Source organism: Malaclemys terrapin, chromosome 1 (assembly GCF_027887155.1).
Source record: "Malaclemys terrapin pileata isolate rMalTer1 chromosome 1, rMalTer1.hap1, whole genome shotgun sequence".
Classification (NCBI taxonomy): domain Eukaryota; kingdom Metazoa; phylum Chordata; order Testudines; family Emydidae; genus Malaclemys; species Malaclemys terrapin.
The window spans coordinates 65,105,766-65,249,405 of record NC_071505.1 but is presented as its reverse complement, the minus strand read 5'-3'; the positions used below and the strand labels follow the sequence as shown (position 1 = coordinate 65,249,405).

The window sequence follows — 143,640 nt, the reverse complement described above, 5'->3', positions numbered from 1 at the left end:
CACCCTACTCCACCAGGTCCCAGCCCAGGTCCTAGCCCAAGGCCCTAACAGTGGCAGAGGGTGCCACCACGTGGTCAGTGGGGTCCCACCGCAACACTCTGACCAGAATTCTGGCAACACAGTGGAGAGCTAACTGCCAGCTGGTAACAGTCTCCAAGGGAGCATCTGCTAGCTGGGGTTTGCAGGAATGCTGGGAGTCCCTCTCCTCTTCCCCGACTTCCATGGATGACTCATGTGTTTCAATACCTTTTTAAACTGGGACCAGCGTGTGTGTTTGTCATGCGACCAGTGTAAGAGATCCAGTGTCGCTAACTATTCATTTCTTTGCTTTTAAGTGCTTGGGTTGTTGTAAATGATGTGATGAGTGACATCGGTGTATTTGAGTAAGAACCTAAACAGATTTTTTAAACCCAAATTTGTGGTTTTGGAATGTAATTATATATAACAGATGACAATTCCGCACCATGTGTTTACAAACTATGATAGTTAAGATAAAATATTTAGGACTCCCTAATGATGCACTTCTCTCATACTCTTTATTTCATAGTGCTAGGCCCAGCTCTTCAAAGGTATTTAGGCTCCTACTTTCCACTGATTTCAGTGGGCCCAAGTTCATAATCTCATGTTCAGTTTCTCTTCTACATTAACCAATAATCACAAAAACGATGTGCAAAGTAAGTAATTTTATTGATTGTAATGAATGTAAGCTCGCAAGCAAGATGACATATTACTATAATTAGCAGAACAAATTAGCAGGATCTCACAGGAAAAGCAGATTTGACTTATCTTGATGTGTATATATAATAGAGCTGATAAAAGATCTTTTACACTGTGCAGAACACAAAATAAGTTACTGCAGCTGGTCACGTGGAAAGATCCACAGTCTTACCAGCAAGGAGTAAAATATTTGCATTTCACCAGTCAGTTGCACTAAACCTTTCTCTTGAGTTTGTTTTATTTTGAACATGATTAATTGTAAAAGGGAAACAAGTGGGGGGAACATTTTGCTCTATGCGAATCCCTGCTAATTTGCAAGGGAACCAAGCTGGGATAAATAAACCCCAACACTTTACAGCTTGCAATCTCTGATCCACTTGGAGACATCTTTTCCTTTGCAGTACTTTTTCCATGCCACCCTGTGTGAGTTAAAAATCATGTTAATTGATTATGGCAAACTCATAAATTAGCAAAAAGGCTCCCAAGAAAAATACCAACCACTTTAAATGCATGTAAGTGGATAATAGTTGTGCAGAGAGCAAAAATAATATCACAAGTAATTTGCCAGTGGCCCAATTCTGGCACAGCGCCTGCCTACTCTGCATGGGCCGGCTGGATCCTGCATCCTGGATCCTGCCTAATAAATCTCAAGTCTACCAACACTTCCTAAAATATTGCCAGAATGATTTTCAAAAGGCCCACTTACTAGCTGCTATTCCTGCCACAGAAGATTTGGTATATTTGCACCAATAAGGAGAACTACTGCTAATTGCCTTTTAGCTACAGCTTCTGGAGAAAGTTAATATATGGAGATATACACCTAGCTCATATTGCTGGAAGGGATCCTGAAAGGTCATTGAGTCCAGCCCTCTGCCTTCACTAGCAGGGCCAAGTACTGATTTTGCCCCAAATGGCTCCCTCAAGGATTGAATTTATAATACTGGGTTTAGTAGGCCAATGCTCAAACCACTGAGCTATCCCTCCACTGTCGGATGAAGGATCAAGTGGTCCTGGTGTGTAGCATAGCCATAATCTTGAAGTCCTTGATGGTTCTGGATTTGTCACATTGGTGTTTGAATTCCTGGGAACCTCAGATGCTGGTCAAATACATTTCTCTAAGTAGAAGAGTGTGTGTGCTTGTAATACCTTAGAGCAGGGGTTGGCAACCTACGGTACGTGTGCCAAACACGGCACGCAAGCCGATTTTGAGTGGTACGCAGCTCCCTGCCGCGGTCCCGGCCCCCAGCCCCAATCAGCCCCACCGCTCTCCCCTGCGGTGGCAGAAGGCAGAAGCTTGGTTCTGTGGCAGCCAAGCTTCCCCCCTCCCCCACTTCTTCCCCCAGCGTGGTGCTTTCCTGCCTCTCCTCCTCTCCATCCCTGCGCCAATCAGCTGATGGCCCTAGCGAGGGGGAGGGGGAAGAGCGGCAGCATGCACACAGCTCCGTAGAGGACACAGAGAGAGGTAGGGATGGAGCCTGGGGGAAGGGGGTGGAACAGGGCATATCCCTTCTAGCCCCCTGCCCTGAGCCGCTCAGGGCAGGGGGCTGGGAGCACTCCCATGAGCCGAGCACCCCAGCCCTCTGCCCTGACCCCCACACACACACTCAGCCTTCTGCCCTGCACCCCCCACACCCCCCACCCCTCTGCCCTGAACCCCCCCACCCCAACACACACCCAGCCTTCTGGCCTGCACCCCCACAGCCCCATCCCTCTGCCCTGAACCCCCCCACACACTCAGCCTTCTGCCCTACACCCCCCACACACCCCAGCCCTCTGCCCTGATCCATGAATCCCCCCACACATACCCCAGCCTTCTGCCCTGAACCCCCTCCCCCAGCCCTTTGCCCTGACCCCTGAAACAACCCCCCGCCAGGTCTGGGGTCCCGGCCGCAGGCCCTGCTCAGCCCACTGCCGGCCTAGGTGACCAGAACCCCAGGCTGGCAGCGAGCTGAGCAGGCTGGTGGCATAAGATCAGCATTTTAATTTAATTTTAAATGACGCTTCTTAAACATTTTGAAAACCTTGTTTACTTCACATACAATAGTTTAGTTATATAATATAGACTTATAGAAAGAGACCTTCTAAAAACATTAAAATGTATTACTGGCACGCAAAACCTTAAATTAGAGTGAATGAATGAAGACTCGGCACACCACTTCTGAAAGGTTGCCGACCCCTGCCTTAGAGATTAACAAATTTATTTGGGCCTAAGCGTGTGTGGGCTAAAGCTTATGGCCAAATAAATTTGTTAATCTCTAAGGTGCCATAAGGACTCCTTGTTGTTTTTGTTGATACAGACTAACACGGCAACCACTCTGAAACCTGTGCTTGTAATGTTGTGGACAAGTGCCCCGCTGAACCTGGGCAGGAAAGGGCTAATTGTCCTGTGGACAGCAGCTGAAGCCGGTCCCATTTCACCTGGACTGTTGTATAGAGCAGATGGGAAAGTATCCCATTCACAGTGATACTGCCCTATACTGAATGGAATAAAAACCAGTAAACTATGTCATAAGCCCTATACCTTTATCATCTAATAGAGTTTTTTTCAGTCCAAGTGGTAGGAGTTTTTGGAGGAGGAAGATCTGAGTGTTATCTCCACTGCTGCTCTAAAGGTCCAGATGACCTTGATCAGAGCTACAACTGAGAATCCTGAATGTCCATAAATTTATTGTCCCTGAACTCTTAGTTTACAAGTTCTGAGTTCAAATATGTTAATAAATAAGCACAAATATATTATCAACCTTCTTATTGCTTCTATACAAGCTTGTTTATCCAAAAGAAGATTGTAGTCTCTCTCATTTAACTAGCCTCCCCTAAGTATACACGCAAGTATGTGACTAGTTGTTAGTTGTTGTAAGAGTTTTAAACTTACCATGCACCCATGCCATTAGGATCGCGAACAACTCTCTTTGCACAATTTACACTCGCTGTAATGTCTGATGTCAGTAACCCTAAAAAAGAAATATAGTGGTAACAGGAGGGAGAAGAAAAATCAACATTTTCCCCTTCGTTTTTTTTAATCAGTCATCCTAAATTGATACTGAAATTAGATTTTATTGATTATTATTATTATTTACTAATCAAGTTGATTATGGTAGCATCTAAAGTCCAACCGAGAATGGGGCCAGTGGTGTTAGGCACTGTACAAGCATAGAATACCAAATGTCCTTGCTCTGAAGAGTTTACAATCTGAATGGAAAGACAGACCCAGGATGGGGGAAAGGGATATAACACACAAGCAGAGTGAACAATGTGATGATGTCAAGCATCATGTTATTTCACAACTTGGTCCTAGCTTTAGAATGCTGTCAGTCTGTGGGCTAGTTATACCATAGCCAGCTACTGCAAGGTGTCTTGTACCTTCCTCTGAAGCATGTGGTACTGGCCAGTGCAATTGGAGACATAGTATTGGACTACAGGACCACTGGTCTGATCCATATGGCAATTGCTATGTTCCTCTCTTTGTAGTTTCTATCTAGTTCTATTTCATTTGGCTTTCTTTGCTGTGTTTTATATATACAGTAACTCCACGCTTAATGTTGTAGTTATGGTCCTGAAAAATGTGACTTTAAGTGAAATGATGTTAAGCGAATCCAATTTCCCCATAAGAATAAATGTAAATGGGGGGGGATTAGGTTACAGGGAAATTTTTTTTTGCCATACAGTACAGTGCAGTACAGTACTGTAGTTGGGAGGTGCCCCCGCCTTACCCCACACAGGCACAGCCCACTGGCACTGGAGACAATGAGGCAGGCAAGGAGGCTGAAGGTGCTGTAGGCTAGGAGAAGCACGCTGCGCAGCAGCAGCGGCAGCTTCCCCTACTCTGCAAGCGCCAGGGTGGGGGGCTCAACCTTTCTCCCAAGTCCCCACCCTTAACCCACCTCTTCTCCCCCCCCCCCTTTACTCTGTATGCTACATCCTCACTCCTCCTCCCTCCCTCCCCTGCCTCCTGCCCGCGGCAATCAGCTGGCTTGCAGTGTTCAGGAGGCAGGAGGGAGGGGGGAAGAGCAAGGACTGGGCACGCAAGCTCCCCCATCCCTCCCCTGCCTCCTGCCTGCAGCAATCAGGTGGTTTGCTGCATTCGGGAGGCAGGGGAGGGAGGAGGAGCCTGCGCGCCGAGTCCTCACTCCTTCCCCTCCAAATGCTGCAAGCCAGATGATTGCCGCAGGAAGGAAGCAGGGGCTGGAGGGGGAAGGCGCTGATCTGCAGGGTCTGCCGGCAGGCGGGAGGCGCTGTGGGGGGGCGTAGGGGAGCTGATAGGGGGGCTGCCAGCTGTGGACAAAGCAGGCAGCCAAACGACGTTATAGCGAAGCATTGCACATTTAAATGGAGCATGTTCTGTAATTGAGCAGGGACGGAAGATCGAAACAACGTTAAGTGAGAGGATGTTAAGTGGGGAGTTACTGTAATGATCTTATTTCAAAGCAAATTTTGTTCTAGTACTATAAAGGGATATGAAACCATCTGCTTCAATATCACACCCTTGTCTGAACATTTTAAACCAAATATTATTACAAGTAGCACCGAAGAGCCACTAGAAATTCAAAGAAATGAAGAAAAATATTGTTTGGTATTTTTTCCATCTTCTTTACTGGATGCCCTTGGCAGCTCTTTGGGTGAAATATGTCTTAGGTGAGACCATATGTCCTGTGCTAACTCTCTCCAAAAGGGTTGGTTTTACCCTTTGTGAATAGCTATTTTGCTGGTTTTCTGTATAGTCAGACAGACAGTTCCCTATGTTGATTGTGTGGGTGTCTCAACAGAGGAGACAAGTCCAAAAAAATACAATAAAATAAAAAGTAGTGATTGTAAAAGTTCAAAAAATGGCAGGGTGTGGGTGAAGGGAAATTGCAGTACTTGAAATTACTTTTAATTCTTTCTTAAAATGGACTAGATTTCAAGTTGATTGTGTCTCTTTAAATTACAAACATTAGAATGTGTATTTTTAAAACCAAGCAAGGTCAGGAACCAGCATTTGTGCTGGCATTCCACATAGCAGTGAATTTCATCCTCTAAGAACAAAGTTAAGTGTCCTGAAATCAACATAACTAGTAGTACAGTAAATCCTCACTTACCGTTGTAGTTATGGTCCTGAAAAATGGAACTTTATGACCTGGTCTACACTGGGACGGGGGGAGAGGGGGAATCGACCTAAGATACGCAACTTCAGCTACGAGAATAGCGTAGCTGAAATCGACGTATCTTAGTTCGACTTACCCCGCGTCCTCATGGCATGGGATCGACTGCCGCCGCTCCCCCGTCGACTCCGCTTCTGCCTCTCACCACAGTGGAGTTCCAGAGTCAATGGCAGAGCGATCGGGGGATCGATTTATCGCGTCTACACTAGACGCGATAAATCGATCCCCAATAGATTGATCACTACCCACCGATCCGGCAGGTAGTGAAGACATACCCTAAGTGAAACAATGTTTAACGAATCCAATTGTCCCATAAGATTTAATGTAAATGCGGGGGGTTAGGTTCTAAGGAAATTTTTTTGGGGCAGACAAAAGGCATTATACTGTATACTGCACAGTATTGTACTGTACTGTGGTTGGGAAGTGCCCCTGGCTTACCCCACACAGGCACAGCCCGCTGCAGGCAAGGACACTAGGAAGCACCTTTGCAGCAGCAGTGGCAGCTTCCCAGGAGAACAGGCTCGGATTTTGCCGGGAATGCTCCAGGCCCGCCTCTTCTTGTCCCTGCTCCACTCCAGGCCCACCTCTTCCCACCCCCACTCCACTTCCTCTCCAGAGCATACCACATCCCTCCCTCCCAGAAAATCCTAAGCCCATTTAGGACTTTCTGGGAGGGAGGGGAAGGAGTGGAGACGCAGGGCTTCCCCACTCCTGCCCCTCCCTCCCAGAAAGTCCTAAGCCAAAGTGCTGGGAGGAAGGGGGAGGAGCAGGGAAGCCCTGCGTCTCCATTCCTCCCCGTCCCTCCCAGCACTTCACGCTTAGGACTTTTTGGAAGGGAGGGGCAGAAGCAGGGAAGCCCCAAACAGCTGTTTAGTGGTGCTTAGGATTTTCTGGGAGGGAGGGGGAGGAGGCGGAGAAGCAGAACTTGTGCAATGCTCCCTTGTAAAGTCACTGCTCTTCCACAGAATCTTACAAGCAGGCAGCCAAAGGATGTTATAAGGGAGCATTGCACAACTTTAAAGGAGCATGTTCCCGAATTGAGCAGGGAGGCAACATTGAAACAAGGTTAAGTGGGATATGTTAAATGAGGAGTTACTGTACTAAATGCATCTCCAAAGGGGAATTGTTTTTATTAAAGAAACCTAAAAAAGAAAGTCTGAAAAAAGGAACACTATTCCTTTTGGAAAAATCCTTGGAGAACCCCGTTTTGTACTACACATACATCCCCACACATTGAAACCTCGCCCTTCTGTCTGTAGAATAAGGGGTTGTTTTTTTAATATAGGGCTACTAGGAACAAAACCTGCCTTCGCTTATAATTTTGCAATGCCATAGGCTCACACTGGTGTAAAAGGGCAGAATTGCCCGCTCATAGTGTTACCTGTGGGAACATTATATTGCACCTACCACTACACCGGATTCCACATGCGTTCTTCGCTTTTGGAGTCTTGCCATCATTGCACCACCAGCGGCTGTTGATTTGAAAAATCCCATAATCAGTGCTTTTGTCACCTCGGTTGTAGTTCGTGGCACCTGTGTTAAAGTTGCTCTCGTATTTTGCTGTGCACACCCCTGTGAAGGTTCCATTTAAAAAAAATAACCACACACAGATTAATGAATTTTCTCTGGTGATAAAAACTCCTCATAGGTTGATATTTTACAGAAATATGGATCTAAATGCCCCTATATCACCTGTTTGCAGATGATGCAAATGATTATTTAATACAAAGTATACACAGGCAGTTTTGCTTCCTATTAATAAGAACATAAGAACAGCCATACTGGGTCAGACCAAAGGTCCATCTAGCCCAGTATCCTGTCTTCCGACAGTGGCCAATGCCAGGTGCCCCAGAGAGACTGAACAGAACAGGTAATCATCAAGTGATCCATCCCCTGTCGCCCATTCCCAACTGTTTACCCCCTTTTTCAGATCATTTATGAATATGTTGAATAGGACTGGTCTCAGTACAGATCCCTGGGGGACAACACTATTTACCTCTCTCCATTCTCAAAACTAACCATTTTTTCCTACCCTTTGTTTCCTATCTTTTAACCAGTTACCAGTCCATGAGAGGACCTTCCCTCTTATCCCATGACTGCTTACTTTACTTAAGAGGCTTCGGTGAGGGACCTTGTCAAAGACTTTCTGAAAATCTAAGTACACTATATCTAGTGGATCCCCCTTGTCCTCATGCTTGTTGACCCCCTCAAAGAATTCTAGTAAATTTAGATTTACAAATTTAGATTGGTGAGGCATGATTTCTCTTTACAAAAAACACGTTGACTCTTCCCCAACAAATTATGTTCATCTATGTGTCTGACAATTTTGTTCTGTACTATAGTTTCAACCAGTTTGCCCGGTACTGAAGTCAGGCTTACTGGCTTGTAATTTCTGGGATCACCTCTGTAGCCCTTTTTAAAAATTGGCCTCACATTAGCTATCCTCTAGTCATTTGGTACAGAAGCTGATTTAAATGATAGGTTACAGACTACAGTTAGCAATTCTGCAATTTCACATTCCTTCAGAACTCTTGGATGAATACCATCTGTTCCTGATGACTTATTACCGTTTAGTTTATCAATTTGTTCCTCCTCTAATGACACCTCAATCTGGGACAGTTCCTCAGATTTGTCACCAATGCAAAGAATTTATTTAATTTCTCGGCAATGGCCTTATCGTTCTTGAGTGCTCCTTTAGCATCTCAATCGTCCACTGGCCCCACTGGTTGTTTAGCAGATTTCCTGCTTCTGATGTACTTAAAAATGTTTTGCTATTACTTTTTGAGTCTTTGGCTAGCTGTTCATCAAATTCTTCTTTGGCCTTCTTAATTATATTTTTACACTTCATTTGCTAGAGTTTATGCTCCTTTCTATTTTCCTCACTAGAATTTAATTTCCACTTTTTAAAGGATGCCTTTTGGCCTCTCACTGCTTCTTTTGCTTTGTTGTTTAGCCACGGTGGCACTTCTTTGGTTCTCTTACTATGTTTTTTAATTTGGGGTATACATTAAAACGAGCCTCTATGATGCTATCTTTAAAAAGTTTCCATGCAGCTTGCAGGAATTTCACTTTTGGATTTCACCTTTTAATTTCTGTTTAACTAACCTCCTCATTTTTGTGTAGTTCCCCTTTGTGAAATTCAATGCTACAGTGTTGGGCTGCTGTGGTGTTTTCCCCACCCCAAGGATGGTAAATTTAATTATATTATGGTCATTATTACCAAGCGGTCCAGCTATATTCACCTCTTGGACCAGATCCTCTGCTCCACTTAGGACTAAATCAAGAATTGCCTCTCCTTTTCTGGGCTACAGGACTAGCTGCTCCAAGAAGCAGTCATTTAAGTCATTTAAAGTCAAGAAACTTTATCTCTGCATCCCGTCCTGAACAGACATGTACTCAGTCAATATGGGAATAATTGAAATCCCACATTATTATTCAGTTTTTTATTTTAATAGCCTCTCTAATCTCCCTGAGCATTTCACAGTCACTATCACCATCCTGGTCAGGTGGTTGGTAATATATCCCTACTGCTATTCTTATTATTAGAGCCTGGAATTACTATCCATAGAGATTCTATGGTACAGTTTGGTTCATTTAAGATTTTTGTTTCATTTGATTCTATGCTTTCTTTCACATATAGTGTCACTCCCCCACCAGCCCGACCAGTTCTATCCTTCTGATATATTTTGTACCCTGGTATTACTGTGTCCCATTGATTATCCTCATTCCACTCCATTCTGATCAGAGTCACAAGCCTTATTAAATATGAATAGTAAGAAAAAACATTCTACATGTAAAATTTTGCTTGTCATATGAACACCACATGGGGCTTATATCTCTGAAGGAAATACCAGCGTTTTGGGATAAGGATGCCAACTTTCTAATTTCTGAAAACCAGAGTCCTAAGACCCCACCCCTGCCCTGCTCTACCTCTTCCCCCAAAAGCCCTGACCCCTACTCATTCCTCTCTCCCCCTCCCCCTATTGCTCACTGCTCTCCCTGTTCCCTGTCTCTGGATTGTCTCATCCTCCCTCCCTCACCAGCTGGGCTACCTCTGCTCTAGGTCTGGGACAGGAGCTGCCATCAGTCTCAGAGCCTGCCGCCTGCCTATCTGCAGATAGGAGGCGACCCTGGTTGAGCAGGGGCTGGCATGGAATGATCACCCTGCACCTCCTCTCCACCTGTCACGGTAACCAGAGTTTAGTCTCCAGTCAGTACATCTGAATGGACACTGCCGGACTTTCCAGTTGAAAACTGGAACCTGTCAACTTATCCCCTTTCCCTCTCCACCCCTTGAACCTCCAAGGCAGCAGACTTACAGTGTCCCAAGCTGTAGCCCCGGTATCCATCCAGCCCAAGCCTTTTCATTGCTCTTGCCAGCTCACACCTTCCGTAGACCTTCCCATGAGCAACCATGGGCAGGAGGAAAAGCCCCAGGATTAGCAAAGCCTTCATGCTGGCAGTGTAGCAAACCTACCACTGAGACTAGAGATGATGTGTGCCTGCTGATAATGGGAAGGAACAACTGGGAAAAGCTCAAGTCACACCCTTCCCAGAAGGCAGCAGCCCTTCCCTGTAGCTCCCAGCTGTTCCTCCTGCCACTCCCGGCAGTTAAAGCAACAGCCCCTCCCTGCGGCTCCCAGCTTTGAAGGATAAATTACAAATACTTTGATAGGTGGGTTAAAAAGTTGTCCAGTTCACTGTGGCATTTGTAAGTTCTGCTATGTCTTTGGAGATGCAGTGTGCCCTAAGGGACAGAGCACTGGACTGGGATGCAGCAGACCTACATTCCAGTCCAAGTTTTGCCATTGGGCTGCAGGGTGACCTTGGACAAATTACTTCACCCCTGCTTCAGTTTCCTCATATGCAGAAAGGGAATAGTGATACCTCTCTTGTGACCTATATGCATTCTATGACTGGTAGCAGGGCCGGCTCCAGGCACCAGCTGAGCAAGCAGGTGCTTGGGGCGGCCAAGGGGAAGGGGCAGCACGTCCGGCTCTTCGGCGGCAATTCGGCAGAGGGTCCCTGTCCCTCTTGGAGGGAAGGACCTGCTGCTGAATTGCCGCCGAAGAAGAAAGCGGCGCGGTGGAGCTGCCGCCGATCGCAATCGTGGCGCTTTTTTTTTTTTTTCTGCCGCTTGGGATGGCAAAAACCCTGGAGCCGGCCCTGACTGGTAGATATTATTATTCTGATCAAGTGCTATTTTGTAACTTACAGTAAGAATTCTCAATAATGACTGGCTTTCTACAACCTAGGGGAACAGTTTATATTTTTCTCCAGTGGTGGAAGAACATCTTTATTACAGGGATGTGTGCTAAATTAGGGCCTTGACACTTGCTACACTGATACCAACAGGGCCTGCTCATCAGACCTAAAATCGCGATAGCACTTTGCAGACCTTAACATGTTACTTCCCCTTTGATCTGTAAATTAAAAAAAATATATATTGTGAATGTGAGTGTTGTCGGTGTAAACACCACAGGCTCAGACTCTAAGATTTCTGTTTCTGTAACATTGTAGAATGACAATACCCACTCTGTAGTTAATGTTGTGACTAGGTTTCCATTACAAGCCTGATTTGGGCCACTCCATCTAAAATGCCCAACCACAGGAATGTCAGCTTCAAAACTGGTAGGAGAGGCCTGAGGGAGAGGGAAATCTATACTAAAAAACCTGAAATGAATTGGACACCCTAAGCACAGAAGTTCAGAAACAAACATTCTTCCTGTGGTATATATGTATATTTGCCAGTCTGTAGTAAAATAACATGAAGAGAGATCACATTTAGGTTACTAAGTACATCTGTGTGCTAGCCTGTAGGCCCAGAGTTGAATCTAGTTTCCACACCTTAACATTGACTTTCCACACTTCCCAGTGTATGAGTTTCCCTGAATTTCCCGAGTTTATCTAATTCTTTTGGCTAGTGACAAGGTGCTTGTAGGGATTTGTTGCACTTGAGTTGCTGATATGTACAGTCAGCATTAACTTCACCTCAACAACTTTTTTCCCCCCAGGATAAACCTTTCAAATTAGGGGATTATGGACTCCGAAAAGATGTTGTAACGTCCCAACACCTCAGGCTAAAACTAAATTCAAATGGACTAGAGACTCCTTCACTTAGGGTTTGTTCTTCATTATTCTAAAAGCGAGGCTGGCCCAGTGGTTAGGGCATTGGCTTTGGGAGACCGGTTTCAATTCCCCATTCTACCACAGATTTCCTGTGTCATTTGGTGTCTGTGTGCTTTCGTTCCCTACCTCGTGGAGGTGGTATGCAGTGTTCATACACTTTGATGATGACGGGAGCCTTTTAAATATCATAGATGGATTGTTATGTGGTATGGGATTCAGTTTCTCCATAACAAACACAGCTAAAATGCTCCATTCTTAGCCTCCAGGGCTAGATTTGTACTTTACTACACATGCAATTGATAGATGTAAAAACAAAACCCACCCCAGAACACTACTGTATTGATTTTCATCTTAATCAGGAGAATTGTGCAAATACAGGAACGGAAGAGAACAGCATTATAAAGAAAGCCCTGTTGGGAAATCCTGAATTAGTATTTCTAACTCTCTGTAAAGAAAGAAAGAAAAACATACATTGTTTCATTTCCTCATCTGTCAACAGTTCGATTTTAAAACAGAGCACTGCAGAAGTTTGCCAAGCTTGTGTGTATTAATGTATGTGACTAGTGCCATTTGGGCCAGTGTAATACCAGGTCCAGCATTGTCTCCATTATAAATCACAGATTTTTGCTTGATGGGGAGGGAAGGGGATCCTTCAAGCCATTTTGGAGCCACAGGATCTTTCCTACTTTCCCATTTTCTTCTCTACCTACTATTCTAAATACTTGGGAGTCCTAGGCCCAGATGCTGTGAGGAATTTAGTCGCCTAACTCCCATTGAAATCTATTGGGCTGGAGATGGCTCTCACCAGAGGTGCAGGAGTTTGTGACCATCTCCCGTCAGGCTCGGAGGGAGGGCAGGCCCCCTCGCTCTGTGTTTCTGGAAAGACTGGCTCAAAGGGGGATTAGCAGTCTCCATGGTCCTGGTCGCCGAGGCAGGGGCCAGGCAGCAAGAAGTCCAGGGCTCAGGCCCTGAGGCAGGGAACAGCAGCAAGCAGGCTAACGCCTGACATCCTGTATCTGGGAGATGGCAGACAAACACAGGCCTCTTGGCCTAAGGTGGGAAGGTTGCCCCCCAGAGATGGGGTTGGCAACAGAGGATAGGGGGACCTTGGCTCACCCTATTTCACCCAGTCCCAGCCCAGGGCCTTAACACTGGCAGAGGGTTCCACCACGTCATCAGTGGGGATCCCAACACAACACACTGACCAGAATTCTGGCAACACAATTGGACAATCGTCTGGTATCCTTGGGCTCCTTCCTATGATCACCTTGCTGTGAACCTGCACCTCTGTCTCCCTGGGGCACATCACTAGCTGCAGTCCCAACAGTTCCTCGGTGTCTTTGTTGGCTCCCTGATTTCTCTTGCCTGCTATGCTCCAGTGGAGAGCTAACTCTGCCAGCTGGTAACAGTCTCCAAAGGAGCATCTACTAGCTGGGGTGTGCAGGAGTGCTGGGAGTCCCTCTCCTCTCCCAATGACCTCGTGGATGACTCATGTACTTCAATACCTGGTTAAACTGGGACCAGCGTGTGTGTTCGTCAAGTGGCCAGTGTAAGAGGTCCAGTGTTTTTAACTATTCATTTCTTTGCTTTTAAGTGCTTGGGTTGTGTAAATGATGTGATGAGTGACATCAGTGTATTTCTTTAAGAGCCTTAACAGATTTTTTAAACCCAAATTTGTGGTTTTGGAACATAATTATATATAACAGATGACAATTCCGTACCATGTTTTTACAAACTGATAGTTGAGATAAAATATTTAAGTCTCCCTAATGATGCACTTCTCTCATACGCTTTATCTCATAGTGCACAGCCCAGTTCTTCAAAAGCGATTGAGGCTCCTAACTTCACTGATTTCAGTGGAAGGTAGGAGCCTAAATACCTTTGAGGACCTGGGTCCAAGTTCATAATCTCATATTCACTTTCTCTTATATATTAACCAATAATCACAAAGACTATGTGCAAAATAAGTCATTTTATTGATTGTAATGAATGTGAGCTCGCAAGCAAGATGACACATTACAATAATTAGCAGAACAAAATAGTAGCAGGATCTCACAGGAAAAACAGATTTGACTTATATTGATGTGTATATATAATATAGAGGTAATAAGAGATGTTACTGCAGCTGGTCACCAGGAAAGATCCCAGTCTTACCAGCAAGGAGTAAAATATTTGCATTTCACCAGTCAGTTGCACTAAACCTTTCTCTTGAGTTTGTTTTATTTTGAACATGATTAATTGTAAAAGGGAAACAAGTGGAGGGAACATTTTGCTCTATGCGAATCCCTGCTAATTTGCAAGGGAACTAAGCTGGGATAAACCCCAACACTTTCCAGCTTGCAGCCCCGGATCCACTGGGAGACATCTCGTCCTCTGCAGTACCATTTACATGGTACCCTGTGTGAGTTAAAAATCATGTTTATTGATTATGGCAAGCTCATCAATTAGTGAAAATGCTCCTAAGGAAAATAACCAACCACTTTAAATGTATACATGGTTAATATTTCTGCAGAAGTACAAGTTATTTGCCATTGGCCCAATTCTGGCATAGTGCCTGCCTACTCTAAATGGGCCAGCTGTATCCTGCATCCTGGATCCTGCATCCTGGATGATGCCTGAATAAATATTGAGTCTACCAACCCTTCCTAAATTATTGCCATAATGGCTGTCCAAAAGCCCACTTACCAGCTGCTATTCCTGCCACAGAAGATTGGTGTGTTTGCACAAGTGCTCTCTACTGAATGGGATCAAATTTGCTCAGTTTTCTGCTACAAGCTCTGTCTCGCAAAGCAGAACTATTGCTCATTCCCTTTTAGCTCCAGCAGAAGGGGGCTAGGCTTGTGGAGAAAGATGATTTAAGTTCTATCCCCACTGTCACATGAAGAATCAAGTGGCCCTGGTGTGTAGCATAGACATAATCTTGAAGTGGTTCTGGATTTGTTACATTGGTGTTTGAACTTCTGGGAACCTCAGATGCTCACCAAATACATTTCTCTAAGTAGAAGAGTATGTGTGCTTGTGATGTGGTGGACAAGTGCCCTGCTGAACCTGGGCAGGAAGGGTTAATTGTCTATCCTTGAGACAGCAGCTGAAGCTGGTTCCATTTCACTTGTCAGCAGTAACAAACCTGGAGGAAATTAAAAGAGAGAAAGCAGACTTCAGAGCCAGTCTCCTAACAGAGGGATCTTGGGTCTGAGGCCAAGAGGACCTAAGGGGTGGGCTGAGCAGTCCTGAGCTAGGAACGGTCAGGTCAGCCAAGTCTGTGGAGAAGGTTTAGACCGGACTTTGTGCTGTCTTAGTTCATTAGAAATGTCAAACCCCAGAAGTAGGTGAGTTGTGAATCTACACAGGGCACCTGGACTATTGTTTAGAGCAGATGGGAAAGACTCCCATTCACAGTGCCATTGCCCTATACTGGATGGAATCAAGACTGGTCAACTGCATGTCATAGACCCTTTACCTTTAACAACTAATAGAGAGTCTTTTTCAGTCCAAGTACTGGGAGTTTTTGGAGGAGGAAGATCTGAGTGTTATCTCCACTGCTGCTGTAAAGGTCCAAGTGGCCTTGATGTGTATCAGAGCTACAACTGAGAAGCCTCAATGTCCATAAATGTATTGTGCTGTGACCCTTAGTGTACAACTTCTGAGTTCAAATAAGTTAGTAATTAAGCATGCAAATATTAGCAACCTGCATGTTGCTTCTGTACTAGCTTGTTTATCCAAAGGAAGATTGTAGTCTCTCTCTTTTAACTAGCCTTCCCCTAACTATACACACAAGTATGTCACTGGTATTAGTTGTTGTCATAGTTTTAAATGTACCATGCACCCGTGCCATTGGGATCGCGAACGGTTCTCTTTGCACAATTTACACTGGCTGTAATGTCTGCTGTTAGTAACTCTAAAAACAAAAAATAGTGGTAACAGGACGGGGGGAAAAAGCCATTTTCTTCATTTTCTTGAATCTGTCATCTTAAAACTGTTGTTGAAATTATATGTTATTTATTAATCAAGTTTATTACAGTAGCATCTAATGACCAACCAAGAATAGGGTCCCATGATGTTAGACACTGTATAAATATAGAATAGCAGATGGTCCTTGTTCTGAAGAGCTTAGAATTTAAATAGAAAGACAGGCCAGGGTGGGGGAAAGGGATATAACACACAAGCAGAGTGAACAATGTTATGGTATCAAGCATCATGTTAGTTCCACACTTTGGTCCTAGCTTTAGAATGCTGTCAGTCTGTGGGCTAGTTATACTATAACCGACTACTGTAAGGTGTCTTGCACTTTCCTCTGAAGTATGTGGTACTGGCCACTGCTATTGGAGACATTGTATTGGACTAGAAGGACCGCTTGTGTGATCCAGTATGGCAATTTCTATGTTCCTCTCTTTATAGTTTCTACCTGTTTCTATTAGACGTTCTTTGCTGTATTTTATATCACAATCTTATTTCAAAGCAAATGTCTTCTAGTACCGTAAAGGGATACCACACCATCTCCTTCTATATCACATGCTTGTCTGAATATTTTAAACCAACCAGTAGCACCTAAAAGCCGCTAGAAATTTAAAGAAATAAGAGAAAAATATTGTTTGGCATCTTCTTTACTTGGTGCCGTTGACAGCTCTTTGGATGAAATATGTCTTAGGTGAGACCATAATTCCTGTGCTAACCCTCTCCATAATTTACTCTTTGTGAAAAGCCATTTTGCTGGTTTTGTGTATAGTCAGACAGACAGATTCCTGTTTTTTTGTGTGGGTATCTCTCACAGGAACAGAGGAGACAAGTACATAAAAAAGAATACTGATTGTAAAAATACAAAAATTAGTAGCAGGAACGAGCACTTGAAACTACTTTTAATTCTTTCTTAAAATGGACTAGATTTCAAGTTGATTGTGTCTCTTTAAATTACAACCATTAAAATGCTTATTTTTAAAACGAAGCTAGGTCAGGAATTGGCATTTGTACTGGACTTTCGCACAGCGATGAATTTCATCCTCTGAAAACAAAGTTAAGTGTCCTCAAATCAACGTAACTGGTAAGTAATAAGTGCGTCTTGAAAAGGGACTTGCCTTTTCTAAAGAAATCTAATAAAGAAAGTCTGAAAAACAAGGAACACAATTCCTTTTTACAAAATCCATTGGGAACCCCCTTTTATAGCACACATACATCCCCACACATTGCAACCCTGCCCCTCTGTCCATAGAATAAGGGGTTGGTTTTTCAATGTAGGGCTACTAGGGTCAAAACCAGGCATGTCAAACCTATAAAAAAACACAGGAATTGGGCTTGTTTTTGGCTTAATTGGCTTTTGAGTTGCTTGTTGGCTAGATTTTGCCTTGTTGCTTGTTGTAGCTTGTTGCTTCTTTTTTTTTGATTGGCTCCCGGCAAGCAGGGGCAAGGGGCAAGCAGGGGCAAGGATAGAAGAGAGTCAGGGGTGCACAATGGGTGCACCACAATCCCAGACTGCACGCCAGGGGGATCTAGTCACATAGAGTGTTGGGGTTCTTAGGGACTGGCTTGTTTTGACCTTGTTTTGAAATGGGGTTAGCTTGATTTTTGGCTTATTGTGAAAATCGGGGGGCTTATTTACCGTGTGAAAGTTGGCAACTGTGGTCAAAACCTGCCTTCAGTTTTAATATTGCACCACGAGTGGCTGTTGATTTATAAAATCCCATAAATCAGTGCTTTTGTCACCTGGATTATAGTTCATGGCTCTTGTGTTAAAGTTGCTCTCGTATCTTGCTGTACACTCTTGTGAAGATTCCGTTTAAAAAAAAAATAACCACACACAGACTGATGTATTTTCTCTGCTCATAAAAACTCCTCATAGGTTGATAGTTTACAGAAATATGGATTTAAATGGCCCTCTATCACCTGTTTGTAGATGATGCAAATCATGATTTAATACAAAGTATACACAGGCAGTTTTGCTTCTTTTTAATCTGATCAGATTCACAATCCTTATTAAATATGCATAGTAAGAAAAAATATTCTACATGTAAAACTTTTGATTGTCATATGAACACCACATGGGGCCTATATCTTTGAAGGAAACACCAGTGTTTTGGGGAGGGATGCCAACTTTCTAATTGCTGAAAACCGGACTCCTGAGGCCCAGCCTCTGCCCCACCTCCTCCCTCAAGGTCCTCCCTCTCACTCACTCCTCTCTCCCCCTCCACCCATCGCTGGCTGCTCTCCCCCCTCCCTGTCACTGGATTGTCTCATCCTCCCTCCCCCACCAGCTGGACTTCCTCTGCTCTCCAGAGCTGGGACAGGGGCTGTAGTCTGACTCAAAGCCTGCCACCCATCTGTCTGCAGATAGGAGGTGAACCTCACTGAGCAGAGGCTGGTGCAAGTTAATGACCCAGTGCCTTCCCCCACCCCGGCCCCGTGGTAACCGGACTTTTGGTGTCTAGTCAGTACATCTGAATGGACACTGCCAGGTCCCCCATTTGTCTGGAATTTCCAGTCAAAAACCGGGCACCTGACAACTTATCCCCTTTCCCTCACCGTCCCCTGAATCACATGGACATCTCCACCAAGGCAGCAGACTGACAGTGTCCTAGGCTGTAGCCCCGGTATCCATCCAGCCCAAGCCTTTTCATTGCTCTTGCCAGCTCACACCTTTTGTAAATCTTCCCATGAGCAGCCAAGGGCAGGAGGAAAAGCCCCAGGATGAGCAAAGCACAGGTGCCGACTTCCCCCTTTCACCAGGGGAGCTCAGCCACCGCTCAGCCCCAGGCCCCACTCCTACTCAACCCCTTCCCCCAAGCCTCCACCCCAACCTGCCTCTTCCCTTCCTCGCCCCGGCCCCATGCTGTCCCCACTCCACACCTTCCCCCAAGGCCCCACCCCACATTTTCCTGGCCCGGCTCCACCACTGACCTGCCTCTTTGTGACCACTTCCACCCCATCCTCCAAGCATGCCCTGTCCCCATTCCTTCCCCTCCCCCACCACAGCACCTCCTGCATGCCGCAGAACAGCTGCTCCGCGATGGGCAGGAGGTGCTGGGAGGGGAGGGGAGGAGCTTGTTGACGGTGGGTGCTAAGCCACCCACGGAATCAGCGCCTATGAGCTTGTCTACACTACGAAATTAGGTTGATTTTATAGAAGTCAATCTTTAGTAAGCGATTTTATACAGTTGATCATGCGTGTCTCCACTAAGCACATTAGGTCAGCGGAGTGCGTCTTCAATACCGTGGCTAGCATCAACTCACAGAGTGGTGCACTGTGGGTAGTTATCCCACAGTCCCCACTGCCCACTGGAATTCTGGGTTAAGCTCTCAATGGCTGATGGGGCAAAAACATTGTCGCGGGTGGTTTTGAGTACGTCATCAGTCTCCTCTCCCTCCCTCCTTGAAAGCAACGGCAAACAATCATTTCACGCCTTTTTTCCTGGGTTATCCATGCAGACACTGTAGCACAGCAAGCATGGAGCCCGCTCAGCTGCACACTGCTTTTGTGAGCATTGTAAACACCTCACACACTATTAGGGTGACCAGACAGAAAGTGTGAAAAATCAGGGCAGAGGGTGGAGGGTAATAGGAGCCTATATAAGAAAAAGACCCGAAAATCGGGACTGTCCCTATAAAATCGGGACAGCTGGTCACCCTACACATTATCCTGCAGTATGTGCAGAGGCTAGCTAGGAGCTGCCAGCACGAGGAAGATTGTGAGGAGGATATGGACATAGACGTTCCTGAAAGCACGAGATGTGGCAATTGGGATATCATGGCGGCATTGGGGCATGTTGATACAGGGATATGCCGATTCTGGGCCCGGCAAACAAGCACACACTGGTGGGACCACATAGTGTTGCAGGTACGGGATGATTCCCAGTGGCTGTGAAACTTTCGCATGCATAACGCCACTTTCATGGAACTTTGTGAGTTGCTTTCCCCCGCTCTGAAGCGAAGGAATACCAAGATGAGAGCTGCCCTCACAGTTGAGAAGCGAGTGGCGATAGCCCTGTGGAAGCTTGCAACGCCAGACAGCTACCGGTCAGTCGGGAATCAATTTGGAGTGGGCAAATCTACTGTGGGGGCTGCTGTGATGCAAGTAGCCAAAGCAATCACTGAGCTCCTGCTACCAAAGGTAGTGACTCTGGGAAATGTGCAGGTCATAGTGGATGGGTTTTCTGCAATGGGATTCCCTAAATGTGGTAGGGCGATAGATGGAACCCATATCCCTATCTTGGCATTGGACCACCAGGGCAGCCAGTACATAAACCACAAGGGGTACTTTTCAATGATGTTGCAAGCACTGGTGGATCACAAGGGCCGTTTCACCAACATCAACGTGGGATGGTTGGAAAGGTGCATGACACTCTCATCTTTTGGAACTCTGGGCTGTTCAGAAAGCTGCAAGAAGGGACTTACTTCCCAGACCAGAAAATTACCGTTGGGGATGTTGAAATGCCAATAGTTATCCCTGGGGACCCAGCCTACCCCTTGCTCCCATGGCTCATGACGCCATACACAGGCAGCCTGGTTAGCAGTAAGGAGCAGTTCAACTATAGGCTGAGCAAGTTCAGAATGGTGGTAGAATGTGCCTTTGGACGTTTAAAAGGGTGCTGGTGCTGTTTGCTGGGTAGGTTAGATCTCAGCGAAAGCAATATTCCCATTGTTATTGCTGCTTGCTGTGTGCTCCATAATATCTGTGAGAGTAAGGGGGAGACATTTATGGCGGGGTGGGAGGTTGAGGCAAATTGCCTGGCGGCCAATTTTGAACAGCCAGACACCAGGGTAATTAGAAGAGCACACCGAGGTGTGCTGCGCATCAGAGAGGCTTTGAAAAACAGTTTCATGACTGACCAGGCTATGGTGTGACAGTTGTGTGTGTTTTTCCTTGATGCAAAGCCGCCCCCTTTTGTGAATGTACTTCCTTGTAAGCCAATCCTCCTCCCCCCTTCGACCACAGCTGGCACAGGAAATAAAGTCCCTATTGTTCTGAATCCATTCATTCTTTATTTATTAAAAAAACCCTTGAGATCACTGATAACGCTGACTCGTAAAAGGTAGCCCGGGTGTACAAGGGGTTTTATAACAGGGTGGGGGAGGAGGAAATGATAAGGCCACATTGCTTATTGTAGCCACACTACAAATCAAACCTTTCTGAATGACAGCCTTCTGTTGCTTGGGCCATCCCCTGGAGTTGAGTGGCAGGGTGCCTGGATCCTTCCACTCCCCGCGTTCTTGGGTTTCTGGGTGAGGAGGATATGGAACTTGACGAGGAGGGCAGGCAGTTACACAATGGCTGCAGCGGGGGTCTGTATTCTAGTTGCCTTTCCTGCAACTCCACCAGACGCCTCATCATGTCCGTTTGCTCCCCCATTAGCCTCAGCATCTCCTCCTGCGTGTTCCGATCACGCTCACTGTATACTTTGCTGGTCTCTGCCACTGAATGCCTCCATGCATTCAGCTATGCCCTATCAGTGCGGGAGGACTGGATGAGCTCTGAAAACATGTCATCCCAAGTGTGTTTTTTTCACCTTCTAATCTGCGATAACCTCAGAGATGGAGTTGATGCGGGGAGCATAGAAACATTTGCACCTGCAGGGGGGAAAAAAGAGAGAGTAGATTTTAAGAAGATACATTTCTGAGAACAAAAGCGAGACTCTTTCACAGTGAATCAATCAATTCACAGCAGACAGCACATGTGTTTTAGGTACAAGGTCGCATTTTGCCTTTTATATTGAGCACCTGCTGGTATGGTGACACATCACACACGGCTGGGCAACAAAATTCGGTTTTCAGGCAGCCATGGTAAACCAAAGGTACGCGGGGCTGGCTTCTTCCGTGATCATAACATGTGGGAATGGTTTCAAACTGCAGCACCCTCCTTTCCCATAGCAACCAATTCTGGTTGGGTTTGCCATTTAAATGGAGGGGCTGCAGTTTTGGGGTGAATGTGCAGCACATTCCTCCACCCCTGCGTGGCTATTCTCTGGGATGATCTCTTTAGCCAAGCGCAAACAGCCCAGCATGACCAGGGTCTAATGTGTCGGGGATCACCAAACAGAGGGGATTACTGTTCCCTTACAAAAATTCCCCTATTTCAACCCCGTGACCATAAATGATATTACCCTCCTGATGCTGACTCAGAAAGATAAAGACTGAATGTTGCATGAATGCGACCAAAACCCAGGACCATTCACTGCCATGCTTTGTGCTGCAATGATTCCAGACCACTTGCTACTGGCTTGGCGTGATAAAGTGTCCTACCGTGGAGGACGAAATAAGGCAGCCCTCCCCAGAAACCTTCTGCAAAGGCTTTCAGAGAAAGTCCAGGAGAGCTTCATGGAGATGTCACTGGAGGATTCGCACTCCATCCCCAGACATGCTAACAGACTTTTCCAATAGCTGTACTGGCCGCGAATGCATCCCAATTGTTCAGGGCAAATCAAACATTAAACACAATTGCTTTTAACCCCTGTAGTGTCGTTACAAATGTGCACTCACCAGATGTGCTTTCTCCACCTTCAGGGTCCTGGAACAATATGCCCTGGGAGGGTATTGCCACTGAGACCAGAGACAAAGTGTGCCTGCTCATAGTGGAGAGGCAGAACCTGGAACAGCTGGAATCCCACCCTTCCCGGAAAGCAGCAGCCCCACTCTGCAGCTCCCAGCTTTGATAAACAGCAAATACTTTGGTAGGTGAGTTAAAAGGTTGTCCAGTTCACTGTGGCATCTGTAAGTTCTGCTGTCTTTGGGGACGCAGTGTGCCCTAGTGGACAGAGCATTGGACTGGGATCCAACAGACCCACGTTCTACTCCACACTGTCACTCCACTTCAGTTTCCCCATATGCAGAAAGGGGATAATGATATCTCTCTTGTGACCTATATGCTCTGTATAACTGCTAGGTATTATTATTCTGATCAAGTGCTATTTTGTAACTTACACTAATAAGTCTCAATAATGACTGGCTAAGGGAACAGTTTATACTATATCTTTTTCTCCAGTGGTGGGAGAACACCCTTATTACAGGAATGTGCGCTAAATTAGGGCCCTGGGTCTATCTACCAACAGGGCCTGCTCAGCAGACCTAAAATCGCAATAGCACTTTGCAGACCCTGACATGTTACTTCCCCTTTGATCAGTAAATTTAAAAAAATCAGTGTGAATGTGAATTTTGTCTTTGTAAAAACAACAAGCTCAGACCCTGAGATTTCTGTTCCTGTAACATTGTAGAATGACAATAGCCACTCTCTAGTTAATGTTGTGACTGAGTTTCCATTACAAGCCCGATTTGGGCCACTCCAGCTAAAATACCCAACCACAGTTATACCAACAGGCCCTGCTCAACAGACCTAAAATCGCTATAGCACTTTGCAGACCCTGACATGTTACTTCCCCTTTGATCTGTAAATGTGGATGTGAATTTTGACTTTGTAAAAACAACAAGCTCAGACCCTGAGATTTCTGTTCCTGTAACATTGTAGAATGACAATAGCCACTCTGTAGTTAATGTTGTGACTGAGTTTCCATTACAAGCCTGATCTGGGCCACTCCAGCTAAAAGGCCCAACCACAGGAATGTCAGCTTCAAAACTGGTAGGAGAGGCCCGAGGGAGAGGGAAATCTTTACTAAAAAACCTGAAATGAATTGGACACCAAAAGCACTGAAGTTCAGAAACAAACATTCTTCTTGGAGGTGGGGGAGGAGGGAAGGTGAATATATATTTGTCCCTCTGTAGTAAAATAATGTGACAAGAGATCACATTTAGGTTACCGAGTACGTCTGTGTGCTAGCCTACAGCCCAGAGTTGAATATAGTTTCCACACCTTAACATTGACTTTCCACACTTCCCAGTGTGCGAGTTTCCCTGAATTTCCCGAGTTTATCTATTTCTTTTGGCTAGTGACAAGGTGCTTGTATGGATTTATTGCACTGGAGTTGCTGATATGTAGAGTCAGCATTAACTTCACTAGAACAATTTTTTTCCCTGGAATAATCCTTTCGAAGGAGGGAATTGTGGACTCTGATCAGATGTTGTAACATCCCAACACCTAAAGCTAAAACTATATTCAAGTGGACTAGAGACTCTTTCACTTAGGGTTTGTTCTTTATTATTATGAAAGTAAGGCTGGACCAGTGGCTAGGGCATTGTCTTGGGGACACAATACCCCCTTCTGCCACAGATTTCCTCTGTCATTTAGTCGCTGTGTGCCTTCGTTCCCTGCCTCATGGGGGTGGCATGCAGTGCTCACACACTTCGATGGTAGAAGCCATATAAATGCCATAGATGGATTGAATGAAAAACATACATTGTTTCATTTCCTCATTCATCTGTCAACAGTTTGATTTTACCAGAGCACTGCAGAAGTTTGCCAAGCTTGTGTGTATTAATATATGTGACTAGTGCCATTTGGGCCAGTGTAATACCAGGTCCTGCACTATCTCCATTGTAAATCACAGGTTTTTCCTTGATGGGGAGAGGAGGGAAGGGGAGCCTTCAAGCCATTTTTGGAGCCACGAAGATCTTTCCTACTTTCCCATTTTCTTCTCTACCTACTATTCTAAAGACTTGGGAGTCATAAGGTGAGGTATTTAGGCATCTAACTCCCACTGAAATCTATGGGGCTGGAGGTTGCTCTCACCAGAGGTGCAGGAGATTGCGGCTGTCCAGGGCTGGTGTAACCACCTAGGGCGCCAGGATTTGGGGGCGCCAAAAACCGGTGTCCAGAATCACGGGAGTCAGCTGAGCGGGGCAGGGCGGGGAGCAAGGCCATAAACAAACCCGCCCCCGCAGCGTGGGGTACCGCACAGGATGGTCAGTGGGAGCCTGTGGTGGAGCAAGGAGGAGACAGCCGGCCGGGCGTGGCGACCAGCGCGGCCGAGGGACGGAGCCGTTGGGGGAGGCAGGATGCAGTCCTGAGCTCAGGTGAGCTTCGCCCTCCAACGTGCCATGCCTGGGGCCGGGCGCAGCTGCCTCCTGGGGCAAGGGAAAGTGAAACAAAACCCCGCAGTGCGACGGACGGGAAAGGGTTGGTGCAGGTGCTACTTCCAAACACTGACCCTCCCTGCCCCCCCCGGTGGCACTGTGCCAATGCAGGGAGCCAGCCCTGATCCCCAGGGAGATCCTCACCTGCTCCCCGGGAGAGTCCGGCTCTGCCCTCCTTGCCCTTGGGTCCCCCCCGGAGGGCGAAGTACTCAGAGCCTGGGAATGTTTAGAGACCATTTGAGCAGGGGGCATTCTCACCCTCCTCATTGCTCATGGGTTTCCCCAAACCAGAAGGGACCATTGTGATCATCTCCTCTGACCCCCTTGTATTAATTCTAATGAACAATGCCACATTATGCAGTATTCATTTTTGAAAGTTTATAATAAGTGATGTTCCGGGTGGAGGGGAGGAGAAGGGGGGGCGCAATGGAAGTTTCACCTAGGGAGCAAAATATCCTTGCACTGGTCCTGCGGCTGTCCCTCCCCATCAGGCTCAGAGGGAGGGCAGGCCCCCTCGCTCTGTGTTTCTGGAAAGACTGGCTCAAAGGGGGATTAGCAGTCTCCATGGTCCTGGTCACCTAGGCAGGGGCCAGGCAGCAAGAAGTCCAGGGCTCAGGCCCTGAGGCAGGGCACAGCAGCAAGCAGGTTAATACCTGACATTCTGTATCTGGGAGATGGCAGACAAACACAGGCCTCTTGACCTAAGGTGGGAAGGTTGCCCCCCAGAGATGGGGTTGGCAGCAGAGATAGGGGGACCTTGGCTCACCCTACTTCACCTGGTCTCAGCCCAGGGCCCTAACACTGGCAGAGGGTTCCACCACGTGGTCAGTGGGGATCCCAACATGCTGACAAGAATTAGGGCAACACAATTGGACAATCGTCTGGTATCCTTGGGCTCCTTCCTATGATCACCTTGCTGTGAACCTGCACCTCTGTCTCCCTGGTGCACACCACTAGCTGCAGTCCAAACAGTTCCTCGGTGTCCTTGTTGGCTCCCTGATTTCTCTTGCCTGTTATGCTCCAGTGGAGAGCTAACTCTGCCAGCTGGTAACAGTCTCCAAAGGAGCATCTACTAGCTGGGGTGTGCAGGAGTGCTGGGAGTCCCTCTCCTCTCCCACTGACCTTGTGGATGACTCATGTGCTTCAATACCTTCTTAAACTGGGACCAGCGTGTGTGTTTGTCATGCAACCAGTGTAAGAGGTCCAGTGTTCTTAACTATTCATTTCTTTCCTTTTAAGTGTTTGGGTTGTGTGAATGATATGATGAGTGACATCAGTGTAGTTGCTACAACCTTAACAGATTTTTTAAACCCAAATTTGTGGGTTTGGAACATAATTATATTTAACAGATTACCATTCTGCACCATGTGTTTACAAACTATGATAGTCAAAATAAAACATGTAGGTGTCCATGATTATGTGCTTCTGCCACAATCTTTATCTCATAGTGCCAGGCCGTTCTCCAAAGGTATTTAGGCTCTTAGCTTCCATTAAATGAACATCAATGAAAGTTAGGGGCCTAAATACCTTTGAGGACCTGGGTCCAAGTTCATAATCTCATATTCACTTTCTCTTGTATATTAACCAATAATCACAAAAATTATGTGCAAAGTATGTCATTTTATTGAGTGTAATGAATGTGAGCTCACAAGCAAGATTACACAATGCTACTAATTAGCAGAAAAAAGTAGTTGAAGGATCTCACAGGAAAAACAGATCTGGCTTATTCTGACATGTATATATAATAAAGAGGTAATACAAGATCTTTAAAACTGTGTAGAACACAAAATAAGTTACTGCAGCTGGTCACATGGAACCATCCACGGCAAGGAGTAAAATATTTGCATTTTACCAGTCAGTTGCCCTGCAAACCTTTCTCCTGAATTTGTTTCATTTTGAACATGATTAATTGTAAAAGGGAAGCAAGAAGAGGGAATATTTTGCTGCATGTGAAAAGCTCCTTAATTATAAGGGAACCAAGATGCAGTAAACCCCATAACTTTATAGCCCGCAGCCACGGATCCACGGGGAGACATCTCGTCCTTTGCAGTTCTTTGTCCATGCCACCCTGTTTGAGTTAAAAATCACGTTAGTTGATTATGGCAAGCTCATCAATTAGTGCAAAGCCCCCCAAGAAAAAAACCAACCAATTACATTTATGTACGATTAACTTTTTTGCAGAGATCCAAGCTTATATAACAAATAATTTGCTACTGGTCCAATCCCGACAGAGCACCTGGCTAGTCTGAATGGCCTAAAAGGTTCCTAAAAGATTGTCAAAAGGCCCACTTACCAGCTGTTATTCCTGCCACATAAATTTGGTGTGTTTGTGACACTGCTCATAGGCAGCAACTCCAGCCCTGGAGCACCCTCAGAAAAAAATTAGCAGGAGCTTAGCACCCACCGACAGTCAAGCTCCCCCACTCCTCCCAGTGCCTCCCTTTTGCCAGCGGCCCTGCTGATCAACTCCTCCCCCTCTCTCCCAGTGCCTCCTGACAGCTAAGGATCAGCTGTTCTGTGGCATGCAGGAGATGCTGGGAGGGAGTGGGAGGAATGGGGACAGGGCATGCTCAGGGAGGAGGGCAGAATGAGGCAGGGAGGGGTGGAGCAGGGGCAGGAAGAGATGGGTGGGATGGTGCCTTGGGGAACGGGGTGGTATGGGGGTGGGGCCCGGGTGGGATAGGAGCAGGAAGAGGTGGGGTAGGGGCTAGGAGGAAGGGATGGAGTGGGGGAGGGGTCTGGGGCTGAGCAGGGTTTGAGCACCCCCAGGGAAAATTAGAAGCTGCTCCCTACTGGATAGAATCAAATTTGTTCAGTTTTGTGCCATAAGCGCTATCCCGCTAAATAGAACTAATGCACATTCCCGTTTATTTCCAGCTGGAGGGCACTAAACTTCCGGGGAAAGGTGATTTAAGTTCCATCCCCACTGCCATATGAAGGATCAAGTGGCCCTGTTGTGTAGCATAGGTATAATCTTGAAGTCCTTGGTGGATCTAGATTTGTTACATTGGTTTTTGAATTCCTGGGAACCATAGATGCTCACCAAATACATTTCTCTAAGTAGAAGAGTGTGTGTGCTTGTGATGTGGTGGACAAGCGGGGCAAACCTGGGCAGGAAGGGGTTGATTGTCTGTCCTGTAGACAACAGCTGAAGCCGGTCCCATTTCACCTGCTAGAAGTAACAAGTCTAGAGGGAATTAAAAGGGAGGAAGAAGGCCAAGAAATCCTAAGGGGTGGGCTGAGCAATCCTGAACTAGGAACTGTCAGGTCACCCAAGTCTGTGGAGAAGGTTTAGACCGGACTTTGTGCTCTTTTATTGGTCATTAGAAAAGTCAAACCCCAGAAGTAGGTGAGTTGTGAACCTAGAGAGGGCACCTGGACTGTTGTTTAGAGCAGATGGAAAAGACTCCCATTCACAGTGCCAGTGCTCTATATTGGATGGAATCAAAACTGGTCAACTGTATGTCATAGACCCTACACCTTTAATAACGAATAGAGAGTCGTTTTCAGTCCAAGTGTAGGAGTTTTTGGAGGAGGAAGATCTGAGTGTTATCTCCACTGCTGCTGTAAAGGTCCAAGTGGCCTTGATGTGTATCAGAGCTACACCTGAGAAGCCTCAATGTCCATAAATGTATTCTGCTGTGAACCCTTAGTATACAAGTTCTGAGTTCAAATATGTTAATAAATAAGCATGCAAATATTAACAACCTGCTTTTTGCTTCTATACAAGCTTGTTTATCCAAAAGAAGATTGTAGTCTCTCTCTTTTAACTGGACTCCCCCCAACTATACACACAAATATGTCATTGTTATTAGTTCTTGTAATAGTTTTAAACGTACCATGCACCCATGCCATTAGGATCACGAACAACTCTCTTTGCACAATTTACACTCGCTGTAATATCTGCTGTCAGTAACTCTAAAAAAGAAATACAGTGGAAAGAGGGGGGAGAAAACATTTTCCTCTTCATTTTTTTAATCTGTTATCTTAAAATTGATTCTGAAATAATATTTTATTATTATTATTTATTAATCAAGTTGATTACAGTAGCATCTAAGGACCAACCAAAAACAGGACCCTCTGGTGATAGGCAAACATAGAATAGAATGTATTCTGTACAAACATAGACTAGCAGATGGTCCGTGTTCTGAAGATCTTAGAATCTAAATAGAAAGACAGACCCAGAGTGTTGGAAAGAGATATAACACAGAGAGTAAGCAATGTTCTGGTGTCAAGCATTATGTTAGTTCCAGAGTTTGGTCTTAGCTTTAGAATGCTGTCAATCTGTGGGTTAGTTATAGCATAACCAACTACAGTAACTTGTCTTGCATCTTCCTCTGGCACATGTGATAATGGTCACTGCTATTATATACTGCTGGGGGAATTCTGTGCCACTGTGTGCATGCATAATTAATATGCTCTGCATATTTTTAGGTATTTTTGGCAGAAAATAGCTTCTGCCAGAAAGGTGCTACAGTTGCACCTTTTACCCACCAGAGGGTGCTGTGGTGCTAGAACAGAGCAGCCACTCCGGGCCAACTAGGGAAGAGAAAGAGCCTGCAATGCCTTCTTCACAGCGCCTGTTGGGCCAGGTCAGGAGACTGGGGACATGGGGAGACAGACAGTGTGGGGCTGCTGGGGGGTCACAGACAGAGGCTCATAAGGGCTAGTGGGGGAGGACAGACTGGGGCAGGAGCTGAATGGGAGTGGAGGCACTGAGCCACAGGGGGGAGGGAGTTGCAGGGCCACATGGAGATGGGGGAGGTTTAGGGCTGCATGGGGATGAAGGGAGGTGGTTGGCTGAGGAGGTTCAGGGACAGATTGGGATGGGGGGAGGGGTCTGGCTAAGTGGGGGTGGAAGGACACATGTGGACAGGAGCAGGTGTGCCTGACTGAATGGGAGAGGCTAGGGGTCATCCAGGGTCTGCATGGGGGAAGCTCCCTAACAATCCCTCCCCATGGCTCTAAAAAATCAGTTCCATACTTTTCCCACCCATACCCAACAACCCCCCCAACTTCACACTCAGCCTCCTTCCCAGCAAATACTTCCTGCTCCCTCAGCTCCTCCGTTACCCCTGACTCCCCCAAGTCTTTGCACTGCTTCTGAGGGGTTCGGGAAATACGGTTCTGTACTATAGTTTAAATTAATTATTATTCAGCGTCCTGTATTAATATGCCTAGTAAGGAATCTATTTGTCAAAAAACATTTCCTGGGTCTTTTTTGTTGTCTGTATTGTTACAGACATCCTTGCTGACAGGTATTTCAAAATAAATTACCAAAATGATTGAAATACATGTGATTATATTGTGTTATTTTGACAAATAAAATATGCAGAATTTTGCAGAACTTTAAAATATTGTGTGCGGAATTTTTAATTTTTGATGTAGAATTTCCCCAGGAGTAAAGAGGATATTGGAGACATTGTATTGGACTAGAAAGACCACTGGTCTGATCCAGTAGTCTGGTAAATTGCTATGTTCCTCTCTTTATAGTTTCTATCTGTTTCTATTAGACTTTCTTTGCTGAATTCTATTTAATGATCTAATTTCAAAACAAATGTCTTCTAGTACTATAAAGGGATACCATACCATCTGCTTCAATATAACACACTTGTCTGAAAATTTTAAACCAACTATTACCAACTATTACTTGACAGCTTTTGGGAGTAATATGTCTTAGGTGAGACCATAAATTCTGTGCTAACTCTCTCCAAAAGGGTTGGTTTTACTCTTTATGGATAGCTATTTTGCTGGTTTTATGTATAGTCAGACAGACAGTTCCCTGCATTGTTTGTGTGGGTCTCTCACACAGCAACAGAGGAGACAAGTCCAAAAAAAATAAAGAGTGATTGTAAAAATACAAAAACTGTCATGGGGAGGAGGGGATATTATAGTCTTGAAACTATTTTTAATTCTTTCTTAAAATGGACTAGATTTCAAGTTGATTGTGTCTCTTTAAATTAGAAACTTTAAAATGTTTATTTTTATAATGAAGCAAGGTCAGGAACCGGCATTTGTGCTGGCCTTCTGCCCAGCAGTGAACTTCATCCTCTAAGAACAAAGTTAAGGGTACTCAAATCAACATAACTGGTAAGTAATAAGTGCTTCTCAAAAAGGGAATTGTTTTTACTAAGAAAACATAAAACAGAAAGTCTGAAAAGAAGGAACACAATTGCTTCTTAAAAAATCCGTTGGGAACGCCCCTTTAATAGCACATATGCATCCCCACACATTGCAATCCCGCCCTTTTGTAAATAGAATAAGGGGTTGTTTTTTTAATGTAAGGATACTAGGGGCAAAACATGGCCTCAGTTATAACTTTGCAATGCTATGGGCTCACACAATCAGGCAGAATTTGCCGTTCATAGTGTTACCTGTGGGAACATTGTATTGCACCTACCACCACACTGGATTCCACATGCGCTCTTGGCTCTTGGAGTCTTGCCATCATTGCACCACCAGCGGCTGTTGATTTGTAAAATCCCATAGTCAGTGCTTTGGTCACCTCGATTGTAGTTTGTGGCACCTGTGTTAAAGCCGCTCTCGTAGTTTGCTGTGCACACCCCTGTGAAGGTTCCGTTTAAAAAAAATAACCACACACAGATTGATGTATTTTCTCTGGTGATAAAAACTCCTCATAGCTTCATATGTTACATAAATGCGAATCTAAATGACCCTGTATCACCCATTCGTAGATGATGCAAATGATTATTTAGTACAAAGTACACACAGGTAGTTTTGCTTCCTTTTAATCTGATCAGATTCACAATCCTTATTAAATATGAAGAGTAAGAAAAAAAACATTCCACATGTAAAACTTTTGATTTTCATTTGAACACCACATGGGGCCAATATCTTTGAAGAAAACACCAGTAAGTGTTTTGGGGTAGGGATGCCAACTTTCTAATTGCTGAAAATCAAACTCCCGAGCCCCTGCCCCAGTCCCACCTCTTCCCCAAAGCCCTGTCCCCACTCACTCTTCTCTCGCCCTCCCCCTACCGCTCACTGCTCTCCCCACTCTCTGTTGCTGGATTGTCTCATCCTCCCTCCCTCACCAGCTGGGCTCCCTCTGCTCCAGGTCTGGGAAAGGAGCTGCAGTTGGACTCAGAGCCTACCTCCCGCCTGTCTGCAGATAGAAGGCGACCCTGGTTGAGTGGGGGCTGTCGAAGGTTGATGACCCAGTGTCTCCCCTCCCACTCCCACCCTCCGTGGTAAGCGGACTTTTGGTCTCCAGTCAGTACATCTGACTGGACACTGCCAGGTCCCTGTTTTGGCTGGATTTGCCAGTGGAAAACTGGCACCTGCCAACTTATCCCCTTTCCCTCCCTGCCCCCTGAATCACATGGACATCTCCTCCAAGGAAGCAGACTTACAGTGTCCCAAGCTGTAGCCCCGGTATCCATCCAGCCCAAGCCTTTTCATTGCTCTTGCCAGCTCACACCTTTCGTAGATCTTCCCATGAGCAGCCAGGGGCAGGAGGAGAAACCCCAGGATTAGCAAAACCTTCATGCTGGCAGCGTAGCAAACCCAGGCTCCTACCACTGAAACTAGAGACGACGTGTGCCTGCTAATATTGGGGAGGAACAACCGGGAACAGCTCAAGTCACACCCTTCCCGGAAAGCAGCGGCACTTCCCTTCAGTTCTCAGCTGTTCCTCCTGCCATGCTGGGCATCTAAAGCAACAGCCCCTCCCTGCAGCTCCCAGCTTTGAATGATAAACTGCAAATACTTTGGTAGGTGGGTTAAAAGGTTGTCTAGTTCACTCTGGCATCTGTAAGTTCTGCTGTCTTTGGAGATGCAGTGTGGCCTAGTGGACACAGCACTGGACTGGGATTCAGCAGCCCTACATTGTAGTGCAAGCTTTGCCTCTGGCCTGCCGGGTGACCTTGAACAAGTTACTTTACCTCTGCTTCAGTTTACGCATATGCAGAAAGGGGATAATGATGCCTCTCTTGTGGCCTATATGCTCTGTATAGGTATTGCTAGGTATTATTATGCTGAGCAAATGCTATTTTGAAACTTACACTAATAAATCTCAGTAATGACTGGCATTCTACACCCTAAGAGAACAGTTTATACTATATCTTTTTCTCCAGTGGTGGAAGAACACCTCTATTACAGGGATGTGTGCTAAATTAGGGCCCTGGCGCTATCTACAGTTATACCAACAGGCCCTGCTCAACAGACCTAAAATCGCTATAGCACTTTGCAGATCCTGACATGTTACTTCCCCTTTGATCTGTAAATGTGGATGTGAATTTTGACTTTGTAAAAACAACAAGCTCAGACCCTGAGATTTCTGTTCCTGTAACATTGTAGAATGACAATAGCCACTCTGTAGCTAATGTTGTGACTGAGTTTCCATTACAAGCCTGATCTGGGCCACTCCAGCTAAAAGGCCCAATCACAGGAATGTCAGCTTCAAAACTGGTAGGAGAGGCCCGAGGGAGAGGGAAATATTTACTAAAAAAACCTGAAATGAATTGGACACCTTAAGCACAGAAGTTCAAAAACAAACATTCTTCTTGGGGGTGGGGGAGGAGGGAAGGTGTATATATATATATGTGGCCCTCTGTAGTAAAATAATGTGACAAGAGATCACATTTAGATTACCGAGTACATCTGTGTGCTAGCCTACAGCCCAGAGTTGAATATAGTTTGTGCTCCTTACTGATGACTTTCCAAACTGTCCAGTGTGTGAGTTTCCCTGAATTTCCCGAGTTTATTCAGGCCCACTGACGGGGGGTGGGGTGGGGTGCAGTAAAGGGGGCAATTGCCCAGGGGCTCGGGCAATTTAAAAGGGCCCGCGGGGGCCCCAGCCACCGCAGCCAGCAGCTCAGCAGAGGTAAGGCAGGCTTCCTGCCCGCCCTCACTGCACACTGCTCCTGGAAGCGGCCGGAATGGTCCTTTATCTCTGGGGGGGACAGGGGGTCTCCGCACGCTCCCCCGCCCCCAGCGCTGGGGTGGTGTTTGTGGGCAGTGGCACATGGAGACCCCCTGGACTCCCCGCCTAAGAGCCGCTGCCAGAGAGGTGTGCCGGTCACTTTTGGGAGCCGCCCGTGGTAAGCGCCGACCCCCTACTGCAACCCAACCCCCTTCCCAGACTAGAGCCTGTACCGCGCACCCCAACTCCCTCCCAGAGCCTGACCCCACACCCCTTCCTCACCCAATCTCCCTCCCAGATCCTGCAACCCATACACCCTCCCGCACCCAAACTCCCTCCCAGAGGCCGCACCCTGTTCTTTATTATTATGAAAGCAAGGATGGCCCAATGGTTAGGGCATTGGCTTGGGGCCCAATTCCCTCTTCTGCCACAGATTTCCTTTGTTGTTTGGTCTCTGTGTACCTTCGCTCCCTACCTCATGGAGGTGGCAAGCACTGCTCACATACTTTGATAGTGGGAGCCATGGACTCTATGTGCTATGGACCTCTGTTTTTCCATAACAAATACAGCTAAAATGCTCCAGGCCTAAATTTTTACTTTACTACACTTGCAATTTATATAAGTTAAGGAAAAAAAACCCACCTCAGAACACTATTGTATTGATTTTTATCTTAATCAGGAGAATTGTGCAAATACAAGCAGGGAAGAGATCAGCACTATGAAGAAAGCCCTTTTGGGAAATCCCGAATTAGTATTTCTAACTGCTTGTAAAGAAAGGTGTGGTTTTCTGTTACTCAAAGAAAAACATATATTGTTTCATTTCCTCATTCATCTGTCAGCTGCTAGATTTTAACAAAGCACTGCAGAAGTTTACAAAATGGGAGCTGTAAATACATATCTCTGGTCCCATTTGTGCCAGTGTAATACCAGGTCCAGCACTGTCTCCATTATAAATCACAGGTTCTTCCTTGATGGGGAGAGGAGGGGATCCTTGAAGCCATTTTTGGAGCCACAAGATTTTTCCGACTTTCACATTTTCTTATCTACCTGCTATCCAAAAGACATTGGAGTCCTGGGCCCAGATGCTCAAAGGTATTTAGGCGCCTGACTCCCATTGAAATCTATGCTGGGCTGGAGGTTGCTCTCACCAGAAGCCATCAGCGCCAGTGCAGCCAGAAGCATTGCTGGTACAAGATGCTTTCCCCTTTCCTCAAGTCTCCGTCAGCAGGGCCTCAGTGCACGTTCCGTACAGCATTGCTATGTAGTGCAATCTTTCCCAGGCTGGCCCAAAAGCAGAAGAGCAAGGGCCAGATCCTCAGCTGGAACAAATCCATGACTTCAAGGGAGCTACACCAATTTACATCTGCTGAGGATCTGTCCCAAAGTTGGAGCGTTCTTTTCCATACAATGTATGGCCAGACGGGAGAGCCCTAAACAACGTTGTTCGGGAATTCCTAACTTCAGAAAGTATCAAAAATGTCAATCATGGCAATTTAGTGAAGATAACACCCCAAGCCTGTCATTTGGGGGGTATTTGTAGTATGATCTTTCAGTCTTCGTATGTGATAGACATTTATATAGTGTTTTTCTCCAAAAAAGCCAAAGCCAAAGCACCAGACTAGCTATAAAACTGTAAGCAGAGAACACTCCACCCGCTGCTGAATGCAGCTACCTCTGACATTGAAAACCTCTAAACACTGCAAAGCACCACAGCATTGCAGAATTTTGTGTTCATTGCGACTTCTAGCTGAACGTAGCTAGCCAGAATGGAATCACCCCTACTGGAATCTGACTCTAGTTTAAACTATCACTGCTAACTCTTCTTAGGTCTTCAGGAGCAGGGCTGTGCTGCCAATATTTTAACAATGGGCTCCCTCAAAAGTGTGCCATTCCCCCAACAAACAACCCTAGTTGACATAAGACCACCCTTTCCCTGGCCCAGCACATCTTGAGTCACCATGTTTTCCCCCAACCCACCATAGAAGGCTCCTTGAGGTGGTTCCCCTACATGGCAGCTCTTCCTCGCAGAAGTAGCAATGATGGCAGGTGGCTGCCTGTGGCTTCTACCGGCAGCAATTGTGGTAGGTAGGGGTGATGTCCCTTCTGTGTTGATGGTTGGTTGGGTATTGAGTCCCCTTTGTTTCTTAATGTTGATGACCCTTCTCTACGTGACATAGGGGGTTAGGTGTTGGAATGGGTCTCCGGTGGCTGTATTACCCGAGAATTGAGAGGTGTGTTACTCTAGAATTTGATTATGCTAATTGCAGCAATATTATGTTTATTCAGCCACCATGAATTAATAAAATAGAACACCACATAGGTAAGGGTTAATTTGCATAAGCAGGGCTTTTGGAGAATACTAGCTGCAAGCTTGCAGTTTCTATTTATCGTGATGGGAGGAGGGGAGAAAAACATCAACAAATTATGAGACTGAAAGAAAATAAGTGGATGGAGACCTTGAGCTGGGCGCTTTTGATGTAGAATGTTTTGTTAACCAGTAGTTGATTGAAGTTAGGAGAAGTGATGACCCAGTAGGGGTCACAATGAGCTATGAGTTTTGTAAAAATTAGTTATAACAAGACTAGATAATGGAGTATACTTTGGAGCAGTTCTCTGAAGCTATCCTGAGAGACTTTTCCCCAAAACCATATTCTCCGGCAGGGAGGCACCTGACCATTGCTGACCTGCTGCTCATTACTCAATACCATCTCAGAGTTTAGGTAATTATTTGGAATGTTCTAAACCTATTGCTTATGTCTGTGCGTACTTAAATCTAATAAATAGTCGTTTTAGATAAGAGCATGCTTACTTGTATCAATCTTTCATTAGCCAGAAGCGCTGTGTTCCCATTGATTTATTCCTGATACCACCTGGAATGAAACAGTTAAGTTAAATTAAGTTACCACTGCTTTGGGTTCTTAAAACCCTGGGTAATGGATCTGGTGAGCCAGTTGCCAGGAATGGTGGAGAGGAGGGGACAATTGATACAAGAAGTTTGTTTGTTTGCAATAGGGGAAAGGGAAGGTGGAACAGGATCGCAATTTGTATGTTTGTTAATATCACTTTTCACAACAGACTTAGTAGCTAGCAATAAATAAATTACAATGATTTGGATGTGTATATGTGCATATTTATTTGTTTTTCCTAAAGCTAATCAAGTATTTTAGGGGAAAATATGAGCGCAGCCACCTGTAAGAGTTGGTGGCCTCACTCTAAGGACACCAAAAAATTTGTCCTGAGAACCCTGGTAGCCCTGGGATGGGACTGGAGGTGATTTGGGGAGCTCCTGGGGAGCAGCAAACACCCTGTGGCGATCAACCCACGCCCAAAAGTGAGGAGGCTCATGGATCAAGAGGAGACAGAGGAAGCAGAAAGAGGGCCTCTCAAACCCGGCAGAGGTGCCAGTGATCCAACCTGCGACTACGGGGGCTTTAAACGAGACGGACAATGACTGATTGATGGAAGACGGGGACTTTGTGTGGGAGCAACGGGAAGACCAGACCCTGAGCTATGCTTGGGAACAAATAGTCACACCTGAAGGAGAAGGGAAATGAGGCCCATGGACACCAGAGGGGCCTCACTTTGAAGTTCAGAACAAGCCTCTGTACCTGATAGTGAGAGACCCCAAAATCCAAGAAACATGGCATCAGCTACTTGTGCCTAAGAGATTTCTACGGGAGCTACTTTGCTGGCCCACACAGTGCTGCACTGGACACCTGGGGCAAGAGAACACTCTACAATGGATAGTCCTTTTTTTGGTCATGCATCCACCAAGAAATGTGTGAGTTTTGTGCCTCATCCCATGAGTGTCAACTCACAGGACTCAAAGTGGTGCCAAAGGCCCACATCCTGATCCCTGCAGTGGGAGTACTGTTTGAGCAGATAGGGACAGATCTGGTGGAACCCCTGCAGAAAAGCGCATCCAGATTCCAGTACATACTGGTGATTGTAGACTACGTCACCTGGTATCCTGAGGCCATTCCACTGGGTGTGATGAAAGCGTCCACCGTAGCAGGTGAGCTCATGAAGGTCTTTGCCAGGGTTGGGATCCCAAAAGAAATTCTGTTGGACGGGGGGTCCAATTCCTCATCAAAGCTTCAAAGCTGATATAAGAGCTGTGTGAATTACTTAGGATCCTGGCCCTCAAGATGTCGGTATAGCATCCACAAACCAATGGGCTGGTGGAGCATTTCAACAGCACCCTGAAATCCATGTTAAAAAAATTTGTTGGCAATGACCCGCGACACTGGGACAGGCTGCTACCAGACTTGTTATTTGCCATACAGGAAGTTCTTCCAGCCTCTATGGGATTTTACCCCTTCGAGCTTCTGTATGGGGAGCAGGCCAGGGGAATTTTGGACCTTTTCTGGGAGACATGGGAGAGCAAGAGTCCTGGGTCATGGACTCGGTACCATATGTGCTGCAGTTGTGGGAATGACTTAAGATGATGCGGGGGGGAGTGGGGGAGAGGAGTGTTCACCTGCTGCGAGCCCAACAAACCCAGGAGCCTGTACAGGGACGGCCTGTCCATATAGGCAAATTAGGTGGCCACCTAGGGTGCCAAGTTAAATGGGGCGCCAAATTCGAGGGGAAAAAATCAAATAAAAAAGAAATAAAAAAAATGAAAAAGAGGGAAAAAAATACAAATAAAATAACGAAGATGTCATTATTTCAATTCCTGTGCACGTATGGAGGGAATATGAATTATAATTAATTTCTTTACATTTCTGAGAATTTATTCTTATGTAAAATGTTTTATTTACTGCAAAAATTAATATTTTAGCGATTTTTTTTTTCAATTTGTGACGTAGGGTCAAGATGACCCATTCCGCAATTTTGATAAGCAATAACTCAGCCACAATGAAACACATCTGCCAGCGGCAAGAGCTGCAAGGCTAGTGACACCTAACTCGAATATACATCAAGGTCACATAGCCGGAAATTCATGGAGAGCGGAGATATCGTGAGTTGATACATGTGAAATGGTCATTTTAACACACATCGCAGGTAGATGGTTAAGAATCGAGCGAATACTGTGGAAAATTGTGTTTTTGGTGCCAAAGAATAAAGAATAACGTCTTTCAGCATTATAAATCCAAAATGTGAGTATCTTTAAGCGTTATTAAACCATAGCGTTATTATCGGGCTGTATAATTATGAACTTTTTTTTGTTATAACTGGTTCACATGTAATAAATAAGGTCCATAAAAGAAAAGTAACAGCGTTAACGCTTAATAGACTACGAAAGTGATGACGTCACACTCCAAGCGGGTAACTGTGAGGAAGGGGATTACTTTCTAAACAACCAGTGTCGGGTTATAACAGCGAAAAAGGTCATTTTGTTTCCGTGTAAATGCTGTAACTAACGGTTTTAATAGGTAAGTGACTGTATATCACTAATCATTGAACCTTTAAGCAGTGAAAAGATGTGCTGGGATGGCTGCAATGTGGTTTAAATCACCAACGATGTGGTGTGTCAGCCATCCTTAACGCTATAATGCTTGCAGTCGGAAGCACAGTACATAACAATATTCAAGTGCCCCATGGCAGAAAGAGGAAAAAGAAAACCCTCAGGAGCTGTGTATCGTAAACGAAAGGCTGAGAAGGAAAAGGATCAAGCAAAACAGCAGGGATCCTTCCTGAAATATCTTCTCTTTAATCCAAATAAAGATGGAAGCAGTTCACAGCATCCAGATGAAGGAATTTTACTTGGAGAGGAGGTTAGCTCACATCTGCATGGATGCAGTTTGTAACATCATCATGAAGATATATTACTTTGAGATGAAGGTAGCTCACATCCACATAAAAGCAGTGTGGAAACTCAAGATGATGGAAACTTACTTCCAGATGAAGGCAGCTCACAGCATCAGACTGATATGGAAGTGGAGAAAATGTATTCGCCTTCAGAGATACATTCAGAAATTGAAGTAAATGAAGTCGAAGAAAGAAAGGATGAGGAAGTTACAAACAAGTTACAGTATGGAGACCCAGCTTCATGGCCCAGACATGATGACAGTGTGCAGCAAATTCTCGTGGAACATGGACCCAAACAAGTTCATGAATGTCCCTTCCCTAAGAATGGAAATAAAAGAAAATTCTCTGCTCAGCATTACAAGAGGAAACTCATTAATGGGAAAGAAATTCATCAAAACTGGTTACAATATTCAGTGTTGAAGGACTCTGCATTTTGCTTTTACTGCAAGTTGTTTAGAAATCAAGCAATTGGCACATCACATTGAAAATGGTTCCAAGGACTGGAAAAACGTATCTTCAATTCTCTCTTCACATGAAAGAGGTACAGAACATTTGGAATGTTTTCAAAATTGGAAAGAACTTGAATTACGATTGAAAAAAGGAAAAACTATCTATGAAGAAAATGTACGTGTGATCAAGGAAAAAGAAGAATATTGGCAACAAATATTAGAGCATCTGATTGCTTTAGTGAGAGCAATTTAGCATTCCGCGGCAGCGGTAGAAATGAAAAATTATACACTCCAGGTAATGGAAACTTTTTAAAATTTCTTGAATACCTAGCTTTGTTTGATCCAGTCATGAAGGGGCATCTATGTAAAATAACTGATCATGAAAGACAAGTTCATTACTTAGGAAAATATATACAAAATGAACTGATTCAAATCCTAGAAAATGCCATTAAAAAGAAAATTGTAGAAGCTGCCCATTCTGCAAAAAACTTTTCAATAATACTGGACTGTACACCAGATGTGAGTCATGTTGAACAAAATATGATGATCATTCATTTTCTGGATATGGAAAAGTCTGCAGATGAAGATAATGTTGAAGTGCTCATAAAGGAACATTTTTTGGGTTTCGTACCACTGAAGGAGATGACTGGAGCACTTATGACTGAAACTATTCTACAAGAGCTTGAAACAATGTCATTATCTGTTGAAAACTTATGTGGCCAAGGCTATGATAATGGGAGTAATATGAAGGGTAAAGACACTGGTGTTCAAAGGAGAATGATGGAAATCAAACCTAGGGCCCTTTTCGTTCCTTGCAGTGCGCATTCTCTGAATTTGGTTGTCAATGATGCCGCTCGATGCTGTTTGGAGGCAAGCAGTTTCTTTGACCTGGTGCAACGTGTTTATATGTTTTTCTCAGGCTCAACACGCCGTTGGGAGATTCTGACTTGCCATGTGAATTCTCTAACTGTGAAACCACTTAGTCAGACAAGATGGGAGGGTCGCATTGATGCTTTGAATCCTCTTCGCTATTAACTTGGAAACATTTATGATGCCCTAATTGAAATTTCTGATGATACAACCTTTACTGGATCATCTGGCAATACGGCACATTCAGATGCAGAAGCTCTTGCAAATGGCCTTTCCAAGTTCAAATTTGTGACTTCACTCATTTTGTGGTATAATATCCTTTTTGAGATTAACCTCACTAGTAAGCAGCTTCAGGTAAAGAACTTGACCATACATTCTGCTATTCAAAAACTGCAGCAAACTAAAAATATTCTGGAGCAATTCAGAAGTGATGAAGGGTTCAAAAGAACATTGGTAGATTCTCTCGAGCTTGCTGAAGAAATAGACTTTCCAACAGAATTTGAACCAGAGCCAGTTTGCATTCGGCAAAAGAAACAGCAGTTTTCATTGAACGACGAGACACACCTATTCAGATCCGAAATCTTTATTATTCTTATTCTTTATTCTTTATTATTATGAAAGTAAGGCTGGACCATTGTCTTGGGGACACAATACGCCCTTCTGCCACAGATTTCCTCTGTCATTTAGTCGCTGTGTGCCTTCGTTCCCTGCCTCATGGGGGTGGCATGCAGTGCTCACACACTTCGATGGTAGGAGCCACATAAATGCCATAGATGGATTGAATGTGGTGTGGGCTTGTTTCACCACAACAAACACAGCTAAAATGCTCCATTTTTGGCCTCCAGGGCTAGATTTGTACCTTACTACAAATGCAAGTTATAGATGTTAAAAACAAACCCCACCCCAGAACAGTACTGTATTGATTTTCATCTTAATCAGGAGAATTGTGCAAATACAGGCAGGAAAGAGAACAGCACTATGAAGAAAGCCCTGTTGGGAAATCCAAAATTAGTATTTCTAACTCCTTGTAAAGAAAGAAAGAAAAACATACATTGTTTCATTTCCTCATTCATCTGTCAACAGTTTGATTTTACCAGAGCACTGCAGAAGTTTGCCAAGCTTGTGTGTATTAATGTATGTGACTAGTGCCATTTGGGCCAGTGTAATACCAGGTCCTGCACTATCTCCATTGTAAATCACAGGTTTTTCCTTGATGGGGAGAGGAGGGAAGGGGATCCTTCAAGCCATTTTTGGAGCCACGAAGATCTTTCCTACTTTCCCATTTTCTTCTCTACCTACTATTCTAAAGACTTGGGAGTCATAAGCCAAGATGCTGTGAGGAATTTAGGCATCTAACTCCCACTAAAATCTATGGGGCTGGAGGTTGCTCTCACCAGAGGTGCAGGAGACTGCGACTGTCCAGGGCCGGTGTAACCACCTAGGGCGCCAAGATTTGGGGGCGCCAAAAAGCCGTGTCCAGAGTCACGGGAGTCAGCTGAGCGGGGCAAGGCGGGGAGCAAGGCCATAACAAACCCGCCCCCACAGAGTTGGGTACCGCGCAGAATGGTCAGTGGGAGCCTGTGGCGGAGCAAGGAGGAGACAGCCGGCCGGGCGTGGCGACCAGCGCGGCCGAGGGACGGAGCCGTTGGGGGAGCAGGATGCAGTCCTGAGCTCAGGTGAGCTTCGCCCTCCAACGTGCCATGCCTGGGGCCGGGCGCAGCTGCCTCCTGGGGCAAGGGAAAGTGAAACAAAACCTCGCAGTGCGACGGACGGGAAAGGGTTGGTGCAGGTGCTGCTTCCAAACACTGACCCTCCCTGCCCCCCCGGTGGCACTGTGCCAATGCAGGGAGCCAGCCCTGATCCCCAGGGAGATCCTCACTGCTCCCCGGGAGAGCCCGGCTTTGCCCTCCTTGCCCTTGGGTCCCCCCCGGAGGGCGAAGTACTCAGAGCCTGGGAATGTTTAGAGACCATGTGAGCTGGGGGCATTCTCACCCTCCTCATTGCGCATAGGTTCCCCCAGACCAGAAGGGACCATTGTGATCATCTCCTCTGACCCCCTTGTATTAATTCTAATGAACAATGCCACATTATGCAGTATTCATTTTTGAAAGTTTATAATAAGTGATGCTCCGGGGGGAGGGGAGGAGAAGGGGGGGCACAATGGAAGTTTCACCTAGGGAGCAAAATATCCTTGCACTGGTCCTGCGGCTGTCCCTTCCCATCAGGCTCAGAGGGAGGGCAGGCCCCCTCACTCTGTGTTTCTGGAAAGACTGGCTCAAAGGGGGATTAGCAGTCTCCATGGTCCTGGTCACCTAGGCAGGGGCCAGGCAGCAAGAAGTCCAGGGCTCAGGCCCTGAGGCAGGGCACAGCAGCAAGCAGGTTAATGCCTGACATCCTGTATCTGGGAGATGGCAGACAAACACAGGCCTCTTGGCCTAAGGTGGGAAGGTTGCCCCCCAGAGATGGGGTTGGCAGCAGAGGATAGGGGGACCTTGGCTCACCCTACTTCACCTGGTCCCAGCCCAGGGCCCTAACACTGGCAGAGGGTTCCACCACGTGGTCAGTGGGGATCCCAACATGCTGACCAGAATTAGGGCAACACAATTGGACAATCGTCTGGTATCCTTGGGCTCCTTCCTATGATCACCTTGCTGTGAACCTGCACCTCTGTCTCCCTGAGGCACACCACTAGCTGCAGTCCCAACAGTTCCTCGGTGTCCTTGTTGGCTCCCTGATTTCTCTTGCCTGCTATGCTCCAGTGGAGAGCTAACTCTGCCAGCTGGTAATAGTCTCCAAAGGAGCATCTACCAGCTGGGGTGTGCAGGAGTGCTGGGAGTCCCTCTCCGCTCCCACTGACCTTGTGGATGACTCGTGTGCTTCAATACCTTCTTAAACTGGGACCAGCGTGTGTGTTTGTCATGCGACCAGTGTAAGATGTCCAGTGTTCTTAACTATTCATTTCTTTCCTTTTAAGTGTTTGGGTTCTGTGAATGATGTGATGAGTGACATCAGTGTAGTTGCTACAACCTTAACAGATTTTTTAAACCCAAATTCGTGGGTTTGGAACATAATTATATTTAACAGATTACCATTCTGCACCATGTGTTTACAAACTATGATAGTCAAAATAAAACATGTAGGTGTCCGTGATTATGTGCTTCTGCCACAATCTTTATCTCATAGTGCCAGGCCGTTCTTCAAAGGTATTTAGGCTCTTAGCTTCAATTAAATGAACATCAATGGAAGTTAGGAGCCTATATACCTTTGAAGACCTGGGTCCAAGTTCATAATCTCATATTCACTTTCTCTTGTATATTAACCAATAATCACAAAAATTATGTGCAAAGTACGTCATTTTATTGAGTATAATGAATGTGAGCTCACAAGCAAGATTACACAATGCTACTAATTAGCAGAAAAAAGTAGTTGAAGGATCTCACAGGAAAAACAGATCTGGCTTATTCTGACATGTATATATAATAAAGAGGTAATACAAGATCTTTAAAACTGTGTAGAACACAAAATAAGTTACTGCAGCTGGTCACATGGAACCATCCACGGCAAGGAGTAAAATATTTGCATTTTACCAGTCAGTTGCCCTGCAAACCTTTCTCCTGAATTTGTTTCATTTTGAACATGATTAATTGTAAAAGGGAAGCAAGAAGAGGGAATATTTTGCTGCATGTGAAAAGCTCCTTAATTATAAGGGAACCAAGATGCAGTAAACCCCATAACTTTATAGCCCGCAGCCACGGATCCACGGGGAGACATCTCGTCCTTTGCAGTTCTTTGTCCATGCCACCCTGTTTGAGTTAAAAATCACGTTAGTTGATTATGGCAAGCTCATCAATTAGTGCAAAGACCCCCAAGAAAAAAAACAACCAATTACATTTATGTACGATTAACTTTTTTGCAGAGATCCAAGCTTATATAACAAATAATTTGCTACTGGTCCAATCCTGACAGAGCACCTGGCTAGTCTGAATGGCCTAAAAGGTTCCTAAAAGATTGTCAAAAGGCCCACTTACCAGCTGTTATTCCTGCCACATAAATTTGGTGTGTTTGTGACACTGCTCATAGGTAGCAACTCCATGGGTGCTCCAGCCCTGGAGCACCCTCAGAAAAAAATTAGCAGGAGCTTAGCACCCACCGACAGCCAAGCTCCCCCACTCCTCCCAGTGCCTCCCTTTCGCCAGCGGCCCTGCTGATCAACTCCTCCCCCTCTCTCCCAGTGCCTCCTGACAGCTATGGATCAGCTGTTCTGTGGCATGCAGGAGATGCTGGGAGGGAGCGGGAGGAATGGGGACAGGGCATGCTCAGGGAGGAGGGCAGAATGAGGCAGGGAGGGGTGGAGCAGGGGCAGGAAGAGATGGGTGGGATGGTACCTTGGGGAACGGGGTGGAATGGGGATGGGGCCCGGGTGGGATAGGAGCAGGAAGAGGTGGGGTAGGGGCTAGGAGGAAGGGATGGAGTGGGGGAGGGCCCTGGGGCTGAACAGGGTTTGAGCACCCCCAGGGAAAATTGGAAGCTGCTCCCTACTGCATAGAATCAAATTTGTTCAGTTTTGTGCCATAAGCGCTATCCCGCTAAATAGAACTAATGCACATTCCCGTTTATTTCCAGCTGGAGGGCACTAAACTTCCGGGGAAAGGTGATTTAAGTTCCATCCCCACTGCCATATGAAGGATCAAGTGGCCCTGTTGTGTAGCATAGATATAATTTTGAAGTCCTTGGTGGATTTAGATTTGTTACATTGGTGTTTGAATTCCTGGGAACCACAGATGCTCACCAAATACATTTCTCTAAGTAGAAGAGTGTGTGTGCTTGTGATGTGGTGGACAAGCGGGGCAAACCTGGGCAGGAAGGGTTGATTGTCTGTCCTGTAGACAACAGCTGAAGCCGGTCCCATTTCACCTGCTAGAAGTAACAAGTCTAGAGGGAATAAAAAGGGAGGAGGAAGGCCAAGAAGTCCTAAGAGGTGGGCTGAGCAATCCTGAACTAGGAACTGTCAGGTCACCCAAGTCTGTGGAGAAGGTTTAGACCGGACTTTGTGCTCTTTTATTGGTCATTAGAAAAGTCAAACCCCAGAAGTAGGTGAGTTGTGAACCTAGAGAGGGCACCTGGACTGTTGTTTAGAGCAGATGGAAAAGACTCCCATTCACAGTGCCAGTGCTCTATATTGGATGGAATCAAAACTGGTCAACTGTATGTCATAGACCCTACACCTTTAATAACGAATAGAGAGTCGTTTTCAGTCCAAGTGTAGGAGTTTTTGGAGGAGGAAGATCTGAGTGTTATCTCCACTGTTGCTGTAAAGGTCCAAGTGGCCTTGATGTGTATCAGAGCTACACCTGAGAAGCCTCAATGTCCATAAATGTATTCTGCTGTGAACCCTTAGTATACAAGTTCTGAGTTCAAATATGTTAATAAATAAGCATGCAAATATTAGCAACCTGCTTGTTGCTTCTATACAAGCTTGTTTATCCAAAAGAAGATTGTAGTCTCTCTCTTTTAACTGGACTCCCCCCAACTATACATACAAATATGTCATTGTTATTAGTTCTTGTAATAGTTTTAAACGTACCATGCACCCATGCCATTAGGATCGCGAACAACTCTCTTTGCACAATTTACATTCGCTGTAATATCTGCTGTCAGTAACTCTAAAAAAGAAATACAGTGGAAAGGGCGGGGGGAGAAAAAACATTTTCCTCTTCATTTTTTTTTAATCTGTCATCTTGAAATTGATGCTGAAATAATATTTTATTATTATTATTTATTAATCAAGTTGATTACAGTAGCATCTAAGAACCAACCAAGAACAGGACCCTCTGGTGATAGGCAACCATAAAATAGAATGTATTCTGTACAAACATAGACTAGCAGATGGTCCGTGTTCTGAAGATCTTAGAATTTAAATAGAAAGACAGACCCAGAGTGGGGGAAAGGGATATAACACAGAGAGTAAGCAATGTTCTGGTGTCAAGTATTATGTTAGTTCCACAATTTGGTCTTAGCTTTAGAATGCTGTCAATCTGTGGGCTAGTTATAGCATAACCAACTAATGTAAGTTGTCTTGCATCTTCCACTGGCACATGTGATAATGTTCACTGCTATTATATACTGCTGGGGGAATTCTGTGCCACTGTGTGCATGCATAATTAATGTGCTCTGCATATTTTTAGGTATTTTTGGCAGAAAATAGCTTCTGCCAGAAAGGTGCTACAGTTCCATCTTTTACCCACCAGAGGGTGCTGTGGCGCTAGAACAGAGCAGCCACTCTGGGCCAACTAGGGAAGAGAAAGAGCCTGCAATGCCTTCTTCACAGCGCCTGTCGGGCCAGGTCAGGAGACAGGGGACATGGGGAGACAGACAGTGTGGGGCTCCTGGGGGGGTCACAAGCAGAGGCTCATAAGGGCTAGTGGGGGAGGACAGACTGGGGCAGGAGCTGAATGGGAGTGGAGGCACTGAGCCACAGGGGGGAGGGAGTTGCAGGGCCACATGGAGATGGGGGAGGGGGTGTAGGGCTGCATGGGGATGAAGGGAGGTGGTTGGCTGAGGAGGTTCAGGGACAGATTGGGATGGGGGGAGGGGTCTGGCTAAGTGGGGATGGAAGGACACATGTGGACAGGGGCAGATGTGCCTGACTGAACGGGAGAGGCTAGGGGTCATCCAGGGTCTGCATGGGGGAAGCTCCCTAACAATCCCTCCCCATGGCTCTAAAAAACCTGTTCCATACTTTTCCCACCCATACCCAACAACCCCCCCAACTTCACACTCAGCCTCCTTCCCAGCAATTACTTCCTGCTCCCTGAGCTCCTCCGTTACCCCTGACTCCCCCAAGTCTTTGCACTGCTCCTGAGGGGTGCGGGAAATACGGTTCTGTATTATAGTTTAAATTAATTATTATTCAGAGTCCTGTATTAATATGCCTAGTAAGGAATCTATTTGTCAAAAAACATTTCCTGGATCTTTTTTGTTGTCTGTATTGTTACAGACATCCTTGCTGACAGGTATTTCAAAATAAATTACCAAAATGATTGAAATACATGTGATTATATTGTGTTATTTTGACAAATAAAATATGCAGAATTTTGCAGAACTTTAAAATATTGTGTGCAGAATTTTTAATTTTTGGCGTAGAATTCCCCCCAGGAGTAAAGAGGATATTGGAGACATTGTATTGGACCAGAAAGATCACTGGTCTGATCCAGTATGGTAATTGCTATGTTCCTCTCCTTATAGTTTCTATCTGTTTCTATTAGACTTTCTTTGCTGAATTCTATTTAATGATCTAATTTCAAAGCAAATGTCTTCTAGTACTATAAAGGGATACCATACCATCTGCTTCAATATAACACACTTGTCTGAAAATTTTAAACCAACTATTACCACAAGTAGCACCCACGAGCCACTAGAAATTGAAAGAAATGAGAGAAAAATATTGTTTGGTATTTTTTCCATTTTCTTTCCTTGGTGCCCTTGACAGCTTTTGGGAGTAATATGTCTTAGGTGAGACCATAAATTCTGTGCTAACTCTCTCCAAAAGGGTTGGTTTTACTCTTTATGGATAGCTATTTTGCTGGTTTTATGTATAGTCAGACAGACAGTTCCCTGCATTGTTTGTGTGGGTCTCTCACACAGCAACAGAGGAGACAAGTCCAAAAAAAATGAAGAGTGATTGTAAAAATACAAAAACTGTCATGGGGAGGAGGGGATATTATAGTCTTGAAACTATTTTTAATTCTTTCTTAAAGTGGACTAGATTTCAAGTTGATTGTTTCTCTTTAAATTAGAAACTTTAAAACGTCTATTTTTATAATGAAGCAAGGTCAGGAACCGGCATTTGTGCTGGCCTTCTGCCCAGCAGTGAACTTCATCCTCTAAGAACAAAGTTAAGGGTACTCAAATCAACATAACTGGTAAGTAATAAGTGCTTCTCAAAAAGGGAATTGTTTTTACTAAGGAAACATAAAACAGAAAGTCTGAAAAGAAGGAACACAATTGCTTTTTAAAAAATCCGTTGGGAACGACCCTTTAATAGCACATATGCATCCCCACACATTGCAATCCCACCCTTTTGTAAATAGAATAAGGGGTTGTTTTTTTAATGTAAGGATACTAGGGGCAAAACATGGCCTCAGCTGTAACTTTGCAATGCTATGGGCTCACACAATCAGGCAGAATTTGCCGTTCATAGTGTTATCTGTGGGAACATTATATTGCACCTACCACCACACTGGATTCCACATGCGTTCTTGGCTCCTGGAGTCATGCTATCATTGCACCACCAGCGGCTGTTGATTTGTAAAATCCCATAGTCAGTGCTTTGGTCACCAGGGTTGTAGTTCGTGGCATCTGTGTTAAAGGCGCTCTCGTATCTTGCTGTGCACACCCTGTGAAGGTTCCGTTTAAAAAAAATAACCACACACAGATGGATGTATTTTCTCTGGTGATAAAAACTCCTCATAGCTTGATATGTTACATAAATGTGAATCTAAATGCCCCTGTATCACCCATTCGTAGATGATGCAAATGATTATTTAGTACAAAGTACACACAGGTCGTTTACCTTCCTTTTAATCTGATCAGATTCACAATCCTTATTAAATATGAAGAGTAAGAAAAAACCATTCTACATGTAAAACTTTTGATTTTTATATGAACACCACATGGGGCCAATATCTTTGAAGGAAACACCAGTAAGTGTTTTGGGGTAGGGATGCCAACTTTCTAATTGCTGAAAATCAAACTCCCGAGGCCCTGCCCCAGTCCCACCTCATCCCCAAAGCCCTGTCCCCACTCACTCTTCTCTTGCCCTCCCCCTATCGCTCACTGCTCTCCCCCGTCCCTGTTCCTGGATTGTCTCATCCTCCCTCCCTCACCAGCTGGGCTCCCTCTTCTCCAGGGCTGAGAAAGGAGCTGCAGTTGGACTCAGAGCCTACCTCCCGCCTGTCTGCAGATAGAAGGCGACCCTGGTTGAGTGGGGGCTGTCGAAGGTTGATGACCCAGCGCCTCCCCTCCCACTCCCACCCTCCGTGGTAAGCGGACTTTTGGTCTCCAGTCAGTACACCTGACTGGACACTGCCAGGTCCCTGTTTTGGCTGGATTTGCCAGTGGAAAACTGGCACCTGTCAACTTATCCCCTTTCCCTCCCTGTCCCCTGAATCACATGGACATCTCCTCCAAGGAAGCAGACTTACAGTGTCCCAAGCTGTAGCCTTGGTATCCATCCAGCCCAAGCCTTTTCATTGCTCTTGCCAGCTCACACCTTTCGTAGATCTTCCCATGAGCAGCCAGGTGCAGGAGGAGAAACCCCAGGATTAGCAAAGCCCTCATGCTGGCAGCGTAGCAAACCCAGGCTCCTACCACTGAAACTAGAGACGACGTGTGCCTGCTAATATTGGGGAGGAACAACCGGGAACAGCGCAAGTCGCACCCTTCCCGGAAAGCAGCGGCACTTCCCTTGAGTTCTCAGCTGTTCCTCCTGCCATGCTGGGCATCTAAAGCAACAGCCCCTCCCTGCAGCTCCCAGCTTTGAATGATAAACTGCAAATACTTTGGTAGGTGGGTTAAAAGGTTGTCTAGTTCACTCTGGCATCTGTAAGTTCTGCTGTCTTTGGAGATGCAGTGTGGCCTAGTGGACACAGCACTGGACTGGGATTCAGCAGCCCTACATTGTAGTGCAAGCTTTGCCTCTGGCCTGCCGGGTGACCTTGAACAAGTTACTTTACCTCTGCTTCAGTTTACGCATATGCAGAAAGGGGATAATGATGCCTCTCTTGTGGCCTATATGCTCTGTGTAGGTATTGCTAGGTATTATTATGCTGAGCAAATGCTATTTTGAAACTTACACTAATAAATCTCAGTAATGACTGGCATTCTATACCCTAAGAGAACAGTTTATACTATATCTTTTTCTCCAATGGTGAAAGAACACCTCTATTACAGGGATGTGTGCTAAATTAGGGCCCTGACTCTAGCTGCACTTCTACCAACAGGCCCTGCTCAGCAGACCTAAAATCGCTATAGCACTTTGCAGACCCTGACATGTTACTTCCCCTTTGATCTGTAAATGTGGATGTGAATTTTGACTTTGTAAAAACAACAAGCTCAGACCCTGAGATTTCTGTTCCTGTAACATTGTAGAATGACAATAGCCACTCTGTAGTTAATGTTGTGACTGAGTTTCCATTACAAGCCTGATCTGGGCCACTCCAGCTAAAAGGCCCAACCACAGGAATGTCAGCTTCAAAACTGGTAGGAGAGGCCCGAGGGAGAGGGAAATCTATGCTAAAAAAAACTGAAATGAATTGGACATCTTAAGCGCAGAAGTTCAAAAACAAACATTCTTCTTGGGGGTGGGGGAGGAGGGAAGGTGTATATATATATATGTGTCCCTCTGTAGTAAAATAATGTGACAAGAGATCACATTTAGATTACCGAGTACATCTGTGTGCTAGCCTACAGCCCAGAGTTGAATATAGTTTGTGCTCTTTAATGATGAGTTTCCAAACTGTCCAGTGTGTGAGTTTCCCTGATTTTCCCAAGTTTATCCAGGCCCACTGATGGGGGGTGTGGTGGGGTGCAGTAAATGGGGCAATTGCCCAGGGGCTCGGGCAATTTAAAAGGGCCCGCGGGGGCCCCAGCCACCGCAGCCAGCAGCTCAGCAGAGGTAAGGCAGGCTTCCTGCCCGCCCTCACTGCACACTGCTCCTGGAAGCGGCCGGAATGGCCCTTTATCTCCGGGAGGGACAGGGGGTCTCCGCACGCTGCCCCCGCCCCCAGCGCTGGGGTGGTGTTTGTGGGCAGTGGCACATGGAGACCCCCTGGACTCCCCGCCTAAGAGCCGCTGCCAGAGAGGTGTGCCGGTCACTTTTGGGAGCCACCCATGGTAAGCGCCGACCCCCTACTGCAACCCAACCCCCTTCCCAGACTAGAGCCTGTACCGCGCACCCCAACTCCCTCCCAGAGCCCGACCCCACACCCCTTCCTCACCCAATCTCCCTCCCAGATCCTGCATCCCATACACCCTCCCGCACCCAAACTCCCTCCCAGAGCCCGCACCCTGTTCTTTATTATTATGACAGCAAGGATGGCCCAATGGTTAGGGCATTGGCTTGGGGACCCAATTCCCTCTTCTGCCACAGATTTCCTTTGTTGTTTGGTCTCTGTGTACCTTCGCTCCCTACCTCATGGAGGTGGCAAGTACTGCTCACATACTTTGATAGTGGGAGCCATGGACTCTATGCGCTATGGACCTCTGTTTTTCCATAACAAATACTGCTAAAATGCTCCAGGCCTAGATTTTTACCTTACTACACATGCAATTTATATACGTTAAGGAAAAAAACCCACCCCAGAACACTACTGTATTGATTTTTACCTTAATCAGGAGAATTGTGCAAATACAGGCAGGGAAGAGACTATGAAGAAAGCCCTTTTGGGAAATCCGAATTAGTACGGTATTTCTAACTGCTTGTAAAGAAAGGTGTTGTTTTCTGTTACTCAAAGAAAAACATACATTGTTTCATTTCCTCATTCATCTGTCAGCTGCTAGATTTTAACAAAGCACTGCAGAAGTTTACAAAATGGGAGGTATAAATACATATCTCTGGTCCCATTTGTGCCAGTGTAATACCAGGTCCAGCACTGTCTCCATTATAAATCACAGGTTCTTCCTTGATGGGGAGAGGAAGGGATCCTTGAAGCCATTTTTGGAGCCACAAGATTTTTCCGACTTTCACATTTTCTTATCTACCTGCTATCCAAAAGACATTGGAGTCCTGGGCCCAGATGCTCAAAGGTATTTAGGCGCCTGACTCCCATTGAAATCTATGCTGGGCTGGAGGTTGCTCTCACCAGAAGCCATCAGCGCCAGTGCAGTCAGAAGCATTGCTGGTACAAGATGCTTTCCCCTTTCCTCAAGTCTCCGTCAGCAGGGCCTCAGTGCACGTTCCGTACAGCATTGCTATGTAGTGCAATCTTTCCCAGGCTGGCCCAAAAGCAGAAGAGCAAGGGCCAGATCCTCAGCTGGAACAAATCCATGACTTCAAGGGAGCTACACCAATTTACATCTGCTGAGGATCTGGCCCAAAGTTGGAGCGTTCTTTTCCATACAATGTATGGCCAGACGGGAGAGCCCTAAACGACGTTGTTCGGGAATTCCTAACTTCAGAAAGTATCAAAAATGTCAATCATGGCAATTTAGTGAAGATAACACCCCAAGCCTGTCATTTGGGGGGTATTTGTAGTATGATCTTTCAGTCTTCGTATGTGATAGACATTTATATAGTGTTTTTCTCCAAAAAAGCCAAAGCCAAAGCCAAAGCACCAGACTAGCTATAAAACTGTAAGCAGAGAACACTCCTCTCGCTGCTGAATGCAGCTACCTCTGACATTGAAAACCTTTAAACACTGCAAAGCACCACAGCATTGCAGAATTTTGTGTCCATTGCGACTTCTAGCTGAACGTAGCTAGCCAGAATGGATTCACCCCTACTGGAATCTGACTCGAGTTTAAACTATCACTGCTAATTCTTCTTAGGTCTTCAGGAGCAGAGCTGTGCTGCCAATATTTTAACAATGGGCTCCCTCAAAAGTGTGCCATACCCCCAACAAACAACCCTAGTTGACACAAGACCACCCTTTCCCTGGCCCAGCACATCTTGAGTCACCATGTTTTCCCCCAACCCACCATAGAAGGCTCCTTGAGGTGGTTCCCCTACATGGCAGCTCTTCCTCGCAGAAGTAGCAATGATGGCAGGTGGCTGCCTGTGGCTTCTACCGGCAGCAATTGTGGTAGGTAGGGGTGATGTCCCTTCTGTGTTGATGGTTGGTTGGGTATTGAGTCCCCTTTGTTTCTTAATGTTGATGACCCTTCTCTACGTGACATGGGGGGTTAAGTGTTGGAATGGGTCTCCGGTGGCTGTATTACCCAAGAATTGAGAGGTGTGTTACTCTAGAATTTGATTATGCTAATTGCAGCAATATTATGTTTATTCAGCCACCATGAATTAATAAAATATTACACCACATAGTTAAGGGTTAATTTGCATAAGCAGGGCTTTTGGAGAATACTAGCTGCAAGCTTGCAGTTTCTATTTATCGTGATGGGAGGAGGGGAGAAAAACATCAACAAATTATGAGACTGAAAGAAAATAAGTGGATGGAGACCTTGAGCTGGGCGCTTTTGATGTAGAATGTTTTGTTAACCAGTAGTTGATTGAAGTTAGGAGAAGTGATGACCCAGTAGGGGTCATAATGAGCTATGAGTTTTGTAAAAATTAGTTATAAAAAGACTAGATAATGGAGTATACTTTGGAGCAGTTCTCTGAAGCTATCCTAAGAGACTTTTCCCCAAAACCATATTCTCCGGCAGGGAGGCACCTGGCCATTGCTGACCTGCTGCTCATTACTCAATACCATCTCAGAGTTTAGATAATTATTTGGAATGTTCTAAACCTATTCCTTATGTCTGTGTGTACTTAAATCTAATAAATAGTCATTTTAGATAGGAGCATGCTTACTTGTATCAATCTTTCATTAGCTGGAAGCGCTGTGTTCCCATTGATTTATTCCTGATACCACCTGGAATGAAACAGTTAAGTTAAATTAAGTTACCACTGCTTTGGGTTCTTAAAACCCTGGGTAATGGAGCTGGTGAGCCAGTTGCCAGGAGTGGTGGAGAGGAGGGGACAATTGATACAAGAAGTTTGTTTGTTTGCAATAGGGGAAGGCGGAAAAGGATCGCAATCTGTAATTTTCCATGTCATAGCCCATGAGTTGATTTATCATTACATTCTGCTACTGATTCAGGGCTCAGGCTGACAGCCTGATTGGGTAAGAAGCTACATTAGAAGGAAAGGGAATATCTGGAAAGAAAAAAAAAGTTGGAAATGATTTTGGGAAATAGCTTGAATGATTTTGTACAGGAGCATGGTAATGGTTTCTGGGAGCTTCCTGCAGCTCTGTAAGCAAATGGTAGTGATGATAGTAGGTATGGAGATAGATCAGTTAAAGACAGAATGCCTGAAAGCGACAGTGTGATTTCTTATGTGGATGACATCCTGGTTTGCACTCAGACCCCAGGGAAGAGAATTCGGAAGTACTGGACAGAGTGTTACAAAAGATTCAGGAAGCTGGGTTTAAAGTAAATCTAAAGAAAGGCTCAATCATGATCCCAACACGTAAACTAGTTTGGAGTGATTTGGGGACAGAAGGGGCATTCCCCTGATCAACAGAGTGTGGAGCTGATTCTTAAACTACCAGTTCCCACAGATGTCACAGCTCTTAGATCCTTTCTGGGAATGGTTCATTTCTCCCGAGATTTTATTGAGGGAGTTTTAGAGAAGGCATCAGATGGGAGAGGGGAAGGTTTCTGGATTCCCATGCTGTGCAGCAGCAGTAGGTTTCCTCCCATCCTCATATATTGGGGAATGGCCAGCAAGGATTGGGGGATGCAAGGCTTTAGCAAAGTGCTGGAGGATGCATCAGGGAATTCCCCTGAGCAGCGCTCACAGCCGTAGCCAGGCACTTGGGGTGTAGCTAGTGCAAGGCAAATAATGGATTTTTTGGTTTGTTGCCAATTTTGAAAAGTAGAAAAAAAGCTGGTTTTGGGGCATAGAGAAAATGAAAAATTTTCAGCAAACTGAAAAGTAAAACAAAATTCATTTTGGATTGAACAAAATGTTTTGTTTTGATTTCAACCATTTTTAAATGTTCTTGAATTTTTAAAATAAGAATAAAGGAAATTTTGAAACAAAAAGTGATTGCAAACCAAAAAAATAAAAAAGTTGCCTTTTGAAAATGTCAAAATGAAACATTTAGAGTTTTTTGGATGTTTTATTCCAAATGAACAATTTGGCAAAATTAACATACATTCACAAAACACTTTGGGGTCACGGAATCCGCATCTTTCCCCGAAAAAAGTTTTGGCTGAAAAATTTCACCCGACATTAGGTGTAAGAGCTTCCTGAGTGAGCATCATCAATCTGCTGGTTTGTTCCTAACTTCAAAAGGGGGCGCAACACTTTAAGAAGCAGCTGTATCATTCTGGAGGGGGACAAATGAAATAAATGCCCTTCTGGGTTAATGAGTTATCTTTATTATGAGCACACCAGCAGGGCTGGTGTAAGGATTTTGGGAAGAAATAGCAAGATGATTGTGACAGAGCATATCAATCTCTCCCTGGCAAAGCAGAGTTTAATGAGCAGTTCTGGGTACAAGAGGCCACACCCCTTTCACCTCTGCTGGGCATGTTCCTGGTGGAGGGAGCATTCAAAGAGGAGCAGCTCAGCTCAGTCTAAGCTGACTGAGGAGAGCGGTTGTGTGCAGCAGCCTCCTGCCAGGAAGCCTCTGGGACTCCAAGTCACCAGGTCAAGCCTCCTAGTTGCACCGTGGGAAGCCAGACGACCGTGGGAACTGAAAAGAATAACTTGCTGTTGCCATCAGAGGAGTGGCTGGAGACAGAGCAGAAGGGACACAAAAAGAACCCCACTTCCAACCCCAGGGATGATGCCAGAGTGACTGGGACAAGAGTAGGAAGTGACCCAGGAAACGTGTTTGGGTGATATTAGGAACTGAACCCTGTGACAGGATACCCTGTTTTGAAGGGCCCTGGGTCAGAGTAGGGAGGGCCCAGGTTCCCCTCCCCATGCTCTTCGCTAGGTGACTCTACCCCTGATAGTGCTGCTGGAGCATTTATGACTGAAACTATTCTACAAGAGCTTGAAACAATGTCATTATCTGTTGAAAACTTATGTGGCCAAGGCTATGATAATGGGAGTAATATGAAGGGTAAAGACACTGGTGTGCAAAGGAGAATGATGGAAATCAATCCTAGGGCCTTTTTCGTTCCTTGCAGTGCGCATTCTCTGAATTTGGTTGTCAATGATGCCACTAGATGCTGTTTGGAGGCAAGCAGTTTCTTTGACCTGGTGCAACGTGTTTATATGTTTTTTTCAGGCTCAACACGCCGTTGGGAGATTCTGACTTGCCATGTGAATTCTCTAACTGTGAAACCACTTAGTCAGACAAGATGGGAGGGTCGCATTGATGCTTTGAAGCCTCTTCACTATGAACTTGGAAACATTTATGATGCCCTAATTGAAATTTCTGATGATACTACCTTTACTGGATTATCTGGCAATACGGCACATTCAGATGCAGAAGCTCTTGCAAATGGCCTTTCCAAGTTCAAATTTGTGACTTCACTCATTTTGTGGTATAATATCCTTTTTGAGATTAACCTCACTAGTAAGCAGCTTCAGGAAAAGAACTTGAACATACATTCTGCTATTCAAAAACTGCAGCAAACTAAAAGTATTCTGGATCAATTCAGAAGTGATGAAGGGTTCGAAAGAACACTGGTAGATTCTCTCGAGCTTGCTGAAGAAATAGACTTTCCAACAGAATTTGAACCAGAACCAGTTTGCATTCGGCAAAAGAAACAGCAGTTTCCGTTGAACAACGAGACACACCCATTCAGAACCCAAAACAAAGGTTCAAAGTAAATTTCTACTTCGCAGTCCTTGATACTGCTGTTCACTCGGTTGACAAAAGATTTCAACAGATGCAGCAGCTAGAGTCAGTATTTGGCTTTCTATATGATATCCACAGCTTGCAAAAGAAAACAGAAAAGAGAATTTTGTATAAAACTGGAGTCGGCATTGACTCATGAAAATTCAGACGACATTGATGCTATGGATTTGTGTAGTGAGCTTCAGGCTTTTTCAAGACGACTTAAGAAACATTCCACTCCTGAAGAAGTACTGAAGTTTGTTTGTGAAAATAAACTCAAAGACAGTTTTCTAAACATTTTTATAGCTCTACGCATTCTTTTAACTTTGCCAGTTTCCATAGCTAGCGGGGAATGTAGCTTCTCAAAGTTAAGATTGATAAAAACATATCTGCGTTCAACAATGGTGCAAGAGAGACTTGTTGGACTTGCCACAATGTCAATAGAGCAGGGGTCAGCAACCTTTCAGAAGTGGTGTGCCGAGTCTTCATTTATTCACTCTAATTTAAGGTTTCGCGTGCCAGTAATACATTTTTACGTTTTTAGAGAGTCTCTCTCTGTAAGTCTATATTATATAACTAAACTATTGTTGTATGTAACGTAAACAAGGTTTTTAAAATGTTTAAGAATCTTCATTTAAAATTAAATTAAAATGCAGATCTTATCAGTTTAGTGCAGTGGTTCTTACTCTGGGGTGCATGCTGTGACGTGCAGTCTATATGGTTTTATAAAAATATGATAATAAGTGAATATAATGTAACTGGGATATGCTTCATGCAAAAGGTCTCTTGTAAGGTATCATTACAAAGCTTATAATCTACTGAGTGTGATCATCCTATTTGTATAAATGTACCACTCTTGTATCTAAAACTAGAAATATAAAATATAACTCTAAGGGCCTATTGTAATTATGCAAAGTGTGGGCCATTAATGGTGGTTTGGAATCTTGATGGCTCCCATTAACCAGAACCATTGTCTGTAGATGGCTGTGTTTTACCTGTCAGTCTTCCTGTATACGTGTGTGCTGGCAAGTGGGTAATGAAGTCTTGCAGTGACATGTGATCATGTCACCTGAACTGGAATCCATCTTTAACCTGGTGTAACTGAGTGACCAGAGAGGTTGAAGTGTTCTCCTACTGGTTTTTGGATGTTATGATTCCTGATGTCAGATTTGTGTCCTAACTCCACATTCTACAAGCCATTATCCTCTGATCCCACTGAGGATTACCAAGACACTACACCATTTGCTCAAGAAACTCCCTAAAAAGCACAGGAACAGATCTGTACAGACACATTCCTAGAACCCTGACCAGGGGTATTCTATTTGCTACCCAAGATCCATAAACCTGGAAATCCTGGATGCCCCATCATCTCAGGCTTTGGCACCCTAACAGCAGGTTTGTCTGGCTATGTGGACTCCCACCACGGCCCTATGCTACCAGCACTCCCAGCTATCTTCGAGACACCACTGACTTCCTGAGGAAACTACAATCCATGGGTGATCTTCCAGAAAACACCATCCTGGCCACTATGGATGTAGAAGCCCTTTACACCAACATTCCACACAAAGATGGACTACAAGCTATCAGGAACAGTATCCCTGATAATGTCATGGCAAACCTCATGGCTGAACTTTGTGACTTTGTCCGCACCCACAACTATTTCACATTTGGGGATAATATATACCTTCAAGTCAGCGGCGCTACTATTGGTACCCGCATGGCCCCACAGTATGCTAACATTTTTATGGCTGACTTAGAACAATGCTTCCTTAGCTCTCATCCCCTAAAATCCCATAGAGGCTTGAAGAACTTCCTGTATGGCAAATAACAAGGCTGGTAGCAGCTTGTCCCAGTGTCATGGGTCATTGCCAACAAATTTTTTTAACATGGATTTCAGGGTGCTGTTGAAATGCTCCACCAGCCCATTGGTTTGTGGATGCTATACCGACATCTTGAGGGCCAGGATCCTAAGTAATTCACACAGCTCTTATATCAGCTCATCTTAATTAATTAGCCTCTTACAGTTGGTATGGCTACTTCCACTTGTTCATGTTCTCTGTATGTATATATATCTTCTTATTATATGTTCCATTCTATGCATCTGATGAAGTGGGCTGTAGCCCACGAAAGCTTCTGCTCAAATAGATTTGTTAGTCTCTAAGGTGCCACAAGTACTCCTGTTCTTTTTGCAGATACAGACTAACACTGCTACTACTCTGAAACTCACAGACAGTTTTCCAAACATTTTTATAGCTCTACGCATTCTTTTAACTTTGCCAGTTTCCGTAGCTAGTGGGGAACATAGCTTCTCAAAGTTAAAATTGATAAAAACATATCTGCGTTCAACAATGGTGCAAGAGAGACTTGTTGGACTTGCCACAATGTCAATAGAGTATGAACTAGCTGGAAAACTGGATCTAAAAGAACTAGTGACTGAATTTTCAAAACTTAAAGCAAGAAAAGTCATGTTTTAAGAGCGCAGAGTGTTTTTTATTCGGAGTGTTTTGTAAATACAGGTTAAAGTTCATTGAAAAGTTTTCTTATTTCTTTCTATATAGGATGTGGTAGTAATGATAGTTAAAGCAGGATAGCGTAATGGATGATTTTGGATTTGTAATAATAAAAATTATAATTAACATGTTTAATGCATTTTTATTTGAAATCGGACTGAAATATCATCTAGCTGTCGTGTACAAATCTATTCTGAAAATTTCGTGTCTCTATTTTATCTGATCTCAGAAACATTGGATGGACAGACGGATGGACGAACCAACCAAATATTTAAGCCTCTGTTTAAAAAAAAAATGCTTAAAAACATTCAAAGGAAAAAAGGGGCAAAATGTTTCCCAGTTTATGAAAAACCTCAACCTAGATCTGCCTTTGGGGTTTGGAGGTGGGGCATCGATTGCATGGTTCGCCTAGGGTGGCAGCTAGGCTGGGGCCGCCCCTGAGCCTATACAATCAGAGGGCCCAACTGTCGACATTCAAATCAGGAGTCCGAGTGTTGTTCTTGCTCCTGTCTTCGGAATCAAAGTTCTTGGCCCAGTGGCAAGGTCCCTTTGAGAAAATCTGGAGTGGGAGAGGGGCAGTAGACTACAAAAACCATCAGCCTGGATGGCAAAAGAATTTAGTCCAGAACAACTACTGTCCCAGGCCTTCCCCACAGTATTCTCAGCACATCAGGGAAGATGAACTTGACCTACCACCACATTGTCACTGTGACACTCTGCACCCCATAGTGATATGATTATGATGTGGTTATAATTCTAATGCATCTTGTACAAAATATGTCATGTGAGGTGCCAATGAAAAAGTTATGGTTTGCTGAACATGGTTATCCTATTTGTATCCATGTCTCATTTTTGTATCTGGAGTTGTGCATATTGACTCCACATCTATATTTCAAATGTGTTTGCTCCTGGGTAACACCCACAAAGTAGTTTACATCCAGTCTAGCGAGCACACTGTGAAGGGGCTACCCAAGGTAATGGCCCATCAGTGAAAACAATGAGCCATGGGAAAAGCTCATCCTCACCAGCTAAGCTTTCTTGTGGATGCTTCAGTCAAAATATGGGTAACAGCTGCCATGACTCATTGACGCATGCAAGTACATGACTAAATCATGTGATATTGGATCCATTTTGCTGCCTGTGCTTTTCCACAAACTGCTGGAGGCTTTGTTTGGGTCAATGAAGTTACCTCCACATGGAAGAAGCTATAAAATGGGGAAGTGACATCATCACTGGGCCTCCCCTCCTCCCCCCTATAACACGACAACTGGAAACACCTTAGGAACAAAGACTGAACTGGGAAAGGGGGTCCCAGGTGGGACAGAAGAATTTCTGTCTGTGTATGCAAAAGCTGTAACCTGCTTGTACTAGATCGCAGGGTGAGACACTGCTTGATTCAAATCCTATCTAGTTTCTAAAGCTTAGTTTGCAGTTTTGTTTTATTTCTTAGGTAATCACTACTTAGAATTACTTAAAATCTTTCTGTAGTTATGTCAAGGCTGCTTCCCCACTCTGAACTTTAGGGTACAAATGTGGGGGCCTGCATGAAACTTCTTAGCTTAATTACCAGCTTAGATCTGGTCCGCTGCCACCACTCCCAAAGTGCTAATTCCCTTCCCTGGGTAGCCTTGAGAGACTCTTCACCAATTCCCTGGTGAATACAGATCCAAACCCCTTGGATCTTAAAACAAGGAGAAATCAATCAGGTTCTTAAAAAGAAGACTTTTAATTAAAGAAAAAGGTAAAAATCATCTCTGTAAAATCAAGACGGAAAATAACTTTACAGGGTAATCAAACTTAAAGAGCCCAGAGGAATCCCCTCTAGCCTTAGGTTCAAAGTTACAGCAAACAGAAATAAACACTCTAGCAAAAAGGTACATTTACAAGTTGAGAAAACAAAGATAAAAACTAACACGCCTTGCCTGGCTGTTTACTTACAAGTTGGAAATATGAGAGACTTGTTCAGAAAGATTTGGAGAGCCTGGATTGATGTCTGGTCTCTCTCAGTCCCAAGAGCGAACAACCCCCAAAACAAAGAGCACAAACAAAAGCCTTCCCCCACCAAGATTTGAAAGTATCTTGTCCCCTTATTGGTCCTCTGGGTCAGGTGTCAGCCAGGTTACCTGAGCTTCTTAACCCTTTACAGGTAAAAGGATTTTGGAGTCTCTGGCCAGGAGGGATTTTATAGTACTGTACACAGGAGGGCTGTTACCCTTCCCTTTATAGTTATGACAACTTAATACATTTGTTTTATATTTTTTACCTAAAAGAGTGTGTTTTGCTAAAAGTGCCTGGGGAATCTGCTCAGAAACAAAAATTGGTGCCTTGCCCTCTCCACTTGGGTGGGTGGGGTGGGGTGGGGGGACTGAGTAACAAACCTATACTGGTCAGGCTTTTGACCAGGGCAAGATGGTATACTGCTGGGGTCCTAGGCGGGTAAGCTAGTTGGCGTATCGCTATTGTTAGTTCATGAGTGGCTGAGGAGATGCCTTCATGTAATTGCAGCTGGGTGTGTCTCTGCCTGTGTAAATATTTTTCTGAGTGCAGGACCAGGAGCGGGCTGCAGCTTGTCACAACCTCACAATGTGAGAGGCGGCACAGGTGGGTATGCCAGAGGTACCCCAGTTCCAGGTTGCACCCTGGGGCAGTCCATCACAGCCACCATCCCAGGACAGAAGGCACAGAACCAGCATCGACCCTCGCCCAGGAAGATCTATGAGGAACCTGAGGCCAGGTTTTGCAGGGGGTTGTGGAAGAATCACAGAGTGAATTTAGGAGTCCCATAGTCTTAGTACCAAAACCAGATGGGTCAATGAGGTTTTGCATCAATTTCAGAAAAGTCAACACCATAGCCCACTTCAAGGCCTTCCCCAGAACCTGGGTGGATGAACTATTGGAGGCTAGGGAACGCAGAATGTATTTCTACTGTGGACCTGACAAAAGGGTATTGGCAAATCCCCCTTACCAGGACATTCAGGGAGAAAATGGCCTTTTCTGCACCCTATGGCCTGTATCAGTTTGTCACCATACCATTGGGCTAATGGATCAACTGCTACGACCCCATTACCAGTATGCTGCCACTTACATCCACAGGCGCCAACTTCCCCTCTTTCCCCTGGGTGCTCAACCCCATCTCTGACCCCAGACCCGCCCCCACCCCACCCCTTCCATGAGGCCCTGCCCCCATTTCAACTCCTTCCCCAAATCCCTGCCCCTGGGGGGTGAGGGGAGCTTGGCTGCCAGTGGGTGCAGAGCACCCACTAATTTTTTCCCATGGGTGCTCCAGCCCCGGAGCACTCACGGAGTCAGCGCCTATGCTTACATCGACAATAGTTCTCTATTGCACCAGATGGGGGGACCACCTGCACCGTCTCACCGCAGTTATCTGAACCCTCGAGGATGCGGGATTAACTGGGAATCTGGCCAAATGGCACTTGGGACAAAGGGAGGCAGTGTACCTTAGGTATACCATGGAGTGGGGCCAGCTACAGCCCCTGGTGGACAAGATACAAGCATTGAGTGACTGCCCAGCCCCCTTGCCCAAGAAACAAATGCAGCAGTTTCTTGGGCTAGTGGACTATTATAGGCACTTTGTGCCGGTCTCTGCTCTGCTAGTGGACCCCCTGCACACACACAGACCCTCATAAAAGGTACCAAACAATGGACGGAAAGCCCAACTAAGTTGGGGGGCCGGGCCTCTTTCACTCTAATTCTGCAAAGACATTCATCCTACAGACGGATGCCTCCAAAGTTGACCTCAGGGCCGTACTATCCCAGGAGGTGGAGAGCGAGAAACACTCAGTGCTATATCTGAGCAGAAAGCTATTCCCTTGGGAGCCCAAGTACTTGACAATTGAGAAGGACGCGCTGGTGGTGAAGTGGGCAGTGGAAGCTCTATGATATTATCTGCTAGGGAATCCCTTTCAGCTCATTACAGGCCAGGCTCCTCTCCGATGGTTTAATTCAATGAAAGATACCAACGCCTAGATCACGTGGTGGTATCTTTCCCCTCAGCCATATGACTTTCAAGAACTCCACTGCCCATGGAAGGCACACGCTAATGCTGATTTAATCTCACGAGTGGAAGGGAACAGGGGGAAAAACAACTGCCAGGTCCTAACCCAAGGGGAAGGGTGTGTGACGGGGTATATCAAAGGCAAAGTAGAGTGTCAAGGCTGTATCCCCACTTTGAACTTTAGGGTACAAATGTGGGGGCCTGCATGAAAACTTCTAAGCTTAACTACCAGCTTAGTTCCGGTCCGCTGCCACCATTCCCAAATGGATTCCCTTCCCTGGGACGCCTTGAGAAACCTTTCACCAATTCCCTGGTGAATACAGATCCAAACCCCTTGGATCTTAAAACAAGGAGAAATTAACCATCCCCCCCTTCTTTCTCCCACCAACTCCTGGTGAATACAGATCCAACCCCCTTGGATCTAAAACAAGGAAAAAATCAATCAGGTTCTTAAAAAGAAGGCTTTTAATTAAAGAAAAAGGTAAAAATCATCTCTGTAAAATCAGTATGGAGAATAACTTTACAGGGTAATCAAACTTAAAGAGCTCAGAGGACCTCCCTCTAGCCTCAGGTTCAAAGTATAGCAAACAAAGATAAACACTCTAGTAAAAGGTACATTTACAAGTTGAGAAAACAAAGTAAAACTAAGACGCCTTGCCTGACTTTTTACTTACAAGTTTGAAATATGAGAGACTAGTTTAGAAAGATGGGGAGAACCTGGATTGATGTCTGGTCCCTCTCAGTCCCAAGAGCGAACGAACTCCCAAACAAAGAGCACAAACAAAAGCCTTCCCCTCCACCCCCCAAGATTTGAAAGTATCTTGTCCCCTTATTGGTCCTTTGGGTCAGGTGTCAGCCAGGTTACCCGAGCTTCTTAACCCTTTATAGGTAAAAGGATTTTGGAGTCTCTGGCCAGGAGGGATTTTATAGTACTGTACACAGGAGAACTGTTACCCTTCCCTTTATAGTTATGACATAGAGGTTAAAGAGCAGTTCTTGGCCCAAGAGGCAATGCCCCCTCACCCCAGCTGGGCATGCTCCCAGTGGAGGGAGCATTCAAAGAGGAGCAGCAGCTTGGCTTAGTGTCAGCTGACTTAGGAGAGCGGTTGTGTGCAGCAGTCTCTTGCTGGGGAGCCGCCGTGACTGCAAGCCACTAGGGTCAAGCCTCCTAGTTGTACCGCAGGAAGCCAGCTGACCACTGGAACCGAAAGGGACAACTTGCTGTTGCCAGCAGAGGAACTGCTGGAGATGGAGCAGAAGAGACACAAAAGAAACTCCACATGTCCAACCCTGGGGATGATGCTGGAGTGACCCAGGGAACGCGCTTAGGGGTATTGGGACCTGAACCCTGTGTCAACATTCCTTCTTTTGAAGGCCCTGGGTTGGAAACCAGTGGAGTAGGGCAGGCCTGGGATCCCCTAACCTCCCCATGCTTGCCATGAGGCAACTCTATCCTGATAGTGCTGCTAGGCAAAGCGGCTCCTTGGACTCTCGCCAGCAGGCATTATGCCCCAGAATATCACCATTAGGCGGTACTGCTGGCTCAGGGCTCCCAACCAACCCCAACAAGATTATTTTATGTCAGTGAAAAGGGGGAGGGGAGGAAGAGAGGAGAGGATCTTCAGAGATGAAACAAGCTGTTCATTCCTTTCTACCCTAGAAATTACTATACATTAATTTATAATCTCTGTGCAATTAGAAGGCCTAAAGACTCACTTTTTATTTTAAATGAAAGCCAAAATTCTCCTTCCTGGATCTGAAAAACCACCTGCTTTTAATGAAGGGATCCCACAAGCCCCTGCAGACCCCCTCCTGCTCATCACAACTGCATTGTATAAGTTGTCAAGAGGGAAACAGGAGGTTTGGGCAGGAGAAAACTGGAGGGATGGGCAGCTGGGTGCTTTTTGCAGCTCGGGCAGTAGCAGGTTGGAAACGTGGGGTAAGGAAATAGGCTGGAGGTTTTTATTAAAATGATCCTCATTAAAATAATTTACAATGTTAACACTTTAAATATCATCTAAAGGCTTTATCATTAACATCCCATTGAGAACAATGGAGACATTCACACCTCTCAGAGCTATGGTTTCTGGTTGTGTGCAGATTCCGGAAGACCCCACTGAACTGATTCCCACTGAGCATACTTTTAAAGTATTTTTACTCCCATGAAACCTAGAAAGGGGGTTGTTAGTTTTTTTGTTTGTTTTTCTTGGGCATTTCTCTAATTATGGAGCAAGATCAGGATCTAGTATTTTCAACACATCCTTCCCTGTGATTTATTATGATCTGTGGTTGCCCTTTCATTTTAGAGCAGAACAAAATGAAATATATGAAATAATTTACCAGTTCAGAAAACCAGAAATGTTTTAGTTTATCAGCACAGGATATTCTGGGAGCAGAAAGTGCACTTTACCAACAGATATTAACACAAAATTATATCTTGTCATCAAACCAAGTTTTAAAAAGTGTATTAGTGACACCTACTGGCATGAAAATTTTGTCTTTGCATATTCGCATGTACCAGCTAGAGATATTGATACATTAATGTCTGATTGTTCTAATGATAATCCTTGTTGTGGTAAAATTTGAACAAAAATTATCAATACTGCAAGCAAATGTTACGGGGAAAATCTGTACACATTAGCATGGGGCTGACAGCAATAATATGGCATTTTGGCATCAGCAGCAGCACAGGAAGTTTTGAAGGGATATTTTAACTTCTCCTAAGTAGTAAAGCTTGTAGGATACAGGCCCGGATATACCACATCATGCTGAAATATCCTTTTCAAACTGAAAGGTCTTGTTGTAACAGAATATTCAGGTTTACACAATTTCAGAACTACTTCAAAAGTGTGTGGAATAGAACTAAAGAATTCAGAGAGATGTTGATGAATTTGACTGTCATTTAAGAACAAAATTTTTTTAAAAAGGAGAGAAGGCAGGGAAGATATTCTGGGCCAGATTTTCCGGTGCATCAGAACTGCACTTGTCACAGCAGAGAAGAGGAGGGAGCCATCAGACAGTGATTACAGCTCCCTGATTTCTCTTGCCTGTTATGCCCCAGCTCAAGTGGAGAGCTAAATGTCAGATGGTAACAGTCTCCAAGGGAACATCTGCTAGCTGGGGTTTGCAGGAGTGCTGGGTGTCCCTCTCCTCTCCCACTCACCTCAGTGGATGACTCGTGCTTCAATACCTGGTTAAACTGGGACCAGCGGGTGTGTTTGTCATGTGGCCAGTGTAAGAGGTACAGTGTTGTTAACTATTCATTTCTTTGCTTTTAAGTGCTTGGGTTGTGTGAATCATATGATGAGTGACATGAGTGTATTTGCTTAACAACCTTAACAGATTTTTTTAAACCCATGTGTGTGTTTTTGGAATATAATTATATATAACACATTACAATTCCCCACCATATTTTTACAAACTATGATACTCAAGAGAGAAAACATGTAGGTCTCCCAATGACATGATTCTCTCACATTCTTTATTTCATAGTGCCAGGGCCAGTTCTTCAAAGGGCCCAAGTTCATAATCTCAGATTCAGTTTCTCTTGTATATTAACCAATAATCACAAAAATTATGTGCAAAGTAAGTAATTTTATTGATTGTAATGAATGTGAGCTCTCAAGCAAGATGACACAATACTACTAATTAGCACAACAAAATAGTAGCAGGATCTCATAAAGGAAAAACAGATCTGACTTATCTGGATGTGTATATATAATATAGAGGTAATCATATATCTTTTGAACTTTGTATAACACAAAATAAGTTACCTTAGCTCGTTACATGGAAAGATCCACAGTCTTACCAGCAAGGAGTAAAATATTTGCATTTCACCAGTCAGGTGCCCTGCAAACCTTTCTCCTGAGTTTGTTTTATTTTGAACATGATTAATTGTAAAAGGGAAGAAGCAGAGGGAACATTTTGCTCTATGTGAAAAGCTGCTTATTTGCAAGGGAACCAAGCTGGTATAAATCCCAACATTTTACAGCTTGCAGCCCTTGATCCACCGGGAGACATCTCATCCTCCCCAGTACTTTTTCCACACCACCCTGTGAGAGTTAAAAATCATGTTAATTGATTGTGGCAAGTTCATCAATCAGTGCAGAGCCCCCCCCCCCCGAAAAAAACCCACCTGAAATTTATGTACTTTTAACTCTTCTGCAGAGAGACAAGCTAATATGACAAGTAATTTGCTACTGGTCCAATCCTGGCACAGCGCCTGCCTACTCTGCATGGGCCAGCTGGATCCTGGAGCTATGCATGCCTGAATAAATCCCGAGTCTGCCAATACTTCCTAAAAGGTTGCCAGATGGTTGCCAAAGGCCCACTTACGAGCTGCTACTCCTGCCACAGAGGGTTGGTGTACCAATTGGTGTATCTTCTGTACCATTTGTGCCACTGCTCTCTACTGGATGGAATCAAATTTACTCAGTTTTGTGCCAGAAGCTCTATCTTGCTAAATAGAACTCCTGCACATTCCCTTTTAGCTCCAGCTGGAGGGGGCTAAGGTGATGCAAGTTCTATCCCCACTGCCACAATGAATTATCAAGTGGCCCTGCTGTGTTGCACAGACATAATCTTGAAGCTCTTGGTAGTTATGGATTTGTTACATTGGTGTTTGAACTGGGATTTGAACTCCTGGGAACCTCAGATGATCAAGAAATACATTTCTCTAAGTAGTCTCCTCCTAAGTTTACACATACAAGTATGTCACTGTTACTAGTTCTTGTAATAGTTTTAAACTTACCATGCACTCATGCCATTGGAAGCGCGAACAATTCTCTTTGCACAGTTTACACTCGCTGTAATGTCTGCTGTCAGTAAGGTTAAAAAAGAAATACAGTAGTAAATATAGTGGGAGGAAAAAAATCAACATTTTCCTCTTCATTTTTTTGAATCAGTCATCTTAAAACTGATAAATAATAATAAAAACTAATTTCTGTATTAATCAATCACATTTATTACTGTGGCATCTAAGGACCAACCAAGAATGGGGCCTGTGGTGTTAGGCCCTGTGCAAGCACAGAGTAGCAGATAGTCCTTGTTTTGAAGAGCTTACAATATAATAGAGAGACAGATGCACCGTGGGAGAAAGGGATGTAACACACAAACAGAGTGAACAATGTGATGGTGTCAAGTAGATTACTTTGCACCTACCACGACACTGGATTCCACATGCATTCTTGGCTCTTGGAGTCTTGCCATCATTGCACCAACAGCGGCTGTTGATTTGAAAAATCCCATAGTCAGTGCTTCTGGAAGGTTAGCTATAATGCGTGGCACCTGTGTTAAAGTCGCTCTCGTATCTTGCTGTGCACACCCTTGTGAAGGTTCCGTTTTAAAAAAATAACCACACACAGATTGATGTATTTTCTCTGCTGATAAAAACTCCTCATAGCTTGATATTTTACAGAAATATGGATCTAAACACCCCTATCACCTGTTTGTAGATTATGCAAATGATTTAATACAAAGTACACACAGCCAGCTTTTCTTCCTTTTATTCTTATGAGAGTCACAATCCTTATTAAATATGAAGTGTAAGAAAAATCATTCTATATATAAAACTTTTGATTGTCATCTGAACACTGCAGGGGGCCTACATCTTTGAAGGAAACACCAGTGTTTTGGGGTAAAATGCTACAGAGACAAACACCTTTCTAAAGAAAATATTATTAACATGCAAATCAAAACCAATAAATATTACTAAGGAAAGACATGGGGAAACATAATCATTTCTCTGGCAGGGAATGACTCTGCGTGTAATGAACTCATAAAATGCAGTTAAGTGAGATGGAACATTTCTTTCCTGCTGTTTCCAACAGGGGGAGGATCAATGGTGAAAGACCTACTGTAAAGAGGGCTCCAGGTAGCCATTGGCATTTTAATACTGCCTTGTCCATTCCTGTTGAAAATAAGTCTAAACCACGGCACCTGCTGAAATTTTATCTACGCTAGTGCCGTCACCTTTGTTTCCATAGATGGCGCTGCATAAGTACTAGCAATGATGGTAAACTTTAACCAGAGCACCCTTATTCTTTCCTCATTTACAGCAAGTGGATCTGAATTAGTCAGGTTAGAAGGAAGGAGTCTTTGATTTGAGATATTCAGGGCTGCATAAACATCATGTGTGTTTAACTCTCTGGATTGTGGCTCAGAACACAGGTAAACCTTAAAAACAAACTGGTTGAATAATAATTTCCTATCACTGCTAACAAATGAAGAAAGGCCCTCACCCTTCTCTCGCCGGTGGGGCCCACTCGTCTTATGTGCTCTTCTATGAGTCCTGATTCCCCCTCTCTTCCTCACTTCTAAACTGCCCCATCCCTTACTCTCCATCCAGGCTCTCCAAGGATCCCTCTCCCTCAGCCCATCGTCTCGAATTTAATCACATAAGCTTGAATTGGGGGTTTTGAGATGCTGCTGGTGATCCTCCCACCCAGGCCTTGTGCTGTGCTCTGCATCCCAAGTCCAGCACTGTCTCCCTGCTCAGCTACAGTGAGGCTCAAAGAGCAGAGCGTGAGGGGTGCAAACATCAAACGTGGAATTGTACAAAGGCTATAACTAGGAATAATGCGATGGAATTGGGGGAAGGTCTCTCAGACTGGTGTCAGGAAAAGGTTTCTGACAGTGCAAGCTGTTTAACTGTGGGAGGGTTTCAGGGAAGAAGTGATATTCCCATTGCTTGGGACATTTTAAACAAGACTGAGCACAGCTGTAGGCAATACACTGCAGGGAACCAGCCTGTGCCAAGGACAGATTAGAGATGGAAAAACCTCCTAGGTTATCTAATGTCTAGGATTAATTCAATGGGTATATCACCTGCCTACCCTCTGAATCACATGGACATCTCCTCCAAGGAAGCAGACTTACAGTGTCCCAGGCTGTAGCCTCAGTATCCATCCAGCCTAAGCCTTTTCATTGCTTTTGCCCGCTCACACCTTTCGTAGATCTTCCCATGAGCAGCCACAGGCAGGAGGAAAAGCCCCCAAGATTAGCAAAACCTTCATGCTGGCAGCGTAGCAAACCCAGGCTCCTACCACTGAGACTAAAAGGAAAGAGAGACATTGGTGAGACTGTAATCTCCTCTCCTCCACTTGAAGTCTCCACTTCCTGAGCAAAGTGGAAACAGGCCACGAGCAGCCTGGACATTTCTCAGTACTCTTGGGGTCACTGCCCAGAGGTTAAAATCGCTTAGCCATGGGGAACTGACTAGCTCACTCACCTGGTGTTTTATTGCTAGATCCCTGCTACAATTCTGACTCAGGACATACAGGCCAAATGTGGTTACCATCTGATGGCTGCTACAGTGGCTTATAAGGAGCTAATGATCTGAGACCAGTACCTGTTGCACATTCATCCATATCCCGTGCACAAATCCCACCATCATGACTGACCCACTCTTTGCAGTCTTGACAGAGGTAAAGGTTTTAATTAGCATGAGAATTAAACCATGCTCTCACCCTGGAAAGGTGGTTTTTCTACTCCAGGGGCGAAGCTCCTTGTAGCGGTGAGAGCAAGCTTGCAATGCCACAATCTACCTATTTCATTCTTATATGATGTCTGTCATCATGTGGTGTCTAAGGTCTCTCCAAATTATGAAGGGTGCAAAATTCTCTCTCGCTGCTCCATTGTATTTGTTTTGGTGCTGGGACTGTCGGAAGGCTAGTTTGAAGTGAGTTTTGTAGTTAGTCCTGAAGCTTAGCCAGCATCTGTCCTGCGGGACTTACCCACATTGTTGGAGTCACTCTAAGGCAGTGGTCCCCAACGCGGTGCCCGCGGGCGCATCTATGTGCGCCCGCCTACTGACAAGGGAGCGCCCTGGACAAGCAGCCGCCAAAAAGTGGCAACATCAAGAAGCGCTGCTGACGCTGCTTCTCGGTGGCATTTCGGCGGCTAGTCGTCAGGCGCTCGCCACACTGAAAGGTTGGGGACCACTGCTCTAAGGCATTTTATAAAGGAAATGCATAGCTGCTTAACTCTGACTGCCTTTTGTAATTCAGGGTTAGTGTATGGAGTTCATGGCAAAACCAATAGGCAAGAGCCAACATAATCTGCATGTTTCTAAAGATCCTGTTACCTTCAAAATGTTTTGTTTCATTGGCTTTGCATGACAAACTACAAATACTTCGATAGCTGTGTTAAAAGGTTCTCTCACAGCAGAATTTACAAATGCCACAGTGAACTATGTATTTGGAGCTGCAGTGTGGTCTAGTGGACAGAGGACTGGATTGAGATCCAGGAGATCTACATTCTAGTTCAAACTCCTCCAGGGGGCTGCAGGATGACTTTGGGCAAGTTACTTCACCCCGCCTCAGTTTCCCCATACACAGAAAGGGCATATTTATACTTACCTCTTTTGTGAACTACAGATGACATGCTCTGTATAATTGCTAGGTATTATTATTCTGATCAAGTGCTATTTTGTGACTTACAGTAATACGTCTCACTAATGACTGGCTTTCTACACCCTAAGGGAATAGTTTATAATATATCATTTTCTCCAGTGGTGGGAGAATACCTTTATTACATGGATGTGTGCTAAATTTTAGGGCACTAACACCCTTTACACTGATACCAACAGGGCCTGCACATCACATCTAAAATCCCTATAGTACTTTGGAGACTCTGATTAAATTTAAAAAAAATGTGAATGGGAATTTTGTCTGTATAAATACTACAGGCTCAGCCCCTCAGATTTCTGTTTCTGTAACACTATAGAATGACAATAGCCACTCTGCAGTTAATGTTGTCACTCTAATTCTATTACAAACCTGATTTAGGCCACTCCAGCCTGAATACTCAACCACAGGAATATCAGCTTCAAAACTGAGAAAATAGGTCTGAGGGAAGATTTTATTTAAAAACCTGAAATGAATTGGACACCATAAAAGCAGAAGTTCAGAAAAAAACATTATTCGGAGGAGGGTGTATATATATTTGTCACTCTGTAGTAAAAAAATTTGGAGATCACATTTAGGTTACTGAGTACATCATGTACTAGCCTAAAGTCCAGAGCTGAATCTAGTTTGGGCACCTTAACTTTGATTTTCTACCCTTTCCAGTGTATGAGTCTCCCTGAATTTCCTGAGTTTATCTATTTCTTTTGGCTAGTGACAAGGTGCTTGTAGGGATTTATTGCACTGGAGTTGCTGATATGTACAGTCACCATTAACTTCACCTCAACAACATTTTTCCCCCTGGAATAATCCTTCCAAATGAGGGGATTATGGACTGTGACGAGATGTAAAATCCCAACACCTAAAACTAAAACTAAATTCAAATGGACTAGAGCTTCCTTCACTTAGGGTTTGTTCTTTATTATTATGAAAGCAAGGATGGACCAGTGGTTAGGGCTTCCCCATTCTGCCACAGATTTCCTCTGTCATTTAGTCTCTGTGTGCTTTCGTTCCGTACCTCATGGAGGTGACATGCAGTGTTCACACATTTCGATGATGGGAGCCATTTAATGCCATAGATAGATTGTATGTGGTGTGGGTCTCACTTTCCACATAACAAATACAGCTAAGATGCTCCAGTCTTAGCCTCCAGGCCTAGATTTGTACCTTACTATGCATGCAATTTATAGATGATAGGAAAACAAAACCCACCCCAGAACAGTACTGTATTGTTTTTCATCTTAAATCAGGAGAATTGTGAAAATACAGGCAGGGAAGTGAACAGCGCTATGAAGAAATCCCTCTTGGGAAATCCAAAATTAGTATTTCTGACTCCCTGTAAAAATGTGTGGTTTTCTGTTACTGAAAGAAACACGTACATTATTTTGTTTCCTCATTCATCTATCAACAGTTTGATTTTAACAGAGCACTGCAGAAGTTTGCCAAGCTGGGTGTAAAAATATATGTCTCTAGTCCCATTTGTGCCAATGTAATATCAGGTCCAATACTGTCTCCAGTACAGCTTATTCCTGGGTGGAGAGAGGACAGGATCCTTCAAGCCATTTTTGGACCCACAAGATCTTTCCTTTCACATTTTCCCCTCTACCTACTATTCTAAAAACTCGGGAGTCCTATGCCCAGAACCTTTAGGTGCTTAACTCCTATTGATATCTATGGGGCCTCTCCCCAGAGGCCATCAGCACCAGTGGAGCCAAAGGGATTACTGGTACAAGATGCTTCCCCGTTCCTCAAGTCTCTGTCAGTGGGGACTAAGTGCATGTTCTGCACAGCATTGCTATCCAGTGCTATTCCTTTCCCAAGTTGGCTGAAACGCTGAAGACCAAGGGCTAGATCCTCAGCTGGAACATATCAGTGACTTCAATGGAGCTACACCAATTTACATTTGCTGATGATCTGGCCCAAAGTTGAAGAGTTCTTTTCCATACACTATATGGCCAGACAGGAGAGCCCTGAACAATGTCATTCAGGAATTCCTAACTTCATGAAGTATGAAAAATGTCAACCATGGCAATTTAGTGAAGATAATACCCCAAATCTGTTGTTTTAAATGTTGATTTGGGGGGGGTATTTATAATATGACCTTTGAGTCTTTGTACGTGATAGACATTTATATAGTGTTTTTCTCCAAAAAGCCAAAGCAGCAGACTAGCTATAAAACTGTGTAATCAGAGAACGCTGCATCCATCGCTGAATGCAGCTAACGCTGGCACTGAAAACCTTTAAACACTGTACAGCAGCACAACGGTGAAGAATTCTGTGTCCATTGCGAGTTCAAGCTGAACATAGATAGCCAGAATGGAATCACCCCCACTGCGATCAGTCTGGAGTATAAACCATTACCGCTAACTCTTCCTAGGTCTTCAGAAGTAGGGCCATGCTTCCAATATTTTAACGATGGGCTCCCTCAAAAGTGTGCCATTCCCTGGGTAAACACCCTCCCCATGCCCCCAAACATAAAAGTTCAATTCTACACCCTTTCCCCCAACAAACAATCCTCATCGACACAAAACTCCACCACCCCCCTTTTCCTGGCAAACCACCTCTTGATTCACTACTGTTTTCCCCACCCGCCATTTCACAGAAGGCTCCTTGAGGTGGTTCCCCTACCTGGCAGCTCTTCCTGACAGAAGTAGCAACGATGCAGGTGGCTGTCCTGTGGCCTCTGATGGCAGCAATTCTGGTAGGTAGGGGTGATGTCCTGCAGCCTGTCCCTTCTGTGTTGATGGCTGGTTGAGAATTGAGTCCCCTTTGTTTCTTAAAGTAGATGGCTCTTCTCTGACATGGGGGGTGGGAGTGGGTCTCCAGTGGCTGATTGGGGTCAGAAAGGGGGTATCTCCTGCCTGTGATGGGAGTCAGATTAGAGAGTGGATGTTCTTTGTGTGGTGATGGAAGCTCCAGGCCCTTCCCATACCAGCTCTTCCTATTCTGAGCTGGGGCTGGGAAGGCAGGCATCAGGGGAGAGGAGAGGGTTTCTAGATTCCCATGCTGTGCAGCTGCACTAGTTTACCTCCCACCCTGGTGTACCAGGGAGTGGCCAGCAAGGATTGGGGGATGTGAGGATTTAGCAAAATGCTGGAGGATGTAGGAGGGGGAATTCCCCTGAGCAGCGTTCACACCAGGCATTTGGGTGTGGCTAGCGCAGGGTAAATAAAGGATTTGTTTGTTTTGTTGCTAATTTTGAAAAGTGGAAAAAAGTTGGTTTGGGGTCAGACAGAAAATGAAAATTTCCAGCAAACTGAAAAGTAAAGCAGAATTCATTTTTGATCAAACAAAATGTTTTGTTTGACTTCAACCCTTTTAAAATGTTCTTGATTTTTTTAGATAAAATTAAAAGAATTTTTGAAACAAAAAGTCATTGCAAGCCAAAAAATCAAAGTTGCCTTTTGAAAATGAGACATTTGGAGTCTGAGATTTTGTTTGTTTGTATTTATTCAAAATGAACAATCTGGAGCTTCCTGAGTGAGTATCATCAATCAGCTGGCTTGCTCCTAGTTTTAAAGGCAGCAAAACATTTTAACAAGCAGCTGTATCGTTCTGGAGGAGGACCAGAGAAATAAATGCCCTCCCAGGTCACTGAGTTAGCTTCATTATGAGCACACCAGCCAGGATGATGTAAATATTTTGGGAAGAATTAATAAGATGACTATTCAGGTACACCCCATCCATCCACCCACTTATACTTTATTTATTCTTTCGCGTCAGTAAAATGCGTGTATGGGGGGCAGGAGAGGATCTTCAGAGATGAACCAAGCTGTTTATTCCTTTCTACCCTAGCACTTACTGTCATCAATTTATAGTGTCCAGGTTATCTGTGCAATAAGAAGGCCTAAAGACTCACTTTTTATTTTAAACAAAAGCCAAAATTCTCCTTCCTGGACCTGAAAAGCCACCTGCTTTTAACAAAGGGCTCCCACAAGCCCCTGCAGAACCCCTCCTGCTCATCACAACTGCATTGTAGAAATTGTCAAGAGGGAAACAGGAGGCTTGGGCAGGAAAGAACTGGAGGGATGGGCAGCTGGGTGCTTTTTGCAGCTCGGGCAGTAGCAGGTTGGAAACGTGGAGTAAGGAAACAGGCTGGATGTTTCTATTAAAATGATCCTCATTAAAATAATTTACAATGTTAACACTTTAAATGTCATCTTCAGAATTAACATCCTATTGAGAACAATGGAGATGTTCACACCCCTCGGAGCTATTGTTTCTGGTTATGTGCAGATTCCAGAAGGCACCACTGACCTGATTCCCACTGAGCATACTTTTCAGGTATTTTTACTGCCATGAAAGCTAGAAAGGGGGTTATTAGTTTTTTTGGTTGTTTTTTTTTGGTTGTTTTCTGAAAGATCAGGATTTTGACGCATGGTTCTGCAGCAAGGTGTGGATTAGAAATAATAAGTATGGCTATAGCCAAACAGACAAAAAAGCATAAATGACCCCTGAAGAAACAGGCTAATCTCCTCTGTCACCTTGAGTTTTCTGTAGAGTTCTACCAAATATCGAACTCAAAAATTAATAATACCTGAAATATCTTTTTTCAAGCTAAACTGCAGCTTCTATATACATGAAACGTGTTAATGTCAAGAATGTGAATTTCTCCAAGTGTTTGCTAGGCACTTTTTTTTCCCCTTAAGTGGATTGGTTGGCAATAGTCAGATGGTATTTCTTCAGCTACCCCTTGTATGGATCAGAGCCATTTCAATTCACATTTCTCTGGAAGGAGACTGCATTTCATTTCTCTCTCTGAAATAGTCAGAGAATAATCAGTGCCTATTAGTCTCCCATGTTTTGAGAATCTAGATTGTAATTTCATGGCCTGGGAGCGGCTTTTTCCTCCTCAGCAGTTGAGATTCTAAAGAAGCCTCATATTATAGGCACAGACGCTCTCTGTATGGCCCTGGGGCTACTGCCCTGTAGAATTTTCACACTTCTTTTTCTACTATTGGTGACTCACATTCATTATGATGTCCAACTGGGGAGAGGGGGGAGAGATGACCTCCTGAAAAGGTCTCTCTTGATCTGATGTGGCATGAAAAACATTCCTCATAACAGGAAGAAAGTGAAGAGCAGCAAGGACAATTCTACATTCCCAAAAGAAGAATGTGCCTCTGTCTGAGCACTATCACCAAAGGACCATAGCTAGAAGGCTTGGCCTAGGGGGGCTATAGGATTAATTCCTCAGCATTGGCTCCCTTCCAGTGTGGCCATTCCACATCCAGACCTCAGAGTGTGGCTGCCCACAGATATAGGTGTAATTCACCAAATTTAATAGGAAGACCAAGCATCTGGGCAGCTCTCCGAACCAGAAAGTGGAGCTGGTGGTGCACATAAAAGATGATGCTTTCCTTCAAATTGGGAAAGAAGGATTCTTGTGACATGTTAATTCATCTGAACATAAATAAGCTCACCCCCCTAGGGCAATCATGATAGACCGGTGCACACCAATAAGAAGTAGCAACCAAACATTGGTCCCCATGAAAAGACTACAGGTGGACACTACACCATACTCCAGGGCAAAAGCTGCATTAGTGCAAGTATGGCTACTGCTCTGATGGCCCAACTGAAGGAGCAGCAGCATCACACCAAACTGCTGCTGCAGCTGTGGTTCCATTCTCCCCTACAATTTTCACTGATATCTGAGTCTGCCACGGATGGCATTTGCTGGGAAAGTGCTGCTCTGTGCTCTGGCTTGCCTAATCTAAATAACATCATGCTCACCCCACACCTCCCTTTTGCTTAGTGCCAAAAATGTTGCCACTCAGCTACCGGGTGATCTCATTTATTGACTGAAAGGATGTAAGAAAGAACAATTCATCTCACAATGGTCACAAGAACCTACTGAGACACCATTAAGAATCTATATGGGAGCGAACCCACTTTGGTCAGCTTTGTGGAGGATGGTCAGCCCCAGGGGGAACTGCGGCAGCATTCAGTAGAATGTCTTAATGGGAACATGCCATTTCAGAATAACCACAGTAACCGAGTAAATCTGTTGCGTGAACTGAGTGGCAGGTAAATTCCTCAGCCACCCCGGATCCATAGGCTATTCTTGAACCACAGGGTCAATGTGGTGTATTACAGCAGGTTTGTCCATAGACCCTGTTTTGCAGACACCGGGACAATCCTAGCTTCTCTGGCAACGGAGGGATCCTCTGGCAGCAGAACTGATGCAGTTCAACTGCATGGGAAGAAAGGGGATTTGAGGGGTGCACTTCATGCACAGTGCAAAGCCCTGCTCTGCAGGGATAGGACCCCAGAATCTACTGTCATGTGGATCATACCATCCTCCCCACAACAGGGACAAGGAGAATATAAAGGCAGGGAAGGCTCCTGCAGTCATTGAGCAGCAGAGAGGGGAGAATTTCTCCCCACAATTGCCTGTGCATATTGCATGGCCTGGCTACTCCAGGTAGGCACAGGAATGTAAGACTTCCGTTAAAAAGTGCACCACTTCTCCTTGCAGTTCCTCATGCACAGCTGTGAGTGAAGGGGGCTTCATGCATGCTTCAGTGCATGGATCAGTCATTTCCCCAAACTTTTGCAAAATAAGTATTAAATTCGAGACAGCTCAGCTTCTCCTTTGGCCCCACAGTAAAGCGATCACGTCCATCCCCTTCTACCATCAGCACGCTACCTTAGAGAGAAAGGCCATGTCACAGCCACATTATCGCGTTGCTGCGGGGTGAGGGTGTGGGGAGAAGATTGGTGAGAGAGACTCCATTTTTTTTTTGGAACTACTCACAAATCTTTGATAATTAGGAGACACAATGCACGAAATGGATGTATTGGTAGGTTTGAAGGCTACCTCCAGTGTGAAAACTCCTGGTAAAAGCTGTTGAAATGTGGTATTTGAACCACGCATGTTCAGTGCAGGCTGGGATTAAAAATGACAAGATCACAAGAAAAGCGACAGACCACTCAGCAATAAGTGTCAGGGACTGATGGAGATACTAGCATTGGGCTGATGAAAAGAGAGAGAGAAAAAAGGACTCTATAGAGAAACAAGGCCGTAATTAAATGGAACTTCTGCATAATGAGACTGAAAAGTGCTGCTGGCACGTTGCAGCAGGATGTGATTCTGTAACCACTACGGACCAGATTGTGTCTCATATGCACAGCTCCATGATGGGCGGTGGGACAGAGCAGCACTGCACCAGGGAGAATGACAAGGGGCGTGTGGCCTCAAGGGCTGCCAACCCTCCAGGATTGTCCTGGAATCGCCAGGAATTAAAGATTAATCTTTAATTAAAGATAATGTCATGTGATGAAACCTCCAGGAATTCATCCAACCAAAGTTGGCAATCCTATTGGCCTCCCTGACATGCCGGGGGAATATGCGCCCCACTCCACAGGCAGGATTAGCTCTTTCTGCAGCTGGGCAAATTAGTTTATCAGCAGGCAGGGGGGAAGGTCAGGAGAAAACAGGCCAATGGACTTGTTTCCTCTGAGCTTCTTCTGGGCTGCTGCACATGATCTCCCACCCTTGTACCGCAGTTAGGCACAGTCCAGCCCCTAGCAGCTGATTTATTAGAAACACTAAGATCTGCAAATAGTCTGAGTGAATTCATCCATCTACATTTACTTGTAAAATGCCAAAACCAAGGCCCTCAGCCTTGATTTGAATGATCAAATAGGCCTTTCTGTGTATAAAGCAAGTATGAGGTACAAACAGGCAAGTGGCTTGGTATTATGTGTTTGATTTAACGGCATAGTGTAAATAACATGCCCAACGACTCCCAGGGGAGAGCAGTAGATATATATGGAACAGGAAGCACACAGGTCTCTGTTAAGCAGTTCAGCTGTTCAGTTACTAATACCTTGTCATCACAAAGGGCAATTCTCCTGGACAAGGCTACTCTGCTCAGTGTACAAGTAGGAACATGGGAGTGGCTCTGTTTGTTTGTTGTCCAATACACTCTTTGTTTGCTGTGACCCAAGGTAATCACGAAACAGGCAAATCCTACCTTGAGACAGGGACTGCAGTGGGGAAAGAGGGTTATTTTTAAAGCTCTGTACTCTTAAAGGGAATTTTGAATATGAAAGGCTTATTTCTAGGGAAAAGTAAATATTGAGAGGTCAATTATGCACTATCCAGCGAGGGGTGGTGAACTACAGATCGATTATTAAAAGCTACTGTATTGTGTTTGCTACACAGTGACTGAATGTTTGTTTGCGTCATAGCATGGCCCTTGAGAGCTAGAATAATTGTTTCTTGCTCTGGCAGTCCTCCTTGTGGTTAGGAGCTCCCTGTAACAGAGACAGACAGAGGCTGAAATGTTCTACACCTAAGGAGGCAATATCCACCCCAACCCTACACTAGTTGGGTTCTGATGGTCAGGAGTTGGCCTATCACTCTGTTGCCTCTTTGCTTACAAATAGGAAAACTGAAGACTGTGGGTTTCAGAATTATTTTTACATTAACTCAAGCATACTTGTTTAATGGGAGGTAATTGGACTTTTTTTAAATAAAGGAGGAAGATTTTAATTCATTTGTGTGGGGGGATTATGACTAATTTCCCACATGTTGGTCTTGCATGATGAGCTCCATGTGGGCAGACCCCTGCATAGCTCACTGCAGGATCAGGGCCACAGAAAGAGAACCAATCGGAACAGGCCCAGAGGCCTCTCAAAGCAAGGCTTAGACACAGCTAGAGATATCACAAGTATGGCTCCAGACAGTACTGAACTTCAGGCTGCCAGCTTTCCTGATAGGCTGTGATACATTTTAGCAGATTATTACTTTAATTAGGGATGGGGGGGACTGTTTGTTTTGGTGCCATGCCACTTGTCTCTCTTTAAATAAAGCGATTTTACCTAAGCCTTGCCTGGCTCTTCAATGAGGTATCGGAGCCGCTCACAAATACTAAGCCAAACTGGTTAATAGTATTAGGACCATAAATGCTGAATTAAATCAACCTGGAAGTAACTCGGTTTTATTTTCAGATTCATTTAGAATAAAAAGCATAATTAGTTTTCCAAAAAAGAACAGGAGTACTTGTGGCACCTTAGAGACTAACAAATTTATTAGAGCATAAGCTTTCGTGGACTACAGCCCACTTCTTCGGATGCATATAGAATGGAACATATAATGAGGAGATATATATACACACATACAGAGAGCATAAACAGGTGGGAGTTGTCTTACCAACTCTGAGAGGCCAATTAATTAAGAGAAAAAAAAAAAAAAAAACTTTTGAAGTGATAATCAAGCTAGCCGAGTACAGACAGTGTGATAAGAAGTGTGAGAGTACTTACAAGGGGAGATAGTCAACGTTTGTAATGGCTCAGCCATTCCCAGTCCTTATTCAAACCGGAGTTGATTGTGTCTAGTTTGCATATCAATTCTAGCTCTGCAGTCTCTCACAGACACATGCAGTCTCTCGTACAGACACATGCCTAGAACCCCGACCAGGGGTATTCTATTTGCTACCCAAGATCCATAAACCTGGATATCCTGGACGCCCCATCATCTCAGGCATTGGCACCCTAACATCAGGCTTGTCTGGTTATGTAGACTCTGTCCTAAGACCCTACGCTACCAGCACTCCCAGCTATCTTCGAGACACCACTGACTTCCTGAGGAAACTACAATCCATCGGTGATCTTCCAGAAAACACCATCCTGGCCACTATGGACGTAGAAGCCCTCTACACCAATATTCCACACAAAGATGGACTACAAGCTATCAGGAACAGTATCCCTGATAATGTCACAGCTAACCTGGTGGCTGAACTTTGTGATTTTGTCCTCACCCACAACTATTTCACATTTGGGGACAATATATACCTTCAAGTCAGCGGCACTGCTATGGGTACCCGCATGGCCCCACAATATGCCAACATTTTTATGGCTGACTTAGAACAACGCTTCCTTAGCTCTCGTCCCCTAACGCCCCTACTCTACTTGCGCTACATTGATGACATCTTCATCATCTGGACCCATGGAAAAGAAGCCCTTGAGGAATTTCACCATGATTTTAATAATTTCCATCCCACCATCAACCTCAGCCTAGATCAATCCACACAAGCGGTCCATTTCCTGGACACTACTGTGCTAATAAGCAATGGTCACATCAATACCACCCTATACCGGAAACCTACTGACCGCTACACTTACCTACATGCCTCCAGCTTCCATCCAGGACACACCACACGATCCATTGTCTACAGCCAAGCTCTAAGATATAACCGCATTTGCTCCAATCCCTCGGATAGAGACAAGCACCTACAAGATCTCTATCAAGCATTCTTAAAACTACAATACCCACCTGCTGAAGTGAAAAAACAGATTGACAGAGCCAGGCGAGTACCCAGAAGTCACCTCCTACAAGACAGGCCCAACAAAGAAAATAACAGAACACCACTAGCTGTCACCTTCAGCCCCCAACTAAAACCTCTCCAGCGCATCATCAGAGATCTACAACCTATCCTGAAAGATGATCCTTTACTCTCACAGATCTTGGGAGACAGACCTGTCCTCGCTTACAGACAACCCCCCAACCTAAAGCAAATACTCACCAGCAACCACACATCACTGAACAAAACCACTAACCCAGGAACCTATCCTTGTAACAAACCCCGATGCCAACTCTGTCCACATATCTATTCAAGTGACATCATCATAGGACCTAATCACATCAGCCATACCATCAGGGGCTCGTTCACCTGCACATCTACCAATGTGATATATGCCATCATGTGCCAGCAATGCCCCTCTGCCATGTACATTGGCCAAACCGGACAGTCTCTACGCAAAAGAATTAATGGACACAAATCTGACATCAGGAATCAAAATACTCAAAAACCAGTGGGAGAACACTTTAACCTGTCTGGTCATTCAGTGACAGACCTGCGGGTGGCTATATTACAACAGAAAAACTTCAAAAACAGACTCCAAAGAGAGACTGCAGAGCTAGAATTGATATGCAAACTAGACACAATCAACTCCGGTTTGAATAAGGACTGGGAATGGCTGAGCCATTACAAACGTTGACTATCTCCCCTTGTAAGTACTCTCACACTTCTTATCACACTGTCTGTACTCGGCTAGCTTGATTATCACTTCAAAAGTTTTTTGTTTTTTTTTTCTCTTAATTAATTGGCCTCTCAGAGTTGGTAAGACAACTCCCACCTGTTTATGCTCTCTGTATGTGTGTATATATATCTCCTCATTATATGTTCCATTCTATATGCATCCGAAGAAGTGGGCTGTAGTCCACGAAAGCTTATGCTCTAATAAATTTGTTAGTCTCTAAGGTGCCACAAGTACTCCTGTTCTTCTTTTTGCGGATACAGACTAACACGGCTGTTACTCTGAAATTAGTTTTCCAAGTAACTTCATTCAATGGGGCCAGTTGTTAAAAGTAGAGGCTCATACTGGGGATCAGTCATACACAATCTGATTTTCTCTGGTCTCCAAAATACAGTACAATTATTGCCAATCCCTGGAAGGAGAAGATAGAACTTTGTTCATAGAGAAAATTGGTGTCGATGGGAGATTCCATTTATTTTTATGCCAATAATAAGACATTTGCCTTCTTATCCTTTCATGCAAGGATAAGCATTTCAAAGCACTTTTAAAAACATTAGTTCACACGTTATTTCCAAAAGTTTATTCTAAGACACTAAGTTGGCTGTTTTGACTTGAGCACCCTTTTTGTTACCTCTACAGTACATGCTTTTGAAATGAATGGGTAGCTGTCAACTCCGGTGTTGTAAAGATTCCAGGAAGAACGATTTACAAAGGTGAGACTGCGGTTTTAATTACGTACAGGCACCAATTAGCCTGCTGAGGTGGGAGTCTGAGACTTGTACAGCTTGACCCATGAATGGTCCCTATTTTATCCCCCTTTCTGCAGAGTGAAGAGCTGTAACACATTCAGCTAGAGCCACACATTTAAGTAAAGCACAGTCTGAAATTTGTAAAGGGTGATGGTGGCTAGTTCTGTTTCGGTCACTAGTAAGCAGATGGTTAAACAAAGAAAGGGGATGCCTCATGTTCTAAGCATCGAGTTTGAAATATATAGACTCTCTGGAACCATGAATATGTATCCTTAAAGGGCCAACTCTTTCAGACAGAAGTACTGTCTCCTCTACACACGTCTACCAATCCCATATCACCTTCTGTAAAAGTAAGTGTTTGCCACAGTAGCCTTAGCCAAAAATTTCATTTCCTGCTGTCTATACAGTTCTGTACCTTGGAAAGCGTATTTCAGTGATGCTTGTTTGTATCTAATCTGCACATCATTACAGCATGAAAGATATTATAAACATACTCTCAAACATTATGCAGATAAATCTGAAAAAGCACAGTGCTCAAAAGGTGACAGCTGCTTTTTACAATGTAGACTAAGAAATAAGAACTTTGTATGATATATGAAGGCATGAAAAGGTTTAGCTTGTATTTGTTTGGGTTTTCTAAGGAGCGTGGGAAGGAGAGAGAGGAGGTGACTGTCAGGTTGACGTCTTAAAACTGGGATAGATCATGAGTACCACGGCCACGTCTCCACTATGGGCACTACAGCGGTAGAGTTACAGCACTGCAGCTATGCCACCATAGTGCCTTAGAGTAGGCGCTTCCTACAGCAAGAAATGGGATTGTTCCACTGCTATAGGTAATCCACATCCACAAGTCACAGTAGCTAGGTCAATGGAAGAATTCTTTAGTTGACCTAGCGATATCTAAATCGGCTTAACTACAACACTCAGGGCGGTGAATTTCTCATACCTCTGAGCTATGTCAACCTAATTTTTAAGTATAGACCAGGTCCCAAGCCTGGTTTTTGCTGGAGTAGCTCTTGGGACCTTACAGATAGGTGTCAAATGTGTAACAATGACAACATTTCTCCAAAACACTGACAGGTGTTAAAAATTTCAAAGAGTCCAATTAAAAATCCCTTCCCTCTCAGCGCTCAACTTTAACTCTCTTCTGACGCCACATTTTCACTTGTCTCATCAATATAATGGCTTTTAAAGCAGAAAAGACTTGACTTTAAGTGTAAAAATACAGGTTTTCAAAAAATCATATAGGTCTCCTTTCTACATAATAAAAACCCAAGAAAAATGAGGGGAATGCATTAGAGGAAAAGGGGGCACAAGTTCAATGCTCCCCCTCTGCAACTCTCAGTGATCTTAATTCTATAAAAGCAAGTGTCAATTTCCGTGTAGAGCTATTTGTTCTTTAAAAGCAAACTTTTAGCCACTAGATGGCAGCAGGAGGTTGTTAGTTAAAATAGTTTGAAAGCGTGTGGGATATTTGGACTGCATTTTTTTTTATTATTATTATTATTATTATGAAGAATATGAGGGGATTATCTTTGTTACAAAAATGACCTGGTGCTTAGCGTGGCAGAACCACTGCTGAACAGAGAGACAGATTTGGAAATAGTGCTGCACATGGTTTGACCTTGTCTATAGTTGCTGCTAAATAATCCTCAGCATAGGTTCAGCTACACCCATTGTTAACATCCATCATTTGCCATGGGTCATTCTCTGTAAAGTAGACAAACCCTGTTGATGGGGAGCTTCTCTCTTCCAAGTTCCCCCAATTTGAGTTTCCCTTTGAGCAGATGCAGAAGTGCAAGACATGCAATGAATGCAGTCTGAAGGGAAGCAGTAGGGAATGTAGTGTTTTTCTGTGACTTACTCAGAAGTGATGAACAGGACCAGCAAAAAAAATGGCAGCAAGTTCCCATCAATGGGTGAAGGGAAGAACTATGTTTGGAAACAGTCTTCAACTATTTTTTAGCTTTACTCCAACAGCAGCAGAGAGTTTCTGTAAGTGTAGTGGAAAAAACGTCTTTGGGCAGATTCTGGAGGTCTAGGTGTGCTCACCCTTTGCTGCACCAATATAAACACACCTGTTTAATGGAGCTTTTTTTTTCTAATCTGGCACACACCATGCTGTGTATAAGCAGGAGGTAGGGGGAATTTCTATGGCTCAGTGCCAGCTCCAACTCAACCTGATCAAAACAGAGCTCAATTTTCCTCCTCAGCCCTCCACTCTTCCTCCCTAAACCATCCGCCTCGTCTCTCAGGTTTACATTCTGTGCCTTCTCTGACAACTCCTCACCACCCCTCCAGGCTGTCATTAAATCATGACACTTCTCCCCATTTTGGACATCTGACTTTTCCTTTCCATCCCAACAGTCAAAACTTGTTCCCAATCTGATCTCCCACCTCAGGTATTCTTACCACCCCTCTGTTGCCACTCTGATACCTTTATCACCGATACCATCCCTCCAAGCTGTCCAAAGTGTCTCAGCCAAAATTATCTTCCCCCAGTGAGTATTGTTCTGTGTCTGTTTCCCACACGGTTAACACTCCTCGGCAGACTTGTCCCAGCAGCTGATTCTTGTACAGCACAGAACACAACACGAGTTCCTAAAAAATAATAATAAAAATCCCCCAGCTATGTTTTCAGGTAACTTCTATGTAGCCAAAATATATGTGAGAAATAAACAATTTATCATGCTGTGCAAATGCCTTAGAAAATGTAAGACCCATCTACTTTTTCAATAGCAAAGTTTGGATGGACGATTGAGAGCTTTTGCAAAGCCAAGCTGATTCATAGATTTTTAAGGACAAAAGGGGACCATTGTGATAGTGCAGTGTGCCTTCTTGCAGAACATAGGCCATTGGACTTTCTTATATAATTCCTGCATCAGGTCCAATAGTTGTGCTTGCACTAAAGCATCTCTCTAAATGTTTTTTTTTTTTTTTAATCTTGATTTAAAAATTTCCAGTGGTCTGCCAGAAACCACATCTTCATTTACCTTGCAAGAAACAATGTGAATTGCAGACCTCACTTGAGTTGTGTGCTCTAGACACAGGGCTGGATTCATTTTGTAAGAGCAGGGGTCCTGGTGAGTGTCCATGCTCTCATCCTTTTTAATCATTTCAACCAGAGATCAACCCAATTTGGGGTCCTTGATTAATTTTCCACTTTTCTTCCCTTTTGCAGACTGAGGCCTTTGCCCTCTGCAGTTTCCCTGTGTCCTGTGGAGTGGAGAAGTCCAAACCGCAATACTGCTTCAAACACCGCATGTTCCCTTCTGATATCAACAGCCCTGAGAGGCTCTGCGGGGAGGTAGACAGAGGAACACAAGTATTCTTCCCCACACCTCCATGGAGCAGCTGGGAGACTGAGTGACACCACCTAGAAAAAAATTAAGCCTCATATGCATCAGAGGGTGCAGGTAAGGGAACTTCCGATAAAAACCAGGGCCTGCTTCTATGAAGTGGGTTTTGAGGCTCCCTTTGACTTCCCTGCACCGCTCTTCCAGTGATAAGAGAGGCAGGATAGCAGCTCTGGAAGAGGGAGCTCAAAGTGGTTTCATTGAAGCTGACCCTGAGGTCATCAGGAGGAGGAGGGATGATTTTGCCTCTGCACACACGCTACCAGAGGATTTGTTGAGGGGCCCACTGCTCTTATATTTGTGTTAGAAAACAGAGTGACAGGTCATCTCCACAAGACCATATACATTGCAATATTGGTAGATGGTTCATCTACTCCGGCTTTCTGTCTTCAACAGTAGCCAGCTTCTGACAGCCATTGCTGCTAAGAGAACTACTAAAGCAGGGTAAGGGAGTTTTCTCACTTTAAAAGGAAGTAGAGTCCCATCATCCGTCTTGAAGCCCTCCGTTTCTGCACTGAGTCCCCTCTTTTTCTAGAAAAGTGAATAGAGGATTAGATAGGTACATAAAGGGCTAAATAACTTGAGTAAAAAAAAAATAGACGCCTTGCCCTTTGTGTAAAGTGAACGTTCTGCTAGCACAGAGGTGGGCAAACTACGACCCGCAGGCCACATCCGGCGGGGCTGGGAGCTCCTGGGGCAGCACCACTGCAGAGCCCGGCCTGACCCAGTGCTCTGTGCTGCGCAGTGCGTGGCTGTAGTGCCACCAGCCACCGGTGCTCCAGGCAGCGCGGTAAGGGGGCAGCAAGCAGGGGGGTTGGATAGCGGGCAGGGGAGTTCGGGGGGATGGTCAGGGGGCGGGAAACAGGGGAGTTGAATGGGGGCAGGGGTCTGGGAGGGTAGTCAGGAAGGGGGGGGTGGATGGGCCAGCAGGGGGGCAGTCAGGTGACAGGGAAAATGGGTGGTTGGATGGGGCAGGGGTCGGGGGGCGGCGCCAGTCATGAAGGGGGAGGGTTGGACGGGGCGGCAGGGGGCAGTTGGGGAGGGGTCCCGGGGGCAGTCGGGACAGGGAGTGGGGGAGACCATCAGGGGACAAGAAGCGTGGGTGCGTGACTGTGTGTGGCGGGGGCAGGCCACGCCCCCCTCCCCTAACCGGTCCTCCATATAATTACCAAAACCCAATGCGGCCCTGAGGCCAAAAAGTTTGCCAGCCCCTGTGCTAGCAGTTGTGAGAAAGCCTTGTTGTAAAAACTGGACCTGGAAGGTAATTGATAAGAGAAAAAGCCTTGTAGAAAGGGAGCCCAGTTGTAAATCTTGTCTATTCCAGGCCTAAGAAAAGGGTCCAGTCTTAAACTTCCCCAAACTGATTCTTAGCTATCGGCAATGACAACACTTGTTTGTTAAAAGGTATAAAAGTGTACACTCTGAAAGAGTTCATTACTAGTACCTGCTTCACCAACCTGGAGCCAGCCAACATGGGTTTGAGCACCCCGGGGTCTAATCCTCTTATGGGTGTAGTAACTGTTTATTATTTAAGCTTTTCGACATATTTAGCACAACTGTATACCATTCAGCCTTTAGATTACATAAAGGAATGTATGGTTAAATTGGTGTAGTGATAATACCTAGTAATAATTCTAACTGTGAGATTCAGTACAGAAATGTAAAAGTTAAATTTCTTCATGTCCAGCAAAGCTTTAATTCTATCAGGAAACAAGGGGTTCTCTCTCTCAATTCTGCTCTTGCCTGAAAGGCCTTCAATTCTTTCTGGAACAGCTTTTTAAGCTTAACTGGCGTCAAGACTGAGCTTGATAAATGCATGAAGCAGATGGTATGATGAGAGTGCCTACAATAGCAAGTAGCCGATCCGCGACTGCAAGCAGCAGTATCTCCAATGGCCAGTGATGGAACACTAGATGGGGAGGGCTCTGAGTTACTAGAGAATTCTTTCCCAGGTGTCTATCTGGTGGGTCTTGCCCCCATGCTCAGGGTCCAAATGATTGCTAAATTTGGGGTTGGGAAGGAATTTTGCCCCAGGTCAGTTTGAGAGAGACCCTGGGTTTGTTTTGGGGGGGGGGGGGGTTGCCTTCCTCAGCAGCATGGGGATAGGTCACTTGCAGATTTAAACTAGTGTAAATGGTGGATTCTCTGTAACTTGAGGTCTTTAAATCATGATTTGAGGACTTCAGTAACTCAGTCAGAGGTTGGGGTCTATTACATGAGTGGGCGGGTGAGGTTCTGTGGTCTGCAATGTGCAGAAAGTCAGACGGTCCCTTCTGACCTCAAAGTCCATGAGTAATTCCACCATGTGGCGGCATCAGAGAAGGATCTGCATTTTAGTTACAGAAGCCAACTGGGTGGCAGCCCAGAGCTGCTAAAGGTATTACTCTGCCTTTAACTGTGAAATTAATGGATTCTGAACTACATTAGTTATGTGAGGGGTCAAGCCTGAAGTTTTAACCTTACAACAGTCATGCAACAGCTGCCCTCTGTGCACCTTTCATGGCTCTGTCCCATGCCAAACCTTAAGGGTAGAGCCCTATCTGCACACCACTGAAAAAAGACCTAAGGAAACTACAGGGCTCCTCCTTTCCCTGTTTAAAGTTTTATTTGGAATCCTTCTCTATCCAGTTCATCCTTGTTGTTAAAAATCTCACAAGCAGAAGGTATCAGTACTATTAATTTCTGAATGCAAATGTGATTATACAGCAATTCATGCTCACAATGTTGCCGTGCGAACTTCGTTCCACAATACTCCATGTGTGACAATGCTGATGGTTAAAGATTCATGGTTTAAACCAGGGGTATCAAACTTAATTCTGTGGTGAGGGCCATTTACCCTTTTGGCTGGATTCCATAGATTAGAGTGATAAGGTAAGTGAGGTAGCATCTTTTATTGGACCAACTTCTATTGGTGAGAGACAAGCTTTTGAGCCACACACAGCTCTTCTTCACAGACGCAGGAAATAAAATTTCTAAGCCACGTTGCTGAGGCACACATTTTTAGTACTGCCTCAGGGAAAACTCCCTCTGATTGGCTGCTTTCCCCACTTGCCTTCCTCCTCGGAAAGAATAGCCAATCAGGACAGCTGCAGAGGTAGAGCTGCTCTCCCTCCCGCCCCTCAGGAGCTCACACCAATCTCATGACAGGAGGGAGCAGAAAGAGCCCAGCAACTCAGGACAGCTGCTCCACTTCCACCTCCCCTCTTGTGAGCAATGGGAGGGATGTACTCTTTCCCCGCTTCCCTCTCCCTCCCTGCAACACTGGGCTGAGAAGGGGGAGAGCGGATACCTGCTGCAGCCCCCTTCCCCCACTCCAAAAATAGACTGGAGAGGGAAGAATCCCAGGAGCTGCAGAGATGAGGCTGGGACCAGGGGCAGAATTAATGGCAGGGTTGGGGGACAGGATTGGCTTAGATGGGAGAGAAATAACTGCTGGACAGGATAGGAGATGTGGGGTGAAGAGACCCTCCCCCACACAGCGCTGGAGGCAGCTTTCTTCCACAAGGCTGAGCTGCTTAGAGCAGCACAAAGAGGCAATTGATCTTCTGGGCCTGGTGCTGCCTGGCTCAACAGTAGCAGCAAGTGAGGAGAAGTTGGGAAGGAATCTCCTGTTCGAGATCCGGTGAGAGCTCAGTTGACTGTGACCAGTCAGGCACAATCTCGCTCCTCCCAGGCTCTCGCCCTTTTGAAGTGTAGCATGTGCAGGCTGGATGCCTAAGGCTAGGTCTACACTACCCGCCTGAATCGGCGGGTAGAAATCGACCTCTCGGGGATCGATTTATCGCGTCCCATTGGGACGCGACAATCGATCCCCTAATCGACGCTCTTACTCCACCAGCGGAGGTGGGAGTAAGCGCCGTCGACAGGAAGCCGCGGAGGTCGATTTTGCCGCGGTCCTCACAGCGGGGTAAGTCGGCTGCGATATGTCGAATTCAGCTACGCTATTCACGTAGCTGAATTTGCGTATCTTAAATAGACTCCCCCCTGTAGTGTAGATGTAGCCTTAGAGGAGGAGGAGGGAGCTGCAGGCAGGAGGAAAAGATCTTGTGGGCACTATGTTTGATACCTCTGGTTTAAACTACACCTCTACCCCGATATAACACGAATTCGGATATAATGCAGTAAAGCAGTGCTCCGCGGGGAGAGCGGAAGAGGGGGGCTGTGCACTTTGGCAGATCAAAGCAAGTTCGATATAACGCAGTTTCACCTATAACGCGGTAAGATTTTTTGGCTCCCAAGGACAGCGTTATATCCGGGTAGAGATGTAACTGTTTCTCTAGATGCAACTTAGGTGGAGAAACATCCTGCTTGAACTGCTTGCCTCCCACTGGATTCTCTTATATAAATCAGACAGAAGTAGCACAAGCCTGCTCCTAGCAGAGCTGGCTTGAATGTTTCAATTTGTCTCTTGCGACTATATGACCCATTATACTTGGACCTCTGCAGTCAGAAGGGTTATGTTCATTCATTTCATTATTACGTATGTGGAGCTGTAAGCATAAGTTAAGTAACTCATGCATTTCTGAACGTTTCTTTCCTGTACATGGCATCACAGTATTGTCAACCTCAGGCATTCAATTACAAATAAAAAAAAATAATAATAAAAAAAACTTGGGGCTTATTTTATTTGCCTTCTGAGTCTTTGGGGTACATTCAGGTCCTATTTTTAACCTTTTCTCTGCAACCATGAGAGCTGGAATTTTTGTTTTTTCTAAATGAAAGCTGAGATTCTCACATATGACTGCAGGAGAGGGGGCTTTAAGAAAAAATACCCAGGTATCACAAGACTCAAAATAAAATCATGGAAGTTGGCAACACTGCAAAGTGCAACTTTAGGACAATGCTATTTTAATTGAACCATGTCAAACACATCACTTTCAGAACAACCACTGCAAGCAATAGACTCAAAATCTCAATTGTAATGACAGCTTTACTGTCCAAGAGCAAAACTATACACAGGGAACAGCAATTCTTCCCCTTTCAAGCTTTCCTGGGTTGACAAACTGGTGAACAGATCCTCAGAATTACAAAGGATAGGGTTTAGTTTGTTTAGTGTAAGTCAGGTAGCAGAGATTTTTGCGCCAAACTACAGTATATAGTATACATAAATGTTTGCTTTTGAATAATGTAAACTAATTTAAGGAAGAAAATGAACACACTGACAACAAGCTATGCAAATTTTTAAAGTTATCATTTCTTCATAGTCTAAAACGCAGCGAACCACAGGTTTTTTAAATGGTGAGAAAATGGGTGCCTTCCAGTATTAGAAATTACCAATATCAAATTGTCCTACTTAGGCTAATGAATGTTTCTCACTTTCCTTCTTTCAAAGCTGAGCAGAAAAGTGTTTGCTATTTTGAAAATAAGATGACAAAATTAAAAGAACAACTGTTGGCCAAGGAATGAAAATATTTCTAGAAGAGAATTTAATCAACTATTTCCGCACACAATATTACTTTTATATTTGTCTGAATATCTCAGTTTGATAGAATGTGACATGCTGAATGCTGTAAGAATGTTAGACAAAATAAAAGACACACAAAGGGTTTTTGTTTTTGTTTTTAATAAAAATTGAATTTTATTTCTTCATTACAAGGTAAACTAGTATTGCAGTTTAAGACCAACAAAAAGGTTGGACAGCAAATTGCTAAATAGTCTTCTAAAGGCTGGAAGAAAGGTAATTAAAAAAGAAAACCAATGAAAACTCAAAATTAATGTAAAATTCCAAGCATAACATGTAAAAGGAATGAGTCTTAATAAAGTTAATTTAGAATCCTAGGTGCCTCAATTGAAAATGTATTCAGAAATGCACCTTACCTTGCTGAGAAATCTAGGTCTCCAGAAACTCAATACCTTATGACATTCTTTGGCCTGCTGGTATTAGGAAGCTGTTACTATTCATAAAAACCTTTTTGAGTCAGACATTCATACAGACACCAATCAGTTTACAATTTGCAATGTAATAAGTCTGCATTTCTATTGATACAAAAATTTCCAAGGTCACTCTTTTATGTCTTGAACAATTGCACCTTTGAGTAGAATGGAGATCAGGGAGAAGAACAGTACAGGAAGACCATATAACCTTTAAAGGCTGAAGGAGTCGCCAGTGCTAGTTATCCTTTGTAAATTTCCCAAAAAGGAATTTATTCTCCTTTCAAAGACTACCTACTTTTTTCAAGACTTCAATAATAGTAAGCAAACTGAATTTGACATCACATGTATTCAGAATGCATACCCCTTATTTTCTCAGCTTTATAGGAGGTCATGGGAATGTATATTTAATAACACAACATGTGGCAACAATATGAACAGTTCAAAATCTTTTCTACACAAAATACATTAAACAAGGGGCTGTGGTGTTAATAAGCTCTATTAATTGGTTATATTACAATTCTATTAATGATGAATTCTATACATTTAAGATTATTGTATATGTTACCATCATGTTTGGTTGGGAAATTTCAAATTAAATTTCTCCTTATTTCAATGATATAAACTATAAATTTGACTACCTGCCAGTTAGCACCTGTAACAAAACTAGTTATGTTTCAAAAGATGGTTAGATGGATCTACACCAGATCACAATATCCACATTTAATAACTGGGGGTAAGGAAAATACTCAAACCTCCAAATCTCAACAGGCCTCAAAGGTTCACAACCTAGAGGGGCCCTTTATCATGTCTGATCCAACACAGGAAAAATCCTGAGAGAACATATGACCATGGATATTTCCACGAAAAAACAACCTTCGCTTTCATACAGCCTCTAAGCAGAGCCTACAACTGATCTGAATCTAAGATGACCCTTTAGACCATCCCTATTTTAAAAAGATGCCATTTTATCGATATTGTAAACATTATAGAATCTTTAATGCGGAACTTTTCACCACGAATTATCCCACTGTTAAAGAAAAAAAAATCTACATTGTTGGAGACTACCAGAGGTTCTGAATAATGCACATTCAGTCTTGCCTTGTATGCTACAATCATTTCACTACACTAAAGACATATATCACCACCTACTACCTGACTAATTTTGATCCTAAAAATTAATGCTGCTTCTTTCCAAAGTCAAAAGACATATATTATAAGGAATGCTGCCTGCTACAGGAAATCTGTATATCTGATCACAACTTTTCTTCTATGAGAATATGAAGTTTTTATTTCTGAAGTTCAATGCAAAGGAATTTAGGGTCTTAAGTCTTTCAAGTGTAAATGAAATATTAAACATACATTTTTCATATAATGCTATATGACACAGTGTACCTTAACTAGCATAAAGCTAGGGTTTTAAGGCCATAACCTAGTTTACACAAAACACACTGATAAACAGTTTATGCAAGGGGCATAAGATTCCATAAATAAAATTAGTAAAAAAAAAAAGTCAGTAAATTGTACATTGACAGAAGTAAGGAAAGGAAAAAAGAAATAAGCTATTTCTAAAAAGAATAATGCCATGTATTTTTACTAGAAACACAAATGACAAATATATACAACATTTAAATCTGCAATTAACCACATGCAGCTAGGGAAAACATTTACAAGGACTTGGGTATGCAACTAAGCATAATCAGATTGAAAAAATACAGTATTAAAAAAATCCACAAACCTCAATACTCTCAACAAAGAAACCAAATCAGAATATCCACTCATAAATAAGTTAAAGCCTAAATTTAATAAGGTATCTTTTGTCTTACACATACAAATGCAATAGCCATCTGAGAGCCGAATCGTATGTAATTTTAAAACAAAATTTGACAAATGCCTGTCTTGTGTAATACAATCTGAATGTAGGTTGTTGGCACATTAAAGAACAAAGAGGGAACAAGAGCAAAAGATGCATGTTTCCCCAATATATTCCACTGTTTTTCAGTCTGTAAAAACACCTTTTTAGAAAGCCGACTAACTTTCTTAGCTAACCTGACTGTAAAAGTAATCTTATTTTTGTTGCTTTAAAAAAAATTCATTATTTCAGGTAACCATTTAATCCTTTGGACAAGAGCCATATCATGTTAACTTAAAATGTTACTTATGAAAGCCCACATACAAAATAACATGTACTTCCTAACAGACTATTTTGTCCTTTCACAAACAGAAGCAGATTAAATACAATTGGATACCAAAGAACACTTCAAGAGAAATTAACGCATCATCCAGGTGCAGCATCACCTGCTGGTAAACTAACAAACTGACATCTCCTGAGAGGGCACAGAAAATTTTCAGTACTGCTTAATAAACTGAAGCATGATACAAATTCCATTGCAGATCTAATTACACACATGAAACGTATAATGGGACATATTCATTTTTGGTGTCTGTAAGGGTTTTTGGATTATTTTTTATACACACATGATCTTTTCACTTTAAACCAGAACAAATTTGACAAAAGTAAACCCACAATGAAGAGATAATCCATCTAGTCACAAGATACATCAGATCGCTATCTAATCACTCAAACTATATACATATTGAGACTAGGTAGAAATTAGGGGCCTCATATATTAAGGATCTCACCAACAAGCCAGACCGATTTCTATTAAAAGTTTAACTCTTATGTTGGATATTTTGGTGCCTCCATTGCCAGCAATAGAAGTCTCTACAGAAGGATGAGGAAGGGAAAGAAATGATACCCAATGTGGAAAGAGTAACAGTATCATTCATCAATTTCAGATAACTAAATGGAACAAAATCTTGGTTCCTGCTTAAATTTTTTTAATTTTAGTCATGAAATTAAAAAATACTTCTTTTCTGGGTTTAAGCTTTCTAGCCATGTGGACACATTACTTACCTGCTGACCCTTCGGTATTAGCTATTTCCCATGTAATAGGCATATGCAGGTTATTTCTTCCCTTAAACTTATTACAAGTAACAGAAAATAAACAATGTTTGTTAAGAAAGCTAAGAAGTTACATCAGAACTAGTTAAAACCAACACCTATTCACAAAAACAGGAAAAAAGTCATGTGACTTGTTTGATACAATGTTTAGTATACAAAGTTTTAAAAGTCAGTTTTCATTTTTAAACAGGGTTAAACATCTGAAAGTCAAAAGCAAGTAGCTTGACAAACACCAATAATCCCATGCATGAGGACCTGAGGTACAGAATTTAAGAAATAAAAATGTGCAGAGGCATGTGGGCAAGTCCAATATTATCAGCCTATCTGCAGAAAATCTAGCGTGTTGGGAGATGACAAAAATTAAGAGTCTCAGTGTTATATATAACACTTTTGCAGTTGCACAGGATATAGGCCCCAGTTCAATAAAGCACATAAGCATGTGTTTTCCTGAATAGGGCCTTAATATTTAACATAAAATTAAGTTATAAAACAAACCAATGATTTGTTTTAAAGATTACCTTCTGAAGCCACTGAGGTCTTGAAACTTAGCTTAAAACATTAAAACAGGCTCTGCAAGCTATCTGTATAAGAACTGAAAAGTTCTCAGACTAATCTATTAAAGTGACTCAAAATATATTTTAAGAATGAACATCCACACCAGTCTGCAAAAGCAAATTGTAAATTTGCCAAGTGTTATACATACTTCCTATTATTCTAATTTTTATCCTTCATAAAATTTAGAACAAATTCTAGTCATTTGAAATTTGCTTTCATTCTTTAGTTCATACTCTGATATTAAAATATTTGAATTCCAACTTCCAATAAATTGTTTTTAGACAAGTTTGCAAAACCTCACGACTAAATCTATTTCACTTTTTGTTAAGGCAATAAAGTATTCCCCACCAGTGCACAAGGAATGTACAAGCGTACCATCCCCCTTTTACACTGATGTGTGGATAAACCCCCGTTTTAAGGAAATACCAAGCCCACTGGAATCCATATTATCTGAAAAAGTGGAAACATCATGACTGGTTTCATCGGTCACATTTTTCTAATATACAGCTATGTACAGACTGCCTACGGCCTTGGAAAAACCTAAACAAACACAAGCATTATTAACATAAACCCGTAAACAACTGCAGCTATATTTCAAAAAGGCCAGCATTTTCCCAACATTAAGAGTTTAAATGAAAATAATGTAAACTGTAGTGTCTTAGTCCAGCTGCATGTTGTAGGAGACAGTTTTCAGTTTACTAAAATCATCAACCTAGGATTTCCTCTCCCCAAAACAATGACAGACCATGTGGACCACAGAATGTCAATCACACTGCAGTTTTTACAATTTTACATGCCTTTCAGCAAATTCACAGGCCATCTATGTAAAAATTGCTGGAAAAGCAAATTATTAAAGCCTTTGTGTAATCACCTATTTGTATATCAAAATCAAGTGTGAAAGAGTGGCATTAGTATTTTTAAGTCACTGAATGCAAGATTAGGTTGATGCATATGCAAAAACTCTATTGCAATGCTTTTTTAAAGACAGTATAAATGTTTTCATAGAATCATTATCTTTAAATATTGCTGAACACAAGACTTTCCCTGAGGTGTAAACATCAAATAACTTGAACAGCTTTACACATCAGCCCCATTAAAGAGTTTATTACAACACTACATCTACTGTAATCAAAGTGGTGCTGTGTACAGACATTATCATATGAACATTTTTAACAAGAACAAACTACTATAAAAACAAGGATTTACTTGACTTTTTTTCCAATTGCTTGCACATTATAGTTGCCAAATGTATATAACCAGTAATAAAGTTGCAAAAGCTATAAGTTTTAAATCACACAGGTTTCCCTCAAATAAAACAGTTAAGCAACATAAAAAAGTAAAAGAGCTACTGGTTACCATGTATGCAGATTTGCTTTATTCAGATCTATTCCTGTTCATTTTATCCATGAATCCTTACAGGCTCAGTTCAATCATAAGAAGCAAACCGCTGGACAAGCATCTTTCCATGAAGAATGTTTCTTGTCTTTGCAAGGTGTTCCTCTTCCTTCAGCTGTAATGTGTCAAAATTTGTGATGTAGATTTTGCTAGTCCCCATAATACACAGAAAAATGTTGGCTTAACTATACATACACAAGTCGTGCACCTACTTCACCATAATGTAATCTAACACAAATAAAAGATATTGAAGCAGTAGCTACTTGTTTGTCTGAAAATTCTCAAAGTGTAATTGTTCTATAAAATCTATTTTTACTAAATGTTAATAGTTATACAAGAAAGTTGAAAAAATGCAATTTAACAATTAATATACCAAATCACAAGAAACAAATAGCTACTGTTTCTGTGAATGATGGAAACATTTATATAGAACATTTCCTGAAGTATTCATACGGCAAGAGTCAATAAGAAAAGTACTTGGATGATGACGCTACAACCAGATTTGTTCTTTACATTTTTACCCACCCATTTACAGCAATTCTAAACTGGTTCTTTCACAATTAAATACTGCACTAAATGTTTAATGAAGTTGGTGTTTTACAGATTAGTAATATATTTAACAGTGCACAATATTTTCTGAAATTTATCAGCTTGATGCCAATGTTACAAAATTTGGAAACTAAAATTAATAGGGGCTTCGGATTTAAAAAAAAGTACTGTCACAAAATTACAAAAACCCAGTTTGTTTAAAAAAATACAATACAGATGAGAATTCAGGTTTCCCCACATAAAAACAAAACAAAAACAAAACACCCTACATCCTAGTCAGACGAATTATTTCAGCAACCAATGTCTCTAATAAAGGAATCACAACAACTCATTTAAATATAATTGTAGAGCTCACATAATACTTGGATGGTATAATTCCATTCACTGATGCTTCATTTAAATTCCATTACAAAACACAACTAGTTAACTGTACGATATCAATAGGTCACAATTTCTACATTCAACAACTTCATAAGAATTTAAATCAAGTTGCTTAAAAAAACCAAACACATTAACCGGTCATTTAAAAAAAAAAACAGACATTTAGAGAAGCAATTTCATGAACACACACCAATGCACAGCTGTCATAAGGATTCTTGTACTACTAAAATGGTTCAAGATAATTAGGAAGCAAACTTGTATTGTATGGATGATAGATAATTAGTTGTCCTTCCTTCCCCCACAATGACTGGTAATGTTTGATTTAAAAAAAATAAAATAAACAGAAGAGTTTATTACCTATATACTACAGTCTGCATACAGCAGAATCACTAAAATTTGAACTAGTGCCTAGAAGACCTTTTCAAATTCATGAAGTTTGCTATCAAGTGACAAATGTATTGACTAGTGACTTCCTTTGGGGATTCTCTCCTCAAAAAGAGACCAGATCCCCACAGCTGCTTTTAAAACTCGATTTTTCAATAGCAAAGTAGTACTAAAGTGTCACCTGCATGCAAAACAAACATTTGCAATTGAAAGCCAAGTTATTAATGCAAACACGGGATCTCAATGTTTCAGAGGAGCAAATAAATAAATGACAGCTGCGAGACTGCATGTCAGAATTTGCTGCTCTTGCAATACAATGCTGTGGATCTTTCAGCACTGCTACAGTGACAGTTAACAGATCCAAAAGCACCCATTTGATTTACAATACCAGCATAAAAAGTTTGAATCCAACGGGAGAGTTTGCTAGATTTTCTAGAGTTCATAAAGAATCACAGGTACTTTTGAAGAACCTGTACAGGATCAACACTTTTTAATTTAGGGCACTATGCAGATTTTAAGAGACTGTCAAGATTATACTGAAGCTAAATTATAAATTACAAAACATAAAACACTAAAATTCCCCAAACTGGTATAAATTCTCATTAAAAAAAAAGAAACCAACATATTGGCTAATTTGCCAACTTAGATTTAATGCTTCCTATAGTAGGAAATAAATCTGTATGTATTAACGTTTTCAACATTCTACTTTGTAGAAAACTGAAGTACAAAACAGCTTATAAAAAGGGTAAAATGCAAAAGGTTACATATTGAATTTTTTTTTTAAGTCAATGCCTTTTGGCAATACCACTTCTTTCTTTGTCTAAGAACTGCTTATTTCCATACAATAAGGAGTTTTTCAGTGTTCCTGTTAATAAAACTGATTTTTTTCCCCTCACATTTTAAATACCTTACTTGTAGAATAGCCTGCTTAAGGCTAAAACTTTTGGTCTTTGTCTATGTCCCCCACATCACCTAAAAGTAATCTCAAACACTTTGCTCACCTCTTACGGTATATTTATGTAATTATTTAATTTGCCAGTGTTGGGCATTTTTTTGTTTTTCATATACAGAGTGAGATTATCTTCATTTTCTAATATACTTTTAATGTGGCTCAAGAGGTCCTTTTTATTTTATTTATTTATTTATTTATTTATTTTGGTGGAGCTTGCAGTAGCAGCTTGAATTTTTTTTTTAAAACCTCTGCATGTCCCATATAAGTATTTTAACAGCTATGAAATGAAAGACTGACAACTCTCTTCTATTGTTATATTTAATGTGCATATGCCCTTTAAATAAATGCAATACCCTAAACAAACGTATCCATTTCAAGGAACAGTTACAGTCTATCACCGTATATTCACATTTGGGGGAGGAGAGAGAAGAGGTAAAAATACAGATTTATTCCACATACTAATAGTTCCTAACGTGTTCATGTACTGCAATAAAATTCTCCTTTTATCTTATTTTATACACAAACAAAATCATTAATTAACACACAAAGGTCAAATCTTACAAAAATTCAGTTTCAAGGCTGAAATTCATTCCTCAACTCAACCTAGTGTCCATATTATTACATATCTTCCAAAAGTGTGATTATATTTTTCAGTAACACTTAGGTGCGACAGGGTGAGCAGAGAACAGTTTCAACCATGACTCTAAATTCATTTGCTCTTCTGTATTTAAGTCAGAAGACTTTATATGAATTCAGCTCTGTTTATCATTAGAGTAAATGCTACTATTCTTTCACTACTTTCACTACCCTTTTACATATTATGCTTCACCTATTACTACTGTACTTACCTTACACTTTTGTTCTACCTTAATGTACACTTTAAGGTTGACACCAAAACCACTCCTACCCCACAAAAATAACTATTATGAAAGGAAAATATATTCCCAAACTCCAGTTTCATATCACTTTAAACCTTTTCTATTATCTCAGATTGTCTATTCTTTGAAAATAACTGGTAACTTAGTTCATAAATGTGTTCAGCAGAGAGATTTGCATTTTCTAACCAATTTGCCTTGTTGCTGTGTTTTCCCTTTAATAAACAGACTACTAAAAATATGACATCAATATACTGAAATATATACCCTTTTACAGAATACAGAAAATTTTCATAAGGATTCATTTAAAAAATTAAATGCAATTTCTCTCTTTGAAAAGAAGAACCTAGGTTTTAGTTTACAAATTAAAAAGCTGTTAGGCAAGTATCTTTCACATTCAGGTATGAGGAAGACACAGAAAGGCAGATCAAGCTGCCACAGAGAAACATAAAAAGGGAAATATGTTGGATTTTTTAAACAAACAACTTAGTTCTCAAACCACAGTAAGCAAAAGGATAAAACCTAACCCAATTTATTCATTCATTGGACAATACTGTATCCAGCCAATCCTTTGACAGTTTTCAAATGTAAAGCAGCCACCTTAAAGATACATTTCTTGTGGAACTGCTTCACAGTGCAAATTTCAGTCATAGATATTGACTGTACAACTTAGGGAAAAAGAGAGAATGCAAGGTGTAGGGAAGATGGAAATATAATGAATCCCAGGCCCATTAGTAGGCAACATAAGATTGGCAGGAAAATTACAGTAATGTGTGCAGACAAAAAAGATATCAGATACCAATAGGATTAAGAAACGGTATACAATTATACATTTGAAAAAAGAGTTAAAAGGCAAGATATTAGTTTTGTTTAAAAAAAAACACCAAACATGGATTTTATCAGAGCACCCCCGAAGGAGACGATGAAAGTGCAGAAATTGTTCAAAGGCTCTGTAAACTTTTAAATGATAGACTACCCGCTCCCATAAAGCATTGAGGCAGTCACAAATAATACAAAATAAATTTTATACAGCAAAAAAGGAAGAGCATACCACTGAGGTACAGCTTCTCTTTTACACTCTCTCCTCCAGAATGAGTTTCATGAATTCAACCAAATGTACAAAAAGCATGATACCTCTTATGAGGAATGCTAGCTCTACAAAAAATGGCCTATTCATTTGACAGAAGTAAAAAATTTTCATAGTACAATGAAAGAGAAAGACATAATATTGCACATTCTATAGCTGTTGCCATCTTTTTCAGTTTCCAAATTAACATCATGTTTCCCCAAGTACAGTATTTTTTAAAATCAGAGACTAGGTGTATCTGAGAAAAATGGTAGCAATATCTCCAAAATTAACTATCACTGAAACAATGCCAAATTGCTTAGTACAGTTTGGCATTGAACAGTACTACTGTATTGTTTATTTGAGATACGCTAATAGTTACTCATTTTAATAATAAAACTATCTGCAAAATAAACATTTTTCCATTAATTGCAAGTTCTCAAAAAACAGGCTCATTTATCTGACATTTAACAAGTGAAGTGCTTGTCAGTCTTATGAGCATTCAACTTTATTTTCCATGGAAAACAGGAATCTACCTGTAACAATGTATTATCAAGTACAATATTCTTCTATAGACACAGAAAGGACAAGTTGTGTGATTTCTTTTTCTTTTTTTTAAGCGACACTAATACTCAAGATCAGCGGTTCTCAAACTGTGGGTCGGGACCCCAAAGTGGGTCACAACCCCTTTTTAATGGGGTCACCAGGGCTGGCATTAGACTTGCTGGGGCCCAAGGCCAAAACCCAGGCCCCACCACCCAGGGCCAAAGCCAAAGCCCAAGGGCTTCAGCCCTGGGTAGTGGGGCTCAGGTTACAGGCCCCCACCTGGGCCTGAAGCCCTTGGGCTTTGACCTCTCTGCCCGTGGCGGTAGGCTCAGGCTTTGGTCCCCCTCCTGGGTCATGTAGCAACTTTTGTTGTCAGAAGGGGACTGTGGTACAATGAAGTTTGAGAACCCCTGCTCAAGATTATTTTACTACAGATGGACACAAGTACTTTATTTTGGGACTGTATACTCCAGAAGTACACTAGAAGGCTTAAGGATTTTGCTTACAGTGGTCTGAGAACAGGAAGAGAAATAAGTTATGAAAAATGGAGCACAAAGTCTACATACATATTGAATATTACAATGTTCGTGTACTTTTCTCTTTGCAATTCATTCCAAATTCAGTTTAATTGTGCAAAAAAATTATACAATTAGAAAACAGCTATCCAAATAACAAAAACATAAAATGAAATAATGTGTAACATTCAGAAGTTATTAAAATCCAGACAGTGAGATTAAGATGGGACAGTAATAGCTGAAATACATAATTGAACCACCAGTTAAACTAAAACCTTTCTAAAAATCAGGGGCTAATGTTGATGACATTACTTTTCTGTTTGTACATGTTCATTTTGGTGTTACTCCTCTAAATCAGATTCCTCTGATTATTAACACATAGGTTCTTGATTTTCTAGATTACTTTACATTAGAAAATTTTACTTTAAAAAAAAAAAAAAAAAAAATCAACCACACGTTCTGCACTTTTACATTAATAATTATACCACTACGCTAGCAAAAGTTACAGACTTCAGGAAAACATTCAAATTAAGTAACTATTTGCCAAGATTACACTGGCAATGCACTTAAGGACCAATTGCCCAACTGAAAGTGCATAAGTCAACTTGACAACTTAGTTTTTGATCTATAAATGTACAAACAGAAGTGTGAAAATTTGATATGGTACATTTGATTTTTTTTTCAATAAAATTGTATAAAACATTTATTAATTATTCAAATTTAATCCAGCTACATGAATGCAAGTAGATACAAATGACAAAATGAGTAATAAAAACTGATTAATGTTTCACAGCATACAAAACTTTACAATGAACTTTTAAAACCCTTCTAAAATGAGCATGTTTAACATTTTTGTTAAAATATGCCAGTAGAGTATCACAGCACTACTAAATTTATATGGGAATAAAGAGAGGAAAACCACTGTCATTCATATCTTTTAGGCACAGACAAACTCGCACTATCTGGTAAAACACTGGCAGAAAGGGTGATGTTCCTCTCAGTATTTCTATTATTTCAGTAAGTGTCTGGGAACCTTTGGTTACTGTTCATAAACAAATCTAATGCAAACCCTCTCCGCCCCCCCCCGCCCCCCCCAAAAGTATAAAAACATATATTCTGGTGAAAATGAAACACACACCAGAAGATTACTGAAATTAAGTACTTAACAAAAACTACAAAAAATTAAGCCCTTCTTTAAAAGGACAAGACAAACTATTTACAATTTATCTTTTAAAATACCAACTTCTCATTTGCATGTAGTTCACTAAATCTGTCCTTTAAATAAAGTTATTGCAGTCTATTTTCCTCTTGATGAAGGGGAATATATCTACTTAACTCCTCTTAATTCTAATGAAAGTCTTGGTGCACAACACACAAATTTAAAGGGAGGTTGCATATGTAAATCCCATGTGTACTCAGAGTTGAATAAATAATCATTCAGATAATCTCACACATCATGCCTAAAATGTGTGAGCATATAAATAAATAAATAAAATAGTGTTATGGTAAGTACTAAATGCAACCATGTTCCCTCAGACACTTTGTGGGAGAAAATATATCTATACTTAGTATAGAAGTTCCATGATACAGACACCTGGTCTGAATGCATGAAAATATAAAACTTCAATAATCAAGTGCATCCAAAGTAACTTCCCATCTTAATTTTTATTTAGGGAACTTCAAATTAACAGTATTTAATATCATTTACTCATCTTCCACTGAAGAAGTGAAAGCCTTGGAAATGCAACTATCATTCAGCTCAACTGGGTTACCTCCTACACAATACTACCTACGTGTAGCACTTAAATACAGCAGAACCTCAGAATTACGAACTGACCAGATAACCACACACTTTATTTGGAACCGGAAGTACCAGAGACAACAGCAGAGACCACAAAAAAAAAGAAGCACCAGCAAATACAGTACAGTATTGTGTTAAACGAAAACTACTAAAAAAATAAAGAGAAAGCAGCATTTTTCTTCTGCATAGTAAAGTTTCAAAGCTGTATTAACTCAGTGATCAGTTGTAAATTCCTGGAAGAACAACCACAATGTTTTGTTCAGAGTTATGAACAACCTCCATTCCTGAGGTGTTCATAACTCTGAGGTTCTACTGTACATTTAAAAACAAATTTGTGGTAGCTAAGGAAAATCCGCTTTAGTGAAAGAAACCACATTCAATCATGTGAATTTGAAACTTTTTGTTCTGACATTTTATGCTTAGCAACCATGGTGAATAATTTTTTTTTTTACAATTCCAGGAATGTTTGTACTAAAACAGTACACTGTACAAAGTAAAACAGTGACCACTGTCACTTAAGCAATTAAGGTATATTAAGACTGCCAACTTCACTTCAGCTGCCTCTTTTCAGCCTCTGATTCCCCTTCCATAGGCCATTACTGTATGGATCAGCCACTAAGGAATGCATGAACCAAGGACAATACATATTGTCCCAATATTAAGTGGGATCAGATGTTTTAAGGTCAGACTTGTGTCTCTAGTGCATAGAAATGCTACAAGGCATGCCAAGAAAAACTGACATTCACTTTAAATGGCTTATATAACTCCTTTTACTTAAGGCTTACTAAGATTTTCATGATTCTCAGAATAGTTTTGCTCCAACTATATTAATGTCTTTTGAATGAATTTCCATGACTAAATGCCACATTAAAACTTCGTTTCTCAAATCTGTAATAAAGTACTGTCAGGAGACATTTCTTCCGAGTGTGACTTTTAACATAGTATATTAAAGAACTGTTCTAAATACGCAAGGATAGGAAAAGATGATGACTTCCAAATGACAAATACAGAGAGGTTTTGGTTTCAATTGTCAAATTCAAGAAAAATCAAGCAATTTCAATTCAAGATCCTCAAACTGTGTATATAACTAAGTTAAATATTCATTGCATATTTACACTGACATTTTTTCAGTGGCTAGCCAGAGTTCTTTAAGTGTCTACCCAAAGTGATACTCTACAGCTAATTACATGGTTGGTTGGTTGTTTTTTTAAATAAAAGTTTAATCCATAAAAAGACTGGGGATGTCTGAAGCATTTAGTGAGTGTAAAATAACCAAAAAAACCCATTCCTGGTGTTGTACATTTGTTCACCAATCTTTAGATTATAGGCAGAAATTCTATCACCAATTGTGCAGCACAGAAAACAAAGGGGACAACACCTGAATTTAGTTCACGGACCAGGAAATATTAAGAGGTCACATTTTATAAAAGAAAGAGACACATCCTGTTTCAGTCCTTACTTGAGTAAAACCTTCATTGCAACCAACAGAAAATTCACCTGTATAACAACTTAGCTAGCTCTGTAGGACTTAGGCCTTCGGATTTTATATATGCAAGTACTGCCTACAATGAAATAAATCACAATTTAAACATTTCTAAATCTTTAAATGAAACTGCAAAATGTGATTAAGAGTTGTGAGTATCCTAATCTTCAGAGTTTAGATAAGCAAGAACAGACTCCTTTTGATTAGTCTGATTTACTACTGCCTTTTCAGTAACATATTTAATCCTCCCATCCATAAAAACTGAAAAAGATTGACATCACACCACAGAAATTACATATTCATGCAATTAGCAAAAGAAAAAAACCCACATCAAGTCAAGATAGTTACCTGTCATTACTTACCAAAGTTCTCTTCAGATTCTACAAGAAGGAAAGGATTCAATACATATTGCTGGACCACACTTAAGTGTACATATTTACTGTATAAATAATCCCAAAGCCAAAGTAGTTACTGTTAATTCAAGTACCCATCAACCCTACACAACATAAAACTGAAATGCCCACCTTCTCTAACGATGGCGATACTCTCGTTCTCTGTCACGTTCTCTATCACGATCTCTGTCACGATCACGATGTCTCTCTCGTTCACGGCTTCTTTCCCGGTAATAGTCATCATGGCGATCTCTGCTACGGGACTTGTGACGCCTGCTTTTTTCTCTTGACCTGCTGTGGTCCCTCTCTCTTGACCGTTCACGTCTTCTAAAAGAAATTACTTCATTAATTTTTACTGAAAATACACACACAACACCAGAAAATTAAGATGTGTTAAGTTCTGCCTGTTTAATAAAATGAAAATGCTCAAACAAGAATGTTGAGAAGAAAAAAAAAGGGGGGACATGTTTATTTTGATACAGAGATGCATATGTGTATAGTGCACAGAAGGGGTGAATCTGTTTTTTTATTTCAGGCAGCCACCAAATACTTAATAGTGCAGACTTGGTATTCAGAGAATACTGAATATGTACCCTACTCCCACTTTTCCAAATTAACCCATTTCTTCTTCGCTTTTGAGGATTCCAGCAGCAGATCCAGCACAATACTTTCTATTTCCTGTTCTTACCATTTGAGGAGATGTGTTACTATTGGGGACTGAAAGGAGAAAGGAAGGAGGTAGAAAAAACTGAGGAGAGGATGACAAGACAGCTGCTCTTGGGAATGTATCCCACCTAAAATGGCTGCTGCAAGTGTGGCAGCCATTTTAGGTATTGAAAATTTGTGGGGACAGTGGTATTGCATTTGTTTGAATATGAATATCAGTAAGTTACACTATTAGTACAGTATCTGGACTGACTATAAACTGAGTATCTGTCCAAATTCCATATGGAGTTAATTCTAGAAGAAATATGAATATCTGGTTAGTATTGGGTAAAGCCTGATGGACTTCAATCTGCCTTTCTCCCTCATGTCTTCTCTTAGTAGCCTTAACACATAATTATAATGATAACAGAAGAACATTATCCAATTTTCTTGCCATTTAAAATTATCTAGACAAGAATACAGATAACTACCATAAAAATGAAAACTGATTTTGTATAATTTAGAAGTAATTTTAATAACTACATTCATAATCATGATTATATATCAATCTGTTCACAAGTTTGTAATTAATTTTGTTTTGATGTTTACATGTTGTTATTGCAGCATGTAAAGAAATAGAATTCTAATTAAAATTACATTTAATATGAGGCTACAGAGGTCAGTTTGGGGAGGAAGGATGGCCTTGTTTAGAACAATCAACTGGGTTTCAGGAGATCTAGGATCAATTTCTAGCTCTACCACAGACTTCCTGTGTGACTTTAGGCAAGTCACTTAATTACTCCGTGCCTCAGTTCCCCATCCGTAAAATGAGGATAAAACACCTTTCTCCTATCCTTTATAGGTCTTGTTTATTTAGAGTGCAGCTAGTGAATGAAACAGGAAAGCTTTACCTTGATCCAGAACCGTAAGACTTAGACTCAATTCCATGAAGGCAATCCTGCAGAGAGCTAATAAGTACTTTACAACGATCATCAGCAGATACTTTGGATTGTTTAATTAAGGAAATAGCAGTTACTAAGGTCTCTATAGCACTTCCATAGTCCCCTGAAAAGAAGAAAGTAAATTTGATGTTAAAGAGATTAAAATGTAATAAAAATCTATCTGTAAAACTATTATCCTTTGACAGCTGGTCTTCTCTGCAACAGCCATTGAAGCCACTTCTGTGGACCAGCTATTAAAAACATGGTCTATGTTTGTACCCAGCAAGTGTCCATATAAATCTAATTTGAGTATAGTTCAAGTCAGTCACAAGAAATATCTACAATCAGGATGGCACTCTGTTTACAAAAAAAAAAAAAAAAAAAAAATCAAATCAAAGTGGCTTCACATCTCCAAGATTCCCATGGGGAAATTATATACAATTGCTTTTAGTGGGATGGAACAGGAGGGACACTGAAGATTTACTGACCAGCACTGGCATCTGACACAGCTCTTGAAATGGCACTGCTTGAGATGGCCCTATTTCTATTCATGATTTCTTCAAACTCTGCTTCACTTAAAGGTGTTCTTGCCGCATCCATTTCTCTGCAATTAATAAAACTAAAGTTTAAAAAAGTAACCCAAAGCTTGTGAAGATAGCATTGCAGTTATCAACAACTCAAGTTTGCAACTTTAAGCAAAGTGACAAACAGGACAGAAAGCAGGTTTTGGGGTTTTTTGTTTGTTTTTAAAAAAGTTTTATGGTACAAAACTTGCAGGCAAAAAAAAGTACAATACCATTAAAACATCTGCTGTGTAAATGTGCTTAAGCTATCTTTGATCATCCATTTATATTGAAGATTTAGAAGCAGTTATATTGTGCTTTCCATCTTCAAAATGCTTTACAAAATTTTAACTAATCTTCACAACATCCCTATAACACCAGCAGGTATTATCCCTATTGTGTAGATGGGGAAACTGAGGCAGGGGAGTCAGGCGATTTGCCCACAGAGATGGAATTGATATAAAAAATGGGATTAGAACTCAAATTCCTGGCTTCTAGTCCCCTGCTCTATCACATCAGGACTTTAAGTTATGCAGCAGATGAAGTAAATATGGTCTAGCATTATTAATGCCCCACCTCCTGAATAACATTTCAAAGATTTTATTTCTGCTTTAATTTCCAATATTTTGCTGGTCAAGTTCAAGGGTGCTCCAATTTACTGTTTTAACAAGAAATCTTAAGGAGAAAGTGTCAAGCTTATACTTAGGGTTGTAAAAAGGAATTATTGTATTCTCGCTGAATGCTGTAAATAATATTTTATTGATCATGTGTATTTGGTTTCCACAGAAATGGAAATTAACCTATTCAAAATGGGGATAAAAAATTTCCCATCCAATTCTGCAGTGTTCTATCAGCCAGTCTCTGTTATATAGAATATCTGGAGGATGATGTTAATGAGACTGTTAAACTGGCTCACTGCCGGATATTATTACTAAAATAGTGTTAGTTATTCTGGTAGAAAGAAAATGCAGAATGATAAGCAATGCTATCCTCTTAAGAGCAAGAAGTGGAACAAGATCCTATAGCCAGTTTAGCATAAGAGGAAATGTCTAAAAATTCATACCTCCCTGAGTTTTGAGTATTATTTTTCGTATGCCTCCAATACAATGGAATATGTAATTGTTCTCTTATGGACATGTTATTTCCAGTGAAACGCCTATGATATATAATTAATGACAATTTAAATAGTTATGGATTGTAATTTTGAAATTATGATAATGAAAATATTGGACAGCAAGTGCAGTGGTTCTGTCCTGTTCTCCCACCCCTTTCCTCCCCCATCCTTCTACGAACTGTGGACAACCTCAATCTTGGTTACCAGAAAAGACCTGGTGTTTATTACGATTATATACAAGGTAATTATGCCAAATACTCTAAATTTCCATACAATTTCTATATGAACATTACATTTATAAATAATTGATTTTTACTTATGAATTCCATAATTGGAAGAACCAGAACCAATGTCCAAACAGAAACAGAAAAAATAAAATTAATATTAAAGGACAGAATATGCATGTCTTCCTCACACTGGAAGTATGACCAACGTAACTCATAAGATCTATATGTAAATACAATAAAACTTCATTTTGTACAGTGCCTTTCTTACATACTGTCCCCAAATGCTTTACAGAGTTTAACACAAATACAATGGATAATAAAAAACAGTGAAGGTATAAAGAAACTAAGAGGTATAGGCCAGTGGTTCTCAAACTTTTGTACTGGTGACCCCTTTCACACAGCAAGCCTCTGAATGCGACCACCCTAATAAACATATAAAAAAGTGTTTTTAATTTAACACCATTATAAATGCTGGAGGAAAAGCGGGGTTTGGGGGTGGAGACTGACAGGTAATATCCTTACAACACCCTGAGGGGTCCCGACCCCCAGTTTGAGAACCCATGGTATAGGCAAAGGAGAAGAGATGTTACAGATAAGATTTGAGAATCAGGAAGGCTGTTCCAGATAGCAGGAGTTGCAGAGAAGGACTTTGCACCAACTATAGAAAGATTGGTACTAGATAAGCAGATGGAGGTAGGAGAGGAAGGAAGTTAAAAGTCCCAGAGGCGGAGAAAATCCATGGAGGGTTTTTGTGACAAGGATTCCAAACCTGACAAAAATGGGGGCCAGTGGCATTGCATGAAGATGAGAGTGATATAGTCATGGTTCTTTGTACTATACTGTACTTACAAATACTGAACTATATAAATGTTAAGAAAAAGGACAGCAGCATTTTGCGTAGGATGGAGTCTGCAAACCTAGGACTTGGGAAGGCCATGAGAAGACAGTTGCCAAATAGAGTAAGAGAAGATGAAGGTGAAGATTTCTAAAGGTATAGCTGAGGCAAAAACATAAATAAACCATTGCAGAGGTAGTGCCAGATAGAAATAGAAAATGTTGGAGAAGGTCAATAATGACACCAAGATTACAAAAAGTGAAGGCAGACAAAGGTCTGAGTTGAAGGGGGAAAAAGAGGAGAAGGACACTGCATCTGAGGATGCTTCCACACCTAGAAAAACATTCTGACAGATGTTTTAATGAAGAAAGTGGAAAAGAAGCTACTTAAAAGCCAAAGAGAATCTGATGCCTCCTACATGGAATAAATGTGCTACCAAGCACACTACACTAAAAGCACTCACCTGCCAGGTGGACCATAGTCACCCCTGTCATAAGGCGGAGGTCGGCCATATGGATCTGTTGGTGGTGGACCACGACTGTCTGAAGTAGGTATGCCACTATTGGCTGGTGGGGGGAAGAAAGCTGGATTCACGTGTGGAGCAGGTGGGGGAGCACCTGGAGGTGGCCCGGGAAGATGTGGAGGAGGAGCAAGTGTCAGGGGAGGCCCAAGTGGACCAGGCGGACGAGGGGGAAAAGGGCCGGGAGGCGGAGGTGGACCTTGCTGTGGTGGTGGTGGACCTGGAGGGGGGCCATAGCCTGGAACTGGAGGTGGAGGACCAGGAGGAAGTGGACCCAGCGGAGGCTGACCAAAGGGTTGTCCAGGAAACAGAACTGGTGGTGGTGGACGGTCACCACGATTAGGAGGCCCAGCTAATGGAGGTGGAAGAACTTGACCAGGAGGTGGAGGACCTGGTGGGCCTGGGGGACCAGGAGGACCTAGAGGTGGACGTGGTGGAGTTTGTCCAGCTGAAAGAAAAATGGGAAAATAAAGTTATTTCCATAATTAGGATTTTAACCAAACTTTTGCAAGTCTCACTGAACAATTTTGATGTGCATGAGAGATTATGCATTCCCACCTTTGGAAAAAGCAAATTATCATTTGATAAAGTTCAAAAAAGTACTTGACTATTAACATTTAAAGGGACACCATTAATATCTTGTTAAAGTCATATTGCTGTCTGGAAATCTGGCACTTATTATTGATACAAGTAACACCAAAGGCTACTAGTACTGGAAAAGATTTAAGTCAGCTTAACTTTGCTGTTTGTGTGGGTCTTTCATGGAAAAAGGAAATATATATATTTAAATACAGAAAAGTGATTGTAAATCCACAAGTATTGTTAAGGAAAACTAAGGCCGGGTGTAGCACCCAAATCTGCTTTCAGTTCTTTTTTAAATTAATGATTTTCAGTTTGAGTGTTCATTTAAATCTGAATGTTACAGACAACTCATTTTGCTGCACAACCATACTTAGAGATACTTAAACTTGCCCCACAACACACAGAGGGTTTCTCGTCACTGCAGTATCAGCTCCCGTCCACACACAAAGATCTCTAGCTCAAGTGAAGAGGTGATTTAAACTCAAGCTAACTGGTCTGTCAGAGGGCATGAGTTAAAGCTCAAGTGCTGTGATGTTCAAGCTAATATGCAATAGGAAAAAACAGTTATGAACCTTTCGTAACTGTTGTTCTTTGCAATGTGTTGCTCATGTCCATTCCATGTTAGGTGTGTGTGCGTGCCAGAGATTTTTCCCCGCAGTGGTATCCGTTGGGCTGGCTCAAAATGTCCTCTAGAGCCGCGAGCTTATGCGCTGGTATAAGGGGTGCCACCAGCCACACCCTTCTAACTCCAACAGAGGGATAAGGGGATGGGTCATGGAATGGACATGAGCAACAAATCTTGAAGAACAGTTACGAAACGTTAGTAACCGGTTTTTCTTCGAGTGCTTGTTCATGTCTGTTCCATGTTAGATGACTCACAAGCAGTATCCAAGGCGACGGGCTCGGAGTTCACGGACACACTGACTGCAACAATGCTGTTCCGAAACTACTATTGTCTCAGGCCCATTGGGTGATGGTGTAGTGGGATGCGAAGGTATGCATCGACAAGCAGGTTGCGGCTCTGCAGATATCCTGAATTGGGACCTGCACAAGAAACACTACTTATGAAGCCTGGGCTCTTGTAGAGTGAGCGGTTAAGGTGGCCAGAAAAAGCCCAAATACAGGTGGTTATACAGGATGAGATCCTCTGAGCTGACACAGGAAGCCCTCTCATCCTTTCCGCTATTGCAACAAAGAGTTGTGTGGACCTGAGGAAGGGTTTAGTCCTCTCAACAATAAAAGGCAAGGACACATCTAACGTCCAACAAGTGAAGCAGCCATTCCTCAGAGTTCTTGTGAAGTTTCGGGATGAAGACTGTTAAGAAAATGGCTTGGTTGTTATGGAATTGTGACACCACCTTTGGTAGGAAGATTGGATAGGAGCGCAGTTGGACTTCTTCCTTAAAGAACACAGCATAAGGCGGTTCTGACATAAAGGCCTTGATTTCAGAGATCCCTCTGGCCCAGGTGATCACCACCAGTAAGGCGACCTTCCAAGAGAGAAGTAACAGGGGGCATGATGCTAAAAAAGGAAAGGGGGGAAACCGTGAGTCTTGACAGAACCAGGTTTAAATCCCGGGGGGGGGGGGGGGAAACGGTGGTGGTGGTTTGGGGCTGAGGACAGAGCCTCTCCAGCCCCTGGAGAAACAGTACTGTCATTTTGTGGGAGAACAATGATCTGCTGTTCACTGGAGGGTAGAAGGCTGAGATGGCTGCTAAGTGCACCTTGACAGATGAGAGGGCCAGGTCCTGCTGCATTATGTGGAACAAACAGTCTAAGACAGACTGAAGGGAAGATTGAGATGAAGAGAGCACACCGTGAGAAGCCCAAATTGAGAAGCACTTCCACTTGGCCAAGTAGGTAGCCCTGGTGGCAGGCTTTCTACTATCTATCAAGATCTGCCAGACCTGTTCTAAGCAAGCTTGTTCTTCTGGGTTCAGCCATGCAGCATCCATGCATTTCAGTGCAGGCAGGTGAAGTTTGGATGAAGCAACTGTTCGTGGTTTTCTGAAATTAGGTCCAGATGGAGTGGGAGCGAGAGTGGAGTTGCTACCGACAGATCCAGGAGCATGCCAAACCAGTGTTGATGTGGCCACACCGGACTATCAGAATAACTCTCACCTTGTCCCATTTGATTTTTAGGAGGGACATGGGGATTGAGGGAAAGGCATAAAATAGGAAATCTATCCACAGGAACAGGAAAGTGTCGGCAGGGAACAAAATTGATGGCACTTCCTGTTCTGCCTGGTAGTGACAGGTCCACCTGGAGAGCTCCCACCTTTGGAAGATGAACCTGATGACCTCTGGGTGAAGGGACCACTTGTGAGAGAAAAAGGATCTGCTGAAGGGATCCACAAGTACATTCCATTCTCCAGGGAGATGTGACACCTCGAGATGAATAGAGTGCTTCGTGCAGAAGTCCCACAGACAGATGGCCTCCTGACACAGGGCCGAAGATCTGGCCCTTCCCTGTTTATTGATATAGAACATAGCCACGGTACTGTCTGTCAGGATTTACAGCATCTCACCTGAGATCTGGGGACGGAACACTTGGCATGCTAAGCATACCGTCCTGAGCTCCCTGATGTTTATATGCAGGGAGAGTTCTTCATGGGACCAGAGGCCCTGAGTTCTGAGGTTGTTGAGGTGGGCTCCCCACCCAAGGTCTGACACGTCCAAGACTAAAGCTACCAACTGTTGAGGGGTAACAAAGGGCACCCCCATCATTATCGATCTCCACCAGTCCAGGGAGACAAGGACCACGAAAGGGACCGTGAGCACTGAGTCCAAGTGGTGTCTGCTCGGGGAGTATACTGATGCTAGCCACATCTGAAGGAGTCTGAGACGCAGCCTTCTGTGCTGGACCATGTAAGTACATGCAGCCATGTGCCCCCATAGCAGTGGTCCCATACCTGAGGTGGGGGACAGGGGGGGCTGAGAAGGGGTTTGCCACAAGGCCTTGAGGCAAGCCCGAGCAGTCATGATTGGGTGGACCACGACACTGGATATCAGGTCTGACATGGTCTGGAATCAGGTTTGGGCAGGAAGGCCCTGGCTTGGGTTGAGTCAAGAACTGCCCCCAATAAATTCTATTCTCTGAACCACAACAAAAGTTGACTTCTGCTCATTTATCAGCAGACCAGGTGGCTCAGACCATCCTGATGATGTTCTGTACGTGAGCCTGCAACCGACCCTTGATCAGCCAGTTGTTGAGGTTCCAGTAGACCTGGACGCCTCACTGACTGAAGAAGGCTGCTACTACTGCCATACACTTCTTGAAAACCCGGAGGACAATTGTTAGTGCTGTTGACCCACTATAAACCTGATAAGTCTTCTGTGAACATGGAAGATAGAAATGTGAAAGTATGCGTTCTTTAAGTCAAGGACAGCGTACCAGTCTTCTGGATCCAGGGAGAGAATGATGGAGGCCAGAGAAACCATGCAGAATCTCAGTTTCTTGAGATATCTGTTGAGGCGATGCAGGTCCAAGATGGGCCAGAGGTCCCCTTTGGCCTTTGGGATTAGGAAATACTAGGAGTAAAACCCCTTCCCTCTCAAGTCTTGTGAAACCTCCTCCACAACCCCCATTCATAGGAGGGATTGTACCTCCTAGACGAGGAGTTGCTCATGAGAAGGGTCCCTGAAGAGGGACAGGGATGGAGGGTGGGAGAGATGGGTGGATAAAAACTGAAGAGTATAACAGACGTTGTACTCAGCACCCAGCGGTCCAATGTTATGTATGACCATGCTAGGCTGAAGAGGGATAGATGGTCCAAAAACAAAAAAAGGGAAGAAGATCCGAAATGGTGACTGATACAGCGCCCTTGGGCACACCTTTAAAAGGCTTGGTTGAGCCCTCCGGAGTACCTCTGAAAATCCGAATGCAAGGTTGAAGGTGGACGGAAGTGGTTGGCACAGTTTATAACCTCTCTTTTTTCTTTTGTAGGGCTCTTGTCTTGGAGGCACTGAGAACTGACGCGGCTGTTGGGGCCTGAAGTGCTCTCTGGAAGCTGACAGAACATAAAGGTCTAAGGATCATAGGGTGGCCCTTGAGTCCTTCAGGCCATGAAGTCTCGTATCAGACAACTCCTAAAAAAGAGAAGCTTTTGAATGGGAGGTCTTGAATAGACTGTTGGACCTCGTGAGGAAGCCTGGAGGACTGGAGTCAAGAACAATGTCTAATGGTGACAGCAGAGGCCATTGTCCTGGCTGCCGAGTCGGCAGCATCCAGAGCCACCTGGAGAGAGGTCCTGGCCATGTTCCTACCTTCCTCCATGAGAGCAGTGAACTCCTGCCTTGAATCTTGGGGCAGGGATTCCTTAAACTTAGCCAAGGAGTCCCATAGATTATAACTGCATCTCCCCAGCAAAGCTTGCTGGTTGGAGATATGTAGTTGAAGGTTACCCGTCAATTAAATCTTTCTTCCGAAAAGGTTCAGTCTTTTAGCGTCTTTTTGTTTGGGGTTGCACTTGACTGGCCTTGTCTGTCCCTCTCATTTGCTGCAGACACCACCAGGGACCAGGGGTGAGGGGGATGCAAATACAAGTATCTGAACCCACTCGCTGGCACATAATACTTTTTCTCTGTCCTCTGAGGTGGGGGGCAGAGAAGGAGTTTGCCACAGGGCCTTGACCAGTCCCATCACCACTTCATTGATGGGTAAGGCCACCTTGAAGGGAGCTGCTGCAGCCAGGATACCAATAAGGCTGTGTGATATCTCTTTGACCTGCTCAATTTCAAGACCCAGGTTTGCAGCTACCCACTTCAGAAGGTCCTGATGGGTCCTGAAATCATCCTGCGGAAGCAGGCTACAGGATCCCACGACAACCTCATCTGGGGAGAAGGAGGCTTACACCGGAGAAGGGGCTCCTTCCTCTTCTTCAACTACATCTGGAGCCATCTCCTGAATGTCGGTACCGGAGTCGAGGTCTAGTGCCAAATGGGAAGGAGCAGTAGCCAGTCTCTCAGAAACCACTGAGTAAGAGCAATGGGAGGGAGGATCTGGTACCAAGGGAAAGCCCCAGCAGTTCCAGTAAGGCCACTGCATAGGCCAGTGACCCGCGGGCCAGGTGCCGGCACCGAAGTCCAGTGGCACATAGGCAAGGTACCAGTGGCGGGCTTTCGGTTGCATGTAAGGCTCCCCTTTAGACTCAGGAGTCTTCTCTTGGAGACCCTGGTGGAGCAGTACTTGCTTCTGCCTCGATGCGGTGCCGGAATTCTTGGGACCGGCAGCGGACCGGAGGTGATCAGGACAGCTTACCCCTAGAAGGTGCAGGGAGGGAACGGTGTTGGGAAGGAGCCTGAGTTCGAGAAAGTAGTCCCCTAGCCACTTGGAACACCTCCTGGGTCAATGGAACAGTCAGACCACTGATACTATGGTGGCTTCCAGGTGTCAGGTCCTGCACTGGACTCAACGCTCTAGGCAGAGTTGACAGTGCCATCACAGGCCCAGGAGCGGAAGAGTGGCCCAGCACAGATGTCACTGTGCTGCCTTCTCCCTGCTTGTATTTTTTCTGCACCGGCGATTGCACTCTGTTAGAGAGCTGCTTTTAGTCCTTCTTCCTCAGAATTGGAGATGGTGAACGGTGCCAGGAAGAGCTCGGGGGAGGGTTTTGCACCAACGCCGCATGGCCCGAATCGGAGCGGCTCTGCTCTGAGGTTGGTCTGAAAGCGACTTCCATGAGGATAGCCTTCAACCTAATGTCTCTGTCTTTTTTTAGTGCGGGGTCTGAAGTCCCGACAAATCTGGCAATTGTCCTTCACATGAGTCTCCCCCAAGCACTTCAAGCAGCTGGAGTTCAGGTCACTCACAGACATAGGTTTGCCACAGGAGGCACAAGGCTTGAAGCCCAGGGACCAGGGCATTATCAGCCCCTGGGACAAAAGAGGCCCTCGACAACAGAAGATATTTATTTACGCTATGTACACGAACACTAATTACAAAAACTATATATACGCAGTGAACTATGATCCAAAAACCACAGGGAAGAAAGCCTTGCTGGAGCAAGAGGGGTCGTTCCAGCAACCGTCACAAGTGGTAAGGGACTGAGAGGGTGCGTGGCAGCGGTGCCCCTTATACTGGCATATAAGCGCACAGCTCCAGAGGGCGCTAGAGCCAGCCCGAAGGATACCACCGAGGGAAAGATCTCTGGCAATGGTGCACGCAGTGTGTACACACCTAACATGGAAAGCACACGAGCAAGCATTCGAAGAAGAATACTGCTGAACTGTGCTGCTAATACAATTGCTCTCTGCTGCTTGAGTGTTGTTTTGCAGTGACTGCTCTCACTCAAACTAGGCTAACTGGATAGCGAACTAACAGATCAGCAAAGACAAGCCTGTGCAGAGTGGTGAGTCAGTGTAACTATTGTTTTAAAATATACATTGTGACACTAAATAAAATTATCTATCACTTTAAGGATTTTTGTTATAATATTGTTATCAAGCTTGTTTATACTCATGCTCCTACTTCTCTGGAGCCTGAAAACACCCCTTTGATATCAGAAGTTGGATTCCCCTATGCTGAACAGTGACAGAGCTCCCACAGAATCCTACATTCCAGTGACAAAGTGAAGACTTACTGTAAACAAGTCCAATTGCCTGGGTCTCAGTAATGCCCAAAACAAATTAGAAAGTGTGCTATATTAATATTTGGCTATATTAAAAACTGAAAGTGGTAAGCTAGGAAATTAAACAAAGGTTTTAGTTTCTTTACCAGGGAAAGGAGGTGGTGGTCCTCCTGGTCCTGCAGGTCCAGGGAATCTGTCCCCACCTGGAATGCCACCTGGAAAACGGCCTCGTCCTCTGTTATTTGGTGGAAACGCTGCACGTGAGCCACCTCCTGGAGGACCAGCTTTACCTTCTCCAGACATCTGGCCTGATTGTGTAGCTGCAATAGGGAAGCAAAAGTATATTATCATTCCATAAAATGAAGGGTTCCCCACCCCCCCACCGTGACCAAACGAGTTCATTTTTTGTTTTGTTTTTTTGGGGGGGTGAGGAGGTAGCATTGCTGTGTGCTCTTCAATAGTTACTGCAGCAATGCTGAGTACTAACCCTTCATATTTATATATAATTTTTCATGCACAGTTCTCAAAGTGCTTTAGAAAGCCTCCTTCTCCCTATTTTAGAGATAGGGAAACAGTCACAGAGAAGTTAAGTGACTAGTCCAAATTCTTTGAGCAAATCAGTGGAAGAGTTGGCAACTGAATTTCAATCTCTTAACCACCTGTCCTATGCTCAGGCCACTAAACCAAAGATTCCTAAATCTGGTCTGCAGACAACTAGGGGTCCACAGGTAGGAAAGTGGATGATCATATGGTGTTATTCTTGTGTCTAGCTGCTTCTACAACAGATATCTAGGCTCGTCACGAAACAGATAAAAAGGGAAGGGAAAAAAAGAGCCTAGCAGCCTACAAAAGGACCTGGAAATATGGAGGCGCCTGCATATCTAACTCTTTTAGAGACTCTGCTGCTACATAATAAAGGAGAAGAGAAAACAAGCCATTCTCTGGGCCAGAGCCACAAGTGGATTTGAGCTGTCAGCCACCAGGGAGAGGCAAGTTCAGACCAGAAGACCAGGGAGTGAATCAAAGCTGTTTTTATTCTGCTTCTATGCTTGGTTCCTTTTTCCCTTTCTTCCTGCATGTGGAGAAGGGAACCAAGCATAGAATCTGAATAAAAAGTATGATACAAAAAAGTTAATTAATATGTTTACTCACATCAGAAGTTCATTGATGATTTTTTAAAATTTCTTTATTACATGTAAAACTGTGTTTCCCATTGTGCAGTTTTTATTTCTTGATAATTTCCTTCCTTTCAAAAGGCGTGAAGTGGATTTAATGGCTCAAATCATGGCCCCTGCTCTGATTGTATTATATTGGTCCACCAGAACAAAGCCCCAGCAAAGTTCACTTGGTCAAGAATTCCCCTGGTGTGATCAGACTGGCATAGCCAGCCACACATCAAACCTTCTTGTTTCCCATTTTCCATCATAGGGAATTCAGCTGAGGAAAGGGGTTTGGCTAGAACAAAGAAGTATTTCATGCTATGGAAGAGCACCTTGGGCCCACTGCATTCAGAAGCCAGTTATACTAGCCCTCAGGCAGCTCAAAGCTATGCCATGGCCCAACTGCTGTGCGAAGGACAAAGCAGTGACAGCCATCTCATTCCAGGTCCTGCAACAAGCAGAGCTCAGTCAGATATCAGAATCTAGTCCAATTTGTCTGCAAATGTCCAAGTTGTAAATGTATTCATTTTGTTCAATCTGGTTGTATGAATGCTTTCACGCACATAGTATTTTTCAAAGAATTATAGGGAAAAGATCCATAAAGGTATTAGCCCCAGACACCTTTTGACAAGTTTCCCTAACAGTAAACATTTCATAACTATTTGGAGCCATACATGTTATCATGGGATGAGTGCACACTGCAATACCTTTTCTGAAATGGACCTTTGTTTTTTAAAGTTACAACGCAACTAAGAAGAGAAGACTTACTTTTCCTTGACTGCATTTCAAACTGACTCAGGAACTGCTTATTGCATGGAGTTACAACAGGATTTTGCCCGTGCAATTCTCTTTTAGGCAAGAGATCCATCAACTTTTTGGAGGATGCTTCAGATCCCACACCTACAAGGGCAAACCTAAAAAGAAGGAGGGAAAGCTGCATCAATTTCTTGCACCAGAAAAATCTGATGGCCTTCCAGAGAAAGGATAAATACATGGCAAGCAAAAGAACATTTGACAAAAATCCTCCCCACAAACTTGGTTAATTGAGTTTTAAAGATACTTGAAAAATCAAAACGCAAACTCTCAAGATATGAGAAAAGAGCGCTAAATGTAAATATGAACTTAAGAATTACAATTTTCCCACCATTCAATTTGAAATGCCCATGAAAAGGATGGAGATGGGAAAGTAACTTTTCTTCTGCTCAACCATACAGTATGCACCTGTTTAGCTGGCATGTCCACAAAATTTAGACCCTTTACTTCAATTTCCAATTTTTGAATACATTTCTAGTGACTAAAAAGCCTCATTAAGGAAAGAATCACTGCAGAGATAAACTCAACAAATGAATTAAGGAAAGCTGTCTCTCTCATAGAGACTTTCAAAGCAGCTCAAAGGTAAAGAATGAATATTTCCTCCTCTACAAATTAGGATTTCTTAAGGAAACTTATTTTAGGTTTTAGATAACTAAACTAGACTATAACAAGATAAATCAAATTTAGTCAAGCTTAAAAGGATTAAAAAAAATCAATATTTTACCAAAGGTCATGATCTTCCACCATTGAGCTGTATTTGATAAAACTGGCATTAGGCAACTGATTCTTCTTTTCATTATAAATTAATCAAAGCTGCACTCTGAATGTTAGTTTAGTTTCACACACACACACACACACACACACACAAGGGGGGTGGCGGTTAACTTGGCATTCATGAAGACCTTAAATCAAATATAGTTTAAATCACAATTGAAATAGTCAGTTTGTCCACATCACAAAACTCACACAATTGACAATTTATAGTAAACAAAAAACCATTTACTGGATTCTGAGATGTGTTGTTAATAGGGATTGAGAGGCACTGGCAGAGCTGGGCAAAATGAAAATGAAGAAATAAAAGGCTAACAAATCAAGTTTTAAAAAGATTTGTCAAAAGATAGAATAAGAAGGCTTTCGCACTGATGAGAGGTTAAAAAAATTAAGAGTACACAGACTGAAATTTAGGAAAATCAATGTATAAGGAATGCCAATATCACAATCCTAGTCAGGGAGTAGTGAAACCTATAGTATTGTTTTTAGAACTTATATCTGTGATTGAATTAGTCGTCAATGTGGAACAATAGGGTACAAACCCTTGCTAGATATTAGCTGTCCAACAAAAGTAAACATCTCATTGCTGCGGAAAACACAGACCACTCACCCTCACTGTAGCAGATCAATGACCAATAGCAGAAAACATGGATAACAAATTCTTACCCCTTTGACTGGCCATTAGCACGGTTTTCAAAAAATTTTATCTCCAAAATATCATTTACTCCCAGTGAATGCACTGCTTCAGTTAAGTCTTCATCTGTTGTCCACTGCAAAATATTTTTATATTCAAATGTCAAAACACATTAAGATGTCAATTTTCACTATGAATACAGCAGTCTAATCCTGTATGTTTGTACTATTGCTTTTTACTTTATTGTGAAAATGATCAAGTAGTAGTGCATCTCACTGGATGTTTTCTGTGGCTGTTTGTAGAAAAGGCCAGAAAATATTTAAAGTGACACTTTACAGTTACTTCTTAAAGAAAGCTAGGTTAGAAGAAGTTTTGTTTTTATGAAAAACAAAAACATAACTTTCAAGGCTGCAAGGCTTAATCTGACCAATTTCAATAGTCACTTTTTTTGTTTGTTTGTTTTATACCTCAACGATTGCAAATTTTTCTTCTTTAAAACAGATTATTACTCAGTTTCTATTAGCCCAAAATCCTACATCTCTGAACAAGGTCAGATTTCAAGATCATTTCAATAGTGTGCTTCACTTTCACATGTGTTAGCGCACTTGTACCCTTTACACATGGTGCTCTATACCAGTGCCAAAACTGGCCCAAGTGAAATTTAATTTACTAAAATCCCGAACCATGAACTGCTCTTTTTTTTAAGGTTTAGACAGCAAGATTCTAAGAAGTTTTGTTCTACTTACTGATGGCAGAGAAAAAAAAAACCAACAGAAAAAGATTAAGAAAAGCAGAATTTATGAGCCACTTCAGTGGCCCATGGATATGTGACATCCATCAACATCTAACTGACTCTGCTATAAGCAAACGTCTAAGTCAAACATTATCCATTTCTGAAGTTAAACACGTTCACCCTGATCATAAGTGTGCACTGGTACTGAAGGAGTTGGAGTAAGAAAAAAATCTTTAACTCCAGAACCCCCCATAAATCTCAGGAGAGAGAGGGAACTGGGTGTTCAAGTTTTCAAACTCCTTATATACCATCCTCCCGCCCAGCTCTAGTATAGAACCCTCAACACCCTTCCGGCTCACAGCAAGCAAACTACATTGCTGAATTTCATGCCACTTAAAAAAAAAAAAAAATCAAAGAAAAACTTGACAATTCTTAAGAAGGTAAACACATTACTTACCTGGAAAGAGCCTGAAATCAGGATTCTGCAACACTTAACGACATCAAACACTTAAAACAAAGTATGACGCATTTTCCTGCATGCCTGGCACTAGTATAGGTTTTAGCAGAGGAAGCAACCATGAACTCAGAATTTTGCATGGAAGGGGTGAGAAATTGCTTTTCAGATTAACTGTCATAGTAAAGGCTAATTAGTTCAGATACTGATTTAGCATCTTACACATTTTTATTTTTAAAAAGTATACTGAAGGTTAACAATTAGTGCCAACAACAAAACGTATTTCCCTGGGGAAATACAAGTTTGGTTCTTAGTTCTGTAGTACCTGAAAATACTGCAGACACTACTCTTAAGACAGATGCTTGGAACAGTTTTGCCTGGAAAGTCACTGCAAGGCAGAGTCTTTGAGGATGAATTCTCAAAGAAACCTCAAAGAACATTACAGTTCTCTTTTAAAAGTAAAAGCTTCAACAAGGGATTATTCAAAATAAATAAGTCTACAGTCATAAGGCACTAGATAGTATTAATTTATTCTGTTCCTTCTCTTCAGAATTTCCCCAAAGCCCTAATAGCGTGGCAAACCTACCATGCTTTCTCAGAAAGCTTCCCCTTTCACCTTTAACTTATTCTACAAGTAAGACACAACTGAACCTTTATACTGTAAATATCCTCCATTTTAATGAACATTCCAAAACTGTATTCTTCCCCCAAGATTTTCATTAAAATGTTCGGAAAACCTGCTTCTCTGTTCTAAGATATCAGTAAATTATTTTTCTTGTATTATGTGCCAAAAAGTTAAATATTTTAGTATAATTCTGTCAACTACAAGGAGTATATTTGATCAGTGTAAGATTACTGCCCATAATAAAAAAGCATGTGTGTAGCTGAATTCCAACACTTACCCAAGTAAGATTTCCAATGTACAATGCAATTCTCTTTCCAGTATATGTATAGACAACATTTGGTGCTGCTCCTTTACCTACGTCATCTCCAACTGATGGTGGGAGAGAGTCCATATAATCACGGTCTTCTGGGGCATCGCCATTATTTGCAGATGGAGAGATGACATCATCATACAAATCTATTTGATCATGTCCACCATATTCAGCTTCCTAAAATACAAAAAAATATGCTGTAGATTACATATTATCTAAAATACTCTTAATATTTATTCAATACAAATACTGCTCTAAATGTCCCAGAGAATTATCACATGAGGTAAGACAGGCACATTTGGGCTTGAAGTGCAACAGTATATCCCTCCTTTGTGAAACAGTTTATATCCCAATTTGATCTACATTCAAATGTATATAAATCTGATGTTACTGCCTTCTGGTTTCTACTTTTAAAAAAATTCCACCAAACTGACAGAAAATTAACAAAAAGCCCATAGTTATTGCTTAATCCTACAATGATTTTGTTCTACTGATAGAGACAAACAAGAGAACACAAATCCTATTCTCAGAATGTTGCTGACATTAATGATGCTGGTAAGCAAAATAACAGCATGTTAACTTCAGCTCTTATGCAAAAACAAAGTAAATATTTTCCTATATTAAAAGAAATTGATAGGGAAAGTGGTTTGAGATTTTATGAGAGTCCTGGCAATGAATGCAACATACAGCCAAACTTTTCAGAGATTGGATCCCAAACTTGATCCCTGATTCTCCAATAAAGGGTCAAGAAGGGAGCACTTCATACTCTAATGATCCCACTTAATATAAAGGAGAAACACTGACTGTTTCAAAGAAAGCTATATCCCACTTTCTGGTATCACCGTGTCATCACAATATGAGTTGGAATGGGAAATTACTAAGATAGGAGCAAAAATAAATCAATTTTTAATTGAGTTATCAATCCACGTTCTTTTTAAAATTTAGACATTTTAACATTAAAATGGGCAACATACTCTTCTTTGCAATTAGGGGGCATCATATAAAAAAAATTCCTAGCTATGGCTCTAGTAATAAATGTATTAAAGGTTTAATCCAGAGTATCTTCTCTAAATTGAAGACTCCTCTTGATGCAGCCATTTACATTTTTTAATCTCTACTTACAGTCGTATAAATGGACAACTTGGCAAATGAAGTTAGCATCTGTCTTACTGGTCCCTCACCCACAAAATCAGAGTGACAACGCACGGGCATTACGTGTATTACAATTATTATTTTACAGGGACTAGACCATTGCCTTAGGGTCCTGCCATAACAAACTCTCCTCAGACCCTCGCATAACAGGTTCATTCCCCTTAAATCACTCCCCATGATGCTTTCCTTCAGGATTCCAGACCACAGGGCAGGAAAAGCTGGTTACATACTCTTTGTAAGAGGAGAGTGTTTCCCGATGCTCTGTAAAGGAGTCAGTTGCACAACTACTAAAAATACCAAGTTATAACACCCATATTCTCCCTTGTGAAATGAACCTCCAAAATTCTCTTGGCAAAACAAATCTCCATCTACCAAAGTTCTGTATTTTACAGCAAGATCTCCCCCACATAAACCCCTTTCTACTATATAAAATTCTGTTGTATCTTAACTTTTGTTTTTAAATATCTACTTCACCCACACATTAATTGAGTCAGTAAATATATGAAGGCCACACGCACCACCACAGTATTTAACGGTCTTACAAATTCTGTAAGTCAAAGAGTCTCTGTTTCTTTCCCCCTCCTGATTGCTATTTTAAATGCAGGGAAGCTAAATCAAAGTGGTGAATTTTGCACTTTGTTCTGAAAATTAGGTTCAAGATCATTTTAATTTCCTGCAGAAACAAGTTTCACACTTCTAGGCCAGCAGCTTTCAGTTCTGTCACCTGCATTTATAAGTCTTCACATGTTTTAGTAGTTCCACAGTTCCTGAGGAATGCAGCTGACATGGGAGTTTATAATTACTGAGCAGAAGCTTTTAAACCAGCTCATGCCAATGTCATGAGGGGCTTTGAGGATCAGTACTGAAACCCCAAGTTTGACTCGGTTCAGTGAGTAGCCAGTGAAATGAGCAGAACATTGCGGTGATACGCTGTCAGCAACCCATGTTATTAAGTAGGTAAGCTGTTTCACTTTGAACTAATTGGACAATGTGGTACAATCGGAGAGTCAAGAGTTTAAGGCCAGAAAAGACTTCCTGTACATAACATGCCACCTACACTACCCAGCACCTGCACACTAAATACAACTGAAATTAGACCAAAATATTATAGCCCACTGGAAACTAGACTATTATGTGCCCCAGGCAGAGAATAGGAGGTACCAACATGCATCAGTGTTCCACAATCAGGTACAATATGTTGCAACAATAAATGCAGATGGTCATTAATGCATGGATCGTTGTGGCCTACTCCAAAACTGACACCCTGGGGTGCAGTCTCCTGGCCAGCTTTAGGCAGAAGAGCTCTTTTCCAGCAGCCATATTTATTTGGGCATCCAGTAACAATGAAGATTCCAGCTGGCCCCACCCCATGGAGGGTGTTAATGTGGTTCTGAGTTCTATGAAGCATTATCTTCTCTCCAGCATCACTTTGTATTGCCCGCATTTAGTATCAGTCATCTGCTCTTCGCTGACACTAACAGTATGTCCACACAGCAAAAGCTGTGCACTGACTAACCTACCTGAGCTAGTGCTGTGTACGCGCTAGCCTACCCTAGCTAGCTTAAATCCAACTAGAGTGGGTAACAACAGTGATGAAGACAGGGCAACATGAGCTTCTGAATGGGCTAGCAAGCCAAGTACATACCCAGGATCCATCCCAGGCTTGTACTACATGTACTGAAGTCCAGAGTGCACTACCATCACTGCTATATTACCTGTGCTAGCTCGATTCAAGCTAGCTCTAGTAGGCTGGTCTTTGCACAGCTTTTGCTGTGCAGATATAGCCTAAAACAGCTAAGGGAAGGCACTGTTTGTATCTGACATAATGGAGACGTACAGTTGGGTGTTGTCCATGTATTACTGGCATATGAATCTGTGTTGTCTCAAGATCTTCCCCAGAAAAAAAGGTTACTTACCTGTATTGTAACTGATGTTCTTTGAGATGTGGTTGCACATATGTATTCCACATTGGAGAGTGCACCCAGTCAGAGCCCGAGTGTTTTCTGTAGCTGTACCTGTCAAGGTGGCGTACACACTCTGCACATCCTCATGGCCCATCTCAAGGCTACATAAGGGCAATGCTGCCCCGATCCCCGAGAGTTCCTTTGCACCAGAATATGGTGACTCGGGACTCTGGTGCAAAGGGGTTACAATATAGGTAAGTAACCATTTTTTCTTCTTTGAGTAGGGTGACCAGAAGTCCCGTTTTTAAAGGGACAGTACCGTTTTTTGGGGCTTTTTCTTATATAGGCGCCTATTACCCCTCACTCCCTGTCCCGTTTTTTCAGTTGCTATTTGGTAACGCTATCACGTGTGTTGCGCTCAGATGACACACAACAGTACCATTAGGAGATGGGGCACAGAGACTATTTAAATAGGAAATGCAATACTGTTTTCCCAAAATTTGTTTTAGATCTTGAAGCAGGCGTGATGGCATAAAGAGTGAAGGTATGCACAAAGGACAAAGTAGCAGCCCTACAAATGGGGACATCCCATAGAAAAGCTAATGAAGTTGCTTGAATTGAATGGGCTGACTGTCTTTGTGGAGGAGAGGTGTGAGCTATAGAACTGAGAAGGGCCCAGATGAATTCTATTTTGTATGTCAGGATTAATCTGGATTTTCCCTTTTTTCAGGCTGAGTCCCACACAATCAAAGAGACAAAATGATAAACAATGTGGTGGAGAACCAGATGCTCAGATCTCCCTCACACTAACAGTTGGCTAAGTAAGGGAAGATGTGCATTCCTGTTCTCCTCAAGTAGGCCACCACCACTACAACGCACTTGGTGAACACATGTGGCACTGACATCATGGGCCAAAGGGAAGTACTGTGTATTGCTAGTGTTGGCCTCCTACTACAAATCTCAGAAACTTCCCATTACTTGGCACTACCGTGGCATGGAAGATCAAGGAAAGCAAACCAGTAACTGTGATCTAGGATTGATGCCAGGAAAACCATGTGAAGTCTAATGTACATGATGACCTTTTTGAGATTTCAAAAGTCCAATATGGGTCTCAACCTCCACTCCCCTTCAACTTGAGGATCAGAAAGTATCATGAGTAAAACTTCCCCAGTGTTGATGGGGAACTTCTTGTATGGCCCTTAAAGTTAACAGAGTCTGAACTTTTTGAAGAAGCACTAACTCGTGAGATGGGTCCCTGAAAAGGTTAGGTGGATGGAGAGGAAATGGACAGAATATCCCAATTTCGTAGTGCTTATGATCCAGTTGGCCATCATTATGGCTTCCCAAGCATTGAGAAAATGGGACAATCTTTCCCTAAATGAGGGGGTGAGAAGATAGTAGGAAGAACACCAACAACTGCATCGCTGTCTTCAAAGGACAAGTTAAATGGGCTGTTTCCACACAGCTGACTGAGGACAAGCTGGCTGATTCAAAGTGAAGTTGAAGGACCTCTGTCTCTGATGTTTGTGCTTCCTTCTCAAAAAATCATGTTACCTTGGTGGATATCAAGACTGCATATAAAAACTGACATGGATATTACTGTTGCCAGGGTATATACTGACATAAAGGGTAGCACAAGAGGCTTTAAATGAAAGTAGTTTCATTAGTCTTGCCTGATAACAAGAACTGACTATCAAACAGAAGGTCCTCTATGGTTTGTTGGATGTCCAAGGCTATGTAACCATGGGGGTCTCATTGTTATTGCAGAAGCCATCACCCTAGAAGAAGGGCCCATGATGTCAGGAGCAGGCTGGGTGAGGTCTTGTCCTCCTTTGCATCCTTTGGTAGTTTGTCAGTAAACCTGAACATTAACTCCCATTTACAAAGTCATATTCAACTAACAGTGCCTGTTAGTTTGCTATATACACGAGAAGAGGTATAGTACATTTCTCTCTCAAACAACTTAAATCTCTTCGGCTCTTTTTCTTTGGGAGTTGATTTAAATCTCCCAACGTGCTCTCTCATTGGCAGCCATAAATATAAGGGAGTTTAGGGCTGGATAGGAATAAAAGCACTTGAACCAATGTATTGGGATAAGATATTTATTTGTATGCTTAGCTGTAGGAGCTAAGGAGGCTAGCAGGTACCATGAAGTGTTTCCGAGTTCTAGAAGATTGTCATTAATTGGGAGGGCATCCCTCCCCAGGGTAGTCATCTCGAGAAAGTCCAAAAGCCTGTGAGTGTTCAATTGTACTAGATCAGCTTGCCTGACTAAAGGAATCCTCAATGGGACTTGGTGTAAGACTTAAAATCTTCTGGAACGAGAGAAGAAGAGTCCACAATCATTGAGTCATCAGGTGAGGAGGAAGACAGGTTAACAGGAGCTGATGGATCCTCCTGAGGTAAAACCCACTCTTCCTGCATCGATTCCTCCTGCAGCACTAGCTGCTCAGTGCCCAGCTTTCAACCAAGGTGGCCCTGGAAGTTGCTTTGCTGTATGGTATAGCAACATTCCTTTCAACTGGGCAAGTGATTGAGACCTGGGGGATAGGGTTCCATGTTCCAAAAATGCCACTGCGGGAAAGCATAAGGCATGGGCAGCCAGTAGGTACCGGTCCACAATACTTTCTCTGCTCTATAATCAATCCCACTCCTGGTACTGGCGCTCTCCTTTTGGGGGCAGACTAAAAGACAAACTGTGCCTAGAAGGGGATGGCGAAGTGCTGGAGGACTTCAAAAAAACGGTTACCTAACTTTCGTAACTGTTGTTCTTCGAGATGTGTTGCTCATGTCCATTCCATTCTAGGTGTGTGCGCCCATGTGCACAGTCAGAGACTTCTGCCTTAGTGGTATCCGTGGGATCGGCTGAGGTGCCCCCTTGAGTGCCGTGCTCATGAGTTGGTATATTAGGCGCCGCCAACCCTATCCCCTCAGTTCCTTCTTACCTCCCATGACAGTTGGTCGGAGCGCCTTGTCTTGCATCACAAGAGTGTTAGGAGTTCTTACGATCCATTGTTCTGTCTCCTTTGTATTTTAGTTGATAGTTAGACCATTAAGTTAAGTACCTAAGTGTTAGAGTAGTAGTTTAGCAGTTAGTGTCCTAGCTGGAACTTCGCCTCGGAGCGAATTTCCCCCACAGGGCACATTGGCAGAGACAATGGGATTTTTTTTTGCCTTCCTCTGCAGCATTGGGGCAGGATTAAACTAAATGATGTCTTTTAAATCAAATCATGATTTGAGGACTTCAGTAACTCAGCCAGAGGATCTGGGTGGGTGAGTTCTGTGGCCTGCAATGTGCAGGTCAGATTAGATGATCCCTTCCGATGTTTCTTAGCTGGTACCAATACTCGTCTCTGCACTGGAGCTGAAGAGCTGGTCTGGGAACAACCTGAGGTACAGCCAGTATAACTGACTCCCCCACCACAGGACAGCCCAGGATGGAGAGGCAAAGCAAATCCTTTGCTGCCTCATAAGGTTGTGGGGTCATTGGTACTGGTAAGGTTGGTGCCAAAACATAATCCATTGGCATTAGACTCAATGGCTGTTCCACGAACAGAAGCGGAGTTGATGGCACAGTACTGATATCGTCTCCCCAGTACTGTGCTGGGAAACGGGTCAATGGCCATCCCTACCTTGAGTACCTGAATCCCAGTGATGTTCCATGTCCTTTGAAGAAGAGGAGTCTTTTTTCAACTTCAAGTAGCTCCAGTCTGTCTTACATATCTCCTTTCAGGAAAGCTCTGGAGAGCAAGACCAACCCTCTTTCTTCATGGAGAATAATCTGAATCCAGAGACCACTGAAGCCTTGGTAGCAAACTGCAGGCAGGTGACGGGGTGTTTGGCCGAGGGGTCAGAGGCTGAGATAGGCCTCATCGCCTGCTCCATGCATAATCTGAGTTGCAGATCTCTGGAAATCTGCATTATTTTCTTGAAAGAATGGCAGATACTGCTTTTCTTAACGTGTCTCTTACTGAGACACAAAAGACAACCCATGTGGAGGTCACGATCAGGACAGACAACCCACGCAACAGGCAGTGCTAAAAGCCCAGTGAGCGCTGCATTCCATCAGTCCCTAGCATCAAAGACTAATTACTAAAATAACAGATAAAATAAAAGAAACAACTACTGGATATTAACAGCTAAAGCTTGTCTCTCTCACAAATAGAAGTTGATTCAATATTATGTCACTCACCTGGTCTCTCTATTCACAGGAAAGGTAGAACTAAACTCACTGACTACACAGAAGAAGAATCGTGAGGCAAACTGCCCAGGGAGCTCAGGCCACTGGCAAAAAAGGAACTGAGGGGTCAGGGCAGCGGCAACGTATACAGCTTCAAGAGGGGCCATAAGAATGTGCCATCCCTACGGGTACTGCTGCAGAAAACTCTCTGGGCTCCAGTACACTGGGACCACACACACCAGTGCAATCACTCAAAAGAAGAACTTTGCAGAGATGTTAAACAGGGTGAACCAGAAGAATTAAGTCTCCTGGAACTCCAGAGGGGATGGTCCGAGAGGTGAGACAGCTGTTGTTCACCTAAGCACTTTGGTCTTGGAACTGAAATTATTAGAGTAGTCACAGTGCATTCCCATTCACCTCTAAAACATCTCTAAGACATGACTGCTGTATTCCATGACAGACAGGATAATAAAGCCAATCATCAAATGTGTTTTTAGAACATCCCCATGTTATTGTAACCCAATACCAAGAAGACTGCCAGATTACACATGCAATACAAAAAGTTACATAGATGCTGCAACTCTATTATCATATGACATTTTTCCTTTCTTCAAAAATCTAAGATTTCAAATTAAAATGTTAACATTTTCTTGCCCCAAAAGTCAACAAATCAACACAATGTTGCCCCCTTAAATCAGTTTTGTAGAAAACATTTCAGCCCACCATACCAGTAGCAATAGAGATATGAAATTCCATCCTTTTCCCTTCAATTCAATTATATGTTAATTCCAGATCATAACTAGGACTTTTTAGATAATATTAAATAAAATACACCTCTAGCCGATACAACGCTGTTCTCGGGAGCCAAAAATCTTACCATGTTCTAGGTGAAACCACGTTATATCGAACTTGCTTTGATCTGCCGGAGTGCGCAGCCCCGCCCCCCCGGAGCACTGCTTTACCGAGTTATAGCCGAATTCGAGTTATATCGGGTCACATTATATGGGGGTAGAGATGTAATCTAAGAAATGCTTGACAAAAATCTAGGAATTTTTGCTGCTTTACTATTTTTAACATACCATTCCCTCTCTGTTTTTTCAAACAAAACAGCTTTCTCCTCCCCTCCCTCCCCCTTATTTTCCAGAATAGGACTTTACCACCACATTCACATGACTGAACAGAGAATGAAGAAATAAGGGCAAACACAAGAATGAGCTGGCCAGGCAAAGAAAAAACTGTCTTCCTGTGTAGACGAGGCACAGTGGTTTAGCCTCCATGCAGGACAACAAGCAAGACATTATTTCATTTAATATTTTCTAAACCTGCCATTTCACATGCCCTTGCTCAATGTGTCTCATTTTAGGACTCAAGGCTGCAAGCTGCTTTATGCAGATAGACCCCTATGCCCATACAGAATCACAAGGACTTCGTTATGGATCTATATGGAAGAGCCGTCTGGATGACAGTCTTTATAGATCCTTTTGCATTACCACTGGCCAATTACTGTAGATTGTATGAAGAGCTATGGGATTTGCTATTTTTGTGCACATTCTGTTACCCATAGTCATTAATCAAGTTAACAGAAAAATGAATAGAAAAATCATTCACACAAATAAGTGAAACCCCTCTCCCCCCCCCCCAAATATAATGTGCTGCAGGGTTTTTTTGGGAGGGGGAGAGAGGGGGAAGAACTGAGGCAAATATCTAAGTTTCCACTATTGTTTTTGTTTCTTTTAACTCATCTTAATGTGTATACAAACTATTGATGCACACACAGTGTTGTTACTTTATGGAAAGGATTTGCGGGTCCTGAAAGATCACAAATAGAAAGATCTGTATAGTCCTATACAACCAATACAGTATCAATCTTTTTTCAGGGGAGGGAATGAATCCTCAGATGTTAAAGCTTCTGAAACAGCTTCATGTACTTAAAACTGGTGTATATACACTCAAATAAGCTTTAACAAAAGAAAAGCCCTTTTGATGCTACTAAAATACAGTAGTTGATAACTCCCTCCTCAAAGAGAACCATCCAAGATGATGGACAAAATTTTGTGGATCCTGCAAGACTTGTAGGTTCTTGCACTTTACATCATACATCCAACTGTTTCAGCTCACATTAGTACATATGGAGAATATTACGTTACAAAATTGAGAAAGTGGCCAAATTATGTACAAGTGGAATAACTAAGAAAAATCTACTTGTAGCTAAGAGCATATATCAATATTATTTTATTGTCTGTATTATGGTAGCATCTACTCTAGATGGCCCAACAGGGACTGAGGCCCCATTGTGATAGGTGCTGTACGTACACGCAGTAACAGGCAGTCTCTGCCCAAGACCTTACAAGCAAGGGCAAAACCTTAATAACATGGTGAACTGCCTGCCAAATTCAAAGAAATTATTTTTCAATAAGCCATATTTGATTTACACACCTTATCTTAATATTAAAGCAAACATCTTTATCTGTAAACCAATCTAAATCCTTAAAAAGCGTACAGAATTTACCCCATTCATTTTCTCTATTTCAGTTTCCATTGTGCTCTCTGGATGAAGTCAGAAAGATAACCAGTGCGTCCAAAAATTTGCAGCAGGGTGCTAGGCAAAGCCATAGTGTGCTGTCACGTGATAGCTAACAGATTTCAGAAGAGTGTTTTTTCTTTTAAAAAGTTCATGTTCCCATGGACTACATAACTACAAGGAGCCTGGGGCTATTTAAATACCAGCTGGCTCAAAACCTACTTAATAACACTATAGTAGTCTCTTGTATGCTCAGCATAAGTTAGCCACCCTGTCTAATTACTTTTATTATTCAACTGTGTGTATGTCTCAAAACTATTTCTTGTTTTCAAGTTTATCTTCTAATTACTTCTGTAAGAGACCAGAGTCATCTATATATGTATATGTTCAGACACAAAATGCAAAAATAGTACATATTCACAATGTAACTATACATATGCCACCAGGCTCTGCTGCAGAAAAAAAACTGTGATAGTGACCTGCTGCATCCACCAACCACTGCAGAATCAAGGTCAAAGAGAAAATACTACTGAAGTTTTTTCCCCCTTTCCTTTCCCCTTAACAGTTCCTTCAATTTGAGGCACTAAAGCACACAAAGACAATCTCACCCTCATGCTCTCCAGCTTACCTGGAAATCCCATCTCTACTATAGGAAGGACCATAACTTCTTCTCCTAAAGATGAAACTCAGCTTCCTGCTTTAATTTCATAATTCAGCTTTTGGAAAAATGTCAGCTGAATTTAACCTACTGAGAACATAAAGAAACTACCATGTGCCCACCGTAGTCATAGTTTAGCAAGAAAATTTTAAACAATGTTCACACCAACAGCAGTTTACCATTAGTTGGCATTGTAAAACACTTATTTAGTAAATACGCAACTCTGATTAGATGTTTAGTGCCCAATGGGTTATGCCTCTCTCAACCACAGTTGTCCCTTGTTTTATAGGTACTGTACTCTCCCTCCCATATAGCCCAACACACTGCACCACAGAAAACTCTTCAAGACAGATTTTAGGGTGTAAAAGAACTCTGAAAAGGGAATCATAGGGGCAGAAACAAGGTGAAGACATTCAGTAAAGAATGTCAGAAAGTATAAATGAGTGCATACTTGTTTTCCAAAGCTACCAGGAAAAAGAGTCTGAATTGAACACCCTGAAGGCAAAGTGATGGCATTCTAGTAAGGCTACCCAAAGCTTATTAGAGGAGATTTTACTAGAAAGGTTATAATGATAGCAGCATTGTCTATGTACAGTAGAATCTCAGAGTTACAAACACCTCAGAAATGGAGGTTGTTCGTAACTCAAACGTTCATAACTCTGAACAAAATGTTATGGCTGTTCTTTCAAAAAGTTCACACCTGAACACTGACTTAATATAGCTTTGAAACTTTACTCTGCAGAAGAAAAATGCTGCTTTTAATCATCAATTTAAATGAAACAAATATAAATCTTTTTTTAAACTTCCCCTTTTTTCAGTAGTTTACGTTTAACACAGTACTGTATTTGCCTCCCCCAGCTGCTGCCTGATTGCACACTTCCAGGTCCAAATGAGGTGTATGGTTGACAAGGCAGGTCATAACTCTGGTGTTCATACCTCTGAGGCTCTACTGTATACACAAAACTGAAAAAAGAAAGCACATGTACACACAAAAGAAGTCCCCTTCACTCCCCAAAATATATCTGAATTTTGCAGGAAAGAACATTATTACAGTTCTCACTAACAGTGCAGGTCTCTCTCCATGGCCAGTTTTAACATCAAGAGAAGGTAGCGAACCACAGGCTTACAGGAAAGTGGAAGGTCAGACAAGGCTGACTATAAGTAAGACAGTAAGAAAATTGTGGGCTGTGACTGTGTTGCAGAAACTGTAACTTTTAATACTCAGTGCAACTTTTAGTGTCCCTCCTCCATCATGGTGGAGGGGCAGCCAGGGCAAATTTGAGTGAATAGTATTGTGACCTTGGTTGACAACCAAGAAAAACTTGGGTGAGTAGCGATGCAACGTAGTGCATGAGATGGGGTTATGGTGATGTACGAGGAAGACAACCTCAAAGACTTTGCCTTCTTCAGCAGCACAACTGTGCTGGGGAACCAGTTTGGGGAGGCCCCAGTAAGTGGGGCTAGGTGGGAGCTGGGACTTATGCCTCCCAAAGAGCTCGATGGCAGGACAGGGGAGCCCCAGCAGTGCCAGCCCCTTCACAGGGCTTCTAAGGGTCTCCAATTTGGGGCCAACTCAGGGCACAGAGGCTCAGGCCCCACACACACCCTGGACTGAAGGCTTGGGGAGGAGGGGGGTATCCAACCTATGTTGGAGAGTAAAGGACACTACTAACAACTCTGTCCTGATGGCACCTTTACCCTCTAACCCCACCACACGCTACCTTGTGGACACCTCTACAAACACCCGCATGTGCTCATCATGACGGAGAAGCAGTAGGGCCAAATTTGAGTGATGTTGCACCTTGTGCAATAGGTCGCAAAGCCATTCATTCAAACGTGGCTGGGGCTTATGTGTGGGTGTACACCCAGGACTGGACTTCTTGTGGGGGTATTCAGATGGGAGGTCTTTATTCTTATTGTTTGTTTTATTATGGTACTTGAACTGACAGCATCAAAACTACAGTAGCACCATAGTGTATATATAGAATCGAAGCAGCCTAGGGTGGAAGAGGAGATCTGACAACCAGCATGGGGGGGGAGGGGGGAGAAGCAGTATGGAATCCTGAAGCCAAGGACAAGGGAAAGTGATGTGGCTCACCATAACTGAAGTCTTATGTGTCTGATACAAATGAGAGGTATGTAATGAAATAACTTGGGTATAAGTAGAGTTGCCCTTTACTTAATGGATTCACAAGCCCTTTCAGGATTTCTCAGTCCCCATCCTAAACTAGTGGCTCCTGTAGCATTGGGGTGATCTAAACCAACAGCAGCAGCATAACACTTTATACAATAGCAAGCTGTTCCCTTTGCAGTTGGCTCCTGTGTAAAATGCTTGCTACAGAGGAGAACTGACTAATGCTAACCACTTTGAGGCTGCAACAGATTTTCCAGTCATCACCCTGATCGTGCCACTTGTATGATTTTTGGGTCAGAGACCACCTCATGTAAATTTCTATAGCACCTAGCACAACGAGGCCACAATCCCAATTAGGACAACCCAGGCACTACTGTAGTAGAAGAAATAATGATAATCAGAAGTACTTCACATCTGGAAGAACTGAAATGGAAAAGTGAATAAGATGGTGCTCAGTATTTTCCTTGCTACCTTTCCATTTAAAAATATTACTGTCCAACTGCCACTACCTACCTTATAAGAAAGGCAGTCTGAAAGGTAAAAAAATAAGCAAAGTCTGAGGAAGTAAAATGAGCATTGTGACAAGGTCAAAAAATGCAAACAAGAATGAATTAAAAGTTGTAATGAGATGAACAAAACCCCAAAAATGGAGCTTAGAGAAAAATTACACAAAGATGACAATTCAAAGGCCTAGTATTCTGGAGTGTGTTTATGCTAAGTAGTCAATATAAGACAAAATGACTAAACATTGTTGGGGAGAACCTCTTTATTATCTCAATTTCATTTGTTTACCAGGTCTTTATCCTTAACAAGATTATCAGTTGGCTAAGGGAGTTGCGTGCCTGGGACCATCTTTGGCAGGTGTGAGTTAACAACCTGAACCCCACTACATCTCTGGAATTTACTGTAGGCCCATAAGCAATTGCGCAGCAATGGTGTGTGTGCATTTTTGGAGCAAAGAGAAAACAAACAACCTGGGCCATGTGGCAGCTTGCCAGAAGCCTGAGAGACAGCTCTAATTAGTCACAGCAGAAATTTCCAGGATTACTACCACATTAAAAGAAATCTCAGACTTAACAGAGATGGTTGTTTTGTTTTTTAATACTTTGCTTTTCATTTGGCAGATTTGTTTGTAGCTAGTGTCTATTAAGAGCACTGTTGACTCAATTAGATGCTAAGAAAGACAGGTAGTACGCAATTATGTTTGTAACCTTTTCCTAATGTAAGGGAGGATATGTACTATCCAGAAAACACAGAATAAAATCGAACAGCATTCTAGACATTTGCCACTTTATTGGGATCAGAAGTACACAGTGGAAACTGTTCGTTAAGTTTCATGACTGCTTTCCATGGAGTTCTTCACTGAAAAGTTACATACAATGTCACAAACTTCAAGTGCTTTTCTAGAGAGGTTTTGAAACACCATCACCAGAGGTAAAACCACTGGGAAAATAACATTTTACAGCAAGGAAGAAAAAAAATCTGCCAGAAAAAGAAAGATGACAGTCAAAACTAATGCCTAGTCTACCTACTTTTGTTAGCATAGCTACATCGGGGGGTGGGGGGGAAGTAAAGAGAGGAGGAGTCCCACATTTCAACCAACCTATGCTGGCAAAAAGCCTACTGTAGAAGCAGATACACCAACAAAAAAGTCCTTTTGCTGTTATAGTTTATTTTGTTTGGGGGAACAAAAGAAATTGCAAATGTCTAAATGTTTATTTAAACATGTGATAATCACTCTTCTGTTCCTTTTCTATTCACCACCCAAATAAAACAACTTTTCCCCAATACAATCATCTATTTCTCTCTTGCCCCATCATCCCCCATTTTCTCTCTTTCCCTCTCTGACACACATCCAACCTCCCCCTGCTAAAAGATGTGCTCAAGTGCCAACTGCAGAGCATTAGTAGCTCTGCAGGTCTGGAAGTGTCTGCAGGAGGGTGGCCACTTTATTTAATTTCTCATGCTCTGGGGCAGAAACAATGCAATCTGGGGTATGATGACCTAGGTTAATGCCAGAGCCCATTTGACGTAAATACAGCTGGTAACTAGATTACAGCAAACCTGATAAGAACATGACATGAATTTTGGTAAGGGCAAGTAGACTTTTTGAGATGAATGAAAAAGGAGAAAAAGCAAGAACTATAAGAGTAAACAGCTGAAAATCAACTGGCTGTAATACAAGGAAAAAAGTAGATGTGTTTCCATAAAGCTCTATCATTAGGAGGCAAAAAGGGTTGTTAATCTATATACCCCAAGTGTCTCAGGACTGGGCCAACTCTCACATTCCGGAGACTCACTGGACAAGTTTTGCTTAGTCCAAGTCTCTCTCCTAATATTTATTTATTAATTTCTGCAGTGTGCAAGAAAATGCAGTGCATATTTTACAGTTTCCTTCCCTCTGGCTGATAAATTTGCCACATTTTAGTCTCTCCTACGAGGAGACCTTGGATAAGGCAAGAAATCATGCTTGTTTTATGGTTTCTTTATCCAGCTGTAGACTAAGGATTTTCATGCATATGTTACAGTATCTCTACCCCCTCTTTGGTGCTGGTGGGAATCATGTGTTTTACAGACCTTCAAGGGATAAGTGGATCTCCAATATGGAAATGGGAGAGATTTGGCTGTGTGTTACAGTTTCTCGGGGGGGGGTGTGTGTGTGTGTGTGTGTGTGTGTGTGTGTGTCTCTCTCTCTCTCTCTCTCTCTCTCTCTCTGGGGATATGGAGCTGGGAGTTGTTGCTATGTGTATATTACAGTCTCTCAGGTTGAGTTGGTGGGAGTTTTGCTGTCTGTTACAGCCCCTCTTTCTATTGAGATGGGGGATATTGCTCTGTGTGTTACAGTTGCTCTCTCTACCGGGACTGTTGCTATATGTATCTGTCAATAACCCAGAGGGCTGTTGCTCTGTGTGTTACAATCACTCTATAGCAGGGGTTCCAAAATTGGTTCACAGCTTGTTCAGGGTAAGCGCCTGGCGGGCCGCAAGACGCTGTTTACCTGAGCGTCCGCAGGTATGGCCGCTCGCAGCTCCCAGTGGCCGTGGTTCACCATTCCCGACCAATGGGAGCTGCGGGAAGCCGCAAAGCAAGTTTGGGAACCCCTGCTCTACAGGAATATAGGGGCATTACTCTCTCTGTCTGTTATATCTGTGTTAAAGCTACTCTTTCTGGGGATATCTGGAGGCCACTGCTCTGTGTGTGTGCTACAGTTGCAATCTTTCTCTCTGTGGCTACAGGAGGCCTTGCTGTGTGTGTGTTACAACCTCTCCCTATGGGGACAAGAGGGGACAATGCTCTGTATCTGTGTTACAGCTGCTCTCATTCCATGGGGATAAAGGAGTTAAGTATTGCTCTAGAGCAGGGGTTCTCAAACTTCATTGCACCATGACCCCCTTCTGAAGACAAAAAATTCTACACAACCTGCAGGGGGTGGAGGGGAGTCCTGAAGCCTGAGCCCGCTGAGCCCCACCGTTCCAGGCAGGGGGGCCAAAGCCCAACCCCCACCACCCCAGGTGCTGTGTGGGTTAGTGTCTCGGGAGATACAGAGATGGGGGGGCAGGGCATTTGTTGCTGGGTGTATAATACAGTCTCTCTTTAGAGATATTGAGCAGTTGCTGAATGTGCGCTACAGTCTCTTGAGGGATGTAGAGATGGGGGGGTTATTATTGGGTGTATAATACAGTCTTTAGGGGGATACAGAGATGGCAGCTTGTTGCTGGTTGTATAATACAGTTTCTCGGGAGGCAGATATGGAGATGAGGGAGGTGTTGCTGGGTGCGTTACGCTCTCTCGGGGATGGGGAGATGGGGGGGTTGTTGCTGAGTGTGTTACGGTCTCTCGGGGGTGAGGAGATGGGGGGTTGTTGCTGGGTGCATTACGGTCTCTGGGGGTGAGGAGATGGGGGGTTGTTGCTGGGTGCATTACGGTCTCTGGGGGTGAGGAGATTGGGGGGGTTGTTGCTGGCTGCGTTACGGTCTCTCGGGGTGGGGAGATGGGGGGTTGTTGCTGGCTGCGTTACGGTCTCTCAGGGTGGGGAGACGGGGGGATTGTTGCTGGGTGCGTTACGGTCTCTCGGGGTGGGGAGACAGGGGGTTGTTGCTGGGTGCGTTACGGTCTCTCGGGGTGGGGAGATGGGGGGGTTGTTGCTGGGTGCGTTACGGTCTCTCGGGGTGGGGAGATGGGGGGTTGTTGCTGGGTGCGTTACGGTCTCTCGGGGTGGGGAGATGGGGGGGTTGTTGCTGGGTGCGTTACGGTCTCTCGGGGTGGAGAGATGGGGGGGTTGTTGCTGGGTGCGTTACGGTCTCTCGGGGTGGGGAGATGGGGGGGTGTTGCTGGGTGCGTTACGGTCTCTCGGGGTGGGGAGATGGGGGGGTGTTGCTGGGTGCGTTACGGTCTCTCGGGGTGGGGAGATGGGGGGGTGTTGCTGGGTGCGTTACGGTCTCTCGGGGTGGGGAGATGGGGGGGTGTTGCTGGGTGCGTTACGGTCTCTCGGGGTGGGGAGATGGGGGGTTGTTGCTGGGTGCGTTACGGTCTCTCGGGGTGGGGAGATGGGGGGTTGTTGCTGGCTGCGTTACGGTCTCTCGGGGTGGGGAGATGGGGGGTTGTTGCTGGGTGCGTTACGGTCTCTCGGGGAGGGGGATGTGAAGATGGGGGGTTGTTGCTGGGTGCGTTACGGTCTCTCGGGGAGGGGGATGTGAAGATGGGGGGTTGTTGCTGGGTGCGTTACGGTCTCTCAGGGTGGGAGGATGGGGGAGTTGTTGCTGGGTGCGTTACGGTCTCTCGGGGTGGGGAGATGGGGGGTTGTTGCTGGGTGTGTTACGGTCTCTCGGGGTGGGGAGATGGGGGAGTTGTTGGTGGCTGCGTTACGGTCTCTCGGGGTGGGGAGATGGGGGGTTGTTGCTGGGTGCGTTACGGTCTCTCGGGGTGGGGAGATGGGGGGTTGTTGCTGGGTGTGTTACGGTCTCTCGGGGTGGGGAGATGGGGGTTGTTGCTGGGTGCGTTACGGTCTCTCGGGGTGGGGAGATGGGGGGTTGTTGCTGGGTGCGTTACGGTCTCTCGGGGTGGGGAGACGGGGGGTTGTTGCTGGGTGCGTTACGGTCTCTGGGGGTGGGGAGATGGGGGGTTGTTGCTGGGTGCGTTACGGTCTCTCGGGGTGGGGAGATGGGGGGTTGTTGCTGGGTGCGTTACGGTCTCTGGGGGTGAGGAGATGGGGCGTTGTTGCTGGGTGCGTTACGGTCTCTGGGGGTGAGGAGATGGGGCGTTGTTGCTGGGTGCGTTACGGTCTCTCGGGGTGGGGAGATGGGGGGTTGTTGCTGGGTGCGTTACGGTCTCTGGGGGTGAGGAGATGGGGGGTTGTTGCTGGGTGCGTTACAGTCTCTCCCCCGCGCACGCACCCACAAGGCGGAGGGGGGCGGCGTCATGCGGCAGCGGGCCGGCTGGCTGCGGTGGCAGACGCCCGGTGCAGGCCGCTCTCGCTCTCCGGGCTGAGGCCCGTTACCCCCTTCGGAATTAGGGCGCGACCTCCCCTCTTCCCCTGCTGCCGGGCCCCGCGCATGCGGCCTGCGCTAGCGGCCTAGCGTTCCGCGGGAAACCCACGGCCGGGCGCCTACACCAACAATGGCGGCGGCGGCGCCGCCTCCTCCCCGCCGCGCGGCCCTGCGGGAGGCGCAGGGACCGGTGCCGCCCGCGCGTACCTGGTTGAACTCCTCGCCCACATCGGCGTAGATGTCTATGTGGTCCACGCCGTCCGCCATGATCCCGCCCGCTCCTCGGGCCGCCGCCTCCGTCACCCGCCGCGCCCGGGTCTAGAGCCGCCGCCGCTGGTGAGAGGGAGCTAACATCACTTCCGGAAGGAGAAGGGGAACTTCCGGTTATTGCAGCAGCTACCACTGCTGCCCTCAGAGGATGCGCCTGAGCCCGCGCCAGGCGAGGGGAGGGGGTGTGACATAGGCCTGCTGGGGAGTTTCTCTCAGCGCCCCCTCCCCCAGTCAGGGAGCGTGTCACCCCACGCGGGTTCGGGGTTTGCTCGCTGACCAGGCTCCCCCACTCTTGGAGGGGTGGGATTGGTGACCCACCATTAGAATCAGAATTCTGCGGTGCTCGCAAGCCCTAGCCTGGCGCCCCATTGGGGTGGTGGAGGGCTGCCCAGACTCCAAGTCAGGGACAGATCCTGCCCCAGAGGGCTTTGAATCTAAAGTCCTAATCGTGTAACTGGTTGGGCGCAGGCAGCAGGACCCATCGTCTGCAAGGAGCTCTGGGCATTAGGGTGGGCACGTGTGGATTCAGTTGCAATAACGGTGCCTACAGTCAAACACGAGCGGGGAGAGGAGTATGCCAGGGGATGAGAGAGCAAATGAACCAAATGCGATAGCCATTAG

General features: G+C 43.4%; 4 protein-coding genes and 1 long non-coding RNA gene across 12 annotated transcripts; all 5 read right to left on the bottom strand.

Annotated features, from left to right (window-relative positions):
• Positions 1-678: 678 nt before the first annotated feature.
• On the bottom strand, positions 679-10,374 carry LOC128830367 (lysozyme C-like). Its single transcript, XM_054016190.1, has 4 exons — positions 10,175-10,374; positions 7,263-7,427; positions 3,590-3,668; positions 679-1,136 (listed from the first exon to the last, which is right to left on the bottom strand). The coding sequence occupies exons 1-4, from the start codon at positions 10,308-10,310 to the stop codon at positions 1,070-1,072; spliced, it is 447 nt and encodes a 148-aa protein (XP_053872165.1). The 5' UTR covers positions 10,311-10,374; the 3' UTR covers positions 679-1,069.
• A 16,158-nt stretch (positions 10,375-26,532) lies between these two features.
• On the bottom strand, positions 26,533-32,510 carry LOC128836177 (lysozyme C). 2 transcript variants are annotated; one of them, XM_054026199.1, is made up of 4 exons: positions 32,306-32,506; positions 31,333-31,497; positions 28,772-28,850; positions 26,533-27,000 (listed from the first exon to the last, which is right to left on the bottom strand). In XM_054026199.1, exons 1-4 carry the CDS (start codon positions 32,439-32,441, stop codon positions 26,934-26,936), a joined length of 447 nt encoding a protein of 148 aa, XP_053882174.1. In that variant the 5' UTR covers positions 32,442-32,506; the 3' UTR covers positions 26,533-26,933. The 2 variants fall into 2 exon arrangements, with proteins under 2 accessions (XP_053882174.1, XP_053882177.1); XM_054026202.1 differs by lacking the exon at positions 28,772-28,850 and having other exon boundaries at positions 32,306-32,510.
• A 12,007-nt stretch (positions 32,511-44,517) lies between these two features.
• On the bottom strand, positions 44,518-50,276 carry LOC128830366 (lysozyme C-like). Of its 2 annotated transcripts, XM_054016188.1 has the most exons (4): positions 50,093-50,276; positions 49,122-49,286; positions 46,474-46,552; positions 44,518-44,692 (listed from the first exon to the last, which is right to left on the bottom strand). In XM_054016188.1, exons 1-4 carry the CDS (start codon positions 50,226-50,228, stop codon positions 44,626-44,628), a joined length of 447 nt encoding a protein of 148 aa, XP_053872163.1. In that variant the 5' UTR covers positions 50,229-50,276; the 3' UTR covers positions 44,518-44,625. The 2 variants fall into 2 exon arrangements, with proteins under 2 accessions (XP_053872163.1, XP_053872164.1); XM_054016189.1 differs by lacking the exon at positions 46,474-46,552.
• A 17,283-nt stretch (positions 50,277-67,559) lies between these two features.
• Positions 67,560-71,290, bottom strand: LOC128836168 (uncharacterized). Of its 2 annotated transcripts, none has more exons than XR_008444742.1 (3): positions 69,095-71,290; positions 68,685-68,751; positions 67,560-67,986 (listed from the first exon to the last, which is right to left on the bottom strand). It is a non-coding gene; the product is annotated as an uncharacterized LOC128836168 (long non-coding RNA). The 2 variants fall into 2 exon arrangements; XR_008444743.1 differs by having other exon boundaries at positions 68,685-68,748.
• Positions 71,291-97,966: 26,676 nt separating this feature from the next.
• Positions 97,967-143,094, bottom strand: CPSF6 (cleavage and polyadenylation specific factor 6). Of its 5 annotated transcripts, XM_054026163.1 has the most exons (12): positions 142,957-143,094; positions 124,682-124,891; positions 122,625-122,728; positions 121,143-121,288; positions 119,361-119,534; positions 112,006-112,510; positions 110,430-110,522; positions 109,292-109,407; positions 108,774-108,927; positions 107,350-107,544; positions 107,188-107,205; positions 97,967-98,388 (listed from the first exon to the last, which is right to left on the bottom strand). In XM_054026163.1, the coding sequence occupies exons 1-10, from the start codon at positions 143,014-143,016 to the stop codon at positions 107,355-107,357; spliced, it is 1,752 nt and encodes a 583-aa protein (XP_053882138.1). In that variant the 5' UTR covers positions 143,017-143,094; the 3' UTR covers positions 97,967-98,388; positions 107,188-107,205; positions 107,350-107,354. The 5 variants fall into 5 exon arrangements, with proteins under 5 accessions (XP_053882138.1, XP_053882132.1, XP_053882145.1 ...); XM_054026157.1 differs by lacking the exon at positions 107,188-107,205; XM_054026170.1 differs by lacking the exon at positions 107,188-107,205 and having other exon boundaries at positions 107,350-107,541.
• Between the last annotated feature and the right edge of the window lie 546 nt (positions 143,095-143,640).

What these genes read in the sequence shown, in the direction of transcription:
- LOC128830367 (XM_054016190.1), bottom strand. Translation starts at nt 10,310, where the DNA reads ATGAAGGCTTTGCTAATCCTGGGGCTTTTCCTCCTGCCCATGGTTGCT. An exon ending in GGGCTACAGCTTGGGACACT is followed by an intron (nt 7,428 to 10,174) that starts GTAAGTCTGCTG and finishes GAACCTTCACAG; the next exon opens with GGGTGTGCACAGCAAAATAC. An exon ending in ATGTGGAATCCGGTGTAGTG is followed by an intron (nt 3,669 to 7,262) that starts GTAGGTGCAATA and finishes TTTCTTTTTTAG; the next exon opens with GGTTACTGACATCAGACATT.
- LOC128836177 (XM_054026199.1), bottom strand. Translation starts at nt 32,441, where the DNA reads ATGAAGGTTTTGCTAATCCTGGGGTTTCTCCTCCTGCCCCTGGCTGCT. An exon ending in GGGCTACAGCTTGGGACACT is followed by an intron (nt 31,498 to 32,305) that starts GTAAGTCTGCTT and finishes GAACCTTCACAG; the next exon opens with GGGTGTGCACAGCAAACTAC. An exon ending in CCTAATGGCATGGGTGCATG is followed by an intron (nt 27,001 to 28,771) that starts GTACGTTTAAAA and finishes TAACTCAAACAG; the next exon opens with GGTGGCATGGACAAAGAACT.
- LOC128830366 (XM_054016188.1), bottom strand. Translation starts at nt 50,228, where the DNA reads ATGAGGGCTTTGCTAATCCTGGGGTTTCTCCTCCTGCACCTGGCTGCT. An exon ending in AGGCTACAGCTTGGGACACT is followed by an intron (nt 49,287 to 50,092) that starts GTAAGTCTGCTT and finishes GGAACCTTCACA; the next exon opens with GGGTGTGCACAGCAAGATAC. An exon ending in ATGTGGAATCCAGTGTGGTG is followed by an intron (nt 46,553 to 49,121) that starts GTAGGTGCAATA and finishes TTTCTTTTTTAG; the next exon opens with AGTTACTGACAGCAGATATT.
- CPSF6 (XM_054026163.1), bottom strand. Translation starts at nt 143,016, where the DNA reads ATGGCGGACGGCGTGGACCACATAGACATCTACGCCGATGTGGGCGAG. An exon ending in ACATTGGAAATCTTACTTGG is followed by an intron (nt 122,729 to 124,681) that starts GTAAGTGTTGGA and finishes AATATTTTGCAG; the next exon opens with TGGACAACAGATGAAGACTT. An exon ending in GACTATGGTCCACCTGGCAG is followed by an intron (nt 110,523 to 112,005) that starts GTGAGTGCTTTT and finishes TATATATCATAG; the next exon opens with GCGTTTCACTGGAAATAACA.